Here is a 144179-nt window from a genome sequence, read left to right as displayed (position 1 = left end):
TTTAATGTTTTCATTTCCATTTATTTCAATGTATTCCTTAATTTTCATTGGGTTTTCTCCTTACTCTTACTTAATTAAGAGTACATGGTTAATTTCCACATATTCATGAATTTTCCATGTTTCTCTCTGTTATTGATTTCTTGCTACATTCCATTGTGGTTGGAGAAAATACATTATATAATTTCAATATTTTTGAATTTTTTGAGACTTGTTTTGTGACCTAATTAATATATGATCTGTCTTATAGCATGATCCATGTTCAGGAGAAAAAAAATGTGTGTTCTGTTGCTGAAGGGTGAAGTGTGCTGTGTATGTCTGTTATGACTATTTTTTTAATAGTATTGTTACTAAATATTGTCAAAATGTCAATTCTACCCAAAGAGATTTACATATTCAATGCAATCTCAACCAAAGTCTGAACAGGTTTTTCTGCAGATATTTTAAATCTAATCATAAAATTTATGTGAAAAGTTAAGGACCATGAATAGCTAAAACAGTCTTTAAAAAGAAGTACACATTTTGAAGATTCATATTTCTTGATTTAAAAATTTATTATAAAGCTATGGTAGTCAAAACAACATAGTACTGACATGAGGGCAGACATAGACCAAGGGAATCAATTAGTTTTTCTTAGGAGCCATAATTTATTTCTGTTTAAAAATGCTCAGTGCAACAGGACTAGATACAAAAACTCAAAAATGGACAGCACAATAATACCTAATTGTAAATTAATCATGTTAAAACACTGAATGAAGCTGCATCTGAGGTATAGGGTTTTTTTTTTTTTTTGTCTGTTTGTTTGTTTGTGTCTTTTTTTTTTACTATTATTACTATTTTTATTTTTTTTCTCTATATTAACATTCTATATCTTTTTCTGTTGTTTTGATAGTTCTTTTCCTAAATCGATGCAAATGTACTAAGAAATGATGATCATGCATCTATTGATGATGTTAAGAACTACTGATTGCATATGTAGAATGGAATGATCTCTAAAAAAAAAAAATGCTCAGGAGACTTTAAATAGTTCCAAGAAATCTTCAAACTATGCCACACTCCTTTTTGATCTGTTATACTTTGGTAAGCTGCTCAAAGAAGATATCAATAAATGTGATGGGAATTTATTAGCTTACATGCTTACAGTTTTGAAGCTGTGAAAATGTCCAAATCAAGATGATGCTTTCTTCCTAAAGACTTCTTCTTCTTCTTGCCTCTTGTCTCTCTCTTTCTCTCTCTCTTCCTCCCTCCCTCCCTCCCTCCCTCCCTCCCTCCCTCCTCACCCTCCTTCCCTCCCTCCCTCCCTCTCTCTCTCTCTCTCTCACTCTCTCTCCATTCTGTTTAGAAAGGACTCCAGTAAGAGGATTAAGACCTACCATGGGCCATGATTTAACTGAAGAAGCCTAATCATAAGGCCTTATTTACAGAATATTTACACCCACAGAAATGAATTTGCTTTAAGAATATGATTTTCTTGGGTACATACAGTTTCAAACCACCACGGAACCCAGTCTGCTCAACTGGAAAATAATTCTCCATTCAACAAATGGTGCTGGGAAAAATGAATATCTATATGCAAAAGAATGAAGAATGATCTCTTTCTCATAAAATATACAAAAATTAACTCAAAATGTGTCAACTATTTAGATATAAGAAATTAGGCTATAAAACTCCTAGAAGAAAACTTAGGGAAGTAGTACCTTGTGTTTAATAGTGGTTTCTTAGACTGTACACCAAAAGCACAAGCAAACAAAAAATAAATAGGTAAATAGGACTTCATTAAAATTCAAACCTCTTGTACATTAAAAGTTTTCATCATGAAAATAAAAACACAACCTACAAAATGAGGTAACGTTTCATTCCCACTAGAATGACTACTATTAAAAAAATACCATAAAATTATAAGTGTTTGAGAGGATATGGAGTAATAAAAAAAGAATTAAAACATTCACATTCATTCCTGGTGAGAATGTGGAAGACAGTTTGGCAGTCCTCAGAAAACTAAGTGTAGAATTACCATACAACTCAGCAATTCCACTGTTAGGCATATAGTCAAAAAAATTGGAAGCAGGAACTCAGATATTTGCATGCTGATGTTCATAGATGCAGTATTCACAATTGTCAAATGATGGAAGCAACCCAAATGTCCATCAACTGATGAATGGATAAACAAAATATAGCATATATAGTATATATATATATGAACAAAATTTAACATATATACACACACCCAATGGAATGTTATTCAGAATTATAAAGGAATGAATAGTCACTTTCAAGGTTTTTTAGGTAATTTTAACATTTGTTTCATATTGGTTGCAGTGTTTTTGCTTCTGTTTTTCTTTTCCTATGAGAAGGGAGAAATTTCATAATACAATATGAATTAGATCAGATAAGTATCCTAAACATTTTTAATGTTAAGACATGAGCCTCTGCAGATTATTTAATTCCTTTTTAAATATTTTTCTTTTAGTGGTCAATAAGTCAAATTAAGGTCTGGCCTCAAGTTTTCTTATGATCCAGTTCAGCTTTCAAATCTGCTGTAGCATTTGCATCGGTCTTGTATTTGTTACTGTCCTGTGCCGTGGAATTCCTACAACTGAGCACCTGCCTGAGATGAAGCATCAGGACAGAGAAAGAGACAAAGTGAGGGTGATATATTTTATGATCTTGGGGCCACAGCTTTTACAAATAAAGACACATTTTCCTCCCTTAAACTTAGTCTTCTGGGGTGTCTTGGTGTTACCGCTGCTGTCACTGTGACAGTATTATTTTGAGGGATGATGTATAAAATATTGAGAAAATAGAAGAAAAAGAAAATGGAGAATTTTCTCCACTCTGTCTGAATATCAGTAATTTTACTTTTTGACCATAAAACCAGACACAGAGCCTTCTGTATTAGTTTCCTGTGGCTGCTGTAACAATGTACCATAAACTTAGTGACATTGGTGGTTTGAAGATGTATGTACTCCAGAAAGAAAAACAAATGATCTTAAATCTAATCCATTCCTGTGAGTATGAATGTATTGTAAGTAGGCTCTTATGAGGAGTTTATTTCAATTAAGGTGTGGGCAACACAATCAGGATGGGCATTGATTCTATTACTGTAGACCTTTCATTATAAGAGGAATGAATTTCAGACAGAGAGAAAAAGTCCCAAGAAGCAAGAAGCTGAGCATCAAGAGAACTCAGAAGAAAAGGGAGAGATCAGGAGATGCTGTCATCTGCCTTGCCATGTCACAGAGGAAGGAGTCAAGGATTGCCAGCTGCCAGATGCAGAATGCCAGTCTTTGGAAAGAAAGTATCACCTTGAGGCAGCCTTGATTTGGACTTTCTTTTAGCTTCAAAACCCTAAGCAAATAAGTACTCAGGTTGAATCTGACCCATTTCATGGTATTTAGTTGATCAGCCTAAGAAACTAAAGCAGTGACATAGAAGAAATGAAATTTATCTTACATCCCTGGAGATAAGAAATATAAAATGAATTTTACAGGGCAAAATGAAGTTGTCAATATATCGGTTCCTTCTAGAAGCTTTAGGAAGAATCCTTCTAGTGGCTGCTGCCTTTCCTTGACTTGTGTTTGCATCAGCCCAATCTCTGCTTCCATCCTCACATAAGCTTCTTCTCTTCTGTAGTTAAATCTTCCTTTTCTTCCATCTTTTAAGGAAGCTTGTGATTATACCTCATGTCTATCTCCACTTGGATAACTTAGGAAAATATCTCCTTCTTAAGATCTACAATCTGATCATCACTACAAAACCCCATTTGCAATATAAGGTAATATTTAGACGTTCAAGAGATGAGGAGCTGGTTATCTTTGGGAATCATTAAACTTCTACTGGAACTCATACTATGCACAACCCTGTGCTCACATCAGTGTTTCAGACTGCATTGGATCATGCTTGGCCATACCAGAGGAGAAAAAAGGGCAAACATGCTTGTTTATTGAAATTATAATTTCACTCTCTTTCTTTTTCTCTCACACATATATATACACACATGCACACAATCTTACATTTGACCTAACCTCATTCATTTTTTAGTTAGAAATGCATTTATTTTAGGAAGCTTGTTTCTCCTCTTCCTCCCATAAAGATTTAATCTATTTAAAGATTCTATTAGTACCAAAAAAGAAAAAAATGAAAGTGCAAATTTCCCTTCCTTCTTGAATGTCAAGAACAAAAACTTTTAGATAGTATTTGGTTTAAATTTGTTTAAAATTTGTGACAATCTTTAGTTATATGTATCCGCATAGGTCTGGGAGGAACAAAGAAAAGAAACTAAAGTACAAATACATATTGTAAAATTTCTATGGGTAATCTTTGTCTTGTGTGTGTGTGTGTGTGTGTGTGTGTGTGTGTGGAAAATGCATATGCTTGAAACAGAACTGTCTAATGCTTGTTTCAATATCTTTCTCCTTTTTTTTTTACTATTTTAAGATATGCTATTTTTCTGTCTTAGAAATAATTTGTCACACACTGTGAACATTAGGTCACTCTGTACCATAATTTATATAGCAAATCAGCATATATTCCACCTTAACAATCATTGTGATTCTTTTCTAGAAAAGAATGGAGCAAAAGATATTCATTCTTTTGTTTATTATCATTTGTCCCTATAGAATGTAGGTAATTGGAAAAATGTCCAGCCACCTCAGACTCATTTCACATGTGCTTTCCCTCTTCATTGATTAATAATTCCTACTGTCTCTTTTCCTCTAATGTGTGAAATTAGGTCTTCTTACTGTGACATGACTTGTTAAAAGGGAGATAAGTGCTACGTTTATGTGGTATAATGAGCTTTGAGTGTCCTGTGTTGCAATCAGTTACAGAATCAGACACCATGGGTTAAAACAGGCATAAAGGTGTGGGAGAAATGTGCTATGACAATCTGAGATTGTTTAATGAAAATGAAAGGTTACAATATAAAAGTGCCTGGGGCAACTTTGGTTTTAAAACTTTCTATTCTTAGAAGTTGATACTTAAAATACATGCTTTTCCATTAGAAATGAGTTTTCAAAATAACTCAATTAAGGTAGAAAATTTAAGTAAAAACACACATTTAACATTTAATTTCAATAGATTTTTAGGGCAAAGGATCAGGATGATATGTTTTTATAAGTTGCATCACTCTTTTCCCTATAAAAGATCAGTACTTTTAGCACATTGGAAGACAGCATATTCAAGAGCCTTTCAACAACTAGTACTATATATTTAAAACATAAAATGAGTTTTCATTTTTATTAAAAATCAGTTTTTGCACAATGACCTTGATTTAGATGTATGATAGCAACATGAAAACCTTGATATTTCATGCTGTGTCTGTGGAGTGTGCTTATATGTTAGAAAAGAGGAGTTCTTGCTGAAATCTATAGGGAAAATAGAATAAAGAACACATTATTATTTCATAATAAGGACAGAAATATTTGGTGAACTTGAAAGTTTTTTCAAGTTCAATAGCCAAATTCCAAAGAAAATTGAAACACAGTGGGTAAATTTAAATATTACTCTCTGAAGCACAGTGCAGATTGTTAAAAATATGTGAACTATTACTCTATTTATATCACTTAATTGACAAATATGTGAAATATAACTGTATTTACATCACTTAATTGGCACAATGGTATAATAAAATAACATGAGATAACATAAAAGCCTTCAATTTTTAATGAATGTCTATAGTCACTATAGTATGAACTTCATGAGAGCAAGGATTTTTTCTTTTTCGTTTACTGTTATAAACATAATGTCTATCAAAATATTTCATATATCATGAGAATTCAGTAAATATTTGAACAATGATTATTTTATTGTATCTCAATTTGTTACTTATGTACCCTGCTGCATTATATTGTTCATATATAAACTTCTATTTGAACATAACTAACAATGACAGATTTAATTTTTGGTAGCAAGTTGTGTTAGTTAGATTCAGTTGTCAACTTGGCCAGGTGAGCATACCTAGTCTTATTGCTGAGGACATAAGCCAATGGTGCATGAACCTCATCTGTTGCCAATTACATCTGCAGTCAGTTAGGAGGCGTGTCTGCTGCAATGAGTGATGTTTGACTTAATTGGCTGGTGCTTAAATGAGAGATCGCAACATGGCACAGCCTAGCAGCTTGGCATTCCTCATCTCAGCACTTGCAGCTCAGCCCGGGCCCTTGGAGATGGAGAAAGAAATTACCCCGGGGAAAGTTGTTGGAACCCAGGGGCCTGGAGAGAAGACCAGCAGAGACCATCTTGTGCCTTCCACGTAAGAAAGAACCTCAGTGGAAAGTAAGCTGCCTTTCCTCTGAAGAACCAACAAAATAAATCCCCTTTTATTAAAAGCCAATCCGTCTCTGGTGTGTTGCATTCCGGCAGCTAGCAAACTAGAACAGAGTTGGGCAGAGACCATCCTGTGCCTTCCACGTAAGAAAGAACCTCAGTGGAAAGTTAGCTGCCTTTCCTCTGAAGAACCAACAAAATAAATCCCCTTTTATTAAAAGCCAATCCATCTCTGGTGTGTTGCATTCCGGCAGCTAGCAAACTAGAACAGAGTTGGTACCGGAGAGTGGGGTGCTGCTGCGGTTTGCAAATGCCAGATCTGTTGGAACTGTGTTTTGGATGGCTAAGGGGAAGACTCTGGAGGAACTGTGAAGAGATTGATGGAGAAGTCCTGGATGGCTTGAAGAGACTGATGATGTAAATGGAACCACTGCCAATCTTGGCAAAGGAGGACACAAAAGGGAGAAATTGGAGTTTGCAGAGTAAGAACCATGGAAGCTCGGGTCTGAAACCAAGAAACCTCGGCCAGGAGAGTGGACCCACCCATATACATGGAGAGGGTGAGCTTAACCTGAAGGGCGAGGATGAGTCTCCCCTCTCATTGCAGTGGAAGAGTTGTGCAGCCTCGGGCCTTGGAAAAGGCGTAGCACGCTCCTTGGGGGACTGGGAGAGCCTGGCTGCCACCATGTGGAGGGGTTGAGCGTGTGCCCCAGAAATGGCAGAGAGCCCAGGGGTGGCCCTGATGCCTGGAGAGAGTGGAGCCCAGAGGTGGTCTCCTCGATGTTCCCCAAGGTTGATTTGGAAAGAGGCAGGCCACTGCATAGGCCCTTGGAAGGAGTGGGACTGCCACTTTCTAAAGCCGAAGGATAAATGACTTTCAGACTTTGAGATCCCATGGCGCTTGCCCTGCAGGTGTTCCAGTTTCTCCCTATAGAAATGACAATCTATATCCTGTGAATATCCTCCTTTGCATCTTGGCACAAGGGAACTTGTTTTGAGTTTCACAGGTCCACAGCAAGAGAATTTTTTTTTACATCTGTTTAAGGTGATGCTTGAAGTTGCCAAGTTGACAAGGGGTGGACATGTGTTAGTTAGATTCAGTTGTCAACTTGGCCAGGTGCGCATACCTAGTCTTGTTGCTGAGGACATAAGCCAATGGTGCGTGAACCTCATCTGTTGCCAATTACATCTGCAGTCCACTAGGGGGCATGTCTGCTGCAATGAGTGACGTTTGACTTAATTGGCTGGTGCTTAAATGAGAGATCGCAACATAGCACAGCCTAGCAGCTTGGCATTCCTCATCTCAGCACTTGCAGCTCAGCCCGGGCCCTTGGAGATGGAGAAAGAAATTACCCCGGGGAAAGTTGTTGGAACCCAGGGGCCTGGAAAGAAGACCAGCAGAGACCATCTTGTGCCTTCCATGTAAGAAAGAACCTCAGTGGAAAGTTAGCTGTCTTTCCTCTGAAGAACCAACAAAATAAATCCCCTTTTATTAAAAGCCAATCCGTCTCTGGTGTGTTGCATTCCGGCAGCTAGCAAACTAGAACACAAGTGTTCTCACAATAGTGCCAAAAGTCTGCATTTCTTTGTAAAAAATCAATATAAAAACATGTTATGTCTTAAACAAAACAAACAATCAATTTGTGTTTGCAGTTATCCTCTTGCCCCCCCCCCAAAAAAAAAGGCTTTTGAGAATTCCAATTGGTCCAGGATAGATGGCATTCCTAGAGTGCTTTTGATCTGACAATAAATAGTGGAAGCTTTATTTCTTCTTTCCAATTTGGATACCTTCTATTTTTTCTTCCTGCCTATCTGTTCTAACTAGAATGTCCAGCATGATGTTGACTACCAATAGTGACAGTGGGCATCCTCTAATTTTTCCAAATCATAGAGGAAAAGCTTTCAGTCACTCAATCATTGAATACATCCTTAGCTGTGGATTTTTCATATATGCCATTTATTTCATTGAGGAAGTTTTCTTAAATTCCTACCTTTCAATGTTTTTTGTAATCAAAGAAAGAGGCTGGATTTTGTCAAATGCCTTTTCTGTGTCAATTGAAATAATCCTGTGGTTTTCCCCTTCATTTGTTACTATGACATTTTGCATTAATTGATTTTCTTGTGTAGCACCACCCTTTCATGCCTGGGATAAAACTGCTTAATCATGGTGTATAATTCTTTCAATGTGCTATTAGATTCAATTTATTAGTATTTTACTGAGGATCTTTGCATCATATTCTTTAGAGAAATTGGTTTATACTTTTATTTTATTGTATTATCTTTATCTAGCTTTGTTATTAGGGTGATATTGGCTTCATAGAATGAGCAATTTAATGTTCTCTCTTCTTCAGATTTTTGGAAGAATAGAGCAGGTAGGCTGGTTTTTCAGGTCAAGGTCAGTGAAAACCCCTCCACATGCTCCACATTGCCTCAGAGATGAGGGACCTGTTGGGGGAAGCCAACTGCTCAGCAGTTCCACATGCCTTGTTTGACGTCAGAGATGAGTGACACTGGGACTGCCCAGTGCTTGACTTTCATACACTCTAGAGGAAGGAGGTTTTGCCAATGAGCAACTTTCATGCCCTGGCACGCTAAGACTGTTTAAGATTTAATACCTCCCCAGGCTGCCTATATTACATTGTGAAATAGAAACATACCAAACCTCTGCACGCAAACAAACAAGACTGGAAACATAACAAACACCTGCACACAAACAAGCAAGAGGGGAAAAGGATAAGTATAGGCAAGGGCTGGGAGATGGCGACTGAATGTGTCCTTGACTCTTCCAGCAAGTGTATTTATGAAGAAAGTCCCTAAAATGGGATGTGAGAAAACTGATTGGAAGACTTAATCTTTTTATAAACACTAGACTTAAAAATGTCTTATAAATAAATTCACTGACAATTCCTGACTGATAAAGTAATGAATGCAAGCACATTGAAAAAATAAAGTGTTAAAAGATAGAATAATAAACACCATGAGCAGCTCTATGATCCAAAGACAATTATATGCCATTTATAATTGTTTCATCAGTAACATTATGACTTATCCAAATACAACCAAATAAATAAGCATCTAATTATTAAATTTTAAATCACAAAGCATGCATATATGTGTGTGTGTGTGTGTGTGTGTGTGTGTGTGTGTGTGTGTGTGTGTGTGTATTTTTTTCCCCATGGGCATGCACTGGGAATCAAACTTAGGTCTCCGGCATGGCAGGCAAGACTTCTACCTGCTGAGCCACTATCACACCACCCCATATATGCTTTTCAAAGCTCTTTTTGTACAATGCTAAAAGTGATTTGAACGGTAGTACCTAATGAACTCTCCAACACTGTAGTTCATATAACATGTTCATCTCATTTGAAATGTTAGATTGGAATTTTTCTTATGTTTTCAGTTATTGTGTCATTGGCAAGTACCTATTGGAATGCTGTCTTTTTTACTTATTTACTAGTTGGAACTCATTATCTATTATCTATTAGATTATACATATATTATATATTTCTATGATATGATTTAGTTAAGATTTCATAAACTATTTCATAATAAAAATGAAGTATTTAAAAAATAAGTCATCTTTCAATGGAATTTTTCTTGAGCTGTCAATTGTATTCAATGCATATATAGTTTTACTGATATGAAGTGGTGTTTACGTTCCTGAAAATACACCTGAGTAACTTTTACTATTGGACTAATGTATGAAATGTGCAGAAGTCTATGGACCCTATTTTTTTCTCAAGTAGAGTGAAAGACACAGGGTGCACTATTATAAAATTTAGTATTATAAAAACTACCAGGTAATATTTATAATTTTTCTCTGTCTTTTTGTAGGCAGAATTTTTTGCTTAGATCCTTTTAGGATGCATTTTTGTGCTGAAAATTAATAATTTTAAGGTCTTTTTTTTTATATTGGCATCTATCTCTCCACACCATTTGTTACCGGTAAATGTGTTTCCTTGTATGAGTGTAGTACCTCTGCAATTGTTATAGTTATGAGTTAGGGACTCTTAAAAAATCTTTTAAGCTTGATGATTTCCTAAAAGGACTCACAGAACCCAGAAAAACTTTTATGACTATACTAAGGTTTATTAGAGTGAAAATATACAGATTAAAATTAGGAAAGAGAAAAGATACACTGGGGCAAAGTCCAGAAAAAACAGATGTGAGCTTCTAGGTGTCCTCTCCTGGTGGAGTCATGCAGAAACTCATTTAATTCTCCCATGTGTAATGTGACAACATATGCAGAGGGTTGACACCAGATAAAGTTGTCTGATCCTTGTTGTCCAGTGTTTTTAATGGGTATTAGTAACATAGGCACGTGGTGCCCAGGTGACTGAGCTCAGCTACTTATACTCCATCTCTTTGCCCCTAACCCTGTGCAAAAATGGGTGTTTACCATGAATGGCATTGTTAGGATAAACTGATCTGGTCAAACTGGAACAGTGTGACCCAAGGTCTCAGACACACCAAAACAGACATTCATCATATAGTGTGAGCCAAGGCCTTGAGCAAAGAAAAACACTATGTTGGCTTTACAGTTTTGTTTTTTTTTTCATCATAAGAACAGCAGAAACTTATTGTCTCATTGTTCTGGAGACCAGAAGTCTGAATTCAAGGTGTTGGCAGGACGTGTTCTAGTTTGCTAGCTGCCATAATTCAATATACCAGAAACAGAACAGCTTTTGAAAAAGGAAGTTTAATAAGTTGAAAGTTAACAGTTTTTAGGCCATGGAAATGTCCCAATTAAAGCAAGTCTATAGAAATGTCAAATCTAAGGCATACGGGGAAAGGTACCTTGATTCAAGAAGGCCAATGAAGTTCAGGGTTTCTCTCTTAAGTGGAAAGGCACATGGCGAAAATGGTCAGGGTTTCTCTCTCAGTTGGAAGGACACATGACGAACATGGCACCATCTGCTAGCTTTCTCTCCTGGCTTCCTGTTCCAAGTAGCTCTCTGGGAGGTATTTTCCTTCTTCATCTTCAAAGTCACTGGCTGATGGGCTCTCTGCTTCTCGTGGTTACATTGTCTGCTCTCTCAGAATCTCCCAACTATTCCTCTTGTTTTCTGCTGTCTCAGAATTTTCTTTATATAGGAGTCCATTGAAGTAATCACCACCCTCCTGGAATGGGTGGGGACACGTCGCCACATAATTCAGGTTAACAACCACTCTTGATTGAGTCACATCTCCAGAGAGATAATCTAATTAAAATTTCAAACATACAGTGCTGAATAGGAATTAGAAGAAATGGCTGCCTTTACAAAATGGGATTATAATTAAAGCATGGCTTCCTTAAGTTACATACATCCATTCAAATTGGAATAGGACCAAAGACACTTTTAGGCAGAAAGTTAAAAGGGTTAAAAGGCTACCTTCCTGAAGACAAAAAAGAGTCAATCCTGCAAACTAGATGTTCTTTGGAATGTGCTAGATTTGAGAAACCCAGGCTTGCTGAGTTAACCATGTCCTGACCAGTTCACTCCTCTTGCCCTTGATCTACATTCTTTTACAGCAAACCAGTCATATTTTTAAGCATCTATGTTTAGTAAATGTTTATATAATAGATACAATGATAATATAAGCATGAATCTGGCTAATAGATAAATCAGAATGGGATAGTGAGAAATTTAGAGATAAAATGAATCCATCCTATAAACTGTTACATGCATTTCCATATTTTTGTACTAACTCTATTACTCACTTATCTCTTTATTCTTTTATTATTTGTTTCTTGTAATAAACTTGTACAGCATTATGTATCATAGAAATTAGCTGATGGCTTGCTAAATCCAATTCTTTCTCAATTCAGTCACCTTCTCTTTGTATTATATTCTAAGAAGACTTTAACTACTTTTCCCAATATATTTGATAATCAATATCAGTGCTATCATATGACTTATTTACTTAAAGTTCTTGAATTACATAAGGTACACCATCAATATCATACTATGCTGCAATTCAATTATGATGTAATTCATTTTATTACAGAACAAATCAGTAAGAATGAAAGAGGCACTTTCTATGCCTTTATAAAAATTGTCCTTTGCTCATATGTTATATGTTATTACATATAGGTATCATCACAATTGGCTCTGATTCTATTATTTCTCAGTTCAAAGACAGTTGGGGACAAAGGCTGTTACCCTGTATCAATTTATAAGTTTGTATTAAGACTGGTTTCCATTGTGTGTGCTACCATTTAGCAGTGCCTACTTTCCTCCCACAGGGAGGACACAAGTATCTTTCAAAAGAGTTCCTATCCCAACAAATGGTCTATAGGGAATGACTTATTATTAGCATGAGGGCAATCATAGTTCATAAAGGTAAATATGCACCCAGAGAACTTCCATAGGTCTAAAAAGGTTCAGAAGATCCTCATAAGTGTGCTTCTTTGCTTTCTTTCTTTAGAATGGTGGCCAAAATCCCACCACTGCTTTAGCCTTCATTCATATTAAAATAGTTAGGGGATCATATTGTATAGGGTACAAACTTTTTCCATGTTGGGTCCTAGCATTATTCATAATTATTTATTATCTGCCTGATCTACTTCACTAAATCTCATCATCTTCCCAGATTGAGTCCCATCCCTTGCTTTCCCTCTGAGGAGAATTCCCCATAATCTGCTTACTTTTAGTTAATAAAGCTACTTCCTCTTAATACTGCTGCACATTTAAAGTAAATTCAGCTTGCTGCAAAATGCCTTAGACTGGTACCTATCTCATATACAGGCCTGTTTTGCTTTTTGAATTATGTTGTTTAATCCGCCATACATATTGTTTTTCACTGTGTACTAATGGCTTGAGTGAAGTTAGGATAGATGTTTAAAACCTTAAAATGTTAGCTCTTCCATACCAGAGTTAGGTGAATGGTCACCTAATTAGGTGTGATTTGGTTTGAGTATTCAATAAGGCCTCTGAAAGACTTACTTATCTCAGGGTGAAGCCATGTCTTAGGGAAATTCAGACCCATTATTTGAAGCCTACTGCCTTATTCTCATCAGAAATCTCTTGTCCTTCCCCAATCTATGCAGTAGGTTTCCAGCCACAAAAGTGAGGATGATGTGTGTTTTTACATCAGACATGCAGCTGCTACATTTTAGTCACTATAACCACTATGATTCTATAGTAATCAATTTATTGGTAGCTGCAAACTACAGAGTCTAATGGTCTGGCAAGAAGCAGCTCTCAGAAAGTTCTTTACAAATGATGTTCTTAGTATTATTCAATCTGAAAAAGAGACAAAAGATGCTGGTACATTGCTGTAGCCAACTCAGCCATTAACAACTGATTCAACATGTCACTAGAGTGATGCTACTCAAGTTTGCAGAGTTCCAGTCAACCTTTTTAGGTTCTTAAAGCAGGGGTGGTCATGGTTAACACTTGACTTTACCCTTATAGACATCTGGTGTAATTGTGCTAAATAATGATATCACACTCTTGGTCTGAGCCTAACTTGCAACAACTAAATAATATTGGATTTTCCTTGTTGCATAGCACCTTTTACCTTCCATTACTCTTTGATACTTTTCCTTCTCTCCATTTGTCATTGATTTTAATACAAGTTTTTCCAACTTTGGAAGAGGATTTAAGTTCAGTACTTGTGCTGGTTCAGACAGCTAGCAGCAATAACAGTCTAGCAAGTGCCTTCCCTTCACTTCATCCCTATTCATGTAAGGTAGAGTTTCAGAGATACAGAACTCGTAGGCTATCTAGTAACTAGATAAAAATATACTGTAAACAACAATTTTGCTAGATGGCTCAAGACTCAGTCAATCCCAGTATGTCCTTAGAAATTCTTGCACAAAATTTTAAATGTGTAGTTATAGTTTTTGTTTAGGGATCATCCCTGCTTCCAACACCTCCACTTAGAGTCCTGGTCCCAGGAGAAGGTCTCTGGTTCCATACAGATCAGATAGAAAAAACTAAAAGTTGATGTTCTATGGGGAAGAACTTTATCATCTCAGGATCCTTCCCCATACTCACTTTCTCACATCCCCAAGAAAAATGGAAGAATCTATTTAGTTGAGACACTCCCTTGATCCACCTCATATTGAACACTCACTTGTGAAGGTAAGTAAACAAGTCCACCCCATCAAGCTTTTATCTCCTCCTATTTTAGACAACAAATCTTCTAATTTCCTGATCCAATTCTTTATCAAACCACTGCTTTGAGGATGATATGAAACATATGTCCATTTGATGTGATATCTCATAGCCCATTGTTGGACACTATGTGCTGTAAAACGTATTCCTTGATATGAAGAATTATAACTAAGCAGTCAAAATTAGTATGTATCTTCTGTTGCAGTAGTTTTATTGTGTTCTCAGCTTTTGATTCTGTCATCAGTATGCAAAACCCAGTCCCGAGTAAGTGTCTAATCCTCTCAGGAGCAATTTATAATCTTGTGTGGCTACTAATAGTGCTCCAAAGTGTTCTAATTCCTAAGTATGGTCTGAACCTTCCTCCTAGGGATTCTGTCCTATTATCATCTCCAGTCTCTGTCTCTCTAGCTTGCAGAAAGGAAATTCATGTTGGCATTTTGTGCTTCAGATTGTGCAAGAGGAATATGATGATCAGTCTATCTCTGCAATTCTGCAGGTCCCCCTTGTTCATTGATGTCATGGATGAACTCAAGCAAATGGACACCTCAAGCAAATGCACCAAGATGTCCATTTGCTGGTTCTAATCATCTTCCAATCCTGGAAAAATGTTATCATGATAAGCATCAACATACCCTAGTTCAATATTCTCTTTTAATTACCATGTCAATTTTTAAAGGTTACTTTCTGTATAACCATTGTTTTAATAGTACAATTTTCTGTGGCCCATCTGGCAGACCATATGGCCAGGTCATTAGTTACTTTCCATGAGTCAGTATACACTAAAAAATTGAGACTCTGATTCTGGTTCAACTTTTACATCACTGAATGGAAAACAGCATACAATTGAACCCACAGTCAGTTTTTCTTACATCTGTTAGTTTGGTCACAGCAGTTATCTTACAAACAGGATGCTGCCCATCCACCTTGGAACTGATATCTGTCAATAAATAGCTATTTTTTTTAATTTTTATTAATAAAACCAATTAGCATACAATATGAACATTCTTTTTTTCATCACATAGTTGTATGTTCATCATCATGATCATTTCTTAGAACATTTGCATCAATCCAGAAAAAGAAACAAAAATAAAACAGAAAAAAAAATTCATATATATCATACCCTTTACCTCTCTCATTCATTGATCATTAGCATTTCAATCATGCCCCATATAGAGAGGGGAAGGGCAGTAAGTTTACTTGTCATATTGGTTGAGAGAGAGAGGCCACATCTGAGCAACAAAAGAGGTTCTCTTGGGGGTGACTTTAAGATGGTAAACTTCCCTGGCAATTAGTGAAGTGCAAATCAAAATCACAATGAGATATCATCTCACACCCACCAAAATGGCCATTGTCAATAAAACAGAAAACTACAAGTGCTGTCGTTTTGGATATGGATAAAGAGGCACACATTCACAGTTGGTGGAAATGTCAAATGGTGTAACTTCTCTGGAAGGCAGTTCAGCAGGTCCTCAGGAAGCTAAGTACAGAATTGCCATATGACCCATCAATATCATTGCTGGGTATCTACTCAGAGAACATGAATGCAAAGACACAAATGGACATTTGCACATCAATGTTTATAGCAGCATTATTTACAATTGTCAAGAGATGGAAACAGCCCAAATGTCCACCAGCAGATGAGTGGCTATACAAGCTGTGGTATATACATATGATGGAATATTATGCAGCTGTAAGACAGAATAAAGTTATGAAGTATGTAACAACATGGAAGGAACTTAAGGACATTATGTTAAGTGAGATTAGCCAGAAACAAAAGGACATATACTGTATGGTTTCACTGATATGAACTAACATTAATGAATGAACTTGGATAATTTCGGTTAATAACAGAGGTCATCAGGAGATAGAAATAAGGTAGATATTGGGTAATTGAACTGACGGGATACAGATTGTGCAATGGGATTGATTGTAAACACTCAGAAATGGATAGCACAATATTACCTAATGTAATACAACAATGTTAGAAGACTGAATGAAGCTGAATGTGAGAATAATAGAGGGAGGAGGCCTGGGGTACACAAATGAAATCAGAAGGAAAGATATGTGATAAAGACTGAAATGGTATAATCTAGGAATGCCTAGAGTATATAATGATAGTGACTAAATGTACAAATTTAAAAATGTTTTGCTTGAGGAAGAACAAAGGAATGTCAATAATGCAGGGTGTTGAAAACAGATGGTAATTAATATTTTAAAACTTTAACTTATGTGTGAGACTAAAGCAAAAAATATCTATTTGGTACAAAATTTATATTTTGACTAGTGCATTTCCTATTATAACTTATGTGGACAGCTTAATTGAACACCATAAGTACATGGAACCTTGAGTAGGGCATGAGATTTTGTAGGTTTGTCCAGAGTAATGCCTTGATAAATCCCAGAGTGATTTGAACAGTGAATTAAAAAGCATTTGCAAAGTCCCCTTGGGGGAATGTTGAAAAAAGGGGAAAAATTCAACTTTTCCAAGTGGAGAATTCTTGATATTCTCATAAGCAGTGGGGACAACCGAAGCAACAGGCTGAGCCCCCAATCTTGGGGGTTGTTCATATGAAACTTGACTCTGCAAAGGATAGGCTAAGCCTACTTAAATAGTGTTTTTAAAAAAATTAATTTCTTTTAAATTTTGTAATGTGATATTTACACAAAGAAAATAAATAAAAAAACAATATTTTCAAAGTACACTTAAGAAATAGTTACAGAACAGATTTCAGAGTTTGTTATGAGTTACTAGTCCACTATTTCAGATTTTTCCTTCTAGTTGCTCCAAAATACTGGAGGCTAAAAGAAATATAAATATAGTGATTCAGCAGTCATATTGAATACTGAATAACTGTTACAGCAGTCATTTCTCTGCTATAACATCTCCTTCTCTTTAAATCCTTCTCCCAATCTATTAGAATCTTTAGGCAATGCCTGTTCTGACTTTTTTCATGTTGTAAAGGGTGTCAACACTAAAAGAATAGGGGGATGTAATTAATAGATAATCTTGGAGAGGCTGATCCCCCTGGGTTTCAGGATGTAAATGGCTAGGAACCCTCTGGATATTATAGACTATAGGAAAAAATTTAGTGCATGAAAATTGTATAGAGTCTCAGTTCAAGCCCTTGGTGTTCTTAAGAGTTAACAGGAGTGACATTGGTTGTGATTTAGCAAACCGTGGCAATTAACACCATGTAACTGAAGCTTGCATAAAAATAGATTCCAGGATACCTTCTTGACTCTATTCGATCCCTCTTAGCCACTGATGCATTATTTATTTTATTTTATTTATTTTTTGCATGGGCAGGCACTGGAAATTGAACCCAGGTCTCTGGCATGACAGGCAAGAACTCTGCCTGCTAATCCACCGTGCCCAACCTTATGTCTTATTTTATTATACTTCTTTTGCCCCTTTTGATCAGAAAGGCAATGGTGATCCCACAGTGTCAGAGCCACACTCATTCCCATGAATCATTCCCCATTATCAGGGAGAGCTTACTCCTGAAGGTAGGGAGGAGATTTTCCTTGCAGAACTGGGCTAAAAGACAGAGAGGCCATATCTAAACAAACAAACAAAAAAGGCTTCCTGGAAGGAAGCAACTCTTAGAACTCATTATAGGTAGTCTTGACTTCTCCATTACAAAAATAATTTTCATAAGGGCAAGCCTCAAAACCAAGGGCTTGGTCTATTTTCTTAGGAGACCCCAATGGTTGAGAGAGTACCTGGAGTTTCCATGATAGGAAACTTCACTATTATGTATTTATTTCCTTCAGACTCTCTAGGGACTCACACCATACTTTATAATTATCAGCCTACCAGTCTAAGATATATCCAGGTATTAAATTAATCTATACAGAATTACAAGCCCTCATTCTTGTTCTGAACTCAAAGGTTTGGGTTGTTTAAGTGAGCAATTAGGGCAGGTTAATTTAGATTGTGTGTTACAGAAAATTTAGTTTCTAGATAAAATAGACCTCTCTGTCTTTGGTATCATACAGTATGTGAAGGTCTAACATACATACATTATCATCTTTTATCCTGCATTCTGAAATACCTTAGTTCCAGCCAGATTGTTTTCATTTTTATCTCTAATTGAAGCCTCATTTTTTTTTTGGGGGGGGGAGTACTTTGTTATCGTTTATAGCTATGGTAACATTCTGGGCTGCAAGACTCCATTTTTGAGTCTTAGGTGCCACAGAGTTACTCAAAGTTCCAAGGAAGTACCAGATGATGTGCATATAGCTCAATGCCTCAGCATCTAGAGATATACTTGAATTTAAGACTAAGTCTGGCTGCTGTAAGTGCTTACAATCTATGCTCCAATATTCTTATAAGTATTTTCTGAAAGACTTTAGCATATTTTCTTTTTTGTTTCTGGCTTATTTTGCATAGCACATTGTTCCCAAGGCTTATTTAGTTCATCGTGTGCCTCTTAATGTCCTTTTTCTTTGCAGCGCCACCATATTTCATCATATAAATGCATCACAGTTTGCCATTCTGCTTTTTGGTCATTGTACATTTTGAGTCCTCAATCTATTGGATAGGATGGATAATGTCTAAAATAAACCATGTGTGGTAGTTAGATTCAGGTGTCAACTTGGCCAGGTGAAGGTGTCTAGTTCTATTGCTGTGGACATGAGCCAATGGCAAGTGAACCTCATCTGTTGCTGATTACATCTGCTGTTGGCTAGGCAGTATGCCTGCTGCAGTGTATGATGTTTGACTTAATTGGCTGGTGCTTAACTGAGAGAGCACAATGCAGCATGGGCCAAGCAGCTCAGCATACCTCATTTCAGCACTCACAGCTCCACCCAGGCCTTTGGAGATTCAGAAAAGAATCACCCCGGGGAAAAATGTTGGAGGCCTGGAGAGAAGGCCAGCAGAGATTGCCCTGTGCCTTCCCATGTAAGAAAGAACCTCAGTTGAAAGTTAGCTGCCTTTCCTCTGAAGCACTATACATTTTTACTTAAATAAATCCCCTTTTATTAAAAGCTAATCCATATCTGGTATGTTGCATTCTGGCAGCTTTGGTAGACTAGAATGCTATGTCTTACATTCATACACACTTGGATGTACAATCAGAAGCATTCTTTATTTTATTTTATTTATTTATTAATTTATTTTTTGCATGCTGTATGGTCGGGTCATATTTCATTATTTTTCCATGTGAATATCCCATTACTGCAGCAGCATTTGTTGAATTTTTGTTAGTTTGCTTTGTTTTGGGGACATGCATGGACCAGGAATCAAGAATTCTACCACTGAACTACCCTTGTACCACCTATTCTTAATTTTAAGCAGTTTTCATTAGTACACAGAGATGAAGAACTGATAGACACAGCCTCACCAAATATCAACTCACTTATCACTTGTTCCTCCCCCCCCAGTCAGTTGCCCCTGATAGTGCTGGTGCTATTGATGTCTTCCTGTTAACTATTGGCCATAGCCTGAAATTTTAGTTACCCGATACCAAATCTACTATTGACTCTTTGTTTAATATCAAACCTTTGACATAGTTTATATGAAAACTTATAGATAATTGTAGATTTAAGGAGTGGTATACATGGCATTGTGTATACCCTTCCAATCATATACACTTTCAATATAGCAATTTTACTTATAGCCCCACTAGTTAGTTACAATCCCTTCAATCCATTTCCTTGCATTTAAATTCAATCTGATTGGATAGCTTTTCCCTCATCTCTAGTACCTGTGTGCCTCATGGTCTGCTATATTCCGCAGTGTAACCTCTGAGATTGCCTTTACCAGAATCGTAATAGTGAAATCATACAGTATCTATCCTTCTATGTCTAATTTTTTTCACTTTGCATTATGTTCTCAAGATTCATTGCTGTTACTTTGGGACCTCATTTCATTTTACTGCTGGGTAATATCTCATCATATGTATAAAGCACATTTTGTTTATACAGTCATCTGTTGATGGGCACTTGGATTGTTTCCATCTTTTGGCATTTGTGAATAGTACTATTATGAACACTGGCATGCAAATGTCTGTTCATGTCACTTCTTTCAGCAATTCTGGCTATACAAATAGTATCAGTATTGCCAGGTCATAGGGCAACTTAATATGTAGTTTTCTGAGGAATTGCCAAACTGTTTATTTCAGCAGCTGCACCATTATACATTCCCACCAACAGTGGATAAGTGTTGCAATTTCTCCACATCCTCTTCAACATTTGTCATTTTCTGTTTGATTAATAGCAGAGATTCTTGTAAGCTTGGGGTGATATCTGGTTGTCATTCATTTGCATTTCCCTTATACCTGATAAAAATAAGTATCTCTTCATGTGCTTTGTAGCCATTTGTATTTGTTTTTGGAAAAGTGTTTATTCATGTCCTCTACCCATTTTATAATTGGGTCATTTGTTCTTTTTTTGGTGTAGAGCTATATAATTTCTTTAGGTACACAGGATATTAAGCTTTAATCTGATATGTGATTTCCAAATATTTTCACACATTGAGTTGGCTGCCTCTTCACCTTTTTCACAAATCCTTTAAGTAACAAAATATCTTGATCTTAAGGAATTTCCATTTATCTATTTTTTCTTTTGCCTCGTGTGCTTTAGGTATTGAGTTATGAAGCTACCTTCTATTACTAGAAGTTGAAGAAATTTCCCTACATTTTCTTCTACAAGTTTTATGGTACTGACTTTTACATTTAGGTCTTTAATCCATTTTGAATTAATTTTTGCACAGGATTTGAGGTAAAGGTCCTTTTTCACTCTTTTGACTATTGATATCCAATCCTCCCATGGCTTTTTACTGAAAAAACTATTCTGTCTCAGAAAAATGGATTTGTGAGTCTTATTGAGGATCAATTGTCCAGAGATTTGTGATCTATCTCCACACTCTCAATTTGACTCCAATGGGTGATACTTTGTGCCAGTACCATGCTGTTTTGATCCCTGTGGCTGTATCGTAAGCTTTAAAGTCAAGAAGTGTTAGTACTCCCACTTCACGTTATGTTTTATAGGATATTCTTTTTTAGGATATCTTTAGCTATTTGGCATCTCTTATCTTTCAAAATAAATTCGATAACTAGCTTTTCCAAGTATTCTAAGTAGGTTGTTGTGATTTTTATTGGTATTACATTGAACCTGTAGCTCAATTTGGGCAGAATTGGCATCTTAATGATATTCAACCTTCTTATTCATGAGTACAGAATGTCTTCCGACCTATTTAGATCTTCTTTGATTTTTCTTTGCAATGTGTTGGAGTTTTCTGCATACACATCCCTAATTTCTCTGGTTAGGCTTATTCCTAGATATCTGATTCTTTTAGTTGCTATTTTGAATGGAATTTTTTCCTTAATTCTTTCCCTCCAAACTTGCCACCTGTAATACCTTTTTGGTGACCAAAGTAATAAATATTCTACCTGTGGTTCTAGTGTATTTCCATTAGGCAGTGGCCCTGAAGCTAGCAGAAGCAGTTTGGACTGGCCAAAATCCAGGCTTAATGCAGCACCAGGGTCTACTTCAACACACTTCTTTACTTTCATTTTAACTATTAAAGATGGAAATAATGATGGAATTGTCTATTAACTGGTTCTCCATATTTTTTTTTATTTCCTTGTGTGTCCAGTAAGTTAACACTTCAGGAATGGGTCCAGTTTTCTAAATTTCTAAATGGCAATATTTTTATTCAGTAACTTAAGGCAATGTAGCTGCTGTTTCATACCTTGGAAGACTCAATAGCCTTCCAGGCATGAAAGGTTTCTCCTCCCCCTTCTGGTCATCCTTCCTTTTCCCAAGCAATGCATTCTCCATGTTCAGTGAGTCAGGGTCATTCTATCGAATCCCATTTTTGATGCCAATTTTAGTGTAGGTTGCCAAGACCATCAACGGGCTTGATAATTTGGTAGAAGCATTGACATAACACAGAAAAGCCCTTATATTGATGGTTACAATATATTACAATATAATACAGTGAAAGTGTACAGATTAGAATCAACAAAGAATGATACAGAATGCCCCTGGGGCAAAGTCCAGAAGAAACCAGGTACAAGTTTTGGGCTGACCACTCTGAGTACACAGACAAGCCTAATTCTCCCAATATCTACATATGAGAACACATGTGAAGTATTGTCCACTAGGAAAGCTCAGCCAAGCCTTAAAATCAAAGGATTTCTTGAGAGTAAGTCACATAGGCATGCAGCATTAGTGTCACTGTGTTCAGATAGACTCCAGCCTTGCCTCTGCTACAGACAAAGACAGGCATTCACCATAAATTACATTGTTAGCATAAACTATCTAATAAAATTTGTACTGTGTATCCCAAGGCCTCAGGTGTGCATATGCACACACAAAAAAGCACTCTTAACAGTCAGAATATTCTAATGGCTCAGTGTTCAACTCTCATGGGCTAGCCAAAAGAAAATTCTTAAGATATGCAGTGTTTGAGTAATTCAAGGCTGCTCATTTAACCCTTTTCTGCACAAGTTATTACTATTTTCTTTTTGCCTTTTACTAGAGGCTGCCTAATATTTCCTGTTATGAATATGTGAATATAGTACAATACGTGAAACTTTGCCCTAACTGATAGGCATTTACAATATTTCCATTTACCACTCACTACAAAATAATTTGTGTTTATGTCCTTCTAAATCCATGTGACAATTGGTTCATCCTGCCCTACATGAAATGGATTCTCAGAAGTGGAATTCCTGGATCAAAGGTATTTTTATTTAGAGCATTGCTTTTCAAGAAGGCTATTACACCAACAACCTATAGAAAGATAATTCTACATCATGTATGTAGAAATAGATACAAGAAATTTTATCTCTTTTAAAATTCTAAATCCCATCGGACAGGAGTCAGCAAATGGACAAAGCCAGCCTACTACTTATTTTTCTTAAAAGAAAAAAAAAGGCTGTTCTTGTGCTGCAATATCAGACTTGAATACAATGACAGACAACATCAGGCACACAAAGCCTAAAATATTTCTCTTCTTTTTAGAGAAAAGAATTGGGCAACTTTTTAACATATTTTTTTTCTCTATTTGGATTTGTTCTTTCTTTTTTTTTTTTTTATCTTTTGCTCAGACTAATATGTCTTTTGCTAAATTTTAAGAGCTTGTCTACGATCTGGATTGCAATCCTAATACACTGTTTTCTAATGACTGTGCTTTAAAATCTATAATTTCATTTTTATGAGTAGTTTACATTTTATTTTGATTTTGCTTCTGTAGCACTTCTGTTTAGTGATTGCTTAAAAATACCTGACCAAATCTCAAGAAAGAATGGGATTATTACTTTTAAGAAATATTTTAATTAATTTCAAATTAATTTTGGTTGGGTTTAATGAGATACAAATATCTGACTTTTTATTTCCTTTTCACTATTTATGCAGTTAATGACATAATACATTGATGTATTGAAAGCACATTATTAGACCCTCTATTTTATTCTACTGAAATATTTATTTTTTTCACAATCATACTCTTATTATTTATGTTGAATTTGTAAATGAACTATGAAATTTTCACTCACTTTGTTGTTGTTGTTATTGCTATTTGAAGAAAAACACTTATTTAAACAGCATTAGAAAAACCTATTCTTTAATAATTAAATATAAATGAGCTCTCAAAATCCAAGAATCTGGAGTTCCACCATAAAATCTAACATCTAAATTATCATTTCTATGACTATTTTTGATAACTTTGTATCTTGAAAAATTTTTGGATTGATCATCATTTTCAAACAGTATCCTTATTTGTTCCATTAACCTTTATTGTATCTATCATTATTTCTTTTTTATCATTGCCAAACATACAATTTTTGCTCTATCGCTTTTGGAGTAATTAGGCATGTAAAGTGTCAATTGTTTTTATTACCTTAAGGTTAAAATTTTGTTTTATCTTTTTGTACCCTTGTAATATTCTGTTTTCTATTTTATCAAATTCACTTAGTTGCATAGATTGTATTTTATTAGTACTTTTATTGAAATTTTGTTTTAATTGTCAATTTATTTAAGAAGAGTGCTTTTCTTATTTTTGGTCTTTTGTTATTTACTTTTTATTTTTTGACATTTAATCAGGATTTATATGCTTTCAATTCATCTATCTAATTTGTATTCTCAAAACAAGTTTCACATTCTCTAGAAGTTGTTTTACTTTTGATTTTGTAACTTCCACATTTGTTTGCTTGATTGTTTTTAGCTCAAGGTTATCAACTATCTCCTCCAACAATTCTTTTCGTATGACAATTCCTCTTTAGCATCTTTCTGGTTTTTGGGTTCCAAAAGTGAGCTAGAGCTTTCTGCTGCTTACTCATGTCTCTGTTCAAGCTTGAAGAGAGTCATGAGTAGGGCGCTGAAGCTAAGTAGGAAGTTGATATGTCTTATTTAGCAACAATTTAACAATTCCATGATAGGTGTTAGGTGATTTGTAGCCTGTGGTTATACTAGCAAGAATCCTCTGTTCTAACCCATCTTTCTAGATTAAGGGTCAAATAAAGTCTTCTTCCGGAAATGAAAAACTAGCAGATACTCCCAATAGCATTCAATTCGATGAGCATAGCTCTTCCTTTCAAGAGTCCTTGTATGCCAGAAGGCCAAAAGCTCTTTCACATTTGATTTGGGAGATTCAGGTGAAATTCAGTTTTAATAGAGCTAGAAACTCTACTAATAGTAATGGTTCTACTACTCCTTATAATTTTTTTTTAACATTTCTCTTCAGTTGGACAGTTTATTTTCCTTATATCCAAATTCTTTGTAGGCAATTCATTATGGACCAGCTTTGTCTCTGAGACTAAATGGAAGACAAATTCAACAAAATCCACAAATATTCTTGATAGTGATAAATACTGCAAATGAATAAATAAACATGATAAAATAAAACCCCCAAATCCTTAAATGACTTTTAAAAATGCATTGGTTTTTTAACTGAACTGAAAGAAAATGAATCACTTTAATGTTGAAAAATTAACCCAGACTGATACCAAAAAGAAAACAGAAAAGATTGCCAAGACTTATAAATGAAAAATATTTATTTTCCAAGTGGCACAATACTTTATAAAATGTCCCTGGATCATCAGAAGAGTGACACAGTCCATTTCAGATGAGAAAAAAATCAATAGAAAAAAAGTATGGTTTATTGAGTAATACGTAAAGTCTTGAGTTTTCAGCAGAAAGGACTAATTTGTCTGTCCTGAAATATGCATATATCATCCAGTTTTATGATTTAAATGAAATATAACATTTATATTTCTATATAAAATGAGCAATTTATACTGTTTTTTATAAAGAATGTGGTACATATCTGTTTTATATGTAATTGAATTCCCATAAGGTAACATGATCTCTGGCATAATAAGAGAGTTTAGGACATTAATATTTGAACACTAATTTTGAATAGGCATTATGTAAAAACCACTAAAAACAAAAATCCTGAAATGCATTGCAAGATATGACTATAAATATAGCATTTTATGAGTAATTATTGCCCAAGACTTTTAATAGATGACAAGGTAAATATCTACAAAGGAAAAGAAAAATCATCTCCTTTTAATCACATATAATAAAAAACTCTTATGAAGTAAAATACTAATAGAATTATTATTGTAGCAATAATTTTGCTCCCATATTATGTGCCAGATGTGCGATAAAAGCTTAATGGGGATTATATATAAAATTATGTGCAGCTAAACACTAATTGGGAGAAGAAAGTGGGGACAGATTAGGTTATAATAAAAGTAGAGAGAATAATACTTTAAATTTGGCAGCTCATTAAATGTATTAAATGGAATTAAAAGAATCACTAATCAATAGCTGGGAGACTGATGACATTTTTCGTCTTTGGCCTAAGATATGTTGCTCCATAAGATAATAGAGAGGGGAAAAATGCCTTAGGCTGGTTATTATGGGATCTGCTTGTGTTCATATGCACATGATTAATATATTACCACATTTTAACTTCAAATTGCCTTTTTATTGTATTTAGCATAATCATGTATACTTTAAGTGTTTGTATAAGCTTATAAATATGATAACTGGGGAAGCCAGAAATCTGATCTATTTCTTAAACATCTCATACTAGATGACAAAAGATTTATTATTGATCAGTAAAGGATGAAACATAATAATAGAATATATTGAGACATAACTTGGAAAGCTGTGAAAAAATGGCTATATATTTAATTATATTTTAGATAAGATATACAAAATTTAAACTATAATTGGATTTCTTTAAGTTACTATTATTGAAGTATATTTCACATACAGTAAAACAGTGTAAATGTATAGGGTTGAATATCTGCCACCACAGCGTCACAAAAATTCCCGTTTCCTTTTGTTAGTCTGTCACCTCCTATCTTCAAATCTGAGAAAGCACTAATATGATTTCTTTCCTTGTGTCTGAATTTTCCAGAACACTGTGTAGATGAAATAGTAAAGTATTAACTTGTTTTGCTTGAATTCTTTCACTTAGAGTACTGTTTTGAGATCCATTCATGTCATTGCATGTTGTACATGATTTGATCTTATTGTTAAATAGTATAGCTGATGTGTGTCATATTTCTTTATTCATTCATTAGTTGAAGGCCATTTGTGTTGTTTCTGGTTTAAGGTAATTATGAAAAAAGACTACTATGCATTCATATACAGGTTTTTCTATGGATTTATATTTTTATGCCTTGGGTAAATAACTAGAAGCTGGATTAGAGGGTAGTGGCATAAATGTTTGTATAATTTATAAAGAACTATGAAACAATTTTAAGACTATCTTTACCATTTCAGGATCCCACAAGAAATATATGAAAGTTAGTCACTCCACATCCTCTCCAACATTTATATTCTCTGTTTCATTGATTTTAGCAATTGTGATATTGATTAGTGAAATTCCACGGGGGTTTTAATTTCCATTTCCTTAATTACTAATGATAATTTGAATCTTACGTATGCTGATTTGTGATCTGTATAACTTCCGTAGTGGAGTTACTTCAATTATTTTACCATTTTTTACTGTTTTTGCATATGAATTTGTATCTGTATCTATAACCCATCGATTGCTAGTATGACTGATTGTATTTACAAATAATAAAGTCGATTGCTCTCAGTAATATGGTGAATCTCTTTATTTAGTCAGTTGGAAATCGTAAAAGCCAGAGCTGAGAATTTCAGGAATTAGAAATAATATCTGTCTCAAGTTCAGTCAGCCAGAGTACCATGGGGAATACAGACTTGCCAGCCTTCTGAATGACCTTTCTGGGAGTTTCTAACCTGCATGGGGTCCTATAGAATTCAGAATTACCAGCCACCATGGTCATAGAAGCTAATTTCTTAAAATAAACATCTTGATAGTGTTTCATTTTTGTGTTTTGGGGAACCTGCCTAATACACTGATCAGCTTTTCAAACCTTGGCTCTGATTGTACACAACCAACTCTCATTTTCTATCCCACATTAATTTTTGCCCCGTATTTCCTTTTCAATACAAGACCACCTAAAGTCCTATCTTCCCAGAGATATTGTGTTATTGAAAGTAGTGCAGTGGAATCCAAACTTTAAACAGTGAACTTTCTTCTACTAAGAAAAAGTTCACATGATGACTGACAGATGTCAAGTATCGATGTGTTTCTCAAAAATTTTAAATACTGCCTGTAAATTTGCTCGAGTTCCTTGGGATGCCTTGATTTTCAATTTTGAAACCGTGGTGCTAAAAAGAGATATGGAATTCCTATGTCAGCAACTGGGAGAAATGTAACAGTCACCCTCTCATTCTTTCTCACACGTCACATTATTACATTCTAAAATTCTGATATCTCTACATTCAAAATAATTCTCATTCCCTTCATTGCTTCTACCTACTACAAACTACTTGTTCAGATATACTTACAGTTATTCACAACTGTTTATTTTATTATATTGATCTCCTTATCCTGTGAGGCAGAGATTTATATAAATATTTGTATCCCTAGAGCATTACCTCAGTATCTTTCCTTAGTAGATATTTAATAATTGAATGATACATGGCCTGAAATAGATCTCCAGTATTATAAGTTGTTCCCAAGCTAAGACTAAAATTCAAGTTTCTTGATTCACAATCTAGTACATTGTCTATGACAATGCCAGGCCATTAAATGCTTGTTGAGAGCAATATAAGGAGATAACCTGACAATAAGGGAGGGAAGATTTTGTCCCTTATGAGTGATAATGCTCGAAGTATCTTGTCTGTGTCCACAAAAGGCAAGTGACCATTGTTTGACTTCAACAGCAGCAGCCCTGTTCACAACGGTATCAATCCCCTCTATGACATTGTTGCAATATGTTAGATAACTTCTGATCTGTGCTTATTAAACTAAATTCTTCAAAAATATATTTTACTATAAAATTTCAAACAGAGCAAGGGTGAAAGAGTTTAACAGTGATCACTTATAGCCACACAAACTGGATTCTAAAATTAACATTTTATTAACTTTTGTTATCACATATCCATCCATTTCTCCAACCATTTATTGGTACATCCTATAATTTAAAACATCTCAAAGTAATTTGTAGAAATCAATGAACTGAAGCTCAATAAATGTTGACTATTCTTTTTTCTTTTCATCTGAAATGAATGCAAAGAAGTATACAAATATTAAGTAAAAATTAATATTATCAAACTTAAGTTTTGATAAATGCATACATATAGATATAGGCATGTAGAAATTTGCATTTTCCTTTAACAACCAGTGTAATTTCATATCAAAACCTTTAATATAAAATATTTTGTTAATCTTCAGGTATAAATGTATTCATATTTATAATATGATTTATCTTGGAGCCCAGCATTATTATCAAGTTACTATTTTTTACTTTCAGAGAGTTAAATATGTCAATGATTTTAATGTAGTTGGAGTTTGAGCAAAAAATAAATTCTTTTGACTCTCATTCTTTGAAAGTTATTGAAGTTTTCTTTTTATAGTCTGGCCTGTGTTAAAATAACATAAATATTCTTTATGTGATTAAAAATCACCTGTATTTGTATGCATTGGATGCAATGTTTTTAATATGTATTTTAGATCAAAGTTATTATTTGCATTGTTCTATTTTTCTAAAATCTTAGAAGATTTTTCTGCCTGATCTATTACCATGAGAGATGTGTTAAGTTCTCATTAAAGCTGTGAATTAATCAGTTTACCTTTGCAATTATGTTGATATTTTTGTTTATATATTCTTAACATTTTATTATTAGACACATGCTCCATTTAAACTGCAATAACTTTCTAATATTTTAATTTTGCTCCATTTTAGTGACTTTTTATTCCTACCAATGATTCTTATATATAATTCTATCTATTAATGTGATTTATTAAAATTATTTGGTTAATTTGTATATATATATACACATAGAAACTCCATATATATCTATTTATATATGCAATGCATATATATACACACATATACATATATAAAGTATCTAATCTAACCATTGTCTTTTAACTTTTAGATGTCTTTTTAAATTGTGTATCTTTAATACTATGCCTATTAGTAAATTAATATTTTGTATTCAGTTTGGGAATTACTTTTAAGTGGAATGTTGAGTTTGTCCCAATTTATTGCGATGACTAATGTATTTTATCATTTTTATTATCTTCTTTTGTGCTATTATCCTACATTTTTCTGTCACTTTTCCTCCTCTGCTTCCTATTGAATTAATAATGTTTACTTTTTTTTGTATGCTGCATGCCAGGGTCATATTTCATTCTTTTTCCATGTGAGTATCCATTTTTACAGTACCATTTGTTGAATTTTGTTGGTTTGTTTGCTTTTGTTTGTTTGTTTGGGGAATGCATGGGCAAGGAATCAAATCTGGGTCTCCTGCATGGCAGGCAAGTATTCTATTGACTATCCTTGTGCCCCCGAATATTTACCTTTTAAAAATAGCATACACATTTATTTTTAAGAAGTGTTAATTTAGTATCTCCACTATCTGAACAATAGAAGGATCTTAAAAATCTTTATATCTCTTCAATCTCCCTGTACTGTATATAATATTCTCTATGATATTTGGTTTCATTGTACCAATTCCAAAATGTTCCAGCTCTTTAATTATGGCTAATAGTAATAAGAAGAAGAACAATAAAATTTACATATTAGTTACTCTTTTAAAATTCTTATATATTCAGCAATCTGTTTCCTCCTCTCTTCTTACATTTTGTTCCTATCTGGATCCAGGCTTGTTCTTTTTAAACCTTTCGCTGTTTGTATTATACTCTCTACTTCTTTTAGTCTTTCTTCGTAAGTGATGTTTGGAAATTTAATCTGCATCCTGCAAGTTCATTAACATCTATTCCCACTGATTTATATTAAAACACAGAATCTGTCATCTGAATATGTCATGATTTAGACATTTGCAATATTCTACACTCTCATCTCTCATCATGTCCCCTCTTTCTTACATTCATGCATCAATTACTATATCCTTAAAATATGAAAGACAGTACCAGAAAAGTTTATGTAGGAAATACAGTTAGTTAATTGTATAACTACTAGAGAGAAATGTAGTTATTGAACAAAAGAATCTATTTAAAGATGATATTTAGTCTTAAAAGATGAATTAACTATATAATAAGCTAATCAACATCAAGTATTTTATCAAATAATCATTTTACCTTCTGTGTCAACAACAGTGTCTGGCTTGGATTAAAATGGAATAGATTTTTTTAAAGAAAGTTGCCTGGAGACAGCTGCAAAGATAAAGAGTGTAAGATATTTAACTCAATAGTTTAAAACAGCAGCTAAAAAATTCTTTAAAGATAATTTAACAAGTGATGAGAATTTTTAAAGGACTTAAGAATGTATGCAAATATGGTTAATGTAGCAAATCTGCTAAACTTTGAATTTTCATGAAATATTCAATCTTTAAGTTTATCCATTGAAAACTGAGATAATTAGATCAAAAATGACAATATCTGACATTGAGATGAAATAGACTTACTTTACTTCCTTTTTATAGAAAATAATGAAACTTATATTAGCCCATAGTTCAGCTTCCCTGCATAAACTCTATAGGCAATCATCATAAAAAAACATACAGTGCCTAATAAAAATGAATCTACGTTTGAAATAAAACTGGGCTTTTATTGAAGTCAGAATCATCACATTTCTTCCACACAACTTCTTGAATAATAAAAATTTCTACTGTCTTTAATGTTTTGACAATTTCCTTTCTGAAAAACATAAAAGCTTATATTATCATGCTGGAAAATAGGAAAAGGTATAGGCTTCTATTGTGAACATGCTGCAATCTTGCATTTAAATAGAGTTGATTCAGCACAAGTTCTCTAGATGCTAACATTTTTATAGTTTGAATAAATGGAGAATACTTGCCTGGGTTGACTCTCTCATTATATGCAGGCTTTCTGTCATGAGAGACTCTTCCAGGACATTTACTACAGAAGAGCTTGGAAATAAAGATACAATAAAAAGATATGATTACTTTTTTTCTTTTATAGGTGTGATATGAATATATTTAAATACACTTTTGGCTATTAACAGAATAGTTATTGATTCAAGAGACTTCTATGGCTTAATACTCTAAATCTTCACAGTATTTCCTTATGTTCAAAGTTTGAATTTTAAGGTTTGAATATATAAAGTCTTTAACGTCATTAGATTCAAGTAAACTTTTAAATTCTGAAGGCTTCTTATATGACATCAGTTTATTTTCCATTAGAACCTTAAATTATATTATTTATTTGGTATAGTAATGAAAATAAATTGTATATTTTAAAAACAAACATTTTTTCTCATATTTTAAGTGACGCTAACAAATTCATACATATTGAAAAAATAGACATAGTAAAAATATTATTGAATGTAGTATGTTGACATGGTACATATAATTGAAATGAGAACCATATAAGGAAATTATGTTTTAAAAATAATAGAGTGAGATTGAAAACTTCCAAGCAAAAAACTATTTTCCTTACTGGAAAATTTATTTGGTGAAAATTTCATATTAGCTAGAAATGTTAATATTGAACAGGAGACACTATCATACATTTGTTTCATCATATTAGTTGGCAGTGTTACCACACACAAGACTTGAAGTATGTCCTTGTACGTCAGAGAGTTTCAAATTTATTAATTCCATGAATTTGAGCAAATGGCCTAACCTTATAAACCTCTCTTATAAATTCTTGATCTTTACATTTAATGAAAATATTAATAACTATTTCATAGGATTGTGGTGGCGATATTTGAGATAATATGCATAAATCCTTAAAATAATGTCAGGTATTAATTTAATGCTCAATAAATATTAGTTTTCTAGTTTCACTAAATTAAAAGAAACAAAAACTCCCACCCCATCATAGCATTATATTAGTAAGTTTTACCTAAATAAAAAAGAGTGGAAAATATGATTCCTAACTCCTAAAATCAGCAGTGGAACTTTGTGGATCTCAAATTAGGTTGAAGCTTGTGGAAAGCGCTGCTACTTTCATACAGAATACCCTTATTCACAGAAGTCTGATTCTTTTTATGGTGGCATTATGGTCAGTTAACTATCATCCAATCTCATTCCTCTTGAAATTAGAAGTGATCTAGTTGTAGAATAGCAAATAAGATTTGTTAGGGATGCCCCTTTCCACAGCCTCATTAAAAGAAATTAGCTTCTCATTAACCTTTCCATCTTCTTTTTGCCCTGGAGTGTAACAACCATGTTGTAAGAATGGGATAACAAAAAAAAAAAAGATGGAAGATAGCAATGACAATGATGAAGGGAGTCAATTCAGAACATTTTATATCTGAACTTATTTTGATAAAATACATGCCATGCATTAGTTTGCTAGGCTGCCAAAAGCAATATACACAAAATGGGTTGACTTTCAATAATGGGAAATTATTAACTTACAAGCTTACAATTTGGAGGCCATGAAAATTCCAAGTCAAGTCATCATCAAGATGATGCTTTTTTCTTGAAGACCAGCTGCCAAAAATCCTGGACTCCTCTGTCACATGGCAAAGCACAACGTGGCATTTGCTAGTCTTTCCCTTCTCTTCTAAGTTTGATTGCTTTCTGCTTCTTGCTTCCCTGGCTTTCTCCCTGTCTGTATTTTAATATCTTATAAAGACTCCAGTAAGAAGAGTAAGACCCACTCTGAATGAGGTGGGTCACCCCTTAACTTATGCAACCTTACCAAAAGGTCTTACTTAAAATGGTCCATACCCACAAGGGTGTAGTAGCTTTAAGAACAAAAATTCTGGGGTACATACAGCATCACATCTCCACAATCCACTATAAACATTTCTTTTTATTATGTACAGTTGAATGGCATGCTAACTGATATAAAATCAATGGTTCAAGAAATAATAAAGGAGCAAAGATATGCAAACAAATGAAAAAAGTAACTTTGCCTCATATTAACTGTGCTCTATCATTCTTCCTATCTTCTTTTTCTGTTTGCAAAGCTGTCTTTTGCTATTTTTTTTTCCTTACCAACATTATAACATTCTCTTTTCTCTCTGCTTTGCTAGTTTGTCTTCCACCTGCTTTAAAGGCTGAGATGTGTTGTAGCTTGTTACAGAGATGGCCACAGTGCATCATGTGTCTTTGTATCCACACACTTAAACACTTTCGTATTATCCATTAACTGGACTTGGCCATGTGACTGGCTTTAGCCAATGAGACATTAGCAAATATGGTGAAAACAAAAGCTTAGAAATTGCTTGGTCATTCAATTTTGCCCTCTTTCTGCTTTTAAAACCAAGCCAGTTTTAATAACCAAGGCTGCTTAAATAAATTCTATTTAACTTAAACAACGGGAATTTATTTCTCAAGGTTCTGAGGCCAGTAAAATATCCAAAGCAATATTTTCTACCCAAAGACATGGCGTTCTGGGGTTGGCTGCCAGTGATCTTCAGTTCCTCTGTCACATGGCAAGATGCATAGTGGCATCTTCTGGTGTCTTCCTCTTACTTTCTCGTCCTTTGTCTGAATTTCATTGTCTTATAAAGGATTCCAATAAGAAGATTAAGACCCATCCTTGAGTGTACCAGGATGGGTACAGTTCCTTTACAGTTTCCTTTACAATGGATTCATACCCATAGGATCATATTGACTTTAAGAACATATTTCTCTGGGATACATTCAGTTCTAAACCATCACAAATCCCTCATGCGAAGAGCCCAAGAATATCCTTATGAAAATGTGCATCTTGGAAAACAGCTAGTAACAACTCATAGCCATGTGAGAAGGCTATATTGGAGCATCCAGGCCAATAAAAGTTTCTGAATAATTTCAATTTGAGACAAGCCAAATAACTACCTAGCTGAATCCACTCAAACAGTTGACACCGATTAAACAGATAATTTTGTTGAATTTTATGTCATACAGTTTTAGGGTGGTTTGTTGTACAAAAATTGATTGATAAGTCGAGATTTCTAAAGCATCTTCTAAGTTCTTGAATTATATGGCTGAATTGTCTTTCCATCGTTCCCAAAGGTTTATCAAGAAAAAATACCCCTCATATCCTATGCATTCATATTTCCAACTGCCCACTCAATATCTCTAAGAGATATTATCTCTACAAGAACGTCAAGCTAAATATATACATAAACTCTAATTTTCTTCAGCTTCCATTTATTCCCCATTCCTACTTTCTCAATGAACAATACTAATCACTGCATCAAATATGATAGCTTCGAGTCATAACTGTCTCATTTTTTAAGTTGCATCTTATGTCAAAGTTACCAGAACTTGTCAAGTTTTAATGAAACAACTGTTTTCTATTCTATTCTTTTTACCTCCATTGTCACTGCCAACCAAACCAAAATAATTTTTCACCCTGAGCACAGCAAAAAAAAAAAAAAAAAAAAAAAAAAAAATCTACCTATTAAGATCTTATCAAACTGCTATTCCTCTTCAACTGAATCTGAAAACTGGAGCAAAATTTATTTGTAGTGAAGATATTTACTTGTAATGCAAGATAAATATCTTGCATTATACTCCTAAGACATTTGAGATGAAAGCCAAAAATATGTATATGGCTTTCAGTTTTACATGAGAATTTCCCTGATCATTTCTCTATCTTAAATTTCTGCCAATATTTGGATGTTTTCTAATTTATGTTGTACTGGCCTTTTTTTTCAATGTATTTACTGCATCGTACCCTTTTTTATGTATTTTTTAATGCTATTTCATTATAAAGTTTCTTCTTTTGTCTTCAAGATTTATTTTGTCCATCTTTCACTATTCAGTTGCAGCATCACTTCATTCAGGAAGTTTCACTGACACCTCCTCCAACTTCTGCCCATGTAAATCTCCCTTATTTTATATTTCAAAGAATGGTGTGCTAACAAATACTCAAAACAAACTCTTCTGGGAGAAAACAACAACCACAAAAATACAAACAAAATATTTTGACCTGTAGCATTCATTTGTTTCTATGGTGTAAATATTCTTACCATGATTTATTTCATGCAATGTGTCATCATCCAGGCAGCAAAACTCCTAAAATGCTAATCCTTGCGTAATACGTTCCCATCAGCCTGGTTCATGCAAGCTTCAGGACAGCACTGACTGCAGAGTTCTGCCCATCTTTATTAGGATTCTCATGTTTGGTCCCACTGTGTTATGTGTGATGGCCCCAGGGTGTTAGGGTTCATTATGTTTCTTTCTCAGTTCAGGATTCCCAGTGGCTGGCACAGAGCTTGAACCATGGAATACAATTAATAAATGTGCATTGAGTGAAAGAAAGAATGATGAATGTCAAGTCTTTTCTGGCCTCCAGGCCTACTTTTACTTAAGTGGCTATAAAAGTGTTTCAAAGTAGACACCCAATACCCATGTTCTGACTGCTCATATTAGTATATTGGGAATAGAAATTGGAATGAGCATGTATAGGCTGAAAATGCCTGTATGGTGATTCAGGGAAAACCATTGTTACAAAATCATGTATCTTTATATATGTGTGGAACAAAGAGATAGAATATTAAGGAAATATTTAAACCAATTTTAAACTCTATTAAATATATGTTTTTGTATACATTGCTATTAAAACAAGTGAGCACACAGATATTAAATTGCATACCAACTGAACTGGCAAAGAAAGAACTGAAGCTAAATAGCAATGTGTGCATAACCCAGTCTCCAACTATTCATCATTTGTGGTCTTAAGTATTTGGAATAAAATTATCTTGATTACTCTAGAAAAGTTACTTAGAAAAGATACAATTTACTGAGATTGACTACAGAATGGGAGGTCAACAAGAGAATCAATGAATATATGTACATCTTAGTCACTTTGGAAGAATAATTCAAGAGAATAAAACATGATCTGAGCTCCCAAGAAACTGACGTTAAAATATATAATGGCCATGTTTTCAAGTTAAATGATTCACATTGCTTAAAGAACTGTTCATCTATTATTTAATAAATAACCATATTTTCTTAAACACTGATGTACGTTTTTAATTATAATGTCTCTGAAATTCATAGACAATGAAAAGCAGGTTGAATTGTAATTTAAATGGTGGAATTTGTTTCCATCTTAATGATACAAAAAATAAAGGCGTAATTGACTTAATAAAATACAGAAATGGTTTTATTTTATGGTGTGTATCATTTTGCAAACAGAAAGTGAAATTACAAAAATGTCATTTGTCAAAATCCTGATTTGGAAAAAAATGGAAGAGTAGGATGTCAATGAACAATAGGTTAGAATTAAAACAATAGGGGAGCTGAGAATATAATTGTGATATATAACTGCATTTACTGAGTTTGCACTATAGTTTTTAGGCATCTGGGTAGGAATTCTCAAAAATATTTTACTTCTTTGTACAATCACTTCTACATTCTGCTCTTTTCTACTCCAAATCCTCCATGTTTAGTTTAGTTCTTCTTAGGCAGGAAGAGAGCAAGGTGGAAGGAAAGGACAGGTCTGAAACTAAACTAAACAGTAGGAAGGATGGGCATCACCAATTTGGCTAAATAGTATTTCTACAAATTTGGTTCAGGGCCTGTACCTATAATTGCCTAGTGTGCTTGTTAAAAATGTGATTCTTTGGCTTTGAAACAGAAACTACTCAATAACAAAATCAGTGGGCAGGAAATAGAATTCTTCACTTTTTATCAAGCTTTCTAAGACATTTTATGCATGATAAAATTTCAGAAATACTGCTTTGTAGGAAAGGAAAAAGAGAAAAGTCAAACTCTAAGGTAAGCATAAGATATTGCATTATAATTAGAATCATACAATTAAAATCTTAATTTTAATCTTACTGATAAGTATGCTAAAATAAACAATTAAAAATTAGAATACATTCATATGAGAACCTATGCAAAATCGGATATTATTTATGTGGTCGAAAAATCTGTTCTAATACTGTGTGGGTATTTTTTCCCTAAATAATTTAGGAATACAGTTGAGTTTGAACATTCTATCATATAAAGTGCTGTTTTGTTTTGAAGAATTTACATGTTTTCCATGCTGTACATTCAGTTTTATAGACCATGTATTCTGCCTATTTGGATTCCTCTGTAACACTACAAATTCATAGAATAAAAATGGACAGTATTGAGTCTATAGATTGTTATGACTAAGATTTTATTCATAAAACTATATAGAAGTGTTACTTATTGCATAAAATTGAATATTAGCAACCACATCATGTTAATTTGAAAATGTAAAAATCATTTAAAGATATTCCTATATCTTAAAATAGGACAGTGTGCTATATACTAAAAAAGAATTTAAAAACTGAAATTTGTCTTTAAGTTAATTCATTACAGTTTGTTTTAATACAACATTTTCTTAATAGGTAAAGCTTATATACAATTTTTTTTTATTAAATGATGACAAAATAGTATTCCTATTTCCACTCTTCCTCAATTGTGTTGTTATTTTGCTGTATTAACTAACTGATATTTATTATTTATCCATAGCAATGAAATATTTTAATAAACTATAGTTCTATCCCATTTTGGATAAAATGCCATCAAGGTTATTTCCATGTGGATCTGTCATAATTTAAACAAAAGTTATTCTTTGGTCTCCACCTAACCACAATATGTTAACATTTAAAAATTTTAGGGTAATAAAATATTTAAGGCAACATGTTCCATGTTCGAACATACAGAAATGATTTGCTAAAACACCAAAGCATGAAATTAACTGTGTAACTATCATTTGCCTCCATTTTACACAAAGTCTAAGGCAGTAATGAAAACTTGGGAAGAAGAATACAACTATCTTTGGTCTAAATTTTCTGAGAAGAGGTTTGCTCAATATCACGTTTCTTTCTTAGTTTGCCTAGACCAACTGTAAGAAGGAGAATATTCTTCTCAAATCAAGATCAGGTGAGAATAACACATTAGTTAAGAATTGAAAGACAGCTTTCTAATCATTCAAAGTTGCTCAGAAATACATAAAAGTCACATGTGTTAAAAAGAAATTATTTTTACAAGCTTACAATGTTTGATATAGGAAGCAGAACAGACAACAGGCAATCGAAGCTTAAACAAAATTCACCTTTTCTAGTTGGACATTATTTAGCAGAATTCTTAAAAGAACAAGCCCACAAACCTAAGCAAAATGTTGCTGCGACACAGGTAAACATCGTTTCATTTAAATAACATTTTCTCCTTGACACTTACGGGAAAAAGATTTAAAGTTGTTAGGGATCGAAGTGAATACCAATGCCAATTCTCTAGAACTACAGCCTATTGGAAGTCAATAAAAGATAGTACCTTCACATTGACTGTGCTTTGAGATCCATTTTCTCTTCTTCTATTTTCTATAAGTCAAACAGAGTTCTTTCCCCAAGTAGTCTTCAGAATACTCTTTCATTCATCCCCAATCTGACTTATACGGCCTTTCTCTGTGTTCCAAAGGCACCCTGAAAATATCTCTTTCAAAGTACTTAGCACTCAGAAATTTAATTTTGGAGATAACTTTTTAACTTCCCCATCACACTGAGATTTTATAAGGCTAAGAAACTGATTTACAGTTCTTAATCTCCATCAATATACTAAAGTGTCACACATAGTAGGTACATAATGAATATTTCTGGAATAAAAGAAACATAGTTCTTTGCAGTAAATACAATTTAGCATACCTGACCTTACAGTTACTAGAGTAAAGCTAAAGTAAAGAGAGTCACAGATGGACAAAGGGGTATACAAAGTCCCTTAAACCCTGAAGCTTAAAGCATTTTTTCTGTCTCGTTGAGCACTAAAGCCAACACTATTAAAGAGCAGTATAAAAGAAAAATATGCAAATTTTTTAAAACAGCCTAGTTTTAATGGGGATTATATTAAAATCGAACATGAGCTTAACTTTGGATTTCTTAGCTTTAATGTTTCAAGATAAATCCATGCTACCATTTGAAACTCTCTTTTGGAATGCAAATCGTGTATCAATACTGCTGAACACAGTGAAAAATAATGAAATAATACAGAAAGGTCCTTACAAAGACTACTGACTTCTGTTTTAGCATAATGAGTAAAGTCAAGGTATCTTTATTATCGTAATTAAACTATTGCATATCAAACTACCTCTTGTTTACCTTTTAACTTCAAGTAAATTTAAATATAATGAAAGTGCACAATTTCTAATAGGAAGAACTATACTCTCATCGGCAGACCAAAATACCATATTTTGCATTTTACATAGGAAATAATTAAGGATAAATTAATTCAAATATTTTGCTTTATGGGAAATTAGTCATTTTGTTCTGAATTAATTTTCAGTACTCTTTTCTAAATTGTGTATAAACTGTAAAAGTACAGAAAATAATCATCAAATATTGAAAGTTAATTTTTCTGATACAGAACAGTAATTTTATTAAGGAATAGTTTTGTATTGTATAGTGTACTAGCTTTCTAGCTGCCGGAATGCAACACACCAGAGACAGATTGGCTTTTAATAAAAGGGGATTTATTTCATTAGTTCTTCAGAGGAAAGGCAGCTAACTTTTAACTGAGGTCCTTTCTTACGTGGGTAGGCACAGGGCAACCTCTGCAGGTCTTCTCTCCAGGCCTCAAGGTTCCAACAACTTTCCCCGGGGTGATTTCTTTCTGCATCTCCAAAGGCCCTGGCTGAGCTGTGAGTGCTGAGATATGTATGCTGAGCTGCTTGGGCTGTGCTACATTGAGCTCTCTCATTTAAGCACCAGCCAATTAAGTCAAACGTCATCATCTTTGCAGCAGGCACGCCTCCTAGCCGACTGCAGATGTAATCAGGAACAGATGAGGTTCACGTACCATTGGCTCATGTCCACAGCAACAGAACTAGGCATCTTTACCTGGGCAAGTTGACAACTGAATCCAACTACCACATATATATTATCTGACTTCAGATAGTCATATATATGAAAGATAGTTTATTTTTTAAGTAATTACTAGATATTATTAACAATTTAAATAAGTTAAAACCATTTTTTTACATAACTAGTTTCATGGAATTAGAATGTTTCACATTGATAATAGAATATTTTGTTTGTCTCTGATTAAAGTGTGTTTTTTTTCCAGACAAACTCTTTTGTGAGCAATTTATTTTAGTAACAATTTAATTCAGACTATGGGCTTAGGCATCAATCAACATGCTTAATTTGGTTACATGTTTTAAATTTTGAGAGAGATTTAGATGTTTCTAGACCTTTGTTTTTAATATTATGCAAAAATGCATTATTTTATTTCATTAAATTACAAAATTAATTGTAGGAAAAAATACCATAGCAAACAGTGAGAGAGAGAAAACAGGAGAGAGAAACTACAATTCCATAATTATAGACATGGGGCATATTTTCCCTTTTTTTCCTATCTGTGTGCTTACTCACTAAATGCTGTAACATTATACATTTTAGTTGTCAACATTTTGATGGTCACTAATTATTCCATGTAATAAATAAATAATCACCTAGTTCCTATACTGTTGGAATATTATATTATTAACTGGAAATTATTGATATACCTTCATTAAAACAATGTATTAAAATTTGCATAATTAACGACAAGAAATAGCAGAAAGATATCAAAGTCACATGCTGCTCACCTCTTCTGTGAGGTGTTTGTCTTCCCCACTGTGTTTCAGGGATGGCTACAGTAGTTATAGATATCACATTCCAATAGTTCAGTCCACCAGTAGGAAACATTTTCAGAAGAAAAAGGAAATATTTCTGTTTCAACTTTCTTTGGAAGGGTTAGGAAGGACTTCCCAGAAGTAAGCCAGAAGATTTCCCCTGACAACTCATTTCAAAGATTCTCCACAATGATCATTCTCAAAACCCTTCCTTTGTCAAATGAATGGCTCCATAATTACTGGCTTAGAATAATAACTTTCTACCCCTAGGGTAAGACAGGGCTTAGAGTTTACAGAGGACCAATAGGGAAAAAGGAACCAAAACCATAGATCATATATGTCTTTCATTTTAGATTCTGGGAATTCTATAAGCATTCTATATGAAAAAATTCATCATGGGTTGTAGCCTGTTATAGATATTATATCTGACATATTCTGACATTTATAGAAGCTGTAAAAACTGAATTATTAATGCTTTAGCATATGTGATGGAAGAATTTCTAGGAAACTAACACTTGTGAATTCCAATATGTTCCAGAAAATATAGCAGGTGGTTTGCTTGTAAGCAGAATTATTTTAATATAGAAAACAGATTTATAGTGAGAAAATTACTTGTGTCTAATTTGGGTTATGCCAAAACTGTGTAGGGACATCAAATTTACAAAAAAAAAAAATATATTAAATTTATGAACATTTTCTGAGCGGGTCCTGAATTTACAGTGTCTTTGTATAGCTGTCTAAATAATGACAGACATCAATAATAAGAAATATTGTTTTATGAATTAAGTATGATATAAATTATATTTATATTACATTGAAGGCAGTAAAGCAGAGCCCAATATTAGCAAGTGTGTGAAGTAAGAATCATGTTAGTGCTAGCTTCTCAGAATAACTCTCTAATGATCTTCTGCTTTACCTGTGGGAATACCACATAAAGCTGAAAGATTCGTTACAGGTTTTGCTCTTCCAACTTTTGAACTCAGCATCAAGTTGATAAATATACCTACTATCAATTCTATTATGTAAATTGTGTGGAGAAGAGTCATCAATTGATGGACACTAGTTTGCTTATTTCTAAGAGATGTTTATAGGCAAAATATTTGGACTTATGTTGATTATAGAAGACAGCATGAAGTAGGAAAGTAAACAGTAATCAATTTCTCTTAAAATAATTAATTTCTCTTCAGTTTATTAGCAAAGGAGGTTGAAATAGGAAGTCTGAATGTATAATTCTTTTCATTATCCTAAATATGATGCATCTTTTTTATTTTGCAGCAAGCTGGCAATGCAAAGGCTGAGGAAAAAACAGAGCGTGTACTGATTTGCCTAGTGTTAACCCTGGAGTTAAAAACCTGACTAGCATGATTTCAAGTTACAACAACTTACCTGGAAAATTTTCTAGTCCACTTAAGTATAATGTAAAAATTACACTGGACTTTGAATTATGTTTTCATTACTTTGAACAAAGTGCTTAGTATATGAGTTCATGTTCATGAAAGAGTAAATGGAAGTCCATGGGAAAAATGTTTTTATATGTATGAATGAGCAAGAATGTGCATATGAAGTAATATATGAATATGAAAAAGTGGGATTTTACAAAGCAATTGGCATAAAAATCTGAAATTAATGCACACAAACTCACTACATTCATATATGTTTTTTCTACTCTTAATAAATGAATGTTCTACCTTCCCTTTGGTCATGACTAAGTAATTGGTACCAGACTTGCTTTTGAACAGAAGTGAACTAGCATACAGGACAAAATATATAGGGAAAATTACTAAAAAAAAAAATGTTTTCAGGCACCAGACAGCTAGAAAACCCTTATGGTTTTCCCAGTTCTCTATCTTAAGAAATTTCTGAATTATGACAAAGGAAGAAAACTCCAAGAATAGCACCAGGATCATGCAGAGTTGAGGAGATATACCACAATTCAAACAGAGTATCAGAGATGGAACTAGACAGAATAAGAGTTCCCTGAAATCTGCATTGAGCCAACGTTATTCTCTGGCTAACTACCAAGTTGTGAAACCACAAGGTATGAACACTAGATCCTTAAATCCTTTTTTATGAAGAACTAGCTGTGTAGGAACAATTATTTAGGAACATTAGCTGAAATATGACTTGTTCCAGAATATTTAAATAACACAATTCAATGAAAAGAAGATAGCAATAAAGTTTGGACAAATGATTTGGACAGATACTTCACTAAATATGACATATGCGGCAATGTGCCCATGAAAAGAGGCTCACCATCATTATTCGTCAGGGAAATGCAAAAGTAAAACCAGAAGGAGCTACCATTATACATACACTAGAATAGCTAAATGAAAAGCAATGACAATTTCAAGGTTGTCAAGGATGGAAACACATTTGAACTCTCATATATTTATGTGTAAGTGTGTAAAATGGCATAACCACTTTGTAGAACTGTTTGACATTTTCTTATAAAATCAAATTACAGCTATTCCATTCCTAGATATTTTTCCAAGAGAAAGGGAAACATATGTCCACAACAAGCACTTTACGTGAATGTTCACAGCAATGCTATTCATCACAGGCAAAACATAAACAACTCAAATGTCAACAACAGATGACTGGATAAGCACATTTTCATATATTCAGGCATTTGTATATTGCTCAGTGATAAAAATAAACAAAATATTAATATAAAATAATGATAAGTATGAATCTCCAAAACATCATGCTGAGTGAAAGAAGTCATACTCAAAAGAAATTCTAGACAGGCAAAATTTATCTGCAATGAAAGATAAAATTTATCTGTAAAGGCAGATCAGTGTTGATGAATGTAGAGTTGACTACAGCATGGCACACTTGAGTGTCAGAGTATGTACTCTATCTTGGCTGGCATGGTACTTACTCACATGTATACATTTGTCCAAATTCATTTAATGGTAAACTTACAATGCTGTTTATTCCATGTAAAATATGCTTCAACAAAGTTAGCACAATTAAAGGAATAAATAAAGATATAGTAAAACAACACCCACCAAGAGGAGGGAAAAAAGTAAATGTTCTCCTGGAAAAAGATGTGATGAAGTATGTGCAAAATAGTTGAAACAGAAAATGAAAGAGTTTTTTTATGAGAATTTATATGGCAAACTGGGAACATGATTATCATAGTTATTATAAGTAGTCTTTATCATTAATATTAATAAATATTTATTTATGCATGTGTGTATTTATTTAGTATTTGGTTTTAGAGCTGAAACTATAAGAAATAGAACTTTATTCCTAGAGAATAATTAGAGTACATTTCCCTAGCAAGCATTCTCTGTTATCTTCGTTTCTGGAGTATTTCACTCAGAAATGGGTACTAGCTATTGAAGATGTGTTTTGAAACAAATTCTCCTCGTAAATAGCATTGAAAGATGCTGTCCAACTGGCTGTTCATAATGCCCTGGAAAAGAAAGCAGTTTAGGCTGCCATCAGCATAGAATGTTTTACAGTGTACATTTATAAACATAAAAAGGTGACTATCAAACACATTAGTAAAGCTTTGGTGATAATCTCTTCTAGGCTCATCAGATGGCAGACACTGTAAATAACAGGTGGACAATAAATCCCAATGTATGTCTAAACAATCAGTGATTACAAAATACATTTGTAATCCTGTGAAATGTTTGACAAAATAATTTGTGATTTGTTACCCAAACTCAATAGTAATGAATATTTTTAAGTGGTGGGAGATTTTGTTTGTGCTTAATGAAATATGCTATGGCATTTTTTTTCAAACAAATTATACTTGATATATCTCTATCAGAGGGAAGAAACTCATATAATTTTGTCATATAAGATTTGGATGTAAAATCCATTTAAAAATAATATTCATGGCTCAAATAAATTGGGACAGATAATGTTATGAGATTGGTATGGAGTTAACTGGAATATTTACACTGGTTATAAAGTATTCCATGATATTGAAATTCTTATTTTTCACTGAAATGGGTTTATTCAGATACTGAACAAGGTGACAAATTTCCATCAAACTGTGTTATGCCTTGAAAGCACACAGAATATGTGATGTACATCACTATGAAGTTTTTAAAAAGTTTATTTTACTTAGCATAAATGTGAATATGAATTACTAATCTCATAATATTTCTTAATTAGTACATAATGCAGGGTTTATTTTAACATGGATTAACAGTTATTGAGAACTTGCTCTATGTCAGGCAATGTAAATCAGTTATCTCATTTGATATTAATAATGATCCTATGTTACAGTTATAATCCATACTTTTCAGATGTGATGATTGAGGCTTAGAGTTTAGTAACTCTTCATGCTCAGTCAGGTGCAAGGTGAGTCCTTGAACACCCAGAATGTGCTGTGTTGCTGCCAGATAATCTGCTTCCAGGTTTTGTGTTTTTGTACCCAAACACTTCAAGCATGAATTAATTCCTACATGTTGCCTACACAACCACTTGAAGAATTCAGATTATTTGACTTTCAAATATTTGATATTCAATTGACTTTCATAGGAAATATTTTTTCGTATTTCCTTTTTATCTTTTTCTTGTAGATATTTGTCAAAGTTAAGTCCCACCTATTCTCCAAATGAGAATTTATTAAGGGCTTCATTGTGAATTAAAACTAAAGATCTCCCTAAATAACAAGATATGAATCTACTGGGCAGTTTGGAGAGTATTTATACCCTTTGATTTAGAAAAAACACTAGGAACCAATTGGTCTGCAAAATATGGGAAAAAGTCCTAACTCTCTGATGCTCATAGACTTTACAGAAGATGAGAGGTTAATTACAACAGACAGGAACTCTCTTAAATGCTTCCCTCTTCAGAGATCCAAATATATGGGGAATTTTGAAGTCAAAGGCAGATTATTCTCTATATAATTATTTTAAGATTCATTCATGTTGTAGTCTGTATCAGTAACTAATTAATTTATTGTTGAGTAGTATTTTTTTTTTGCATACTGTATGGTGGGGTGACATTTCATTATTTTTCGATGTGAGCATGCCATTATTGCATCACCATTTGTTGAATTTTGCTTTGTTTTGTTTTTTTGCTTGTTTGTTTGTTTGTTGGGAAGTGCATGGACCGGAAATCAAGCCCAGGTCTCCCACATGGCAGGCCAGAATTCTACCTGAACCACTCTTGCACCCCTGATGAGTAGTATTCTACTACCCATTTACCTGTCAATGAGCATTTGGGTGATTTCCAATTTCAGCTATTACAAATAAAGGTGCTGTCAACATTTGTGTACAGGTATTTGTATAAGCATGTAGTTTCACTTCTCTTGGAACCCAGAAGTGGGATGCCATAGGGAATTAGGGAACATCATATGCTCATGGGGAAGATGTTTTTTTTAACTTCTTAAGAAACTGTCAGATTGTTTCCTAAAATGTATATAACACCAGCAGTATATGACAGATCAAATTCCTCTATGTTTTTACAAAGATATACTTGTGATCAATTTTTTTCAATTTAGCCACTCTGATAGTTTTTTGGTGAAACATATTTTGAAATTCCTTAATGCTTAATGATGTAAAGCGTCTTTTCATGTGAATATTTGCCATCCATACATCTCATTTGGTGCTCAAATCTGTTGTCAAATTTTTGAGTTGTTTTCTTATCAAGTTTTTTAGAGTTCTTCAGATTTTCCCAATACAATTCCTTCTCAGATGTATGATTTGCAAATATTTTATTAGTCTGTTTTGTTTTTCTTTCTCAGAGCTGATGTTTTTAATTTCAATGACATTCAAGTTGTCATTTACATTTTCCTTTGTGAATCATACTTTTTTATCATATCTAAGAATTTTTTTATTTAATTCAACAACCCAAAGGATTTCTCCTATATTAATTTCTAGAAACTTTAAAGGTTTAGAATTTATATTTAGGCTTTAATGCATTCCGAGTTAATTTTTGTATATGCTATGAGGTATGAATTGCAGCTCTTTCTATTTTATTTTTTTGTATATGAATGCCCAGCACATTCAGCATCATGTGTTGAAAACTATTCCTTTTCTACCATCCTGCTTTTGTATCTAAATAAAAGTTCGGTTGCCTATGTATGACCAATTAAATTTCTTGACTCTGTATTCTGTTCCAATTACTTATTTGTAAATGTTGACAAATAGTACACTGTCTTGATTACTGTAGTTTTATAATAAATCTTGAAATATAGTGTTATTTCTCCAATTTCCTTATTTTGGAAGTCATTTGGCTATTCTTTGCATACTCATAAGTATTTTGGAATCAATTTTTTTTTCAAAAGAGCCTGATGGGAATTTGATTAAGATCATTTTTCATTCAAAGAACAGTTTAGGGAGAATTGACATTTTAATAATATTGATATTCCAACCCATAAGGAGTGATTCTGGAAATGGATTAAAGCATTTCCAACCTTTATCCTATTAGTAATGCAAGAAAGTTTAAAGATTCTAAAGAATTAGAAGATCTTTGGTGTTTTAGAGAGCATTAACTATATCTGCCACATGATTAAATTTGACTGAAGACATCACTTTGATCTACACTTAGTCTTACACTTTAATGTGAAAAGAACCTAAAGTGTATGTCATACTGAAATATATTATTCAAATATTTGCATTATTAAAGCCTAAATCTACAAACACACACACACGTGTACACTTGTCTAACTCACCTTTCTTTTATAACATTTATAGTTTATAAATCATATAGACTTTCCTAGACTTATTTATAATTTTCCAGGCCAGAGTCTATTAGAAGCATCAAATTGGACAACTAACATACACCTTAATACATCTCAACATGATAACAATGACAGACCATCAAAATTTGCAACTGATAACTGAAAGGTTCAAAACGAACAAAAAGAATAAAATTATTTAAATGCATTTGAAGCCCATAAAATATTGATGTGATTTTGATCATGGGTAGAAAAAAAAGTCTACTATAAATATGTAATTATTTGCTTATAAATGAGAGGAAAACAACATTCAATACAGATATTAAAAAATTAAAATGCTAAACCACATGCTTATTTAACATAGAATACCCTCCTTAAAATATGATTTATATTTTAAGTTGTTTTATATAATATCAACAATAACACATCATTAATGTTTAATCTATTTTTGAGAAACATATCTTTTTTATTCAAGAACAAAGTGCAATATATTTACAAAAAAAATTTTTCTCAAATATTATTCATGTAAGTGTTAAATTGCAAAATAAAAATTTAAAGTTTATTTTTTCATCCAATGAATTTTATAATGTGTGTAGGCCACAGTGGCTCAGCAGGCAAGAATGCTTGCCTGCCATGCCAGAGGACCCGGGTTTGATTCCTGGTGCCTGCCCATGTAAAAAAAAAAAAGTTCAAATTTGAAAATATGGTCTTCAAGTCAGTATTTTAATGAAATTCAAAAATAATCTAGTATTATACTGTTAAATACAGTTATAAATACAGAATCCAAGTTCTTATTTATACAAAGAGTGTTTGGTACCCAACATGTTTTACTCACTATTTCCTTAGTCAAAAGACAAAACAATGTCAAAAGACAAAAGTTATGGATAAGTTTATAACTTGCAGTTTCTTTTATTTATTTATATAATAAAATTTAAAATTAGTTGAAAAGGTGTGATTTAGTGGAACTCTCTCTTGAAGAAAAATCATTCTTATTAATTTACACTTAGGTTTATTAAGTAAAGATTATGATTACTAAGATTACTAAGGTAATGAGATAACTGGGAGAGAATATTTATTAGTTAATAGCTACCGAAAAAAAAACATGATAAACATTTACACTGGAAAATAAACTAGCAAATTAAATAATATTGATTAGTTATTCCCAAATTTTTAATTTTTTTTACATGTGAATTTGTGTTTTAAATATTTATTCTACTCTGTTGGGTACATAAAATTCTTATACAATATCCTCTAAAGAACATTGTATTAATAATTATCTAGAGTTTCTATTTCATTAATTTCTACTGTTAAAATTTTTATTATTAATAAAATAACCACTATAACATTCATTTTAAATAAAATAAGATTACTAAAAATTATGTTATCATATGCAAGTAATACCATATGTAAGTAGTAAATTAAGCATTTAAATTAATGAACTATTGCTATAAGCTATTTTTCTTATTCTTAACTACTGGGAAAAGACAGACTTGCAAGCCTCATTATTTTCATATGTGGCAGGTAAAAGAATATATTTATAAAAGAATAGAGACATGACTATAAAATCACTAGAATATAACACTGAAAGTCTGCATGGTAATAAGCCAATTTTTGTGGAAATGAATTCATTAAAGCTAAGTTTTTGCTGACTTCCAACTGATCTGAAAACTGCTTTACAAAATTCAAAAAAAAAGAAAAAACTCTTCATGAATTGTAGAAGAGATGAGAGAAAAAGAGAATGAGCCAGCCATAACCAAGCATATTTCATTCAATTGTCTTCCAACAAATATTCCTACAATCTATAGCTATTAGCTAGAAAAAAATGAATAAAATTGATGAGGGTGACAAAGTGTTTCATCAGAGTAATACCAAAAACTTCTTGTTGCACAGTGCAAAGCACGTTAGACATGAAGTGCATCTGGGCTTTGACCGTTTATTAGATTTTATTGTACCTTTCCTTGCACTTCCAAATTTTTACATATTATTTATAAAAATGTCAACCTGATATGAGGGGGCTTTAGAAATTGGAGTGGGAAAGCTGAAAAGCAAAATAGGTTTTGAAATAGATAACTATACAGTAGAGATAAGGCTAGGGGGAAAATATATTTCTCATACTTGATAGGAGCACTTGTCTTGAAAATGCTATTTAAAAATACTTCATAATATTGATAATTTGTTTTATAAAATTCTAAATTTTTATAAGCAGAAACAGAGCTTATTTAAATAAATATGCTTCTAAAGTGGGCTAATTTCTTATGGCAATGATTATTTTTATTGAACTGGCCCTAGACCATTTCAAAGCATATGAAAAGTCAACACATGATAATCAAAACAACAAAAACTTGAATTCTTCCTTTTCCCACTTATCTTGAAAAATATTCACAACCTATTTCCTAAAAGAAGTAAACCCAAACAACCAATTCACAACTAAGAAAAGCAAAGTGCTAGCCAAACTGAAGACATTATTTCTATTAATATGAATATTCTGCCTACCTACAAAATTATATGCTATGTTAAAAAAAGATGGCAAATATACAAAGCAATGTTTAAAGCAAGAGGAAATACAAAATTTCCAGTAATAAATTGTGGTTGTAAGATAACTATTTCAAACAGATGGAACATTACAATTAAGCTCAAGACCTTCATGAAGCTAGCAAAATAGTTGGACAAGCTGAACATAAAAGAGAGTTTCTGGGGATTAAGTTAACCAGCCAACATTTCTAACAAAGGGTATCTTTCTGTTTTATGCAAGTGCATAAAAAGACAGTGTAAAATCCCTGCCTGTGAGCAGAGGCTAATAGAATTGAAAACAAATGAGATAAAATGACTTACGCACTAAGCTAACTAAAAGTTAAGCTAGTTAAAAGAAAAGTTTATATTTAAAAAAATTCTTGGTCTGTTTGAATGCTATATGATTCACTTAGTTCCACTGGTATCTCACACATCATAAAAGATAAGCTTAATTTAACAAATATACTTTGAATATACCTTCTGTGTGCAATTCAACTATTCAGGAATCCAAGGAAGAACAATGAGAGATGAGAGATGAATGAGAGGTGAAATTCACTCTCTAAAGATTCTGTGGTACAACTATTGGGAGAATACTATATGTTTAACAAACACAGTATGTGCTGTGCAAGGAACTTAAAATTAAAATAAATAATATGGGTCACAAAATGGATGAAGGGGCATTTTAATTTCCTTTGGCCACTTTGGGTGGCTTACATCATGGGGATTCATTTGCTCAGTTTTGAGGTAAAGAGTAAGCCTAAGTCAAAGAATCATCAAGGTGATGCTTTCTCCCCAAAATCTGTGGCATACTGGGGCTGGCTGCTGGTGATCCTTGGTCCTTGGTTTGACACATGCAAGATGAATGATAGTGTCTCTGGAATTCTCCCTTCTTTTCTGGTTTCCATTGATGGTCAGCTCTGACTGTTCCCTCTTGGCTTATGCCTTCTCTATCTGAATTTCATTCTGCATGTTATAAAGGACTCCAGTAATAGGATTAAGACCCATCCTGATTGTGGAGCAATTATTTTTGTGGTAGCACAATCAGATTTTTATGGAGAAGATTACATGTCTATAACTATCTTATTCTGTAGGACTTAAAAGGAAGTGACCATGATAGAAGCTCGCCAATCAAATGTGACAGTACAGAAAAATTCATAGTACTTCCAGAAAATGGTGACTTAAGATTTTGGTGTTCAATAGGATTTGTGAGGGGTTATTGAAAAGACTGAGTCTAGATTTTGAAGGACTTGAATGTCATAGAACAAAGTTTGAATTTCAGTCTATTAGTATTGTGGATTGACATGATTAGCTGTGATTCCTATATCTATTTTCCTCTCTTGATCTGCTGATGTGATTCAATTGGGTCTTTAGCTCTTGCCTGGAAAAGTCTCTATTCCCCTTATAATTCAGGCATTTGTTATAGTTTTCAAAATGAGTAAACTGATTTAGAACTGGCTTAATTTCCTGTTCTTTAAAGTAAAGTAAAGTGGATTTGGCTAAATGCTATCTAGGGATGCTTTAGACTCTGAACCTCTGACTAATAATCATAGTCTTATTCTCATTGTGATAAAGATAAAGTACAAAAATAAGCAAAATCTAAGAAAAGAAAAAAATAAAAGTATCCTTAAAAACAGTCAAAGGATTTTAGGTTGTTTTTACCTCTTAACTATTATGAATGCTATTACTATATGCTTGTGGTTTTGTTTATTGAAGAGAGAGAAAGAGAGTGTGTGTGTGTGTGTGTGTGTGTGTGTGTGTGTGTGGTAGTGGTGCATGTTTGGTGGGCAATTTATCCATATCATCTTCAACACTTTTTTTTTTTTCTGCCTTTTCATTATAGACAATCCATTGGGAGGGAAGTGCTATCTCATGATTTTGATTTATGTTTCCATAGTAACTAATAATATTGAACACCTATTTATGTGCTGATTGAACACTTGTATATCTTCTTTGAGAATGTCTATACAAATCCTTTGTCTATTTTATAATTGTTATTGTTATTTGTCCCTTTACTGTAAGTTTTAAGAGTTTTCATTATATGGTAGAAACCAGTATTTTATGAGATTTATGAATTGCTATTCTCCCATTACTTAGCTGTCTTTTTGCTTTCTTCATGATGTGCTTTGAAACACAAGATTTCTAACTCTGATGAATATCATTTTTTGGTGTATTATTTGTGTTTTAAATCACATCTAAAAATCATTGCCTAATCTAAGGGAAAGAATTTTCATGGCTTTTTATATTTTTTTTCCAAAACTTTTATAGTTTGAGCTCATGAATTTACATATTTCTATTTTGTGTGTGTGTGTGTATACTCTATGGCAGGAGTCACATTTCATTCTTTTTCCATGTGAGTATCCCCTTATTGCAGCATAATTTGTTGGAATTCTTGTTTGCTTGTTTGCTTGCTTGTTTGGGAAGTGCACGGGCTGGGAATCGAATCCAGGTCTCCCACATGGCAGACAAGAATTCTACCACTGAACTACCCTTGCAACCCCACTTGGTGTATTGGAGTTAATTTTTGTCTGGGGTATGAGGTAGGATCCCAACCTCACTCAATTGCATGTGGATATCTAGCTATTTCCACACCATTTGTTGAAAAGACTCTTCTTTCAGATCCCATTGAATCTGAGGGGCATCATTGTAAAAATAAAATCACTACAAAGGTAGGATTTATTTCTGGATGCTCAATTCTATTCCATTGATACCTATATCTAATTTATGACTTTAGAAAATATCTTCACTTGCTTTATAGTAAGTTTTGAAATCATGAACTCTGAGTTCTCCAACTTTTTTCTTCTTTTCATTAATTTTAATCTAGTATGAGTCTCTTGCATTTCCATATGAATTTTTGGATCAGTTTATCTTTTTCTTCAAAAAGCATAGCTGGCAATTTGATAGAAATAGTGTTGAATCTATAGAGAAATGTAGCAAATATTGTGATGAACATGCAATTTTTTTCCAATTAGGCTTTATTTAATTTCTTTCAACAGTGTACAAATCTTGTACTTCTGCTGTAAATATTTATAGGTATTTTATTCCTTTTAGATGTGTAAATGATATTGTTTTCTCAATTTCATTTTCATATTGTTCATTGTAAGTGTGCAGAAATAAAAATGATTTTTTGAATACACTGATCCTGTATTCTGCAACCTTGATAATTTTTTCAATTAGTTCAAACACTTATGATTTTCTACTCTGTAAATACATGTAATTTTATTTCTTCATTTCCAATTTAGATGCCTTTTATTTCTTCTGTTTATCTAATTCCCCTGTCTAGATGCTCCAGTACAATACTGAATATAGCAGTGACAGGTGACATCCTTGCCTTGTTCCTGATCTTAGGAAGAAAACTTCCAGCCTTTCACCATTAAATATCATGCTATCTGTGGGCTCTTGCAGATGTTTTTTACCATTTGAGTAAGTTTCCTTCCTGTAGGAGTTAAAAGGTTGATGTTTAATCTACAGCTTGCAGACACAAGTCTATGAGGAAATGCAGACTTGAGCTTTCAGGATCTGGAATTTCAATAGAAGCTGAGATATGCAGATAAAGCACAATGAGGTGTGGAAGAGACTTGCTTAAGGGAAATTAACATCCTAGCATTAGTTAGAAGTATTTACTTACTGGAACTTGTTTTTGCATTGTATAGCTTTTGCATGCAAACAACCTTTATCACCTTTCTTGCTAGTATATAATTTTGTGCTTGGCTGGAAATAAATTTGTCTGAAGACTGATGTCTCCAAATCCCCTGATCCTTTTCTCTCTCTCATTTTACTTTAACATTCCTTAGGGTCATAGCTGCAGCCAAAACCTTCTATTCTTACTTTAACATAAAAGAGTGTGTGAACTTTGATTTATACTTTTGTAGTGAAATGATGGTGTGCTATTTCCTTTGTTTTATTAACATGGTTTATTCATTGATTGATTTTCATGTGTTGGACCACCCTTGCTCATTGGAATGAATTGCATTTGGTCATGATGTGTAATCCTCTTTATATGATGCTGGATTTGATTGCCAGTATTTTGATAAAATCTGTTTCTCTTCACAATGGTTGTTGGTCTGTAATTTTCTTTTCTACTGATGTGTTTATCTGCTTTTGCTATCAACATAATGTTGGGTTCATTGAATGTGTTGGGAAATGTTTCATCCCTTTGTATATTTGGAGGAATATGCCAATAATTGATAGTAATTCCTCTTTAAACATTTGATAGAATTTATGAATAAAACCATCTTGGGCTTTTTTTTTTCTCTCTCTCTGGATAGAGATTCTTTCTAATAATTCCATTCATTTACTTTGTATAAGTCTATTCAGATTTTCTATTTTTTCTTAGGTCAGTTTTGATAATTTTGTACTCTAGAAATTTTTCTACTTCATCTGAGTTTTCTAATTTGTTGACACAATGATTTTCATACCATTCTCTTATAATTGTCTTTATTCCTGTAATGCGGGTAGTAATGGACATGGATTTTCCCTGATTTTACTAATATTCAACTGCCTGTTCTTCTGCTTACTGTGGTTTATCTTTTTTTCTACTTTTTTATGGAAGATTAGGTTATTGATTTGATATTTTTCTTCCTTTTAGCTATACAGCTTCACAGTTATACATTTCCTAGTAAGCAATATTTTGGCTGCATTCCATAAGTTTGGATGTGGTGGTTGCATCTTCATTCACCTCAACATATTTTTAAATTTCCTTTGTGATTTCTTCTATGATCTCTTGAGGTGTATATCCATAGTAATTAAGATTGTTTTGCTTAATTTCCACATATTTGTGAAAATCCAAAATTTCCTCATTATTGATTCTAATTTCACACCATTGTGGAAGAATATATTTTGTATAATTCTAATCTTTCTAAATTTACTGAGTTTTTTTTTTTTATGACTAACAAATGGTTTTGTCTGGAGAATGTACCATGTGCTCATTAGACAAACATACATTCTCCTATTGTCAGATAGGAAGTTCTATAGATGTCTGTTAGTTCTAACTCCTTTATAGTATATTTCATTTCTTCTATTTCCATAATGATCTTCTGCCTACTTGTGTTATCTATTATTGAAAGTAAGGCCTTCAAATCTCCAGCCATTATTTTTAAATTGTCCATTTCTTCTTTTAATTCTCTCAGTTTTTTTTTTCATATATTTGAAGGATTTAGTGTTAGGTGTTTATAATTGTTATTCTTTCCCAACTTTTTATAATTAAAAAAGTTATTCTTATTTTCTACTAATGACTTCTTTTCTTAAAATTTATTTGACACTATTTTATTGGTATTTGACACCAATATTAGTACACTCACTCCTAGTCTCTTTTACCTACTGTTTGCATGCTATATATATATGTTTTCCATTCTTTTACCTATCAATGTATTTGTGACTTTGAAACATTATTGACATAATGTAGTGTTCTAGTTTGCTAGCTGCTAGAATGCAACACACCAGAGATGGATTGGCTTTTAATAAAAGGGGATTTATTTTGTTGGTTCTTCAGAGGAAAGGCAGCTAACTTTCCACTGAGGTTCTTTCTTACGTGGAAGGCACAGGATGGTCTCTGCTGGTCTTCTCTCCAGGCCCCTGGGTTCCAACAACTTTCCCAGGGGTGACTTCTTTCTGCATCTCCAAAGGCCTGGGCTGAGCTGCAAGTGCTGAGATGAGAATGCCAAGCAGCTTTGGCTGTGCTACATTGCGTTCTCTCATTTAAGCACCAGCCAATTAAGTCAAACGTCACTCATGGCAGCAGACACGCCTCCTAGTTGACTGCAGGTGTAATTAGTAACAGATGAGGTTCACGTACCATTGGCTTATGTCCGCAGCAACAAGACTAGGTATGCTCACCTGGCCAAGTTGACAACTGAATCTAACTAACACATGTAGTAACTACGGAAAACAGATTCTTTCCATTCTCCAGTGCTGCTGCTTTTTTTATTTGTTGATTTTCATGTACTAATTCTCTAAAGTTGATATTATTTGCATGTGCACCCAGAAGTCTCTGCTTTGATTTATTAGTGGTCAAATAATCATTAATAAGAGATTTTTCTTAAAGTCTTAGCTGTAAGGCTCAGCCTGCATGTCTGGGCATGCCTTCAACACACTGCAAGACAGTTGAAAACTCTGATTTAGGCTTTCTTTACAACTTGTGCAGAACTTCAAGGTCAGACAGAGGTGAGAAATTAGAATCTTCTAAAGACTAGCTAGGTATTTACACACTCCTGCCCATGCTCATAGCTTTCTAAATTCCCAAGCATGTGTTAGCTTTAGAAAACCCCATTCTCCAGCTTTTATATTTCACATTTTTTTTTGTCATTTCTTTTTGGTCTCAATTGTTATCACTGCCTCAGGAAGATACAAAGTTAAACAAATGCTGACGATTGTTTTTGGCATTCACCAAAACACCCTTGAAAACAGAAATCTCTTTGCAGTGAACAAGCTCTGCATCAAGTGAAATACACACAAGCCTGTGAATGGATATTTCCATGCCAGTGTTCTCTTCACTTTTATGGTAGATCAGATTTTCGAAGAGCCTTACTCTACCATTCCACTGACATTACTTATAATTTGCTTTTTCAGTTGTAATTTTCCTGTATTTGTTTCTTTAAAACAGTCCACATTTGTGTGGCTATTCATAGTGTATAATTTTTTAAATGAATTGTCATTAAAAAAGAATAAAGGATTCTTTATTGTTCAGGAAACATTCAAGCAAAATTCTACCTTCATTGTCTCAGCATATCAGAGGCCAGCAGTCTCAATAACTACCTATAATTTAAAAAGGTCACTATGCTTTTTGGGGTCAATAATATTTTTAACGAAAATAGTGATGTGGTTAAAACAGCTGCAGAAATATCTAAGTTGTTTCTCTTTCATTTTAAATAATATACAATGATGATGAAATTTGCTATAAGCAGAATTAATTCAAACAATTGATCAGAAATTGTTTCATTACAACATTTCTGTATACCTATGATCCAGCGATTGCAAACTTTGCATGAGAAAAGAATGAAAACAATATTCGAGAACAGTTATTGGGATAAGCATTTACACTGGCATGTTTGCACATGTAATAAAAATATGCAGACAAGGAAATAAGATGGTATAGGGGTGGAAATTAAGGGTTATGGATTCAGACTGTTTGGAACAGAACTCTGATACCGTCATTTACTGATCTGGAAATGACACTTAATATCCCCATTTATAAAAACAGAAGGATAAAAAAAAGCTTTGTATACAGATGCATAAGGACTATATACAGTAATTCAAGTTAAGAATTTGGCGCAGAGCCTAATACAAAGAAAAAGCTCAAAATTATTTATATTATTTTGAAATTTGGCATCCATTGATTTATGATTGCAAAGAAAGCCTCTCTTAATAAAAATAGCTATCATTGATTATCATTAAAATAGCTGCTATCTCCCAGGCACTGTGGCAGATACTTTTATTAATAATCATATTTTCTTATCCAAATATACCTTGTATTAATATTTTAGCTTTTGTTAATTTGCTTTAAGGAAATGAATGATGTGAAAAGTTAACTATCAGAAAACTATACAACAGAAAAGTTTTAAAATAAGTGCTCCTTCTCATGCATGCACCATATAATCAAACACTGGTGTTTTCTTAATTCTCACTTAACATATATCTGTGACAAATAATTTTTATAACTATTACCAAATACATAATTATGATCTGAGGCGCTTTTTCTTATTAGACAATTCTGATACTTTCCATGAACCTAGATGCAAAAGTTGCTTTTCTTGCACTCCAGCATAAACGTTGGTAAAAGTAAGGTAATCTAATTGCAGAATTTAAGATTTACTGACAATTGTTCCCTAGAACAACATGCATAACTGTTATGTACACTTAATCCATACCCTGTAAAAAAGATCCCACATGAGAAAAATGGAAAGGGAACAGTTAAAAAAAGAAAGAAAAAAAGAAACTGGAGAGACTGCAACAGAAAGCAAGTGATTGTAATAAACTTTTTTGGAAGTAAGAAACCAGGTAGAAGAGTGGCATCTGACACAATATTGGGGGTTTATTCTAAATATCTGTACAATCAGATGCCAGTGAAAGTCAAGCAAGCTTTTGCTGATGGTAACAACCTAGAGTGTCACAAAAAAGTCTCATTTTTCATTCCAACAGTAGAACTAATCCAAGTACCTGCAAATCATTATTTAAAAAAAAATCCATTTTAGACTGAGAGTTTAAAGATGCTTAAATATAAATTCCAGAAAGAGACACATTCTTCATAAGAAAGAAAGGCCCTACTGCTCCTTTCATTGCACAATATGCAATGGAAACCATAAATGAAAAAAGAAGTCTCAATTCCAATAAACTTTCAATGACTCTATATGGGTGGGTTTGAGGGATTTGGCACTTAAAAAACTTGTCACATTCACACATTTATTCTTTCTCAAAGGACCATTACCAATTATTGGGGAAAGTATACTTAAAGGATAAGAGCATCTCAGGTGGGCTGATAAAAATCCCCAAAGAGAAGTAGGGTTGATTTTCACCAAATGCATGGCAGCAACCTGTCAAAAGGGAGGACAGGGCATGAAAGATGAGAGAAAACCTAAAGGATTGCATTGACTTCAGGCCCTTTCATCAGTACCCGACACATCCTAGTAGTCTGATATTTCAGTCTCTACTGTCCTTTCACACACATTATCTGGCATAAAATTAAATAAAAAGCTAAATTCATGCAAAAATGTAGGAAAACCTGATTCATAATTAGGACAAATTAATCCATAGAATCAAATCTGTAGATGATCCAGATGTAGGAGTTATCAGAAAAGGATCTCAGAATAACCATGAAAAATATGTTAATGTGTTAGAAGAGCTGAATATGTCTGTGAATAGGTAGGAAATTTTAACAGAGAAATAGAAAAAATAGAATAGAAGTGGAAATGATAGATTAAAAATGAAATAACAGAGATGAAGCATACATTTGGTGGAATTCACAGTCACTGAGCAGAACAAATGATGAGATAATTTGAAACTAGGTCAATAAATATTTTGGAAACTGAAATACACACACACGTATGCACAGGCTAGAAAGTCTGAAGTGTCTGAGGCATCTGGGATGATAATGTCATCTAAAATATTTGTAAGTAGAATACTAGAAGAATAGGAAAGAGAATGAGACAGGATAAGTATTTGTCAAAATAAGGACAAAACCCAAAAATTGGTGAAAAAACACTCAGTTTAAGAACTTCAAAGAAACTCAGGAAGGATAGACACATAGAAATCGACAACTAGGCTACATCCCAGTCAAACTGCTATTAAACCAAAGGTAAAGAAATTTTTGCAAAATAAATCAAAGAAAAAATACATATTGCATACAAGGCAGTGATGATGAGAATAAATTTAATCAGAAATTATTTAGGTTTAGACGACAAGGGAAAAACATCTTAATTTACTGAAAGGAAAAAACGAAACAAAATAAAACCCTGGCAATTTAGAACCTGTACTCAGTGAAAATGACCTTCAAAAGTTAGGTGAAATAAACACATTATTACACAAACAAAAAGCTAAGGGCACTCCTTTATAACTCACCTCAACTATAAGAAGTACTAAAAAAAGTTCTCAAGCTGAATAGCACCAGATGGGAAAGTTTGATCCTTTGGAAAGAATGAAGAGCCCCAGAAAAGGTGTTCTATATAAAGCTAACAGAGGGTCTGTAACATATTTAGAAGTAAAAATACATGACATCAAGAACACAATCATTTCATAGAAAACAAAGGAAACATAATCAATAGAGATCAAAGGTAAACATGAAATTTAGTCATAGTGTACTATTTGGCTTAATAATGATCAGTGTTTAAAGATTTATAATATATAAGCAATAACTATTATGATAAGTAAATATTGTGGTATAACTGTCTTGGGATGATTTCAGAAGTGGAGAGTAGTATAAATGTTCTATATTTTAACTACCCTGACAAGAAGAAAATGGCTAAATATTTAATGTGACAAAATTGCAAATAAGAAGATAAGCATATGTTAGTTAAAATATAAAAGTAAATATTAGATGATGTATTTACATGTTACAAGTGGTTGCCTCTGTAGGATAGGACTGTTCACTATAGAAGAATAAGCCTGCGACCACCTATTTTGCATTATAAGCATTTTATCATTTAGTTCTAAGTATATATGTTTTATATAGTTAAATAAAAGTGAATTTAAAAATAAAGAAATTACATGTCAAAAGGCAGAAAAATTCTAGCTTTCATAAAAATATTAGTATTTTTGCTACTTAAATTTATACCCTAACATAATAAATAAAAACTATACTCTCTAATATTTGAACTCTGTAGGATAATCATATCATCCCATCACTGTGTCCCTAAAAGAAAGAATATAATGGAAAATGGAAGTTGGAACTTGTGACAATTCCTCGAAACTTCCCATTCAAAAAAATAATTCAAAAATAAGATTAAAATAAAATCATGATTAAATTTCTCATAGGAGTATGGTTAAAAAAAAAACCGGTTGAAAGAAAACAAGAACAGAAAATAGTGCTCTCAATAGATTAGGGGGGAAATTGTATAAATTTATGCTCCTGTTACTCTAGTTGCAAAAAACAAACCTGACAAACCTACACTTGTAATAATACTAATCAGTGATTCTATATACTTCCTGTTGAACCACTATGTCAAATACTAATCCTGTAAATATGCACTTTAAAAACCTACACATTCAAGCAATGTGAATAGAATTAAAGGCATTTCATTAAAATATTAAACAATTTCAAATGAACTCATTATTAATGGAAGAATCATATTTTACCTATTGAACTTACCAGCTTATTCATTAGTCTACCCACTTAGGGAAGGAGTCCTACGACAGTATCTTACTACACTTTTTTAAGGTTAGGCAATCGGATTGCACATAATCAGCAGAATATTAGTTCACATTTGTCCCTGAATACATAGTTTTTAAAAAGGTGGAATGCATGGATTAAATTAGTTTGGTTGTATTTCTTTTTTTTTGCATGGGCAGGCACCAGGAATTAAACATGGATCTCCAGCCTGGCAAGTGGAAACTCTGCCTGCTGAATCACCATAGCCCGCCCTGATCAAATTAGTTTTTTCCTAATGTGTTATTGGAAAAATTACTGAAAATGGTATATATAAGTGTGTGCGTGTGTTTAGAAAAGAAGAATGAGTGTGAGAACGAGAATGAGAAGAGAAGGCAGAAACAGAGTAGAAGAGAAGTAAACAGTCTCTCCCATAAACACAGCACTAAGCAATAAACATGTTTCAGTTTTTAAGTTGTTGTTTCTAAGCATAGGAATAATTTATTTGCATGAATTGTTGCCTAAAACGCTGTTTGGGAAAAAGAGATTAAAAATTCTTTCATATGTGATTGGAAAAACTGATTAAAAAGTGAAAAATAGATGGAAAAAATGTATTGGTTGCTCTATAGACAACCAAAAATTATTTCTATTGAAGTTTGATTCATTTTTTATTCAAAAGAAAGCATCCATTTTTACTTGGATTTACTTTTATTCCAGTGACAATTGTGGCATATTTCGTCTAACAAAGGTGTTTGGAGACATTTCCCCATTCTCAGGAAAGTAGAAGAAGCTGTGATAAATAGGATTAATTTTTTAAATAGCACTATGGTAAACAGGGCATCCTGACTTCAACTGTTGGATCTTCTGACACAAATATATTCTATTTTATCTACTGCCAGCAAACCAGGTGCTCTTCTATGTTTTAGTTCAACCAATATTCTTTGTTATATTGGCTCTCTGATGCTCAATTTGAAAGAATAAAATCATGTTATTATAGACTAAGGGTAAATTGGAAACTGTTAAAAACAAACTAGAATTATTTTGGTAAATAATTTACACATATATATTTATAAGTATTCTTTTTATACCATCTTGTATGGATGTATTTCATCATGGTATTGAATGTTCACAGCAATAGTTATATAAGGAAAGTATTTTTTAGTATATTACAATATATTTTTACTCTTAATCAGATTAACACATTATGAGAATCTTATAGTTTTAAAATAAAATAAAATCTGACTGTATTTAAATTAGTTCATCTTGTTGTAGGTTATCTTTATTTTTATTTTTAGCCATAAAACTAAAAAAAATCGATTTTCAATTTTGATATCTGCAGCCTATTTTTGCATGCGGCACATGACTTTTTCTTCAAGCAAAAATAAAACTTGAAAGTCATCAAATATTATTTCACTAATTTTATTGAGTTTATTAAAAATTTGCTTTGAGAAATAGATGAATACTTAGGAATTCTATTGATGAGTAGGGAAAATACTGAGAATGATGACTATCTTCAATCTAATGTCTTTCTCCCAAAAGGAATATGTAGGAAGTTTAAAGTCTATGAAGTGCAATTTAAATCAGGTCTAGACATTATTTTAAGCACAATAAAAAAACCCTTTTGTGTTTTTATGCTAAGAGGAGATATGTGTACTTACAATTCCCACTAAGGCATAGAGAGAGTTCCACTCTAATCATCTGTGCTCGTCTGAATCTGTCATGGAGTCCAAAAAAGCCATGCCCTTTGATCCTCATTCAATATTGCTGAGTAGGAGCATTTTGATTGTTTCCATGAAGATGTGACCCACCCAACTGTGGATGGTAACTTTTGATTAGATGATTTCCATGGAGGTGTGTCTCCACCCACTGAAGGTGGAGTTGCTTGCTGGAATCCTTTAAAAGAGGAAACATTTTGCAGAGAGTTCCCTTTTTGGTAGAGCCACATGAAAAGCTGGCAGATGCTGCCATGTTCACCATGTGCCCTTCCAGCTGAGAAACGTTGAACATCCTCGGCCTTCTTAAACCAAGGTATCTTTCCCCGGATGCCTTAAATTGGACATTTCTATAGACTTGTTTTAATTGGGACATTTTCTTGGCCTTGGAGCTGTGAACTAGCAACTCATTAAATTCCTCTTTTAAAGACCATTCTGTTTCTGGTATATCGCATTCCAGCAGCTAGCAAATTAGAACATCATCTCACAAAGAGGCATATTTTTGGCCTCATTATGATCAAAGTTTGGACCATCAGATTGCATTCCTTAGTTTTATATCATTGGTTTACCCGTAATAGGCTTTATGAAGTGTTTCTTCAGTGATTGGGACTCCTGCTTTAAGAATTCCCTTTATTTGGTTGACATACCAATGAAGTGAAATTCAATACAGATTCTTTGAGCCAGAATTCCTACAGATTTTTCATTTCAAATAACTAGATTGTCATTCTTTCCTTGGAAATAATAAGTTTTGGTTTGCTTTGTGCAGGAAGAATTTCTCTTGTAAGCAACACTTCCTTACCATGCCATGTGTGCTCAGAGTAAATTCAATGGCTATGAGGAACTCATTCAAATGACGAAGATTTACCTCATGACCTTAAGTATTTTTAGATATCCATAAGTTAGGACTTGAATGCCTTTGCACTGTTGGGTTATAATTCTACTTCCTATTGCATATTAGAACTTTTATCCCTCTGTTTTCACAGTTGGATGTTCTACTACATCACACTGTCAGGGAAAAAAAATGTTAGAAGATTTGGGTAACTGGTCAAAACTCCAAAAACTTTAGGAAAACAAATAGATTTTTTCAATTCATATGCTTGGAGCTTTCTCAGTAGACCTGTTTTAATTTCCTGGTAAGCTAGAACTGAGTGGTTTAACATGGTGAATCTCAGCTTATTAAAATCACCTCCCTTGCCTTTAAAAAATGCCTGATGATTCACTGTGGCCTACCCCGGGGAATTATATCAGAATCTCTGGGAACAGGCATGGTCATAATATGATTCTAGTGTGAAGCCATGCTTGAGAACATAAACCAGAACATGTTTTCTCCAAAGTATTCTCTTTTTTTTTTCAAAGAAGTCTCTTTTCATCTTATTTGGGAGACACACTTTGAGGCACAACTGATCAGGTTTGGGGAACTAAATCTTACTATTGTCAAAGTACTGTTCTCAATTTAGATACAGATATAGATAGACAGACAAACAGATATAGTTAGAGATACAGTTATATTGCTAATGATTTTGAGTTAAATCATGTGGCAAAAATGCAGAGTATTTCTAATCACACATCTATTTGGCGAAACAGTGTTGTATAGCTCTCATAAACTACAAATTGTGAATGATTATTCTATAATGGGTCAAAACTGATTCCTTATTAAATATTTATAAACTGTGGAGATTTTTGCTAGGAAGAGTACTGATTTTCTTTAGACTGGTTTTGATAAGTTAATTACTCTGTAGTAAGTTAATCACTATAAGCCAAACAGCAAGAGTTGAATAGTCCTCTGGTTACTGATGCTTATAAGAGCTTTACTTTAATATTCGTGGGAGAATCAGTTGGTGGAAAGTATTTCTGGATGGATTAGATAGCATTTCCCATTGGACAATTCCTCATCCTCTCTCCCTTTGTAAATCAAAATCAACCGAAGGAAAGTATATAAAAATTTCTTGTGGAGGTCATGGTATATCGTGTGGTCTTTATTATTATTATTACTATACTCCAATACTAAGAAACTATTTAACTACTTTAAATAGATATTTTTTGTCAACAGTAGAAAAGAATGTGTGGGCTGCATTATTCTAACCTGTGAACAATTTATTTTACTGAATTTTGACTGAAACTTTTAGTAGTGGCAGTACTTCCTTTCTCTTGAATAGCTGGTTTGCTTTTATTTTCATCATGAATTTTTAAATTGACTGTGCCATATATTTGCATTAACTTCAAGAATAGTTTGAGATAATTTGCAACTCTCCATTAATAATACATTTGGTAAAGTATTGTGACCAAAGCATGCCTTTTGTACTGTCTGCTAGCTTTACGTTGTCTTTCACACTGCCATTTTCTCTTCAGGCTATTTACTTTCCAAATTAATTTTTCAGTGTCTCTTTTTTCACTGGATGTATCTAAATCACTTTAAATCTTTTCTGAAACTAGGTGGGCCACCTATAAATAAACCCAGAAAAAACAAACCCTAACAAATAAAACATGTAAATTAAGAATAGTGAAGTTAAACACGATGGTTTTTCTCCCTCAAAATGATAAACACCAGACAAAAAGTGCAGGGAATTGATGCCCCATTCTTTCACAGCTGCCGGAAATGATTCTATCATAAGTATCCCTGAGGATATCGCTTGGGTCCAGACCCTGGGCGGTGTGCTTAGACTTACCAAAGCACTGCCATTGTGAATTTGTTTCCACTTGCAAAAATATTCAAGTATGGATATAACATGTTATGGTATAATCAATAATTAATTGCATGTGCAATTTAAATTGGTCTGTAAAAAATTGTAAAACTCCCATTTTTCAGAAAGTAATCTATTTTCAAATATGTATTTAGGAAGGTGATGGGATCTGAGAGTCAGTGAATCAAGTCGAATGTCAAAAGAAGCTGAAAATAATGGAAATAGCAAAAGAAGGAAAAATGGTTTTCTTTCAGCATAACAATTTAAATAAATTGAATACACTATCAGAAAGGCAGTGTGCTATTTTCAGGAGTTAGAAATTGTCAGAACAGTCTCTTCTAGATTCGCCTCAAGCTGCTGGCAGCCTCATTCCATTCACCCATTAAGCTGCAGATGAAAAGCAAGCCAGGTGGCTTATGTATGCATTCAAAACACAGTTGTTTTATCCAAATGTGAGAATGGACAAGAAGCAAATATAGTTCTGCGATGTGGCAATGAGGGTGGGACTGCTTTCAAAACAGATTTCTCATGGAAAAAGAAAATTCTGAAATACAGAAGATATTTCTCCTGGCAAACAATGCAACTTGTCTGCTTGGGCAGGAGAAGGACCTACCTGCTCGCATTGCCTTTTTGAACTTTTGAAAACTGAAGTTTTATATATTATAGTATATATTATGGTATATCAAAAATATAGAAAGAGGAAATTTAGTTGAAATACTTGTTAACTAACTTTTAACTTTTAATTAGTCCTCTGTGTGTCATTTTGAAGTCAAAAGGAGAATTACTTCCTACATAAATATATATGTATGTATATTTCTTGCTAGTAATACCAATCCCACAAAGACAATGAAATGTGGAAATAACTGAGCATAAATATGTATACCCTTAATGTGGTAAAATAGTTTTTCTGAATCTAGAAATCCTCCTTTCCTTCAAAATATTCCCAAGCAAGAGAAGCATAAACCACCTGGTCTTTTAAAAGCCATCTTAATTGAGAACACACTTGATTTTAAAACCTGTGTTACGATATTAATACAGCAGAATTCTTACTGTCTTACTTTATCTTAATGTTTATAGAATGCTTTATGTTAAAGGCAAAGCAAAAACTAGGGAGAAAACATTAGTTCTGATTGCTAACTCATGAAACTAAAGTGAGAGCTCATACAGGCGCACATTTCACAGCTCTCCCGTGGCCTCCTCCATTATACATAGCGCAGTTACACTCTCCAGACAGAAATGATCATAGCCAGCTCTGCAGGAGGTGTGAGGACAGGATAATGTATGGACATTTGTAAAAGAAAGAAAAAGTATGCTAATCAAGATGAAGAAGAAATGAAAATGACCAGAAAGAATTTGCAGAAGGGAAATAATGGATTCTACTCTCAGCTTTCGGCTTGCAAATATGATAACCCACGGACATTGACATTAAATCTCGTACATAAAGCACCATTGTTGGAGGAGAAGAAATATATCACAGGAATTATTCATAATATAAAGTACTTGTTCCAGAGTTGTGCAAACCAGTTAAGCAAATGAAGAGCTCTTAAAGAGAACAAAATTAAACACTAAGTCAGGCCTTTATTGCTTTTGTAGTTAAAAACTTTGAATCTCAGTCTAAGACTGCACTGGGCAAGACACTGACATTTTTCTTCTTTGGCTATCATTGCATCTGTCTGCTTGTCTGTCCTTTGTCAAAATAAACATAATAGTAAATTCCTAACATTCAACAGTTGACAATTTCAACCTCTAGTCTATTATTATACCATATCATGGAATGTTTTCTCAGTCTTATTTTACATTGGGGGAAACCCTACTACTCTACTTGATTTTCTGCTTTTCAATGTCATAAAAAGGACTTGAAAATTTATATTTCCAACAGGTGAGTTTATGGTCCAGCATCCCTGGGTTTAGTATTAATTCTGCTTGGAGGTTTTGCCACCTGTCCAGGGCATAGCCAGGATTCAGAGTTCTGCCATCACAGCTGGCAGGCATCACTGTTCATAGTCTTCATATAAATATAGGAGATTTATCTCCTCATAGTTGTTTTCCAAAACCCTCTACTTCTCTTCACCCCCTCTAGAACAGTTCACATTATCCCTTCACTGAGCTGGACATCCATAAAAGCAAATGCTCCCTTTGACTTGAACTTCTCAAACCCTTACTTAAGACTTACAAAATTCCACTTCATGTTTAAAACAAGGAGAAAGAGAAAATCGGGGGGAGGCTAACGATAGTTAATATTTTATCCATTGAGCCTTGCACGTACATATTACATTTTGAAAATTAGATTACACCTCAGAGCCAAAATGGCCAAATCTTGTCCTTGACCTTTCTCAGAATTGGTAAGTTCTAAAAAAAAGTTGAAGGTACATGAATTCTACTCTTTATTACATTATAATCTTTGTTCCAGAGATTTTATGAGGTTAAGTAAAACTAAAAGTCATTCAAAATGAATTATAGCATGGGCTAGAGTGAGGTCTCTGATACATTACTTTTTATTTAACACTTTACTGCTTTAAATAAAAACACATTCACACATGTGTATGAGGTCACACTGCATCACTATTACAGGTTATCTTGCAAAGCTGCTTCAATCCACTACTCTGTTAACAACACTGCATTCAGTAGCAACATGAACACTCTTTGTAGTACTATCTCTGCTAATTCCTGGGATCAAAACAGTCCTAAATAGTTCATAGCAACATTACTATATAGTGGAAATATTTCAAATAGGGAGGAAGAAGTCAAGGTCCAAAAGAATAAGGGCCACTTTCTAAACTTGACTGCCATTTTGTTTGCATAACAAAATCCAATTGAGTCTACTCATGTAAGAAATAGAAAACAAGAAAAATGCTTTTATAAAAAAACTGAAGTTTTATAGGCATAGTCATATTAAGGTTAGTGTATAAATGAAGTTAGAATATTCACAAATTGCAATTTATTACAAATAAAGACGTAGATAGGGAGGGCCACGGTGTCTCAGCAGGCAGAATTCTCGCCTGCCATGCCGGAGACTTGGGTTTGATTCCCAGTGCCTGCCCATGCAAAAAAAAAAAAAAAAAAAAAAAAAAAAATAGATATAAGTGCATAAAATAAATTGATCAACATCAGCATTCCACATTCTTTCGAATACTTTCTTGTTCTTTGCTTGTGTTGTGGCTTTTTAGTTGTCAGAAAAAACTCTCTTACTTATAAAAGAAAATCTTTTACTGCAAATTAGGATCTCACAGCTTTCTTGAGTGCTATATGAATCAGGCAGCATCCCATTGTGAAAGTAGATGGCAGCTCCAGTGTGGGAATGCAAAGGGGAAAATCATATAGGACAGATTCCAAAGGAAGTGAAAAAATATTCTGATGGACTGACATTAAGTTTCCATTTTACATATGGGGTCTTACAAAGAGGTTAGCAGATATATTTTGATTGGTATGATATGCTTGCTCAATCTGAGAAGCTATCTCTACTGCACTTTAATTAGCTTTATCACCAGGTATTGTTTATCAGCAACTTTATAGGGGCAATTGCTTTTGTCTTCTGGAAAAACCCTTCTCAGAAAGGGTTCTTCCTCCTGCAAAGTCCAATGCATGCAATGATTTTATTTTACTTAACATTATTACTTAATATGTTTGTACAGTGTGTTGTATTTTCTCCAAGAAATTCTCATTTTCGTCACGGCTCATTCTTTTTCATGCTGGTTTTGAAAACTATGACTTTTCATGTGCTGGCAAATTTTAAATGAATTCCACTTTAAATATAATTAATTAAAAAGGATTATTTGTGGTAAATCTTCCTGAATATTCTGATTGTAATTTAAATCAATTGTTCAGCTTAGCTTGTTGTTTGGGAAGGTGAAAAATGCAGCTGTCTGACTATTTGCATGCAGATCTATAAGGAGATAAGTCCACGGTAGCATATTTATTTCTGGGAACATTATTACTGTCAGTGATTAAGAAAATAGCTACAACCAAAGACATAAATAGAATTAATAACCTAATGTTTTTGGTGCAGTGATCTTAAAAATACAACAGTTGATGAAATTCTGTCAGGGGTATCAGGAAGTCATGAGTTTCATTGGAATTAATTTTGCCCAATTAATATGCATAGTCTTTTACAATAGGCTAGACATGGCCTGGTATTTGTCATGGCTCTGCTTTATGATAAGAATGTTCATTGTAAAGTGATTTCTAATTTTCTGGGGGTATTTATTTTGCAGCCCTTGAATTTAGTATATGAACTGCCAGATCAGCCTCTAACTCTTCCAGCAGATAAGGGATTTACTACTCTGAGAAATTTGGCCAAATCAACTGCAGAGCTAATAAAAGAACATTTTGTATGCTCAAGGCTTTTATTTCATTAACTGCTGCTTTCTGAAAGTCTATGGCTCTGTAGGATCTAGAAATAAAGAAGCATCAGTAAAAGTGTAAATCACAGAAGCATAGAGTTTGAAGGAAACATGGACCTAATTTTCTTTATCCTCTCTGATGAACCAAAGCCAACCCCTCCACAATCAACTATCATAAAATCTGATTAAACATTTGTGTTAAGGAGGCCAAAAGCCCAGTTATCTAGGTGTTATTGCACTTGAACAAAGTAGTGATTCTTTCATGTATATCTGTGCATTCTTTCTATCAATTTCTTTCACTCTTATATATGACTAATTTGAACTTTAGCTAAAACCCCTACGCCTAGATCATTTAAAGTCACTGGACAATAGTTTCAAAGGACATCTATTGAAAGGCAACTGGTTCTTTTTCACACTTATTCCCTCCTCTCCATTCAACTGGTCAGGGAGACCTTTTGATGAGCTAATTGGCCTTAGTGTACCCAGTGTTCAATTTAGATCCACCATCCATGCAATTAACTTTCTCAGGTAGAAATCTTCTCTTTGAAAATGAACAGAGGCTGCTCTTTGTCTAAATGTGACTTCCAAATACCTGAGAAATGCTTACAATCTGTACAACTATACTGGAGTACACTAAGTTCTCTCTCTCTACGAAATACTTTCTACTTTGGTATTCAATTAAGATATAATCAAATGTCACCTGTTCTTTGAAGTGCTCTATAAAAGTGCTTCCAATATAAATTAGTTTAAGTAATACCAAAAGTATCAGTCAGATCTTTTTTTAAAAAAAATCAAGAAAAATACTCTATTAGTTTAGAGCCCTTATAATAAATAAGAACTTACAATGAAATAATTATCAGGTTTTGTAACTTGCATTTTTGATTAGTGAAAAAAAAATCACAAGGAGACTAATATAGAGTTTGTGGTAGTTAGATTCAGTTGTCAACTTGACCAGGTGAAGGCACCTAGTTCTGTTGCTGTGGATATGAGCCAATGGTACATGAACCTCATCTGTTGCTGATTTCATCTGCAGTTGGCTAGGAGGCATGCCTGCTGCAATGAATGACATTTCACTTAATTGGCTGGTGCTTAAATGAGACAGCACAATGCAGCACACCCTAAGCAGCTCAGCATTCCTCACCTCAGCACTCGCAGCTCAGCCCAGGCCTTTGGAGATGCAGAAAGGAGTCACCCCGGGGAAAGTTGTTGGAACACAGGGGCCCTGTGCCTTCCCACATAAGAAAAAAACTCAGTGGAAAGTTAGCTGCCTTTCCTCTGAAGAACTAATGAAATAAATCACTTTTATTAAAAGCCAATCTGTTTCTGGTGTGTTGCATTCCAGCAGCTAACAAACTAGAACAGAGTTGTATAATTTGTTATTAAATTTCATCTTATTTTGTAATACCTTCTTCAAAGTGGTGACTACTGTATTTTGCATTTGGTTTTTGAGATTTTATCAAAGATCTCAAGAGTTATCTGTGTCTGTTCAAACAACTTATTTAGACCTAAGATTAATAAATTATGCTTTCTAAATGACCTTATTCCTGAGTACCATTTAAATATGAATATAAGATTGTAGGTGGATTTACAGGGGGCTTAATTAAACCTCTAAGCAATGAATACAGACTAAATGTGAAAATATTTGCTTAACATATTATATGCGAAAGAAAAATTCACACATACAGATGCATACTCAAATGAGTCCTAAGTGGTCCCAAAAACCCTATTCTGTTTTCTTGGTGCAATCTCCCACTTTTCTAAATTAATATTTCACATTGCTTTTCTCCTTAAACCTCAAGAAAGATTTTTAAAAAAAAGAATAGCAGACAGCTATTTTTTAAACATCCCTCTCAGCTAAAGTTCTTGCCTCCAATCTCAATGAGAAAACATAATCAGAAGAGAATTCTCACATGCTCTAATCTCCATGCCAACCTACATTTACTGCTAACTATATGCTGAGGGCTTTCTACTGTTATCACAGATGAGCTCTTGAGATTCCATCTTATTTGACTAATCCTCTTGGAATTGACTGCATCTCTCCTAGTCTACTCAAGCATTTTCTCTTAAGCAATCGTCTTCTCTCTTCTGCATCAGCTTATGCTCCCAATGGATCACTCCTGTCAGCATGCAAACCTGTTCCAATGTCCCCATTTTAAAACACATGCATAATAAACAACAAATAAGGCAGACCATGATTCTATCTCCCTTTTGTTATATATCACCACCATCCTCCCCTTCTAGCAAAATGTCTCAAATTAATTGTCCATATCCCCTGTTTTTCTTTCCTCTCTTTCCATTTGGAACACACTGTGGTGAATGAGCTTCCTGCTAGTTCAGCAAAACAGATAATAAGGTAAAAAATAGCCTTCATATTCCTAAGCAAATGATCTGTCTTTTCTTCCTTGACCCATTAACTATATTTGGCAGGTTTTTCATGTGCTTCCAATATATCATTTGTAATTGATTCATTCTTACTTTGTTGGTTCTTTCTCAATCTCCCTCTCTGCTTCCTCCTTAGCTCACTAATTTCCCAAGGTTTGAATACCATTGGTTTCAGTCTTATTCACACTCATTTGATGATTGATCTCACCCAGTTACAAAATTCAATATATATACTGATATATAACACAAGTCATAAACTCTTAATCTGAAATCTAGACTCATAAGCTAATACCTACTGGGCATATCTACTGGATGTTTATGGATATAGCAAGCTCATCAGGTCCAAAACTGAAGCCCTGGTTTATATCTTTTCAATCCCAGAACTACTTTTTCTGTGCCTTTTCCATCTTAGTAAATAGTAGTTACAATTGTATAAGAACATAGCCAAAAACATGGAATTGACTTGATTCATCTCATTTTCTTTAATTCCATATTAGGAAATCAGGTAGGTTCTATCTTTAAAAAGTGCCATGAATCCTACCATTCCTCTTGATTTCTACTATGATGATGGTCCATACCCCCATAAACTGTATTTTTGTTTATTGTTAATTATTAACCAAATATGTCACTATATTTCTTGACTATGCCTTAGCCAACTAGAGTCTCTTCTCTGCAAACAACTAGAGTAATCTATTTATTTATTTTTTTGCATGGGCAGGCATCAGGAATTGAACCCGTATCTCCAGCATGGCAGGCAAGAACTCTGCCTGCTGAGCTACTGTGGCCCGCCCTAGAGTAATCCTTTTTAAATAGCGGTTCTTGACTAGGAGTGATTTTGCCCCCAAAGGGACATCTGGAAATGTCTAGGGAGATAAATAATGTCAGAATTGTGGAGAAGCTCCTGACATCTGATGGGCAGATGCCATGGACACTACTAAACATCCTATAATGCACTGTTCAGCCCCCTGCAACAAAGAATTATCCTGCCCCAAATCAGTTAGAGATTAGTTTAAAATGTAACTCACGCCCTCTTCAAAATTTTGCATTGGCTTCCCTTCTCACTCTGGGTAAATACCAACACCCTTGAAATTGTCTATCATGCCCCAGAAGACCCAATTCCCTTACAACTTCTCTGATCTCATCTCTTCTTAAGTCATGTCACTCTCTCCTTTCACTTCAGGGCATTAGATTTGTTTGTCTCACTATTTGGAGCACACCTTGACCAGCTATTTATACAACCTGCCTGCTCACTTGCTTTAGATGTCTACTCAATATTTCCTAATTGTGATGCTTTTTCTGATGATTCTTCATAAAATAATGCTGCCACTCCCAAACATACACTCAGAGGGTGTATTTTCCTATTGTGTTTTTCTGCTTTATATATGTATGTCATTTAGTAACATCTGAATAAATAATTTACTTGTTTTGTTTCTCATTCCCCTTGTAAAATATAAGTTTGATGAGGGAAGAAAACTTTAAAAATTTTTTTCATATCTTAAATACCTGGAAAAGCACCTGGAAAAGGATAGGTGGTTAGTATTTGTTGTATGAATGAATAACACAATTGAAATTTCATGCTTTTTTGTATATTTAAATAACGTTAGATTAAACTTTCCTTAACTTGTAGCAAGGGATTTCAGCATCAATTTTGAACGATAGAGTTTTGATTCCTCTCACATTTTGTTTTGATTACATGAAAGTAGAACATCTAACAAGTTCCTTCTCAGTCAAAGGAAACTTGGATCACATAAATAAGATATAGATCAAAGGGTATGGGGACTAAGAGAGTAGAATTTAAATTTTCTTTCATTTTCTCTCACACTTTCTATTGATAAGTAATTACGGGGGTTAGTCCTTAGTTCTTTGATTTGTTTTAAACCAAGTTGAAAAAGAACAAATTACCTGAAACCTTAAAAGACAGCTTCTATTAATCAGGAAAGTGTGCTTCATAAATTCTTTGTGACTATCCATGTGCTGTGAACAGCTAATTCCAGACCTGAAAGTACAAATCCCAAATTGCTATTATTGAGTTAGTTCACTCAAGCTGGTTAATCTCTTACTCACTCCTCCTTGCTTCTTGGCCTTTATCTTTAGGGTATGGAGAAGAGTAGTAGGTCAGTGAGTGCATTTGAGTTTGAAATGAAATGAAAGCTGTTTTTGGTGGCCTGGGAGGTTGACATCTGAGGTACATGTCAGTAAATGTACCTCATTTGAGAAGGGTACATTTCAGGGGAATTAGCCTTTCCGTGACATCCTTAAAGATACTAGTCATTTCCAACTTTTTGCAATGCTACCCTGTGGACTTACTTTTATTTTAAACTGACATCCCTAAAGAGTCAATATAACCCTAGGTATAGAAAGGTCCATTTTTATGGTATCCATTTTAGAGGAAAGTGACCTTTCCTAGAGAGTTCATTCACTTACTACACCTGATATTTTACCTGGTGGAGATTCTAGTAATATACCTAGGCAGAATCAGTCAATAGTGAAGGAAATAGTTGGCATAATTGGCTAAATGAATTGTAATTTCCCTGAAACTGATTATATGGCTCCATTTTCTAAATGATGGAAACCATCACAAATGTATGTTCGGAAGAAATAAGGGGGAATAGATAATTGAGAGCCAATCTGCAGTGTCTACTGCAAAACATCTGTTTTTGCCACATCTAATATTATTTCTTTACCTTTATCTCAAACTCTTGTCACTGGGACCTCACTGCCTGCATCATGCTTTTTTGATAATCTAAAGTAACAATTGAGTCCTTTCCTCTGCTAAGATATAATAAACTCCAAAGTTCTACCTAACTTATTTCCATGGTCCCTACTTCATATATATTAGTTTCCTTAGACTTGCTAGGCCTAAACTCAGAAAGGAATGTGATTCAGATAAGCCATACTTTTTGAAAACATTGAGCAATCACATATACTTATGCCTTTACCTGTGTGTTTCTGGGTATCACTATAAGTTATACACTTACATGAAAGTTTAAGCTCAGTAGCCCAGTTTCAGAAATAAGATTATCTTTGTTTAATATGGCTGCACATACTAGGTCAGCTAGGAGCATAGGTTTCTGTGATAGCACCAAGACAGGTGCCTAAACCTGATATTAGTTTTTGTTTGTTTGTTTGTTTTTTACTTTTGTTGAATTGCTTAATTTTTTTTTACCTTCAGTTTCCTCAATTTGGACCAAAATGTTAAGCTTCCAGCACATTCTTAATGAATGCAAAATGCTCAGCACCATGTTTGATATCTAGCAAGTGCTCCATAAATTATTGTTTTTGCTTTTGCTTTTCTTAGTTCTATGATCCTTGTTTTGGTTTGCTAAAGCTGCTGGAATGCAATATTCCAGAAATAGGTTGGCTTTTTCCAATGGGGATTTATTAGGTTGCACATTTATAGTTCTTAGGCCATAAAAATGTCTAAATTAAAACATCAAGAGGAAAACACCTTCTCTGAGGAAAGACTGCTGTCATCCATGGTTCCTCCGTCACATGAGAAAGAATATGGCAGTGTCTGGGCTTCCTTCTCTCTTGGGGTCTGGTTTCATTGGTTCTCTCCCTCAGCTCCTGTGTGTTCCTGCTTATTTCCCCAGGGTGTTTTCTCTCAACAGTCTCGGTGTTTCCACCTTTTATCCTCTCATAAAGGGCTCCAGTAAAGGATTAAGATTTATGTTGAGTTGGTGGGTTATATCTCAACTGAAACAATCTAACCGAAAGGTTCCACCCACAATAAGTCTGCCCCCACAAGAATGGGCTAAAAGAACATGTTCTTTTCTGTGTACATAAAAGATTCAAACCAGCACAATCATTATAATGACTATTTTTAAATCCTCAGCACCAAGCATAGTATTCAGGTACTGTTAGCCCTTAGGAAATATGTTTCAAATATATAAATTAATTAATTTTATAGGAAGATAAGTGCTTGGGTCCATAATGTGTTGTAGCACATTTCTTAAATGAAAAAAAAAAAAAGAAAAACTATTGAAGCTAGTCCATCTTGAGAACATCTTAAATAATGCTATAATTATGCATTATTTTTATGCAAAATGATCATTTAGGTTTATTCAATAACCTGGTATATGACTTTTTATTTCTGTAAATTTTTCATATGAGATGGACAAATCTGTTAAGTAGTAGATTAAAGAGCAAGATGCTCTTATAGGTCCCCAATGAGATATAGCTTTTAAAAGGGCTAATTTTTTTCTCTTATTTGAGATTTCTTCCTTATTCCTTTAATTAAAAAATCTGATATAATTTGGGGGGGGAAGCAGAGTCTTTTCCTATAGAAATAAATTTTGAAGGGGCACTGTAGGAGTAACTGACAGGAGTTTAGGGTAAGTTGTAGCTGTGGTGTGACAAAGGGAAAGTGTTTTATGGTCTCTAGGTCCAGGAACACCAAGTATTATGCCTACAATAACATTTTATATTAAGTGGATATGGCAAATGTTTAAAGTTGAGTAGGGTGAAATATTTTAGCAAGCTTATTTTCTTAGTGCCTCTGCAAACTCTTAAGTTCAAACCATTTTTCCTTCTCACCATATGCTTGATTTTTCTAGGAAAACTTTGGAAACAACTACTTGCAGAAGCTGACCTCAAAAAGCCCCAATTTATCTGGCTTTATATACAGTACATAGTCATTTATGCTAAGTGCTTACTAGTTCTGCCTAATCAGCATGCAGTACAACCAAGGGCAAATGGTGTGGACATCTGTTTACAAAGTGTGGAGCAAGTTGTTACAAGGTGCGCATGGGAACACAGACTCAGGCACAACAGAAACTTTCAGCAAATGGCTTCTTTACTGCTTATACAATGGGAAGGATCCAGAAGAACAGGGAAAGAGATTCTATCGTGGCAGGTCTCTCAAGGAGTTCAAACCGCTCTGGTCAAGGTCAGTGGATGGCAGCTTTCCATACCTCCATATCTTGGAAAGTAGAAAGAGAGGGGACCCTGCCTCTTAGCAAAAAGTATGCATCAAGCAATCTTTGTAGAAAGATCCCTGCAGATAAGCAGCTGGGGCTGCTTGTTCCTGACATAGGGTTCAAGGTGAGGTTAGTCCTTTCCATTAGATTTAACATCTCTCCCAGGCTGCAAAACGGAAATGTTGAACCATCTGCACACAAAGTAAAAGAAGGGGATAGGCACAGGCTGGAAGATAGCCGCTGAGTGTGTCTGTGACTTCCCCAGCATATATGGTGGATTGAATGATGCATTTGTCTCTGCTACCTTTTGAAAATATACTGAATGATGTCTCAGAAATAGAAAAAGAACAGAGAATAGGCAATCAGGCAACAAAGAAGGAGCTGTCCTCAGTGTTCTAGACTGAAAAGCGAGTGAGTTGGTGTAGCAGAGCTGAAAAGTGAATACCTATCCTTTGCAGGAGAGGCTGCCTCTGCAAAGCAAGTTGGTAATGTCAGAAAACCAAGTTACTGGGTTACACTGAAGGCAGAAATTGATGTGGCAGAGAGAAGAAATGGATAGGATGGTACACTGAGAACTGATTGAAATTCTACTGCAGCTGGCAGAATTCTGAAATTGCCACCCTACCAGAAGATTTCTCACTCTATTTCTGGGGACTGTGAGTGTGATGAGCTAACATACTTGTGGATATATTATATTTATATTATAATTTTTTATAATTTTGCAGAAGTTGCAATAATCTAATCACACTAGCAGTGAATTTTAGCTTGCTGACAGTAGAAGACAAATCCTTAATTTGAAGCATGAAGGGATTTTAAAGATGGAAGGGACCATGTGCCAAAGAAGGCAGGTGTTTTTTTGGAGCTGAGAGTGGCCCCAGGTTACAGCCAATCTGAAAACATGCACCTTATTAAAGGAACTGAGTTTAGCCAACAACTGGAGATAATTTACAAGAATATTGTTTCCCAGACCCTCTAGTTAAGATTCCAACTTGGCTGACACCTTAATTCAAACTGCGAGATCCTAAGCAGAGTCCATTCAAGCCTGCCCTGATTTCTGGACCTGCAGAACCATGATTTAATAAATGGGTGTTTTAAATCAGAATATCTATGATAATGAGTTACTCATTGACTTACTTGGGCAGAGCTGCTGCAACAAATACCACACAGTGGGTTATCTTAAACCACAACAGTTTATTGAATCACAATTTTAGAGGCAGAAGTCCCAAATCAAGCTTGCTGGCAAGGCCATGCTTTCTCCGGGACTTGGTAACGTTCTGGTAATAGCAGCCCTGTCGAATGGCGATGCCCTTGGTCCCCTGAGGCTTTCTCTGGCTTCTGGCTTCTTTCAAGAAAGCCTCCAGTAAAATGGACTGAGGCTCAACCTGATTCAACTGGGCCACACCTAAATGGGGTCTTAGAGGATCCCATTCACAAACGAGTGCACACCTTGAAAAATAATACACCTTCAAAGGATTTTATTTACAAGTGGGTTCATCTCCATAGAAAGACAGATTAAGAATATGGGTTGTATTGGGGTACATGATTCAATCTATCACACACAGTGACAGAAAACTAATACATCTGAATTCAGGAATGCAACAACTCCTCCCCAATCAAAAGAGGGAGGGTTTTATTTTCTGGGGAAAATTTTTGAACTCTCACAAAAACAGAGGGAATAAGTGCGTGCAGATGTATTAAATGATTTAGACATTGACATCCTCCCCATGTTTCAGGGCCAGAGTTCTATCAGTCAACTATATTATATCAAAACGAAAAAAATAGAAAACATACATTTGGGTGTTTCTGTGTGAAATGGCTCTATTTATCTTGCCTCTATACCATACTAAAAATGACAACTATTGAAAAGGCGGATCAGTCCTCAAAGAAAATTCAGTTGGGGAAATGGGACTTTTACATTCCTCTATCAATTCTTGAATGGCAGAGGTGCATTTCTTTTCTACCTCTGATTTTCTCCTAGGTAGAGAGACTTAGTTTTGCAATGCTCTTGGACTTGTCTTCCTTTTACTCATTTATACCAGCATGGAAGGCATAGTCTATTCTTAATCATACATTTGGAGGAAGAAATGGTATGTGAATTCCTTTCCTTCCATTTTCCTGTTTGAGAATTAACATGGCAGGTGTCCTGCAGCTCCATCCTGTTAGCTTTTAAGGACCTACCAAAGGGAAGGTATCTGAGGCTGTCTGGGCCTGAGAGTGGGGATGGGGAATTTGAATGGGCGAGCTGAGTCTTTTCAATTTCATTTCTTACTAACAGGAAGCTCATTTGACAGAGATATAGAAAACATTATCTGAAATTAGTGTATACACAATAAATATAATTTTTACTTTCTGCAACAGCTTTTTTGACAAATTCTTATTTGGTTAAGATCTTTGTTGGGTGAAGAGGGATTTATGTATGACATAAAGCCAATAATGATTTATCTATACCTTTAATTAACTATTCACAGAGACCAAAGAAGCACACCAAATTTGTGTAAAACAAATACCATGATGAGAGGGAACAAGTAAGTATCAGGGAATGTAATAAAAAGAAAATTTTTTTTTTTCCTAACCGTCATAATCGAGTAAAAGCTATTTGTTATTCATATTCTGTTTCCTTTTAGTAATTTATTATTGTTTATAGATGTCACCTACTGAATTAACAGTTATGAAACAATTGCACTGCATATACAAATATAATTTCTCCAATAACTTTTATTGTCATTTTATTTTTCTAATTATTTTTGCAATCTATAAACTTTTCTCTGTTATTATGAATACAATTTTTTTAAATGAAAGTATTTTTCTATTTTTGAAAGGTTTATCTCTTGAATTATTTCTGGAAATTCTCTTGGACATTTCAAATCAGAAAATCCAGAGGAGAGAGGGATGAAAGCAAGAAATTTGTTTGAATGAATATCAATAGTAGCAATATTTGAAAGAGAATAATTCCTGTTATTAAGGGTGTGCTTTTTTTTTATTTTAATGGAGCAGGAATAAATTCACTGATTCATAGGGAGTGGTCTACAAATTGACATTTTTAATATTCCTGTAATTTTTCTTGATCACTTGGGGAAAGTCCACATAATCAGTTATAAAACATATGCTCAGTAGAATTGATTGTTCTTCAGAATCTGTACCAACTATCTCCTTTTCTAAATTCTGACAATGACTTTAGACATGGAACTTCAGTTCAATGTTCATGAGTTGAAAAGTACTGTCTTGTCCACTGTCTTTTGGAACATCTCTGCATTGATTATAATTAAAAACTCATTACATCTTAAATAGTAACATATTTCCTAGATTCTATTTTATGTTACATTAACTCTCTCTCTTTCTTTTTTGAAAAATATTTTTATTGACAGATTTTTCACATACATACAGTCTATATATGGTGTACAATCAATGGCTCACAATATCATCACATAGTTGTATAATCATCACCATGATCATTTTCAAAGCATTTGCATTAATCACTCTAGAAAAAGAAATAAAAAGAAAAAATAAAACTCATTTACCCCATACTCCTTATCCCTCCTGCTTATTTACCAGTACTATTTCAATCTACCCAATTTATTTTACACCTTTTCCCCTTCATTACTTATTCCTTCAACACTAAATGCCCAATCTCTAGCCTACTCCTATTACCTGAAAACTTGTGTTCTTAAATTCAATTCTCAAAGTTCACTCATTAATGTTAGATCATGTTAGTGAGACCAAACAGTATTTGTCCTTTTGTTTCTAGTTAATTTCATAGTGTCCTCAAAGTTAATACAAGTTGTTATATACTTCATGACTTTACTCTGTCTTACAGCAGCACAATGTTCCATTACCACAGTTTGTTTAGCCACTGGGCTGTTAAGGGACATTTGGGCTGTTTACATCTCTTGGCAATCGTAAATGATGCTGCTATAAATGTTGGTGGGAAAATGTCTTTTTCTGTCCTTGCTTTCAGGTACTCTGAATATATACCTAGTAATGGGATTGCTGGATTATATGGCAGTTCTGTACTTAGCTTCCTGAGGAACCACCAAACTGCCTTCCAGACTGGTGGCACCATTTTATATCCCCACAGTTGATAGTGTGCCTCTTTCTCCACATCTTCTCCAGCACTTGTCATTTTCTGGCTTTGTTTTTCTTTTTTCTTTTTTTATAATGGCCATTCTGGTGGGTGTCATATGATATCTCATTGTACTTTTGATTTGCATTTCCCAAATAGACAGTGAATTTGGGCATATTTTCATGTGCCTTTTAGCCATTTGTATTGCCTCTTCTGAGAACTGTCTGTTCATGTCTTTTGCCCATTTTTTAAATTCAGTTGTTTGTCTTTTTGTTGTTGAGTTGAAGAATCTCTTTATATATTCTGGACACTAAACCATTATTTGATGATATGTGGTTTCCAAATATTGTTTCCCATTGTGAAGACTGCTTTTTCACTTTCCTTACAAAGTTCTTTGAGGCATCAACATGTTTAATTTTGAGGAGATGCTATTTATCCATTTCTTTTTTCAATGCTTGTGCTTTGGGTGTAAAGTCTAGCAAACCATCTCCTATTACTAGATTTATAAGCTATTTCCCTACATATTTCCCTTTATTTTATGGTTTTAGCTCCAATGTTTAGGTCTTTGATCCATTTTGTATTAATTTTTGTATAGGGTGTGAAATTTAGGTCCCTTTTCATTCTTTTCTATATGGATACCTAGTTCTCTAAACACCATTTATTGAAGTGTTTTCTCTGTCCCAGTTGGTTTGACTTGACTACCTTATAAAAGACCAAATGTCCATGGAGAGTCTGCCTATCTCTAAACATTCAATTCGACTCTGTTGGTCAGTATATCTATCTTTATGCCAAAGCCACACTATTTTGACCACTATAGCTTTATAATATACTACAAAAGCAGGTAGTATGAGACCTCCCACTTCATTTTTCTTTCTCAAGATATTTTTTACTCTCCATGCACCCTGCCCTTCCAAATAAATTTGGTCATTGGTTTTTCTATTTCTGCAAAAGAAGTTGTTGGGATTCCAATTGAATCTACAAATTCAATTTGAATCTACATTGAATCTACAAATAAATTTGGGTAGAATTAACATCTTAACTATATTTAGCTTTCTAAGCCATGAACATGGCATGCCTTTCCATTTATTTTGGCTTTCCATAATTTATTTTAGCAATTTCTTACAGTTTTCAGTGTATAGGTATTTTGTGTCCTAAGTTAGATTTATTCCTAAACATTTCATTCTTTTGGTTACTATTGTTCATGGATTTTTTTCTTAATTTCCTCCTCAGATTTCTCATCACTTGTGTATAGAAACACTACTGAAATGGGGTCATTGATCTTGTACCTTGATGTCTGCTATACTCATTTATTAGCGCTAGTATTTTTGCTTTCGATTTTTGGGGGGATGTTTGACATGCAGTATCATGTCAACTGAAAACTGTGAGAGATTTACTTCTTCCCTTCCAATTTGGATGTCTTTTCTTTCTATCATTTTTTTTTTCTTTTTGTACTAATTGCTAGAACTTCCAGCATCATGTTGAATAACAATGGTGCCAGTGGTCATCTTTGCCTGTTTTCTGATCTTAGAGGGAAAGCTTTCAATCTTTCTCCATTGAGGATGACATTAGCTGTGTGTTTTTCCTATATTCCCTTTATCATGTTGAGGAAGTTCCCTTCTATTCTTATCCTTTGAAGTGTTTTCATCCAAAAAGATTGTTGAATTATGTCAAATGCCTTTTCTGCATCAATCTAAATAATTGTTTTGTTTTTTCACTGTGATTTGTTGTACTGGTATATTATGTTAATTGATTTTCTTATGTTGAGCCACCTTTGCATACCTGCCATAAATCCCACTTGGTCAGGGTGTGTAATTCTTTTAATGTGCTGCTGGATTCAATTTGCAAGTATTTTGTTGAGGAATTTTGCATCTATATTCACTAAAGAGATTGGCCTCTAATTTTATTTTCTTGTAGTATCTTTTTCTGGCTTTCATATTATAGTGATGTTGGCTTGATAGAATTACTTATATAACTCCCTCCTTTTCAGTATTTTGGAAAGAGTTTGAGCAGGACTGGTAGTAATTCTTTCTAGAATGCTTGCAAGAATTTGCACGTGAAGCCACCTGGTCTAGGACTTTTCTTTTTTGGGGTGCTTCTTAATGAATGATTCAGTCTCTTTACTTGTTATTGGTTTATGAAGATCACCTTTTACTGTTCCAGTCAATGTAGATTGTTCATGCTTTTCTAGGAAGTTGTCCATTCCATGTATATTATCTATTTTATTAGAGTATAGTTGCTCATTGTATCCTCTTAATACCTCCTTTACATTTGCCAGGTCACTGGTTTGTATCCTCTTCCATTTCTGATATTCTTTATTTGCATTCTCTTTGTTTTTAACAACCTAGCCAAGGGTCCATCGATTTTATTCATTTTTCACAAAAAACAACTTCCAGTTTTGTTGATTGTTTTTATTATTTTGATATTCTCAATTTCATTTTATTTCTGCTCCAATATTCATGTTTTTCCTTTTGTTTGCTTTGGGATTGGTTTGCTATTATTTCTCTATTCTCCCATGTGAAGAGAATGAATTCCTTGATTTTTGCTCTTTCTACTTTTTCAATATAAGAATTTAAGTCGAGAAATTATCCTCTCAGCACTGACTTCACTGCATCCCATGAATTTTGATATGTTGTGTTTTCATTTTCATTTGCCTTAAGGTATTTCCCGATTTCTCTTTTCATTTCTTCCTTGACCGACTTGTTGTTTAAGAGTGTGTTGTTTAGCCTCCATGTATTTCCGAATTTTCTGGCCCTCTGCCTTTTATTGATTTCCAGATTCATTCCATTATGATCTCAGAAAGTATTTTGTATGATTCCAATTTTTTAAAATTTATTGAGTCTTGTTTTGTGACCCAGCATATGGTCTATCCTGGAGAATGATGCATGAACACTTGAGAAAAATGTGTATCCTGCTGTTGTGGGTATACCATTCTGTAAATGTCTGTTAAGTTTAGTTAATTTATTGCATTATTCAAAATCTCTGTATCTTTATTGATCCTCTGTCTAGATGTTCTATCCATTGATGAGAGTGGGGAATTGAAGTCTTCAACTATTATGTTATAGATTTGCTTCTTTCAGTATTGTCAGTGTTTGTTTCAAGTATTTTGGAGCATTCTGGCAAAGTGCATAAATACTTTTTATTGTTATGTCTTTCTTATTGTTGAATTGTCCCTTTTATTAACACCTAGTGTCCTTCTTTTTCTCTTTTAATAGTTTTAGATTTAAAATTGAATTTGTTAGATATTAGTATAATTACTCCTCCTCTTTTCTGATGGTTATTTGCATGGAATAAATTTTCTCAACCTTTCATTTTCAACATATTTTTTTGTCCTTGGGTCTAAAGTGAGTCTCTTATAGACAACATATAAGTGGGTCCTGTTTTTTAATCTATTCTGCCAGTCTCTGTCTTTTTTGGGGTGAGTTTAATCCACTGACATTTAATAATATTACTGTAAAGTCAGTACTTCTACTATTTTGTCTTTTGGATTTTGTAAGTCATAACTATTTTTTTGTTTCCATGATTTCTGCTGAGATATCCACACATAGTTTTATAGCACTTCCCTTGTATGTGATGGATTGCTTTTCTCTTGCTGCTTTCAAAATTCTCTCTTCATCTTTGACATTTTGCAATCTGTTAAGTATCTTCAAATATGTCTATTTGTATCCATTCTGTTTGGGGTACACTGCCCTTCTTAGCTCTGTAATTTTATGTCTTTCATAAGTGATATGAAATTTTTCATGATTATTCCCTCCATTAGTTTTTCTCCTCATTTTTCCCTTGTCTTCTCCTCCTGAGAAATCCACAACACATATACTTATGTGCTTCACTTTGTCATTTGGTTCGCTAAGAGTCTGCTCATACTTTTCCATTATTTTCCCTATATTTTCTTATGTGCTTTGGATTTCAGATGCCCAGTCCTCTAGTTCATTAATCTTTTCTTCTGCCTCTTCAAATCTATTGTTGTAGCTTTTCATTGTTTTTTTCTTCTCATTTCTTCTATTGTGCCTTTATTCCCATAAGTTCTGCCATTTGTTTTTGAAACTTACATGCTCATCTTTATATTTGCCCAATATCTCCTTTATATCCTCCCTCAACTCATTGATTTGATTTTCTATGAGATTTTGTGTGTCTGTACAAACATCCTGTATTAATGTTTCAACTTCTGTATCTCATTTGAAGTGTTGGTTTGTTCCTTTGATGGGGCTGTATCTTCAATTTTCCTGGTGTGATTTGTTATTTTTTGCTTATTCTAGGCATTTGCTTTCCTTAATTAGTTTATTCTGGAGGTTGCTTTCATTCTTTTGCCTAGGGTTTTCTTGCTGGATGGCTTTTTCTCTATCAATTCTTTGAAGTTCAGTTCAATTTATTCCAGACCTCCAGAATAAGTTCTATTTAACTGATCAGAATTTTTCAGTTCTTATTTTTCTGTTTCTTGCCCTGCCTATATGAAGCCTTTTATTTTTTTAGAAGGATATCCTCAGATATTATAGACCCCAGTCAGATGCTCCCAGACCAGACAGACCTACATCATAGGAGGAAAGAGTAGGCAGCATCAGTTTTTCCTGAAGGTGAGACCCAGCAGGTTTTCAGACATTCCTATGAAGGCTCTAGACTCTGTGCTTTTTCTCCTGTCCTTCCCAGAATGTGGTGCTTGTATGCCCATGTCTTCCCACCAGCTTAAAGTGATGTGGTGCCTTTAATATCAGCAGACTTTCTCTGCCAGAGATGTAGTTGAGACAGAGGTGAAGTAGTAGGATGGCTTCAATTCCTTGTTTTTGCCAGCCCCTGGGACCTGAATTCCTTGAAGGAGGAATTCCACTTGAGCTGGGCACTGCCCCCTTTTCTTAGGAAAGATACACCCTTTAGGGAATTAACCCCTTTCACTTGACTAGTTACTTTGTCTCTCAGACAAGCATTAGTTCTGCCCTTGCCAGGGGCAGTGCTAGAACCTGAAATTGTTTGCAGTTCTGTTACTGTTAAGGGGTTAAAAAAAAAAGTGAAAAGCCTTTTCAGATCAGGACACCTGCTTCTCAGATTTGTTAATCATGAGTTTGAGTTGGTACGTGGCTCCAGGTATCTCCAGGCTCTATGTCATCCCTTTTCATGGTGTGCTGCCCTTTTCTAGTAGTATGTGTTGTCAAACTCAAAAAGCCTCTGTTGTTTTGTTTTGTTTTCCATCAGCCCCACCCCCTTTCTGCCATGGTAAATGCCCTTGTTTCTTTAGTGCTTATTCTAGATTTCTCTATGCAGGGAGCCTATTTTAAGTAGTCAGAATTTGTTAATTAATTCAAAATTAGAGCTTGGTTGAGCTAAACCCTTGCTACTAATAAAAGTCTGTTTCTTTTCAGGGAATCAGTCTGCTATGCCTATGGGCAAGGAGCACCAGCCTCTCCAGCTTGAGGGACTTACAAATCCACATGTGATCTTAGCCATTCTACTTAGTCCACACTGGTTTATGCTGTGTGTCTAGTCATTTCTGTTCCCCCAGCAGTTGTTCTGTACCATTCCTGGCTATATACTAGATGCTCTGGAGGATGAACTAAATTCCACACCTCACTATGCTGCCATCTTGCCCTCCAACTCTTTTTCTTGAGGGATCATTGATCTTACCTCACTGCTGAATTCCTTTGGTAAAGCAGAGTTATTTGATCTGCTGGCTGTGTTCTGGGAGCTGTTCTTATAAAACTGCACCCATAGCGATGGTTAGCTCCTCGGATCATGAATGTCTCTTTACTTTGATGTTTTTCATAATCTGTCCGTGAGGTCAGTGACTATTGTTAATTATAGATTTCTCCCCAAATGTAAAATTGCATCACAAACAAAATAGACAATCAAAAATTATGTTAAATTGAATTATGTCAGATATGTAAGATAAATGTTTGGTTAAAATTGCTATCTGTAGAATTTTGTCTTTGAACTACAATTGCTACAAATTGGGTTATAGTGACCTGTAACTAAAATAATAATAAAATAAAACTATGCTCATCCTTGGGAATTTTTTTGTTTGTTTCAGCTGCTCTCATCTGAGGTTGAAATAACACAAAAAAATACTAATTTGTATGGAAAACTTTCTTTCCCTGCCAACAAAATTCCTAATTACTGTATTTTTCTTACTTAGAACAGATGGAGCAAAAATGTGCACTTGCCTAGATTTTTTAACAAGTGGTGTTTTATCAACACAAAACATAAAACAGATGATGCACAACTATATTAAAATTTTGTTAAGGAATAGAAGTACAAGTGCACAGTTTTTGTTCATTCTAAGATATCTATACATCATTCAGAGAAGTTACAACTTAACTTATCCATACCAGAAATCAACACAAATAATATTTATCAATGCTCCATTATCTGAAGCTCCATTACCTAAGCAATGGAAAACATATAAGATGCCTAATAAATGGCTTCAGCCCAAAGAGTTCATGCTATGAGTGAAGGCGCTAAGTCAATTTCAAAATACAAAAAGTGGCAAGAGATTTACCCACAGCAAAAGACTAAAGACAATACAAGCATAATTAAGATAGTTTCAGAAACATAATGTCCTGAATCATATTATTTCCTTACAGATTGTAGAAGGTTATGTTTTTTTTTAGACATTTTTGCATAATTCAGCAATACTATTATCTGTTTTTAACATGGTGTATCTTTTGTGAATATTGGCCACATTTCTCTACTGTCATTGAGTTTCTCCAGTCCTGTGGTTATCATTTTATAATTATGCAATACTATTTATAACTTTATAATTTTGTTGTATGATCTCCATTTTATAGATTAAAAAAACTGAATTCCTAAGAGTTTACATGACTTGCCTGGAATCACTTAGTTTGAAAATAACTCAATAGGGGTTTTTAATCAAGTTTATGTAACTCCAAAACACACACATTTTCCATTCTTCTACATCCAAAGAAAAAGAATCATTCTTTTCCTATAACTAATGTCACAATGTTAATCTACATCAACATTTTAAATGATTCTGTATCAAAACATATAAAATCTCAGGAATGGGATTCCTTGGATGGGGTGTGGGTCATCTAATCAACTTACATCTGGTTGTTTAGGATATTTTTCCAAAGTGATCCATCTCATTCTTAGAATGTTCACTTCAGAGCAACTTGTATACACATAATTTTTATGCTATATTCTTTAGGACCAAAGATTACATATTTACATTTTCTAAAGAGTCTCTCACCTCTCAAGCATCTTAATTTGGGGGCTCCATTTAATAATAAGTGAGATCCAAACATCCCGATTCTTTAAAATTTTTGTGACATCTTAAGATTATATAAATAACTAGAAATAACCCTGGCAGCTAGCAGCTGAAGTGTCCCAGAAGTTCCTCTGGGTGTTTCAAATGATTCTGATTTCCGTAGCTAGATAGAGCTTCCAAGGCACTTACAGAGAAGCAAGGAAATTAAGTTATTTAGGGTTCCAAAAGATTGGGCTGAGAAAACAAAGGAGAATCTGGGGCCAACTACTTTGTTGCCATTCAAAATGAGCTTCCTATGAAGATCCAATTTACTGGCTTTACTTACTTATCCTTGTCTCACTTTCAGCATATCCAAAGGCAAGATCATTAGCTTGATCCTTTCTGATAATTGGACTAGGTGGATGACTAGCATCCTAATGACATTGTTTTACAACTTAAATATTATAGGATTTGACTCTGTTTTACACATAATCTGACTAGCAAAATATGGAGTCCCATTGTCTAGCATTTTTAATGCAGATTAAAGTAATTCCATCATTTATTTGTCTTTCAGAGATGATCCATTATAAAATTATAACCAACCAAATTGCTGTTTAAAATTGCTTTTATGTTTGCTAATATTTTTCTAACCTTTCCTTAAGTTTAGATGTTGATTTTCTCAAGGAAGTTGAAGGCTTTTGTTATAATGTCTCATTTTAAGTTAAATCTTATTTAGTCAATTCCAAACAATTTGTCTTTCTTCAGTATGCAGATAATTTGAAGTGTGTGTTCCCTACAGATTTCAGATACTTAATTTCATTGTTCTCAGTGAAATTAAAAAAAAAAAATAGTTGCAGAAGAGAGAACTAAGGTCAATGATATATTTTCCAGTATCCATACATAGAACAAACCATTGTATTTATGTATTGAAACCTAATTCCTTAATGAATGACACCAATATATGGATTTGCTTTGGCATGGTCTAGGGAGATGGAAAGAGATCCAGGAATATCAGCAACCAACCTGCTCATGTATAGGACACAGAACATATGGTAGAAATCCCTTCACTGAGAAAGCATGTCAACTACCAGTTTTTCACTTTTCAATTGTTTCTTCTTCCTAATAAAATTGTAGACACCGTTTACAAAAATATTGCTGATTAATTCTGTTTTCTGATGAATAGATTTCAAGTATATTTCTAAATCCTTAAATGCACTATTTTACAGAATTACTCAATTACTATGTATAGCATTTGCCATAAATGCATTATGCTATGAGTATATTTGTGGAGTAGGTAAAGACTGAAACTTTTCATAGAAATGTCTTCATCCAATAACCTTGCTTGACATAAAACACATATTGTTTTGATAGAAAAAGCATGTTTATTTTAGAGTCTGTTTCTGAGATGAAAACATTCAAATTTATTGATATTCATTAGAATATCATCTATATAATGTATTTTAATATCTCAATAGACCATATCAAAATAAATATAGCTTCTATGTTATAAAGCATATATATTTTATATAAATTGCCTTTTATTATTTGAAATTCAAAACAATATTTTTAATTAAGGAGAATGGTTTATGCTTAGCCACATGTATCTATTTATTGTTATAATGTCAACTGAGCCTCAAAAATTTTAATTGTAAGAACATTTGTCAGGCTGAATAATTTTCTACCTTAATTGATTTTGTTTGGGTTAAATGGGAAGCAGCTTCTGAATCTTCCACTTGAAATATTCCTGATATTTGTTCCTAAATTTGCTCCACCCACCTTATCATTGCCTTCTTCTATCTAATAAACTTATAGGATCTATTTTGATTCAGAACACTGCAGAAACAAATGATCTTGTGATCTAATGCTTTTGTGACCTAGACAAGTTTGTGACTAATGTGACTGAAACAAATCAACATTTCTGTCAAACTCATTTTCATGACACTGATTACCACAACCATAAGAAAACTGGTGGCATATAAAATTGGGCATTTCTATTTAATATAATGTTTGATACCTTACAATTTGGTTTGGAGATATATAGATAGATATAGATAGATAATGTATATATAATATGTGTATATATATATATATATAGATATATAGATGCATTAGCTTTATATTGCTATATAAGAAAAAATTATCACATGTTCTGCTTAGTGTCTCAAAAGACTGCATTCCAGGTGTCAACTGGGCAAAGTTCTCCTATGTAGGCTTAAGTAGAGAAGAATCTAATTTCAAGCAAATTCAGGTTATGCGGAGAGTCCATTTACATGTAGCTGCATACTTGAGTGTCTCAGCTTTTGTTGGCTATTGTCTGGAGACCACTCACAGGTTCAGGAAGCTGCTCACAGTTCTCAGAGGCCACCTGTACTTCCTTGTCTCTTGGTTTTCCTAAAAATGATTAAGCCATGTAGGAGAATCTGCTCCAGTTGGCTGAGATGGAGTTTAATATAACGTTATGATGTCTTGCCACAGAATGTAACCATATTATTGGATTCATTAATAGGAACATTCAAAAGAAGGGTATTATACAAATACAAGGACGCCAGGAGGGGGAAATCATTAGAGGTCACTTTTATGGTCTGCCCACCTCAAAATGAGAGATAACAAGTTTTATAAATTGGTTCATTGGGGTTTAATATTCTCTTTTCAATGAAAGGAACTACAGAAAGATTAGGAATCAAAGAATTCCAGCAAGCATGTTGTCCTCTGCTCCATAAAAATTATGTTGATTTCTTCTATGTTTCCATATTCAGAAAGTGAGATTCCAGAGAGCCATCTTCTGTCAAATGTTCATAACAGCATCACTCTTAGTTTTTGTCTATCTATAGGCAATTACAGATCATTTAGTATGCCATTCAGAAAAGGGTTCTGTTTTTATAATTTGGATATCTCTTTCTTATGTTGGTCTTAAAGTTCTATTTAAATATTAAATACAGTCTTAATCAGAGGGCATTTTTTAACTTTTTGACTTGTATAATATAACATATATACAAAGCAAAGAAAGAAAAAAGCAATAGTTCTCAAAGCACTCTTCAACAAGTAGTTACAGGACAGATCCCAGAGTTTGTCATGGACTACCATACCATCATCACAGATTTTTCCTTCTAACTGCTCCAGAACATTGGTTGTTTGAAGGAATATTTTTTTTTAATCATCACAATTGATTTTAGTTTCTTTTTTGTGAAAAATAATATATATATATATAAAAGCAATAGAGTTCAAAGCACAGTGCAACAATTAGTTGTGGAACAGATTTCAAAATCTGGTAGAGGTTACAATTCCATAATTTTATGTTTTTAATTCTAGCTTCTCTTAGACACTGGAGACTGAAAGAAATATCAATATATTGACTCAGCAATCATATTCATTTTTTAAGCCCTACCCTCTCTGTATAACTTCACCCTCTCCTTTGATCTTTCTATCCTACTCTTTAGAAGTATTTGGGCTATGGCCATTCTAACTTTTTCATGTTGTAAGGATGTGTCAATAAGGTGGTGGTGTGCTGATTTGAAAGGATGTATATCCCCTAGAAAAGCCATGCTTTAATCTAAATCCCATTTCATAAAGGCAAAATAATCCTATTCAATACTGTATGTTTGAAACTGTAATCAGATAATCTTCCTGGAGATGTGATTTAATCAAGAGAGGTTGTTAGACTGGATTAGGCAATGACATGTCTCTACCCATTTGGGCAGATCTTGATAAATTTCTGGAATCTTATAAAGCAGGAAACATTTTGAAGAATGAAAGAGATTCAGAGAGAGCAGAGAATACTGCAGCACCACAAAGCAGAGGGTCCATGAGCCAGCGACCTTTGGAGATGAAGAAGGAAAATGCCTCCCAGGGAGCTTCATGAAACAGGAAGCCAGGAGAGAAAGCTAGCAGGTGATACAGTGTTCACCATGTGCCCTTCCAGCTGAGAGAGAAGCCCCAACTGTGTTTGCCATGTGCCTTCTCACTTGAGAGAGAAACCCTGAACTTCATTGGCCTTCTTGAACCAAGGTATCTTTCCCTGGATGAATGCCTTTGATTGGACATTTCTATAGACTTGTTTTAATTGGGACATTTTCTCGGCCTTAGAACTGTAAACTAGCAACTTATTAAATTCCCCATTTTAAAAGCCATTCTGTTTCTAGTATATTGCATTCTGGTAGCTAGCAAACTAGAACAGGTGGGGAGACAGAACTATGAGGCTGGGCCCTCTAGGTTTCAGGATTTATCTGATCCAGGGACCCATATGGAGGTTTAGACTTCCAGAAAGTGGATGAAACCTTTGTAAAATCTTGTATATTGCCCTAGAGTACACCTAGGATTAACTGGGATGATTTTGTTTGAGGGTTGGCAAGTTCTGGAAGGTAGCAATGTCTGACTGAAGCTTGCATAAGAGTGACCTCCAGAGTAGCTTCCCGATTCTATTTGAACTTTTTCAGCCACTGATAACTTATTTCTTACTCTTCTTTTCCTGCTTTTGGTCAGGATGCCATTGTTGATCCCAAGGTGTCATGGCCAGACTCAACCCTGAGAATCATCTCTCATGTACCAGGGAGACTTTCACCTGTGGATTTCATGACCCATGTGTGTGTGTGTGTGGGGGGGGGCAATGTTTTAACTTGAAAAGTTGGGCTTAGAGAGAGTGAGGCTACATCTAAGCAAAAAAAGAGATACTCCAGAAGTAACTCATAGGCATACCCATAGGTAGGCTAAGCTTCTCTGCTACATACATAAGCTTCGCAAGAGCAAGACTCAAAATCAAGGACTTGGTCTATTGATTTGGGTGTTCCTAGTGTTTGACACATTATCAGAGGTTTCCCCAGTGGTAAAGTTTAATAGTTCCATATTTTTTCTCCCATACCTCAAGGGAATTTGCCAAAACTTTTTGATTCTCTGCTTAATACATTCTAAGATGTATCCAGCATTACATTAAGGTATACAGGATTAAAGGCCCTCATTCTTATTCTTGGCTCCCTGTGTTTCAGTTGTTTAAATGAGCTACCCAGACAAGTTGGGTTAGATTATGTGGTACAGAAAATTTAGGTTCCAGACAAAATAAATCTTTCTAAGATAACCAATAAACACACCCTCACCAAATAGGAAATCTAAACCTCCCCTTAACTCTTGTCCCTCCCTCTATTATTTACTGCTGGTACTGTGATACTGCTCGTATTTCCTGTTAAACATAGCCCATAGCATGCAATAACATTTTTCCTTCTGTACCCTGGACTTAAACACCTTTTGTACATGAATCATACCTTTGAAGTAGTTCCAGCAATAACTTATTTAGATTTCTAGCATTGATCAGTGGGCCACATAGGTCTACACTAACCTTTTCAATCATGTTCACCTTCAATATGCTAATAATACTCATAGACCCACTAGTGAACCACCTTCACTTCTATCTATTCCCTTACATTTGAGTTCAACCTCATTAGTTAACCATTCACCCATTTCTAGCTTCTGTGTAACTCTGAATCCCTTATATTATGTATTATAAGCCTCTGATTTTACCTTTACCATGGCCTTAAAAGTGGAGTCATACAGTATCTATCTTTTTGTGTTTGGTTTATTTCATGCAGTATTATGTCCTCAAGGCTCATTCATCTCATATGTTTCAGGATATCACTTCATCTTACTGCTGCATAATATTTTATCATATATATATATATACCACATTTTGTTAATCCACTTATCTATTAATGGGCATTTAGATTGTTTCCATCTTTTGGTGATTGTGAATAATGCTGCTATGAACATTTGTGTCCAAATGTCTGTTTGCATCACTGATTTCAGCTCTAATGGGTATACACCAAGAGGCACTTTTGCTGGGCCACAGGGCAATTCAATATTTAGTTTCCTAAGGAACCATCAAATTGTCTTCCATAGCAGCTGTTTCACTATAAATTCCCACCAGTAGTGCATAAGTGTCCCAATTTCCCCACATCCTCGCCAACATTTGTAGTTTCCTCTTTGTTTAATGGCAGCCATTCTTATAGGTGTCAGGTGATATTTCATTGTAGTTTTTATCTACATTTCCCTTATAGATAATGAAAATGAGAATCTCTCCATGTGCTTTTGAGTCATCTGTATTTGTTTTTCAGAAAAATGCGTATTCATATCTTTAGCCCATTTTATAATTGGGTTGTTGTTGAGTTGTATGATTTCTTTATGTATACAGGATATCAAATTTTGACCAGTGTGTGTTTTGCAAACATTTTCCCTATTGGGTTGCTGCCTCTTCACCTTTTGGACAAAATATTTTGAAGTGCAAAAACATTTGGTTTTGAGGAGTTCCCACTTACCTATTTTATTCTGTTGCTTGTGCTTTGGGTGTCAAGTTTAGAAACCTACCTCCTATTACTAGGTCTTGAAGACGTGTCCCTACATTTTCTTCTAGAAGGTTTATGGTACCAGTTCTTATATTTACATATTTGATCCACTTTAAGTTAATTTTTGTATATGGTATAATAAGGGTCCTTTTTCATTCTTTTGGCTATTGTTATCCAGTTCTCCCATGCCCAATTATTAAAAAGACCATTTTATTACAGTTCAGTGGATTTGGGGGCCTTGTCATAAATCTGTTGACCATAGATTTGGTTGACAATTTCTGCACTCTCAATTTGATTGCATTGGACAATACTTCTATCTGTGCCAGTAACATGTTATTTTGACCACTGTGGATTTATAATAACCTTTAATATCAGGATGTGATAATTCTCCCACTTCGTTCTTTTTTAGGATGCTTTTAGCTATTAGGGGTCTCATTCCCTTCCAGATGAATTTGGTAGCTATCTTTTTCAAGTCTTCAAAGTATGTTGTTGGAATTTTGATTGGTACTGTGTTGACTCTGTAGATCAGTTTGGGAAGAACTGACATCTTAACTTTGTTTAAGCTTCCTATCCATGAACAAGGAATGTGTTTCCACCTATTTAGATCTTCATTGATTTATTTTAACAATGTTATGTAGTTTTCTGTGTATACGTCCTTTATATCCCTAGTTAAGTTCATTCCTACGTACTTGACTCTTTTAGTTGCTATTTTGACTGGATTTTTTTTCCTTAACTGACTCATCAGCTAGGTCATGGCTTGTGTATAGAATGTTTCTGATTTTTGTCCATTAATTTTACATCCCACTAGGTTGCTGAATTTGTTTATTAGTTCAGGTAACTTTGATGATTTCTTAGGATTTTCCAAGTATAGTATCATGCCGTCTACAAATAATGAAAGCTTTACTTCCTCCTTCCCAATTTGAATGTCTTTTATTTCTTTTTCTGCCTGATTGCTCTAGCTAGAAATTCTAGTACAATGTTGAATAAAAGTGGTATCAGAGAGGACATCTTTGTCTCCTACCTAATCTTAGGGGTAAAGCTTCCAGTCTTTCTCCATTGAGTATGAAGCTATCAGTTTTGCATATATGCTTTTTATCTTATCAAGGAAGCTACCTTTGATTCCTATTTTTGAAGTGTTTTTATCATAAAAGGGTGTTGAAATTTGTCAAATGCTTTTTCAGCATCAATTGAGATGATCATGTGATTTGTTAATGTTTTGCATTACATTAATTGATTTTCTTGTGTTGAACCATCTTGTATTCCAGGTACAACCCTCACTTGGTCATGGTATATAAATCTTTTAACATACCATTGGATTTGATTTGCTATTATTTTGTTGAGAATTTTTGCATCTATGTTCATTAGGGAGACTGGCCTGTAGTTTTCCTTTCTTAGAGCATCTTTACCCAGTTTTGATATTTAATGATATTAGCTTCATAAAATGAGTTAGGCAGTGTTCCTTTTTCATCATGTTTTTTGGAAAAGTTTGGGGAGGATTTGTGTTAGTTTGTTACAGAATGCTTGAAAAATTTCTCCTTTGAAGCCATTTGACCCTGGAATTTTCTTCGAAGGAAGATTTTTGATAAGTGATTGAATCTCTTTACATGTGATATGTTTGTTGAGATATTATATTTATTACTGAGTCAGTGTAGTTTCTTTGCGTGTTTCCAGGAATTTGTCCATTTCATCTGAGTAGTCTAGCTTGTTGGCATATAGTTGTTCATAGTATCCTCTTCTTATTCATTTTATTTCTTCAGGGTCTGTGGTAACACAACCTTCTCATTTCTGATTTTATTTATTTGCATCTGCTCTCATTTTTTTTTTCTTTGTCAGCCTTGCTAGTGGCTTGTTGATTTTATTGATTTTCTCAAAGAACCAACATTTCAATTTATTTATTCTTTTTATTGTTCTTTTATTCTCCCATTCATTTAAATCTTCTTTAATCTTTGTTAATTTTATTCTTCTACTTGCTGCTCCTTCTCAAGTTCTTCCAGGTGAGCAGTTAAATTCTCAATTTTTACTCTTTTTTTTTAATATGAGCATTTTAGGGCAACAAATTTCCCTCTCACTACAGCTTTTGCCACATCCTGTAAGTTCTGATATGTTGTATCCTTGTCTTTTTTGCTTTTGTTGTTTTCTTTTTTGTCTCCAGACAGCTACTGATTTCTCTAGCAATTTCTTCTTTGACTCACTTGTTGTTTAAGAGTGTGTTATTTGATTTCCATGTATGTGTTAAAGTTCTCATTCTTTGGCAGTTATTGATATCAAGCTTCAATCCATTGTGAACATAGAAAATGTCTTGACTAATTTCAATGTTTTTAAATTTATAAAGACCTGTTTCATGCCCCAGCATATGATCTATCCTGGAGAATGTTCCATGAGCAATAGCAAGGAATATATATCTGGGTGTTTGGGGTTGTAATGACCTACATACGTCTGCTCGGTTTAATTCATTTACCAAGTTTTTTAAGTTCTCTATTTCCTTGTTTAGCCTCTCTCTATTTGCTCTATCTACAGAGGAGAGTGGTATTTCTGAAGTCTCCTTATTCTATTTTTGAAACATCTATCACTCCCTTCAATTTTGTGAATGTCTGCCTCATGTATTTTGGGGCTACTTGATGAGGAGCAGAAACATTTATGATTGATATTTCTTCTTGGTGAATTGTCCATTTTACTAATATACAATATCCTTCCTTGTCTCTTATGATATCTTCACATTTAAAATCTATTTTGTCTGATATTAGCATAACTAATCCTGTTTTCTTTTGATTAAAACTTGCTTGGAACATTTTTTTCTATCCTTACACTTTCAATCTATTTGTATCTTTGTGTCTAAGATGAGTCTGTTGTAAGCAGCATATAACTGGATTATATTTCTTAATCCATTCTGTCAATCTGTATCTTTGAATTGGTAAATTTAGTCCATTAATGTTCAAAGTTATTACCAAAAAGGCATTTCTTGAATCCACCATATTATCACTTGGATTTTCTTTGTTAGATCTATATATCCTTTTCCATCTTTCTCTTTTTATCATTTAAGTTACCCTAACTGTTACTCTTCAGTTCTGTGCCCTCCTCCAGATCTCCCTCTCCTGTCATTTTTTTTTTTTCAACTGGCAGAACATCCTTTAGCATTTCTTTTAGGGTGAGTATCTTGTTGACAAATTCTGTCAAGTTTGTTTTTCTGTGAAAACTTTAATCTCTCCCTCAGTTTTGAAGGATAATTCAGCAGGGTAAAGAATTTTTGGCTGAAAGTATTTTTCTTTCAGGATCTTAAATATATCATACCACTGCCTTCTGTCTTCCATAGTGCCAGTTGAGCAGTCTGAACTCAGTCTCATGTGGTTGTCTTTGTATGTAGTAGACTGTTTTTCTCTTGTAACTTTCAGGATTTTCTGCTTTTCTTCAATTTAACAGACTAATTACTATGTGTCTTGGGTAAGGCCCATTTGGATTTATTCTATTTCCAGTTTGTTGAGCTTCTTTAATTTGCATATTTATGTTCTTGTTAAGGCTGGGAAGTTTTCCCCCATTATATCCTCAACTAATTTTCCTAGCCTTTACTATTCTCTTTTGGGATACCAATGATTCTTATATTTGCATGCTTTCTTTTGCCCAGCATTTCCCTGAAATCCAACTCAAATGTTTCCATCTTTTTTGCCATTTGCTGTGTAAAGTGTTCAAAATCAGTTGTCCTTTCCTCTAGTTCAGCTATTCTTTCTTCTGACTCTTCGAATCTGCTGTTGTATATCTCAAATATATTTTTGATTTGGTCCACAGCATCCTTTATCTCTGTGATATCTGTTATTTTATGTTTATTCTTTCAAATTCCTCCTTATGCTCTTCTAGTGTCTTCTTGATCTCTTTTATGTCATTAAACATCTGTTCTGGTTTAAAGGATTTATGCATGGTAAAAAAAATGTTTTAATCTAATCAACCTTGTTGATTAAGTATCATAAGTTAGAACTTCATTAGGTTATCTCTATGGAGATGTGACTCAATCAATTGTGAGTATTAAACTTGATTTGATGGAGATGTATTTCCACCCATTCTATGTGGGTCTTGATTAGTTTACTGGAATCCTCTCAAGAAGGAGACATTTTGGAGAGAGTTCCTTTTTGAGAATGTGGAAAGAGCTGTAGAACCACGACAGAATGATAAGAGAACCACAGAGTCCACCAGTCCACCAGCCAGTGACCTTTGGAAATGAAGAATGAAAATGCCACCCGGGGACCTTCATGAAGCAAGAGGCCTGGAGAGAAAACTAGCAGACACCACATTCACCATGTACCCTTCCAGCTGAGAAAGAAACACTGAACATCACCAGTCTTCTTGAACCAAGGTATCTTTCCCTGGATGTCTTAAATTGGACATTTCTATAGAAATGCAGTGGTGGTTAGCTGTGACGAGGCTGGTGTGCTTGGAAAATAAGCTGATAAGAGAATGTGACAAGGTTCATGTTCATGGGGTGTGGGGTGAGTCATTGAGGCTAGCATATTCTAGGAATGTGGCTTGGCTGTGTTTCCTAGTCCTTGTCTCCCCATCCATCCATCTGTGCACTCCTGAGGGCTCCAGGCTTCTGTTTGGAAAGGGGCACGTTAGGCTGTTTGCACCAGCTAGACGATTTCCTCTTCTCTACTTCTCAGTTCTTCAGCTATTGCAGCCAGGGCCTCCCTGTAGCTGAGGGGCAGTGCAAAACCTTGGTTTCTTCATTGGAACAACCAGACAGCCTTCATAGCATCAATTACCAACTGAGTTAATTGTACATTGGTCTCCTGGCAAGTTGGACCCAGGGTATCTTGGATAAAGGCCTGGGTAGGCTTAAGCCAGGTTTTCCCTTTTTGTCTTCCTCTGTCAGATTTTTTCTTGCTGGAGACAGCAGCCTGGACCTTGCATGCCACCAAGATGCACCACTTGGTCAGAGGGTTTTTGAAGGAAAAATTATATGCTGGTATTTTTCCACCACACACATAAAAAATACTCACTACATGAATCCATAGTCTTTTTTTATTATTATTTTTTTATTTTTTTATTAACGGAAAGGAAAAAAAAAAGAAAGAAATTAACACAACATTTAGAAATCATACCGTTCTACATATGCACTCAGTAATTCTTAACATCATCACATAGATGCATGATCATCATTTCTTAGTACATTTGCATCGGTTTAGAGGAACTAGCAACACAACAGAAAAAGATATAAAATGTTAATATAGAGAAAAGAAATAAAAGTACTAATAATAGTAAAAAAAAAAAAAACCCTATAGCTCAGATGCAGCTTCATTCAGTGTTTTAACATCATTACTTTACAATTAGGTATTATTGTGCTGTCCATTTTTGAGTTTTTGTATCTAGTCCTGTTGCACAGTCTGTATCCCTTCAGCTCCAATTATCCATTATCTTACTCTGTTTCTAACTCCATTAAAACGTTCTCCTTTTTAACTTATTTCATGGTATCTACAAATTTCTGCAAAGGTAGAATTTAGGTAGTAAGTAGGCTTCATTCAATCTATAGAAAATGTCTAAGAATTTATATTTGTTTCAGAGAAAATGTCTTTGAATGATTTCAGATCTTATCATCACTGGGATATATGTTTACATAAAAATAACATAATTGAGATAACACAGGTAAATGTGTCTGATAAATGTAAATTAATATCAAAATAAAATGGAAGTTGCAATAGTTGTTCTCATTCTCTTAGCATTTTATATATTTTCCTCTTGAAATTTTATCTTATGTAAAGTCATACTTATTATGCTCATTATCCAAACTGAATTAAACTATTGATTGCAAATAATGCACTTTTCAACATAATCAGTGCAATGCACCTCTGCATTTACTGCTCAGAGATATAAACAATTTTCCTTGGCATTCAGGAAGCTGGTTTTTGAAGATCTATATATAGAAAAAGGTTTTAACAGAAAAATGCACTTAATGAAATCAAACAAAAATCTATATAATTGTTTTCAGTTGTATACAGGGGTGCTTTTGTCTTTACTGATAGAAGTGTGAATACATAAAGTGTTAAACTACTTGAGAAACCATAGAACAGTGAATAAGAAAATGGGACATTTTTCCCTACTGCTTGCTAGTGACAGAGATCAGTTTTCAAATGTCTATACCACAAATCTGAAAAAGCATTTAGTCTTGTGCTTGAAGGTAAATGGGTACAATAAATAAACTGTTTTAGCTGCTTGCTTCCTTCTCAATGCTGGACAAATCTCAACAGTGGACACATCTAAATAGAGCAATTTCTTGGCAAAATATTTCTCCAATTTAAGTAGTACAAATTGTAAACTATCTTTACCATGTCATTCAGGAGAATGATGTGCTTACTTAATGCTATCAGATCTTGCATGAACAATCTATTACCCTTCCGTTGTTGTCAGTATCTTGTTATGTGACTAGTTATAGTCATGTTATAATATCACAGAAAAACCTTAGCTATACCCGGTTGAGATTGAGGGTATCATCTTTCCCCATAGTTGATACAAGTAACAAAATTAAATAAGGGCTGCCATGCCTTCTCCAAAGTTTTATGGTCTTTGTTTCAATTTGCTAAAGCTGACAGAATGCAATATATCAGAAATAAGTTGGCTTTTTAAAAAGGGATTTATTGGATTAAAATAACATGGTTTTTCTGGGGCAAATAATCTCAAAACAGCACAGTCATGCTCTCATTTTTCTTAACAATTTTTTATTAGCTGTGAAAGTTTTAAAAATTGCTGAAGAGTCATTATTTTGAGAGTAAATGTATAATGTCAATTTCCATTTCTTCTTACTCTTTCCTGCCAACATCCCCTATTCCTAAAATCCTTACCCTTATCTCACCATCCCCTCCCATTTCACAATGCACATTCACCATTCTTTGCTTCTGATTATTTGCAAACATCTAGAATTGGCTTGCCTGCTCATTCAAGAAAATAGTTCTGAAAGAAGAAAGAACATCCAAAGATGTAGATGATGCCTCTAGGATAATTTAAATAAAAATGATGCTGAGATTAAAATATCTTTAAAGATATTATGCATGAATTTTCAACATCTTTAAGATATCCATGATCAAATGCTAGGGAAGTGTTTTGGTTGCTAAAGCTACTGGAATGCAATATTACAGAAATGGAGTGGCCTTTAAAAAGGCAATTTATTAACCTGCAAGTTTATAGTTCCAAGGCCATTAAAAATATCTCCCTACATTTTCCTCTAACTGTTTTATGGTCTTAGACCTAATGTTTAGATCTTTGATCCATTTTGAGTTAACTTTTGTATAGGGTGTGAGATACGGGTCCTCTTTCATTCTTTGGCATATGGATATCCAGTTCTCTAGGCACCATTTATTGAAGAGACTGTTCTGTCCCAGGTGACTTGGTTTGACTGCCTTATCAAAGATCAAATGTCCGTAGGTCAATATATCTATCTTTATGCCAATACCATGCTGTTTTGACCACTGTGGCTTCATAATATGCCTTAAAGTCAGGTAGCATGAGACCTCCAGTTTCGTTTTTTTTTTCCTCAAGATACTTTTAGCAATTCGGGGCACCCTGCCCTTCCAGATAAATTTGCTTATTGGTTTTTTTCTATTTCTGAAAAATAAGTTGTTGGGATTTTGATTGGTATTGCATTGAATCTGTAAATCAATTTAGGTAGGATTGATATCTTAACTATATTTAGTCTTCCAATGCATGAACACAGTATGCCCTTCCATCTATTTAGGTCTTCTGTGATTTCTTTTGACAGTTTTTTGCAGTTTTCCTTGTATAGGTTTTTTGTCTCTTTAGTTAAATTTATTCCTAGGTATTTTATTCTTTTAGTTGCAATTGTAAATGGAATTCGTTTCTTGATTTCCCCCTCAGCTTGTTCATTTCTAGTGCATAGAAATGCTACAGATTTTTGAATGTTGATCTTGTAACCTGCTACTTTGCTGTACTCATTTATTAGCTCTAGTAGTTTTGTTGTGGATTTTTCCGGGTTTTCGACACATCGTATCATATCGTCTGCAAACAGTGATAGTTTTACTTCTTCTGATGGAATATTATGCAGCTTTAAGACAGAATAAACTTATGAAGCATGTAATAACATGGATGGACCTAGAGAACATTATGCTGAGTGAGACTAGCCAAAAACTAAAGGACAAATACTGTATGGTCCCACTGACGTGAACCAACATTAGAGAATAAACTTGGAATATGTCATTGGTAACAGAGACCATCAGGAGTTAGAAACAGGGTAAGACAATTGGTAATTGGAGTTTTGAAGGGTTACAGACTGTGCAACAGATCTAGATACAAAAACTCAAAAATGGACTGCACAATACTATCTAATTGCAATGTAATTATGTTAAAACACTAAATGAAGCTGCATCTGAGCTACAAAAAAAAAAAATTCCCAAATTAAGGCATCCAAGGAGAGACTCTTTGAATTAAAAAAGGCTGATGGATCCAGAACACCTGTCAGCTGGGGAGGAATGTGGTTGGCATCTGCAGGACCTTTGGCTTCTGGTTTCGAATTGCTCCCCTGGGGGCATTTTTTTTCTGCACCTTCAAATTTCTGGGTCTCCTGTTGGATCTGTCACCATCAGTTCTCTCCAAAATGTTTCCCATTTTAAAAGACTCCAGTAAACTAATAAAGATGCACCGTAAGTGTGTGGAGTCACAGCTCCATCTAATCGAAACATCATACCCATAACTGAGTGGATTATATATCCATGGAAACAATATAATCAAGGGTTTCCATCCTAAACAATACATCTGGCCCCACAAAATTGGATCAGGATTGAAACATGGCTTTAATGGGGGTACATCCTGAAGTTTTTGTTTCTTTGGTTTTTGACCTTCAATAAAGTACTTAATCTAAGAGCCTATGAGAGAACGTTTGGGAACACAGAGTAATAATTAAAATGGAGATAAACTATGTTACAAAGTCATCAAAAAATATTTTTAAACAATACATCTCTACATTTATAAATATTGTGTAAGTTCTGATTCCTTTTACTCTACTACAACATCTTTAGGAAATGAAAATATTTATTGGCAGAGTAGATAAGCAAGATGAAGCACAATGTCCAGACTTTTGTGTTATGTTTTAACTTATATCCACTCAAAAAAGATATTCAATAAATATGTAATAAATTCCTTCTTTATGCAAAATATTTGTCTGTTGCTTCGAGAAACACAAGATGACTAAATTATAATATATATAATATAATATATATAATATGTATATTATATTATAGAATATAATCTATATTCTCTAAAATGTATATAAAAATATAATATTATACAAGCAACTCTTACACTGTACAGAATTTATTAAATATAAACAATGTACATATCAGAAGCCCAAGGGAGCAAAACCTTTGGTCTGTAATTATCAAGGAAGACTTTTGTGGACACTGGTATTTGCTTTTAGCCCCTTTAAGGTTAGAGGAGGGTTAAATGTGGATATATAATGGAATACCAGAGCAGATCTTTAGGTTAGGATGAAAATATCATAGCCTATCTTTTTGTAACTTTCCTACATAATCAGATTTAAGGATAAGCTACCATGCTCATTCAAGGCTTTGATCAAAGAGCTGGTAGTAACTATTAAGGAAATGTCTACCCAAAGTAATGAACAAAAGTTTTACTTATTTTTCTCTCTCGATTTTCCCTTTTATTTAAAGAGTTAGCAACAAGGGAATTTTAAAAATCTTGGCTGTATTATGTATTAGTAACTCACCCCCCAAATCAATATATCTTAATAAACCTGGACTCAGGCATTTGATAAGGCAGTACACTTTTGAGATATTTATTCTTGATTGATTTGTTATGAAATTCAAGAACAAATGTGACTCTTCATGCCTAAATGCCTCATCTGAACTTTCTCAATAAAAGAAAATTAATGAATCAATATTGTGAATAAATCTGAATAATACCATCTTCCTATTTTGAAACATTCCAAATGGAAAGCCAATAAAAATAGAATGTCCATAAATCATGAGTTGCCTGGGACAATCTTGGTTTAGACCTTTTTTCTTGAAGTAATGATTAATTGCATCCCATTTCACTCCTTGAAGTGCCCTGGTTTGGACAATAAATTACTTGGTCACCCTAAATCAAATGCATGCACATGTTCCAGCCATCCAGCTTAATGATATACTGATATACAAAACTGTAATTTTAATCAACACTGCCCAATCCCATATTCTTGTCTCTGCCAGATTTTTGCTTGAGTTTGAAGTTTATAGACATAAACAGTTATTTCCATGTATGTCTTTATAGTTTATTGTATATATATGTACTGTCCACATAAAAGTACATGGTATAATTTTGTATATGTTAAAATTTTATATAAATGGGATCCTAATGCCTCTATCTTTCTGCAGTTTCTTTCTCTGCATATTCTGCTTTTAGCATGATTACAGATGACATATACAATAGTAATAGATATATATATATCACTTTTCTTCTTAATGGTTGCTTAGATTATTACCAATGTGTGGCTGTTATAAAGATATCTTATACTTATTTCTTTGTAGATATGTGATTAATATTAGTGGGAATACAGTTTTTCAAATTTATGTGGTATCACTAAACTGCTCTCTAAATTAGTGCATTTTTTTTTTTGTATGCTGTATGGTGGAGTCACATTTCATTCTTTTTCCATATAAGTATCCCATTATTGTCACACCATTTGTTAAACAGCTTTTTTCTTTTCTTTTTTTTTTTTTTTCATTTTTTAGGTTTCTTTGTTTGTTTTTGGAATTGCAGGGGCTGGGAATCCACCACAGGTCTCCCACATGGCAGGAAAGAATTCTACCACTGAACTACCCTCGCAACTCCTGTATTAATTTTTAAATCCATCACGAATGCTTAAGAGGTCACTTTGCTCCTCATTATAATCAAAGTCAGTTTTGCTACTGCAATTTCACTGTTGTCAATAATTTTAGGGTGTTGGATGGTTGTTTATGCCAGTCAGATAAATGTGACTTATTTCCTTCTTATTTTAATTTGCAATTCTCTGTCTATGAGTGAAGTTCATACATTTATCTGTTCATTGGAATTTCAGATATTCTCTTCCATGGATTACCAAGTAGTAACTTTTCATCTTTATGTAGATTTATTTGTATTTTCCTCAAAGATATGTAGAAGCTAATTTTAATTTCAGGATCACAATATTGTGCTGGTCTTTGATAGTATAAATATATTTATTAAGATTGAAGTTTAGTAGAATAGCTGTGTTTTCTTTTCCTCTCTATCTGAACATGTACTCAAGACAATATAACAATAACATTGTGTGGTAATAAAATTATTTTAGACTTGAAGGGCTTTTAAACATATGAATAAGGAATATTAGTGAATATTCTTTCACAAAAATTAGAGAAACCTGTGCATATAGTAATCCTTATAGTTCGTGAGTACAGGATTAAAAATGGAACTGACGGTATAGAGTCAGAAATTTATGTCCCTCAGAAACCTGAAATCAAAAGGCAGTCAGGATATATTTATTGGATTGGATTGTCCATTTCATGTCCAAACACATTGTCAAATAGAGGAAATTCCTGGAGGCAATAAATGTAGGCATGAACTCACCAAAAAAATCTCTAGTTCTTTGGGTTAGGAAAAATGTGTGCCTATATCTAAGCAATAAGCCTCTCAACGCTTTACTGCTAAATATTTTAAATTTTGCTGCTGTAAATAATTTAATTTTCATTATTCCCATTTCAACATCCTCATAATGAGCCATTTTATCATTTGGTTTTATTTCTTATGCATCAAACGGGCATAGTCAGGGCTGATATAAGACAATGAGCAGAAGCTATTTAGGAAAGTGTAGATGGTAAGTAAACTGTTTTGTCCCAATATAATTTTTGAAGTCATGATTAAAGTTGCTATGCATTTAGTTTGAAAAAGTTAGGTTTCCTAATTCCTCCAACATTCCAGGAAATATTATCAACCATGGTCATTTTTAATTAGTCTTTGTCATATCTTTTAATGGCTAACATATGAAGCAATGAGACATTGTTTTATGCCTTACTACTCAGCTCTACATTTGAAAATGTATTAATGGCACATATCACTCACATTGTGTGAATGTCATTCTTTTGTTAATATGCTGACAACATGCATTAAGAAAGATTGAGGATCCAAAGATTAATTGCCAGGAGAGCAATAATCTGGCTTCTTCCATTATCTGCAAAGCAGTGAACATTTTCTTCCTTTCTTCCAAAATTTCTCTATGAATAAAATAATTTCCATACATGGCTTTAATATTATAAAAGTTAAAAGTAATACTTGAATCAAAATCTAAATATAATTGAAATGCAGTGTGCTTAAGATAGTTAAGTTAAAGATTGGTCTTTAATAAATGCACAAGAGTTTTATAAATGTGGAGTTATTTCACATGCATAAATCAGTATCTCTTTACTATAAGGGACGGTTATTTCCTAATTCATGCATTAATTAGGCAAGTTTATTTTAATTGTTTATCCTTAGTTATTTAGTTATTTCATAGTGTTTGCTTCAATTTTTGCTTCCACTTTAAGATGTGTTATTATATATTCATAATATATTTTCATAATAAAATATAACTGATTTTCCTTCATGGTAGAAAAACCAGCATGTATAAAGAACATTGAGTGATATCATGGATTCAAAATCTAGAGAATATTCTTCTTGATATGTGACATATTTCTTTCTCTACCCCCATCTCTCTGACCTTGTCTATGCTAGCAAATAGGCAGAAAATAAGCAATTATCCTTCCTATAGTTGCTAAATAAATAGCAAAAAAATGAAATGAATATATATTGCTTGATCTATGCTATATATATGTTCTCTCTCTATATGTGTGTGTGTGTGTGTTCTATACATATATATATATATATATATATATATATATATATATATACACTTTAAAAAGTGTATCACATGCTTAGTTTTTCTATAAAACACCCTGTGCTCATTACTCAACTGTCGAAGCTATTTACTTTTTCCCAAAAACTTTGCCCTTGTTTCAAGTATTCCATTACTTTATCTCTCTTTGAATAATAAACTTTATTTTTAAAGTGGTTTAGATTTACAGAAAAACTTCATGGAAAGTGTAGAGAGTTCCTATAACCACCACCACTAGAACCAACCCACCCCTGCCACCCACACAGAGGTATAGTTTCCCTAATTCCTAACATCTTGCTTTAGGAGTGGTACATTTATTACATTTGCTGATACATTGTTAGTAAGTAAAAACCATAGTTTCTATAGATGTCTACTCTTTGTGTACATAGTTCTATGGCTTTTGACAAATGTATAACGTCACGTGTCCACATTACCATAAAACACAAAATAGGTTCACTCTCCTAAAAATGCTGTTTTTCTCTCAAAATCCAATAGCAAATTATCACAATAAATGTATACAATTTGATCTTTGGGGGAAAAAAATCTCAGCTTGCATTTTATGCACTGTTTTGGTTTATTAGTGCTACTGGAAATGCAATATACCAGAAATGGAATGGCTTATATAAAGGAAATTTATCACAAGTTTGCAGTTCTAAGGCCAGAGAAATGTCCAAACTAAGGCATCCAAGGAAAGATACCGTGACTCAGGAAAGGCTGGTGGATCTGGAACATCTCTATCAGTTGAGAAGGCACGTGGCTGGCATCTACTGGGTTTTTGGTTTCTTATTTCAAACAGCTTCTCTGGGGGTGTTTTCTTTCTTCATATCCAAATGTCTCTGCCCATGTCAGCTCTGAGGCTTTTTCCAAAACGGTTCCCTCTTAGTGAACTCTAGTAAGCAGCCCCACTTTGAATGGGTGAAGACACATATCCATGGAAACCACTTAATAAAAAAGTTTCCACCCATAATTGGATGGGCCATATCACCATAGAAGCAATTTAATTAAAAAAAAAATCTCACCTTACACTATTGAGTGAGGATTGAAGAACACGGCTTTTCTGGGGTACACAGCAGTTTCAAAGCAGCACATGGACCACATGCATTATAGGGATCTCTCAGTGTGAAGCCTAAGTTTTAGAGCACACTGTTCTCTTTCACCATGTTTTTTAAACAAAAGGTTTTAAGTAAAAATTTAATTGTAGAAACATGGGAATTGACTTAAGGATGTAGTACATTAAAATATGGAAGAATGGTATTGCCTCCAGAAGGCTGGAGACTCTTAGGTACATTCTATGGCACATACTGTTCAAGGTAAATTCTAAAAATTGTGAGAAGTTTGCCTCTGAAGCCCAGAGGGATAGTAGTAATAGAACTTTTTAAAAGGGAGATTCAATTAAAATAACCGTACATATAATAGAAAAATAAGCAATACTTAAGTCTTAAAATAAATAAATATATATGTAAATATCACAGTGAATATTTCTGTTTATCTATATAAAGTTTAGATATCTACATAAAATGATCAGGTCACAGTACTCCAACCTTATTTTATAAGAATTACATAGTGCTTAGAATTTTTTCTTCATAATGATGCTTGCAATGAGACTCTAATCCCACCGTTGACAGGTAACAAAACTTAATGACAGAAGGCAGTTAAGAGAAATCAGGACCAGAAATTGATGTCAATGCAGAGTTGATGTAAGCTTGTGGAGCTAGGGGATATTAGCTAGGACTCTCTAGAAACAGAAATTATGGAGATTTGTTATAAAGAATTAACTCGCATGACTTTGGGGTTTGGCAAGTCCAAACTCTATAGGATAGGCTGCATCCTGGAAACTGCAGTAGAGTTGATGCTGAAGTATTTAGTCTGAATTCACTATGGGAAACTGGCTGGCTGGCTGACAACTCTGACGAGAGCCAATGCAGAAGTTGAGGTAGAGATTCTCACCACGCAATCCTCTACTATGGCTTTTAAGACCTCCACCTGATTGGATGAGGATTATCTCCATGCTGCTGAGGGCAATCTCCTCTGGTGATTTTATATTCAGTCAACTGACTGTAGATGCAAGTTCCCCTGTCCATGGAATGCCCTCCCAGAACAAGCAAGCCAGTGCTTGACCACATAACTGGACAGCATAACCTACTCAACTTAGTACATCAAATTAGTCCTAACACTGGATATGTGCCTACCTTGATAACTACCATATTCCCAGCATGGAGGATTTACTACCATATTCCCAGCATGGAGGATTTTTTATGTAGCATGCTAGTGATATTTTTACAATTGTTGGATACACAAATTCATAAATAAATTTGTGTGAGTGGAAAGTATGGAACATTGAATTCAAAGTTTAAATAGACAAAGTAAATGTATTTTTCTCAATAGACATTTTAGCTTTTCTCTCACATGTAGCATAACATAACCCATTGTTGCAATGGAATAAGCCTTTTTTTCCTTCTAAAAATGTAATTATTTCTAAAGACTATTCTTTTCTAGGAGGCTATATAATTTTGATATGTGCTTTAATTTAAGTTACTCCCAGTCTGCTTATCTTCTAATTATTTTAAAATTCTGTATTGAGATTAATTTCAGTGGTACTAATGTATGTAATTTAAGTGAAAACATGAAATCAAATTACCACAGGCTTATGCAATATTTAGGAAAAGTAGCTTAAACTAGGGAAAAATAGAATTAAGTACTGCATATTATCGAAATGTATAAGTTAATTCTTTCCTACTGTGTTAAGTAAATGGTTTGGCATGAAATCTTTAGTTCCGAATTAAAGTGTTAGGGGGCCCACATGGGAGGAACTTAAGTGAGCAGGGAAAGATTATCAAAGGAAGGGAACAATAGCTGTTCTTTAGGGAGTTTGAAGGTTAAGTAAACACTCAAATTGTTCCTTTTCATTGTTGCAGTATTATGTCTTTCTGATTACAATTTTATTTTATGTAAGTTATATTTACCTAGTTCTTTGTGTAAAGTATAAAAAATAGTGTAATTTTTATTCTATGCAGGTAATTGCAGAATGTTAGAAATGGTGCTGATTTGATTTAGTGCAGTAATTTTGTTTAGATTCTGTTGAAATAATCTTTGAACAGTAATGAATGTTAAGAAAAATGAGTTTAAGAATAACAAGTACATTTATATGAAATACTCAAACTGGACAAACCTTTAGAAAAAGAAACATTTGTAATACCTAGGAACTGGGGGTCAAATGAAGAATGAGTCTTCATCAGGGTGATGAAAATGTTGGTTAAATTGTTGTGAAGGCAACACAACTCTGATAATATATTGGAATCTTTGATTCACTAGAAAAAAAGACTAGTTGTACATAATTAAAAAATAAAATCCATGATAGAATATGCCCATTTCATTGATTGAAGGTATACAAGCTTTTATAAATGTCTTTTAGCTAGTAAATTGCCTCTTAGGGCTAAAATCTAAGAAAATGAATAAGGATGCAAAGATTTATATGAGTGCTATAAAAATATGCATGCTGATCATTTTCATGTGTAAAAAGTTTTAAAAACAAACAAAAAGAACAATAACAAGAGTAATAAATATTGTTTTTTGATTTAGACAAATGAGAAAAGTTGAAGTTCAGGATATGTATACTAATTTTGAAAATTACACATTTTGTTATCACTTTGTGTGAGAATTTACAATGTCATTTGCATATTATTTTAGGGAAGTCCAATATGTCTACTACTAAACATTTATATTTAAGATATAAAGCAGTATTTTCATTTTATTAAGTGTAATTATTGTTGTTAACAATTTCACAAATAAATTTCAAGATAAGCCCTGATACCAGTGTATGTTTAAGTTCCTGTATCTGCTGGAGAATTAAGTTGCTCATTTGCTCACTGATCTGGGAAAGTAGAAGAAGAAAGTAGGTGGCAGAGGAAACTTCACCTCAACAAGACATGTTTGATCTCCTCTCCATTTGGAAGTCTTAAACTGGGGGAGTTTAGACCACAAATGGATGATACAGTAGTCTGCAGGTCTCCCCTTGAGAACTCTTCGATCCTGGGTGTCTAAGAGAATATTTCAGAACTTGAGAGGGACTTTAGGTCTGGAAGATCTTACCTTTCAACCTAAGTGTAAAAGAATGACCCATTTTTCCCTGGATAGTCCTGCTTCAGGCATAGACAAATTCAGTTAGTTCATAGGTAATTAAAACCATATCATTATTTTAACATGCATCTTTGCTCTCAAATGTACCTAGTTTCAATGAAAAACATACTCATCCCATCAATAAGCATCGTGCTGCAGTCTTGGGTGCTGCTCTTCTTCTTTGAGACTTTTGTGTTCTCAAAAATTCTTTAGTAACAAATTTGGTAGTAAATGCTAACAGCCATGTTTTTTTTTTAATCAGAGAAGTTTTGGGTTGACAGAAAAATCATGCACAAACTATGTTTTTGCATATTTTGTTATATGCAAAATAATAGGATTTTTATTCTCTGTGTAAAGTATAAAAATAGTGTAATTTTTTTTCTGTGCGGGTAATTGCAGAATTTAAAAAATGATGCTGATTTGATTTAGTGCAGTAATTTTGTTTAGATTCTGTTGAAATAATCTTTGAGTAATAACGAATGTTAAGAAAAGTGGGTTTAAGAGTAACAAGTACATTTATATGAAATATCCAAACTGGACAAACCCTTAGAAAAGTCCTATTATTAACAACTTGCATTGGTGTGATATATTTGTTACAATTGATGAAAGCAATTTTTATAATAGCAATATTAATTTTAGTGCATGGTTTAAGATAAGACTCAGTGTGTTGTTTAGTTCCATGGATTTACTTTTTAAATATTTATAATAATAATATGTATACAACCTAAAATTTTCCCTTTTAACTACATTCAAATATATAATTCAGTGCTGCTAAGTACATTCACATTATTGGGCTGTTATTACCAGCATCCATTACCAAAATTTTTCCATTGTGGCAAGTAGAAACTCTGTTTCTACTCTCTATTCCTTACCTGTTCCCTGGTAGTCTATATTCTAGATTCTGACTCTGTGAAATTCTAATTATTTCATATTTGTGAGATCATACAATATTTGTTCTTTTTTGTCTGGCTTATTTGATTCAACATGATGGCTTCATGGTTCATCTATATATTTTTATAATTGTTAGGTATTCTTATGGAATCGACCTACTTATTAGTATATAGTGATCTTTTTTAATCACTTAGAATAATTTTCTTCCTAAAGGCCATTTTATTTGAAATTAGTATAGCTACCCCAGTTCACCTTAATTTACTATTTATATAATTATTTTTTTCATCCTTTCATTTTCAGCCTACTAGTGTCATTGAATTTAAGGCAACTCTATAGAAAGCAGCACGTAATTGGGTCATGTTTTCTTTTGCTTTTTCTTTATCCATTCTGCCAATCTCTGCATTTGACTAGAGTTTAACCCACTGATATTTAACTAACTACTGATAATGCAAGAGTTTCTTCTGCCATTTTGCTATTTAGTTTTTGTTAGTGTCATTTTTTTTTCCTTTTTTTTTTTTTGGCATGGACATGCACCGGGCATCAAGCCCTGGTCTCCTACATGGCAGGCAAGAATTCTGTCACTGAGCCATCACACCATCACACCACCCTGTTATATCTTTTTTGACACTCAATTTTTATGTTATTACCTACTTTCTGATTTAAGGCCTATTTTCTTATTTATTCAATTTTTTAATTGTTTTTCATATATTTTGTTTGTGGTTAGCAAGGGGTTAAATAGCCAGGAATTTTTGGCTTAATATCCATCACACATCAAAAACACTTTCTGAGTCAGCTCTCTCCCTTCTGGAGATAACTCTCTAGCCTGTTACTAGTCAAGCCCTCCCAAGGACTTCCTCGCTGGATCCAGGAAACTATGGAGGTCATAGTTCCTTGAAAAACACAGTAATTTACACTGTGCATCACAGATATCCAAAGTCATAAAAAATCCACATCCATATGCAAAGCTGAAGAAGCAGCTGGCAAGATAAACACATATATGGAGGTGTCCAGAAAATAACAAAACAACAAAAATCAAAAAAGATAAAAAATTAGGTTTTCAAGAATCTCATGTGAAACATGCAAACGTTATAGTAGGTAAATCCTATATTAATGTTTGTTTGTTTTCCTTTCTTCTCAAAGAGGCATTCCATTTCTTCTTTTTTTTTCTTTTTCCGTTGTCTTTTTATTTCTTTTTCTAAATCGATGCAAATGCACTAAGAAATGATGAACATACAACCATGTGATATATTAAGAATTACTGATTACATATGTAGAATGGAATGATTTCTAAATGTTTTGTTTGTTAATTTTTTTAATTAATAAAAATAAAAAATAAAAATAAAAAAAGATCTTCTTACTTAACTATAGCCGAAACAAATTGTTACACTAACAATCATTTAAACAAATTTCTAATAAGCACTTAAAATGAAAAGTATAAGCCGCATGAGACTGTGGAACAAGGCATTAATCTCTGCATGTGCAGAGTCAGAGAAGCTTGGGCTTGTTTACTGAAAATCACTTTGGCTGTGGTAGGTAGAATGGGGGGGGAGGTGGTTACATTTCTTCTTAATGTAATGTCATCCTCTTTGATGACAGCAGTTAAGTAGAAGATTTCCCTTTATATACAAGAGGTAACCTATATATGAAATCAAGTGCTCAAGTAAAAACTCTCAGATTCTTATAGTACAAGCCTCCCAATGGCTGTACAAATTTTATAAAAAATATTTTTCTATATATGCCTTAAGTAAACTCCTACGCATCTGCTGTAACAAGCTGGCTCCTCTCGGAGATCTGCTCAACTCTCATTCTACTTTCTAGCCAAGAGTACCCAGCTTCAGGTTTCAGTATAATCTAGAGGCATGTCATGGTCAGGTTCACGTGTCAGCTTGCTCAGGCGGTAGTACCTGTTTGTCTTGGGCAAGTGCTGGCCTGTCTGTTACTATGAGGACATTTCTTAGAATTAAATTATGATCATGTTGGCTGCATACACAGCTGATTCCATTTGTAATTAGCCAAGGGGAGTGTCTTCTGCAATGAGTGATATTTAATCTAATCAATGGAAGGCTTTTAAGGAGGATTCAGAAAGATGGGCTCTCTTCCTGCTTCAGCCACTGTGCCTCTCCTCTGGAGTTTGTCCAGATGCTCCATCCGATTCATCAGCTTCACAGCCTGTCCTACGAATTTTGGACTCTATGTTTCCACAGTTATGTGAGACACTTTAATAAATTTTATATTTATGGATATTTCCTTTTGATTCTGTTTCTCTTGAGAACCCTTGCTAATACAGCTTAGTACCAGGAGTGGTTCTTAAGAAACAGAATCTTAAAAAATGGGTTTTACTGTTGGTTTTCTACTCCGAGGACTCAAAGGCACTAAGAACTCTGATTCCTATAATCAGAATGATACTGCAAATCCATGGGGTGAGTTGGCAAAAGAGATAGTCAAAATATCACCATTCCATTCTTCTAATGCTTCGTTTGTATGAAGCCAGGCTCTGGGGGATAATGTTTTTGACACCTTTATGGAGTTTTGTAGAAAAATAAGGTGTAAAGATGTTGGCTGCTTGCTGTTCAATACACTGTATACATTGAAGAGTGAAAGGGATGGGCTTAAGGCTTCAAATGAGAAGCTTACGTGCCATCTGACAGATATAAACATTTCCAGGAGTATCTTGTAAGAAAATCTTACTTCCTATAGCTGTGGACTTGAGGTCTTCAAAAAGTTGTTAGAGGGAAGATGGCGGCTTAGTAAGACGCGCGGATCTTAGTTTCTTCTCCAGGACACCTACTAGGGGAGTAGAAACGATACAGAAAGCGCCCAAAGCCACAACAGAGATAAAAAAGACAGCGTACCCCATCCTGGAACGGCTGGCTGGCTGAGAGAAGCAGCTCGGGTGAGATCGCCGAGGCACGCGGGCCTTACCGGGCGGGGTGGCAAGCGGCTGGAGTTACTCCCTTCCCCCTTCCCGGGCCGGCTGGGAGAATTGGAGAGGCGGTCCCCTGAAACAAAGACGGCTGGCGCCCACACCACGCGCAGCCCCCGGACCAACTGAGAGACTTGGATTGGAAACCCCCAGGCCGCGGAGAACGGTGACGGGTGGGGGAGGCCCCTTCCAAACCCGTGACTCCCGGGGAACGTGCACTCTCTCGGGCGGGCCGCTGCCGCTGGCGCCCTCCCGCCACGCTTGTTGCCCAGGGCCGACTAGGAAATTTGGACGGGCTCTTTCCCTGGCTGCAGCGACCAGCAACCCTCCCTGCGTTCGGACACCCTCCCTGCGTTCGGACCCCGGGCCGGCTCAAGCCGCTTCGGCTAGCGAACCCCCAGGACGGCGAGAGTTTTCCAAAGTTTAAGGTCCCACAGCACCTTTTACTGGTGGGACCCGCAGACAAACGTGTGCCACGAGCGCCACCTACTGGGCAGGATAAGAAAAACAGAACCCAGAGATTTCACAGAAAAATATTACAACCTTGCTGGGTCCAACACCAAGAGAAATCTGAATAAATGCCCAGACGCCAGCAGCAGAAGATAACTGTCCACGCTCAAAAGATTGAGAATATGGCTCAGTCAAAGGAACAAACCAATAGCTCAAATGAGACACAAGAGCTGAGACAACTAATGCTGAATATACGAACAGAAATGGAAAACCTCTTCAAAAATGAAATCGATAAATTGAGGGAGGACATGAAGAGGACATGGGCTGAACATAAAGAAGAAATAGAAAAACTGAAAAAACAAATCGCAGAACTTATGGAAGTGAAGGATAAAGTAGCAAACATAGAAAAAATAATGGATAGCTACAATGATAGATTTAAAGAGACAGAAGATAGAATTAGTGATTTGGAGGATGGAACATCTGAATTCCAAAAAGAAACAGAAACTATAGGGAAAAGAATGGAAAAATTTGAACAGGGTATCAGGGAACTCAAGGACAATATGAACCGCACAAATATACGTGTTGTGGGTGTCCCAGAAGGAGAAGAGAAGGGAAAAGGAGGAGAAAAACTAATGGAAGAAATTATCACTGAAAATTTCCCAACTCTTATGAAAGACCTAAAATTACAGATCCAAGAAGTGCAGCGCACCCCAAAGAGATTAGACCCAAATAGGCGTTCTCCAAGACACTTACTAGTTAGAATGTCAGAGGTCAAAGAGAAAGAGAAGATCTTGAAAGCAGCAAGAGAAAAACAATCCATTACATACAAGGGAAACCCAATAAGACTTTGTGTAGATTTCTCAGCAGAAACCATGGAAGCTAGAAGACAGTGGGATGATATATTTAAAATACTAAAAGAGAAAAACTGCCAACCAAGACTCCTATATCCAGCAAAATTGTCCTTCAAAAATGAGGGAGAAATTAAAACATTCTCAGACAAAAAGTCACTGAAAGAATTTGTGACCAAGAGACCAGCTCTGCAAGAAATACTAAAGGGAGCACTAGAGTCAGATACAAAAAGACAGAAGAGAGAGATATGGAAAAGAGTGTAGAAAGAACGAAAATCAGATATGATATATATAATACAAAAAGCAAAATGTTAGAGGAAAATATTATCCAAACAGTAATAACACTAAATGTCAATGGACTGAATTCCCTAATCAAAAGACATAGATTGGCAGAATGGATTAAAAAACAGGATCCTTCAATATGCTGTCTACAGGAAACACATCTTAGACCCAAAGATAAACATAGGTTGAAAGTGAAAGGTTGGGAAAAGATATTTCATGCAAATAACAACCAGAAAAGAGCAGGAGTGGCTATACTAATATCCAACAAATTAGACTTCAAATGTAAAACAGTTAAAAGAGACAAAGAAGGACACTATATACTAATAAAAGGAACAATTAAACAAGAAGACATAACAATCATAAATATTTACGCACCGAATCAGAATGCCCCAAAATACGTGAGGAATATACTGCAAACACTGAAAAAGGAAATAGACTCATATACCATAATAGTTGGAGACTTCAACTCACCACTCTCATCAATGGACAGAACATCTAGACAGAGGATCAACAAAGAAATAGAGAATCTGAATATTACTATAAATGAACTAGACTTAATAGACATTTATAGGACATTACATCCCACAACAGCAGGATACACCTTTTTCTCAAGTGCTCATGGATCATTCTCAAAGATAGACCATATGCTGGGTCACAAAGCAAGTCTTAACAAATTTAAAAAGATTGAAATCTTACACAACACTTTCTCGGACCATAAAGGAATGATGTTGGAAATCAATAATAGGCAGAGTGCCAGAAAATTCACAAATACGTGGAGGCTCAACAACACACTCCTAAACAACGACTGGGTCAAAGAAGAAATTGCAAGAGAAATTAGCAAATACCTCGAGGCGAATGAAAATGAAAACACAACATATCAAAACTTATGGGACGCAGCAAAGGCAGTGCTAAGAGGGAAATTTATTGCTCTAAATGCCTATATCAGAAAAGAAGAAAAGGCAAAAATTCAGGAATTAACTATCCATTTGGAAGAACTGGAGAAAGAACAGCAAGCTAACCCCAAAGCAAGCAAAAGGAAAGAAATAACAAAGATTAGAGCACAAATAAATGAAATTGAAAACATGAAAACAATAGAGAAAATCAATAAGGCCAGAAGTTGGTTCTATGAGAAAATCAATAAGATTGATGGGCCCTTAGCAAGATTGACAAAAAGAAGAAGAGAGAGGATGCAAATAAATAAGATCAGAAATGGAAGAGGAGACATAACTACTGACCTCACAGAAATAAAGGAGGTAATAACAGGATACTATGAACAACTTTACGCTAATAAATACAACAATTTAGAGGAAATGGACGGGTTCCTGGAAAGACATGAACAACCAACTTTGACTCAAGAAGACATAGATGACCTCAACAAACCAATCACAAGTAAAGAAATTGAATTAGTCATTCAAAAGCTTCCTAAAAAGAAAAGTCCAGGACCAGATGGCTTCACATGTGAATTCTACCAAACGTTCCAGAAAGAATTAGTACCAATTCTCTTCAAACTCTTCAAAAAAATCGAAGTGGAGGGAAAACTACCTAATTCATTCTATGAAGCCAACATCACCCTCATACCAAAACCAGGCAAAGATATTACAAAAAAAGAAAACTACAGACCAATCTCTCTAATGAATACAGATGCAAAAATCCTCAATAAAATTCTAGCAAATCGTATCCAACAACACATTAAAAGAATTATACATCATGACCAAGTAGGATTCATCCCAGGTATGCAAGGATGGTTCAACATAAGAAAATCAATTAATGTAATACACCATATCAACAAATCAAAGCAGAAAAATCACATGATCATCTCAATTGATGCAGAGAAGGCATTCGACAAGATTCAACATCCTTTCCTGTTGAAAACACTTCAAAAGATAGGAATACAAGGAAACTTCCTGAAAATGATAGAGGGAATATATGAAAAACCCACAGCTAATATCATCCTCAATGGGGAAAAATTGAAAACTTTCCCCCTAAGATCAGGAACAAGACAAGGATGTCCACTATCACCACTATTATTCAACATTGTGTTGGAGGTTCTAGCCAGAGCAATTAGACAAGAAAAAGAAATACAAGGCATCAAAATTGGAAAGGAAGAAGTAAAACTATCACTGTTTGCAGACGATATGATACTATACGTCGAAAACCCGGAAAAATCCACAACAAAACTACTAGAGCTAATAAATGAGTACAGCAAAGTAGCAGGTTACAAGATCAACATTCAAAAATCTGTAGCATTTCTATACACTAGTAATGAACAAGCTGAGGGGGAAATCAAGAAACGAATCCCATTTACAATTGCAACTAAAAGAATAAAATACCTAGGAATAAATTTAACTAAAGAGACAAAAAACCTATATAAAGAAAACTACAAAAAACTGCTAAAAGAAATCACAGAAGACCTAAATAGATGGAAGGGCATACCGTGTTCATGGATTGGAAGACTAAATATAGTTAAGATGTCAATCCTACCTAAATTGATTTACAGATTCAATGCAATACCAATCAAAATCCCAACAACTTATTTTTCAGAAATAGAAAAACCAATAAGCAAATTTATCTGGAAGGGCAGGGTGCCCCGAATTGCTAAAAACATCTTGAGGAAAAAAAACGAAGCTGGAGGTCTCGCGCTGCCTGACTTTAAGGCATATTATGAAGCCACAGTGGTCAAAACAGCATGGTATTGGCATAAAGATAGATATATCGACCAATGGAATCGAATAGAGTGCTCAGATATAGACCCTCTCATCTATGGACATTTGATCTTTGAGAAGGCAGTCAAGCCAACTCACCTGGGACAGAGCAGTCTCTTCAATAAATGGTGCCTAGAGAACTGGATATCCATATGCAAAAGAATGAAAGAAGACCCATATCTCACACCCTATACAAAAGTTAACTCAAAATGGATCAAAGATCTAAACATTAGGTCTAAGACCATAAAACAGTTAGAGGAAAATGTTGGGAGATATCTTATGGATCTTACAATTGGAGGCGGTTTTATGGACCTTAAACCTAAAGCAAGAGCACTGAAGAAGGAAATAAATAAATGGGAACTCCTCAAAATTAAACACTTTTGTGCATCAAAGAACTTCATCAAGAAAGTAGAAAGACAGCCTTCACAATGGGAGACAATATTTGGAAACGATATATCAGATAAAGGTCTAGTATCCGGAATTTATAAAGAGATTGTTCATCTCAACAACAAAAAGACAGCCAACCCAATTACAAAATGGGAAAAAGACTTGAACAGACACCTCTCAGAAGAGGAAATACGGATGGCCAAGAGGCACATGAAGAGATGCTCAATGTCCCTGGCCATTAGAGAAATGCAAATCAAAACCACAATGAGATATCATCTCACACCCACCAGAATGGCCATTATCAACAAAACAGAAAATGACAAGTGCTGGAGAGGATGCGGAGAAAGAGGCACACTTATCCACTGTTGGTGGGAATGTCAAAGGGTGCAACCACTGTGGAAGGCAGTTTGGCGGTTCCTCAAAAAGCTGAATATAGAATTGCCATACGACCCAGCAATACCATTGCTAGGTATCTACTCAAAGGACTTAAGGGCAAAGACACAAACGGACATTTGCACACCAATGTTTATAGCAGCATTATTTACAATTGCAAAGAGATGGAAACAGCCAAAATCTCCATCAACAGAAGAGTGGCTAAACAAACTGTGGTATATACATACGATGGAATATTATGCAGCTTTAAGACAAGATAAACTTATGAACCATGTAATAACATGGATGGACCTAGAGAATATTATGCTGAGTGAATCCAGCCAAAAACTAAAGGACAAATACTGTATGGTCCCACTGATGTGAACGGACATTCGAGAATAAACTTGAAATATGTCATTGGTAACAGAGTTCAGCAGGAGTTAGAAACAGGGTAAGACAATGGGTAATTGAAGCTGAAGGGATACAGACTGTGCAACAGGACTAGATACAAAAACTCAAAAATGGACAGCACAATAATACCTAATTGTAAAGTAATCATGTTAAAACACTGAATGAAGCTGCATCTGAGCTATAGGTTTTTGTTTTGTTTTGTTTTGTTTTGTTTTGATTTTACTATTATTACTTTTATTTTTTTCTCTATATTAACATTCTATATCTTTTTCGGTTATGTTGCTAGTTCTTCTAAACCGATGCAAATGTACTAAGAAATGATGATCATGCATCTATGTGATGATGTTAAGAATTAATGATTGCATGTGTAGAATGGTATGATCTCTAAATGTTGGGTTAATTTCTTTTTTTCCGTTAATTAAAAAAAAAAAAAAGAGAAGGGATAATTGGAGATGAAGGGATACAGACTGTACAACGGGACTGGATATAAAAACTCAGAAATGGACAGCACAATACTACCCAAGTGTAATGCAATTATGTTAAAACACTGAATGAAGCTGCATGTGAGGTATAGGTTTTCTGTTTTTGTTTTTTTTTGTTTTTTTTTCTTTCTATTATTGTTTTAATTCTTATTCTGTTGTCTTTTTATTTCTTTTTCTAAATCGATGCAAATGTACTAAGAAATGATGAATATGCAACTATGTGATGTTATTAAGAATTACTGATTGTACATGTAGATTGGAATGATTTCTAATTGTTTTGTTAATTCTTTTTTTTAATTAATAAAAAAAAAATAAACACTTCTGTGCATCAAAAAAAAAAAAAGTTGTTAGAGTAACAACTTTACAATGTAAACTGAAATCTCAATCTTGAATGGTGTCTGCCGTTAAAGTGTTCCATATCATCCAGAGGCAGCTTGATTGATAAAATGGTGGAATGACCTTTTGAAAACTCAATTACAATGCCAACTAGGTGGCAATATCTTGAAGGGATGGGGTAAAGTTCCCCAGGAAGCTATGTATGCTCTGAATCAGTGTCCACTGAATGGTGCTGTTTCTTCCATAGCCAGAATCCATGGGTTCAAGAACCAAGGAGTGGAAATGGGAATGGCACCACTCACTATTTCCTGTAGTGATCCACTAGGAAAATTTTTGCTTCCTGTCCCTGCGACCTTGAGCTTTTCTGTCCTGCAGGTTTTAGTTCCAAACCAGGGAGTGCTTCCACCAGGAGAAACAACAATGATTCCATTGAACTGGAATCTAAGACTGCCACCTGGTCACTTTGGGCTATTCATGCTCTGGATCAACAAGCCAAGAAGGTTATTACATTACTGGCTGGGGTAATTGACCCTGACTATCAGAGAGAAATACGACTGCAACTCTACAATGGAGGTAAAGAAGAGTTTTCCTGGAGTATAGGAGATCCTCTAGGGCATTTTTTAACACTACCATGCCCTATGATTAAAATCAATAGAAAACTACAACAACCCAGTCCAGGCAGGACTACCAATGGCTCTAAAACTTCACCAATGAAGGTTTGGGTCACCCCACCAGGCAAAGAACCACGGCCTGCTGAAGTGCTTGCTGAGGGTAAAGGGAACACGGAATGGGTAGTATAAGAAGCTAGTGATAAATATGAACTGTGGCCACAAGATCTATTATAGAAATGAGGACTATAATGCTGTTTTGTTCATGTTATACTATTTAAGTTGTAAGAGATCAAGTTTAAGAATGAATATTACCCAAGAACTTGCACCTTATTCTGGGGAGATTTAATGTGTTTCTGGTTCTATGTAGGGCAGTTAAGTATTGTTAGGCAAAGAAAATATATCTTTTCTTGTTTTCTATTTGGAGATTAAGTATGGTTTAAGGTGATGTATATAGCTGCCAAGTTAAGAAGGGTTGAACTGTCATAGTCAGGTTCATGTGTCAATTTGGCCAGGCAGTGGTACCTGTTGGTCTGGTTGGACAAGTGCTGGCCTGTCTACTGTTATGAGGACATTTCATAGAATTAAATCATGATCACATCAGCTGCATCCACAGCTGATTCCATTTGTAATCAGCCAAGATGAGAGTCTTCTGCAATGAGCGACATTTAATCTAATCAATGGAAGGCTCTTAAGGAGGATTCAGAAGAAACAGTCTCTTTTCATCCTTCACCCAACGAGCTTCTCCTGTGGAGTTCATCCAGACCTTCCATTTGGGTCACCAGCTTCATAGCCTATCCTATAGATTTTGGAGTCTATGTTCCCATGGTTATGTGAAACAATTTTATAAATTTTATATTTATGGATATTTCCTGTTGATTTTGTTTCTTTAGAAAACCCTAACTAATACAGGACATCTTTTGAAGTTGATGGGATCTAGGAAGATAACATTCTGCATTTTGGATGTGATTTGGGGTTCAGTTCGGGAGATTCACATTATATAAATCATTCATTGAGTAATAATTGAATAGATGGAGGACTGTGTGAAAATGCTATGCTTCTTCAAGGCTGTGGTAGACAAGTTCAAGGGCTGCATCTGCTGGGCAGTTCAAAGAAGCTCAACTTTGGGGACCAATGGAAGAAACTCCTTATGCCCTTCTTTATTTCCCTCCCCAGGGAAGTATAGAGGTAGTCTGTGCCCCCTATATTGGTCCCTGGACCTGTTTCAGCTGAGAAATACTGACTTGGGAAACTCCAGGGTGCCCCTCTTCCAGAGTTTGTCTTTCAGGAAAAAGCAGTTTGAGACAACAAAAGGACTGTAAGAAACTACAGAGGCAGACAGACTTAGGAAAAAAGCTTGCCTGTTTTAAACTCCTGGGATAGGATAATCTGTTTTCTGGAAAATAGAGACAACTAAACGCCTGTAAACAGGGGTACCCCAAAACAACTAACGACCACCATTTCAGAACAGGACACTGACTCAAAAAAGACAAAAAGGATCCTGCCTTCTGCATTTTCATTGGGCAGATGTTCCTAATAAAGGAGCTGAAGCTGAAAAAATATCCATCTTATCACCAGCTGGTCACAAAATCAAGACAGATATCTCATGGAATAAATTCTAGAGCTAACATTTTTAAATATTAAAATATACAATGTGAAACTGAAAATAGCAAGACAAACAAATAAATAAGAGATGATTATCTACTTAAAGGAAGAGGGAAAAAATCCAGAAAATACCAATGAAGAGGACCAGAATGTGGGCATGCTGAACTAAGTTATTTAAAAATATCTTTAAAATGCTCAAGGAAATGAAACAAAGTAGAAAGAAAGAATTAAAGGATCTCAGGAAACCAACAAATGAGCACTATGAGGATCTTAGTAAAGAGACAGAAATTTTGAAAAGGAAGTGAAAAGTACTTACAGAATTAAAGACCACAATAGCAGACATGAAAAGTTCCCAGGAGGGTTTCTAGAGCAGATTTTAGGTGGCAAGGAAAAGAATAAGTAAACTTGAAGAAAAGACTATTTGAAACAAATTGGCTAAAAAGCAGAAGGAATTTTGCTTCTGCTAAAAAGCAGAAAGAATTATAAAAAGCAAAAATAACCTAAGATGCCTGTGGGACACCATTAAGTGTAGCAATATACACATAATGGAGAAGACAAAGGGAAAGGGACAGGAGAAATATTCAAAGAAATAATGACATAGAACTTTCCAAACTTAGCATAAGATGTGAAATAGGCACACCCATGAATCCCAGAGAACACTAAATAGGATAAACCTGAAGAAAAATACCCTCCACCATATAGTGATTTATTATCAAATGCAAAGTCTAAGGTCAATTTCTGAAAACTGCCACATAAAGTAATGTATTATGTTCAAGGAGTCTCAATTATATTGAGTGCTGATTTCTGAACAGAAAACACAGAGATGAGAAGACAGTAGTTTCAAATACTTAAAGTGTTGAAAGATAGCAATTGTCAACCAAGAATGTTACATCCAGTGAGACTTTCTTTCAAAAAATATGGGAAAAAATTAAGACACTCTCAAACAAAATCTGAGGGATTTCATCACCACTAGATCTGTTCTATAAGCAATGGTAAAGGGAGTTCTTCATACTGAAAGAAAGGATGTTAGACAATGATTCAAAGCAACATAAAGAAATAAATGCCTCCATTTAAGGTAACCATGTGGGTTACTATAAATGTCAGAATTATTGTATTGTATTTTGGGTATGTAATTCCACAGTCACCACTGTTATTTAACATTGTACTAGAAGTTCTTGCCAGAGAAACTAGGCAGGGAGGAAGGAAGGAAGGAAGAAAGGGAGGGAGGGAGAGAGGGAGGGAGGGAGGGAGGAAGGAAGGAAGGAAGGAAGGAAGGAAGGAAGGAAGGAAGGAAGGAAGGAAGGAAGGAAGAAATGCCATCCAAATTAGAAAGGAAGAAGTAAAAGTTTCCCTGTTTTAGGGTGCACGGGTAGTTTAGTGGTTAGAATGCCTGCCTTTCATGTGGGAGACCTGTGTTCGATTCTCGGACCATGCACCACCCCCCCAAAAAAAAGGTTCCCTGTTTTCAGATAACATGATTGTAATACACATAAAATTATGAAATATCCACAACAAAGCTGCAAGTGTTAAAACATGAATCAGTAAAGAGATGGAGTATAAAATCAACACCTCAAAATCAGTAGCGATTCTATACACAAACAATGAGCAGTCAAATGAAGAAATCAAGAAACTAATTCCATTTTCAATAGTAATTAAAAGAATCAAATGTCTAAGAATAAATATAACTAAGGATGTAAAGGACTTGTACACAGAAAAGTAAAAAACATTGCTAGAAAATGAAAGAATATTTTAATCAACGGAAGAAAATTCCATGTTCATGCAGTGGAAGACTAAATATTGTTAAGATGCCAATTCTACTCAAAGTGATATATAGATTTAATGCAATCCCAATCAAAATTCCAATAACCTTCTTTGCAGAAATGGAAAAGCCAGTCATTAAATGCTTATGGAAAGGTAAGGAACCTGAATTGCCAAAGCTATCTTACAAAAGAAGAATGATGTTGGAGGACTCACATTTACTAATCTTAAAACTTATTACAAAGCCATAGTAATCAAAACTTCATGGTACTGACACAAGGACAAATACATAGTCCAATAGGCTCAAACTGGGACCTCAGAAATCAAACCTTCCTTACATTTTGTCCAAATGATTTCTGACAAGGCAGCAAAGACCACTCAATTGGGAAAGAATTGTCTCTTCAGCAAAAGGTGCTGGTAAAACTGGATCACCATGTGCAAAAGAAAGAAAGATAACCCCTACTGTACACCTTACAACAAAATTAATTGAACATGGATTAAAGAATTCCGAAAAATAGTGTAGGTAAATGTTCTAGTTTGCTAGCTGCCGGAATGCAACACACCAGAGATGGATTGGCTTTTAATAAAAGGGAATTTATTTTGTTGGTTCTTCAGAGGAAAAGCAGCTAACTTTCCACTGAGGTTCTTTCTTACGTGGAAGGCACAGGATGGTCTCTTCTGGTCTTCTCTCCAGGCCCCTGGGTTCCAACAACTTTCCCGGGGGTGACTTCTTTCTGCATCTCCAAAGGCCTGGGCTGAGCTGCAAGTGCTGAGATGAGGAATGCCAAGCTGCTTAGGCTGTGCTACGTTGTGTTCTCTCATTTAAGCACCAGCCAATTAAGTCAAACGTCACTCATTGCCGCAGACATGCCCCCTAGCGGACTGCAGATGTAATTAGCAACAGATGAGGTTCACGTACCATTGGCTTATGTCCACAGCAACAAGACTAGGTATGCTCACCTGGCCAAGTTGACAACTGAATCTAACTATCACAGTAAATATCTTAAGGACCTGTGTTAAGCAGTGTTTTTTTACTTTACACTCAAAGCACAAGTAACAAAAGAAAAAAATAGATAAATAAGACCTTGCAAAAATTACCAACTTTTGTACCTTAGAGAGCTTTATAATGAAAGCAATATGATAACGTACCCAGTGGGGTAAAATATTTGGAAATCATGTATCTGATAAATGTTTAATATCCACAATATATAAATAAATCCTTCAAATTACAACAAAGACAATCTACTTTTAAAATGGGCAAAAGACTTGAATAGACATCTCTCCAAAGAAGATATAAAATTGGACAAAAAGCACATGAAAAGATGCTCAATATCGATAGTCATCAGGGAAATGTAAACCAAAACCATAATGAACCATGCTGAGATACCATTTAACATCCATTGGAATGGCTAAATGAGAAAAACTAAAAATTATAAATGTTGAAGTGGATTCAGAGAAATAGGTACACTCATTCATTGTGGTGGAAATGTAAAATGGTGCATCCACTGTGAACAGAGTTTGGTGGTTTCTCAGAATATTTAGTATAGAATTACCATATGACCCAGCCATCCTACTACCAGTTATATACCCAAAAGAAGTGAGAGCAGGGATTTAAACAGATATTTACACACCAATCTCATAGTGGCATTATTCACAACTGCCAAAAAAAGAGTCCATGAAGTGATCAATAGATGAAAAAACGGTGTCATATACATACAATGGAATATAATTCAGCCATAAAAAGGACTGACATTCTGATGCAGGCAACAATGTGAATGAGACTTAAAGACATTATGTTAAGTGAAATAAGCCAGATACAAAAGGAGAAATATTGTATGATCTCACTGGTAAGAAATAATTAGAATAAACAAAATCATAGAGTCAGAATTTAGAAAATGGTTACCAGGGGTCAGACTGGTGATAGGGAATGGAAGTTGATGCTTAAAAAGTGCAAGGTTCCTATTTGTAATGATGAAAATATTTGCTAATGGATAGCGATGATGGTAGTAAAACATTGTGCGGCACTGAAATATATATCTGCATATGGTTAAAGGGGAAAAGTTGGAATAATATATGGAAAAGAATAAAAATTTTAAAAAGCAATCCATGGAATTCCACTAGCAATGACTCACAAGTTCAGTCATAGAGTGCAATTAATAGCACAATTGTAAAAACGTGCTTTCATCAATTGTAACAAATATGCCAAATCAGTGCAAGATTTTGATATTGGGTGGTATATGGGAGTCTTGTATCTTTTGAATGATTGCTCTGTAAACTTGCAACTTCTTTAAAAAAATTGAAAGAAGGAAAAAATCAAGGGTGGGAATAAAGTCATTTTCCAGTTGGTATCATATTTATATCATTTGATTATTTCATATTGTGCTTTTTTTTTATAATGTGTTTTCATTTCTACTAAACTCTTCAGTTGGGACATTACTGGCTAATCTTCCATTACAAATTTATTTCAAAGAGTTTTGAAAATTAATTTAGAGATATATGGAAGTAAGAGTAAACTGAGAAAGAGGAGCAAGCATATTATCAGAGCAGTGGAAGGTTATTTACAATTAGGCTTCCAGCTTCCTGGAGAAGATGAAACTATTCCTGAGTTAAATAATAGAAAATTCCTATATTTTTAGAAATCATAAATCTGCTGGCAATTTTAACATATCGGATTATACATGTACCTTTAGAGCTTCTTCCTTACATAATTTTACTTCCAAAATAGCAACTTATTTACTAACTTTTAAAGGCTGCTATGTAACAGGCAAACCATATAACTTTCTTCTCTGTCTTCCTGCAAGTGTTTATGTATTTCCCTTCACCAGTAAAATCTATCTCCATGGCATTGTAGCAATGTGGTCTGAAATCCAACTGACTTGAGTTTTATTTTCAGCTTTTTCATTTATTTTCTATGTGACCTTGCATAAGTTATTTAACCTTCTGAAGATGAGCTTCCTTTTCTATAAAATGGGGATAAAATGGCAATAACCTGTGACTTATCTCTGGGAAATTAAAGAGAAAATAAAATATAAACTACTTAGCATATAGGAAAGGCTTAATTAATGTTAGCTATAATTATTGTTTTTTAGTTAAGGCTTAGATAATTCCTAAAAATTCTTTCCAGACATATCTGGCTTAAAATATAATTTATCAGGTGGGCCACAGTAACACAGTGGCAGAGTTCTCGCCTGCCATGCCAGAGACCCGGGCTTGAGTCCTGGGGCCTACCTATACGAAAAAAAAAAATATATATATATATGTATATATATATATATATAAATGTATCACCTTAAATCTCCAAAGCAAATTGTACTTAAAAAATAAATTCTCTTTACCTTACACCTTAACTACATAATGCATTGCTAATGTAAATTTATTTTATATTCTTGAGTTTTAAATTTTACCTGGATTCAAATAATGTGATCATCTTTGATGTTCTCTGTTGAGTGTCAAATATCCAGAACATATTAAATAACAGCTATCACATTCTTTCCACACTACAAAATGTAGAATTCTGGTGAAAGTGGTAATAAAAGAATGAGCAATGGAAATTCTAAAACTAATTTGAATGTGACCCAACAGTGGTAATCTTTCAGGTTCTGCCTCTGGCCAATCAGAAATGAGGCACTGGTAAACCTATTACATCAGTACCAGAGGCTTGGGATAAGAGCCCTTGCCTATCTTGACAAAAACTTAGAGAATGCAAAAAGTGGAGAAAAATCGGTATCAAGTCTTGCAAAATGAATATGAACCTGTTTGCCTATTAAGGGAGCAAATAACAGCTGGGGCTGAGATGCAAATCACATGTTTTTGAAGCTAGATGAAAGCAATAAATAGAATAGAAGGCAGAGATAAGCAAGTTGACAAACAGGAAGGCCTCTGGATCAGCGGTTATCAATTACCTTTCTTTTTTTTCTCCCTTGAAACCTCAAATGATATTTTCAGGTCAACATCTTAAATTTTTAAAGTTAATGTATATAATAACAATAGATTAATTTTCTACCATTTTCATATTGTTTGAATTTTATATCACACTATTAAGTGTGATAACTTAATAACTCTAGTAACAGAGAAATTCCAATTCTTGAATTTTTATTCCAATTTCATGTCTCCAAAGAATTCTTCAGATAAATATTTTTATACTTAAAGTGTGTTATTGTTCACCCAACATTACTTCTAAGCAATTATCTATATAACTTTACATTTGTGTCTCTCTGTGTTTGCACACATATTTAAAAATAGAAAATATATGCTGTATATTTAAATTATTTACAATTTATACACACTTTTATTTCCTGTTCCAATAAGGACTTAAGTAATAAATCATGACTTGTGATACATTACCTTTATTAATTATTCATCATTGACCACAATAAAATATTTAAAATTTTGAACACATAAATTTGAAAAGGAAAGTTTATTGGGATTTCAGTTGAGGTGCAAAAGGAGTTATGAACGTTAAGAGTGCCATTAGATCACACTTGGAAAAATTCTGTGCAAAATTAAAATATCCCTTTAAAACAATATGTGATGGGCTTTTAAGAAGGTCTTCCTGGGTTGCCAAAGGCGCGTGTATTACAGATTGAAGACCACCGCTCACTGCGAACTATAAGCCTTCCCTCAATTCATTTGTGTGCGTTTTCCTCTTCACATTGCAGAAAGGGAGGTACAGAGTGGGAACTCCAAACACAGAAAGGCAAATATATTGATCAGAATGTTGTAGGAAGGTAAAGAAAAGATTACACTCCCATCCACATTCAAGGGGTCACTGGTTTCCATTAAGAAGAATTCTCTTCTCACTCTGCTCCTTCCTGGATTCAGTGTAGACACACCAAAGAACAACGCCATTGGTTTCATGGAGTCTATGAATATTCTCTAATTATGCAAATTAATTTCTAGAAATTTTCTGGGGAATGTTGGAAATTATAATTAATAAAACACATCAGTGCCATTTAGCAAACTACTACCTTTGGCCACTATGATTAAGTTTTCATAGCAATTTATTATGTTAAAAAATCTCTATCTAATTATATACCACAAATAATTACTTCCCTCCTCAACCAAATCTTTTGGCATATTTAGCTTTAATAAAAAGAGACTTAAACTGGTTTGGTCCATTCATTTTTTATAATTGTTTCTTGTATTGTGCAAGTGATTGGAAAGCTTATACAAATGCTTTATATGATTTTGAAAAATAGAGCAAAGGAATAAAAAACTGAACTTGTATTAATGCTGAATATGCATTGAATTAAGAATTCTTGGCTTGCTGAACAGCTTACTAAAAACATAGAGATACTGGAGTCCAAAATCAAACTTTTTAGTCATGAAGCATTTTTCATGGAAATGTTAAGTCTTCTAAAATATTCTTCCTTAAGCTTTATAGACAATCCAGTTTAAAAATGTTATTTTCATACTCAGAGATCCAGACCCAAGTTAGTAATACTGAATGAAAATAACTTCCCAGATAATCAATTTTATTTGCTCACAGAATCATTGGCAAAAACACAAACAAAGCTATTCAGTTAGTCTTCTTGTAACTTAACTCAAGGTGATTTCATAGACTCAAGGCAATCCCTTTTGTTTGCAGCACACAGAAAGTTTACCTGAACAGAAAGCAGATTTTTTTCTCCCCAGAATATATTACGTAGACTGTGCTAGCAGTGTATTACCTACAAACATCCATTTCTGTTTAAAATATGCTACTAAGATCTTTTAAAAGAAAGCATAGGATGCCCAGGGCTTAAGCTGAATGCAATTTATTTATATTTTAAGAAGTACTTATCCTCATTATATTACTTTCCCCTGTGATCCAAGCCCATATATTTATTTTAAAACCAAAATATTAGGCTCAGTTTTAAACTATTCTTAAATTAAAAATTAAATTTAGGAAACTTTTCTTCACTAGATGTCTGTATAAAGTTTTATCATTAAAATATACTAAATCACATTGCTAAGCAGAGGCTGGAGGTGTTAATGTTTAAGTGGCTCTCTTGTTATCCGCAGGGAAGGCTCTAATTCTCCCGGCTGCGCAGGGATTTAACTACCACCATGTCCCGCAAAATGACAAAGACCAAGACTACCGTGAATGCCCTGAGCGAGTCTGCCATGCTTGAGCAGTCACACTGATTCAGGAGTTCAAAGAGGCCTTCAGCCTGATCCATCAGAACAGGCATGGTTTCATGGACAAGAAGATCTCCACGATATGCTTGCCTCTCTGGGGAAAAATCCAGCTGATGAGTATTTGGATGCCATGATGAAGGAGGTCCCAGGTCCCAAGTATTTTACCATATTTTTCACAATGTTTGGTGAAAATTGAAATGGAATGGACCCAGAAGATGTCATCAGAAATGCTTTTTATCTGTCGTTGGAGAAGCAACTGGCACATCCAGGAGAATTACCTGAGAAAGCTAGTGACAGCCATAGGGGATCAGTTTTCAGAGAAGGAAGTGCAGGAGTTATGCAGAGAAGCACCTACAGAGAAAAAAGGGCACGCAATCTGCATTGAGTTCATGCGCATCTTAAAACACATAGCAAAGGACAAGGATAATTGAAAGACCTGCAAATTCTGGCCAAACCTTTGTTTCCCTTTGTGTATTTCTGAGACTTTCTCTTAGAGACCTTTGCATGTCCTTAGTTTTACAGCTTTTGCCTTTCTTGTATTTATTCTACACTGTATGGGGGCACATGCATCTCAATAATCAGACTGGAAACGAGACTTTTTTTTTAATTGAAGTAAATAGAATTGGAGGGAAGAGCTTTGCCTTATAAAAGTGTCAGAAAAATATTCTCAGATTTTACATATTAACTGGATTTTTGCACTTTTTTGGTGATAAAAACTTAAAAATAAACGTTGTGACTGAAGTATTTCACCAAATGTTAATTATTTTTTTCATTTTCTGAATAGAAAAATAGGTTAATTTAATTTACCAGCCCCCACCCGAAAATAATTGCAGCCTCCACAGTCAATATGTTTTCTCAGAGAAACTTACTCTTCTCTTTCTGAGCCATAATTCAACTTTATGATGAAAAACTTTAAAAATGCATAGTCACAGAAATAAGAAAATATGTTTAATAAAGTGTAAAAACTTAAAAATTATATTATTACCTTTATTTTTAACTCTGAGTAGGCAGAATACAAAACTTTATGACTAAACTTTAATTATCTGCTGTGGTGTCATATATTTTCATAAACATGACATGTTTCTTGAATAACTTGTCAGTTTAATGGGCTTGCAATAGACTATCTCTATCTCTTTTATGTTTTGTTTTATTTCAATTGCTTCATAATCTTTATTTTTAGCTTTATTTCCTTTTATTCTCTACCTCTGCAGATGCAGGAACTCAAGTAAGGAAATAAGTTTTTACAAGGAAAAGAAAAACAAGGTAGATAATCCATGTAGCAAAGGTAATATATAGCATACCAACTATTCTTTGAGGTGTGGATCCTATTCTATGGTGACGAAGGAAAGAACAAGTAAATTTTCATTTGTGGGCCATAGATTGAAGTAGTTCCAGCATGATTTCATTGTTGTATCTTTACTACTAAGAAATGGGAGAAATATCTAGAATAAAATCACGTATTTAAATATCAAAAACAGCCATGATTGTGCCAGAAAAGAAGCTTAAGAAATTAGTTGAGTAGAATCAGTCTAGTTAGTCCAGTGGATCTCAATCAAATGATGAATCAGAGGACTTCCGGAGAAGATGGCAGCTTAGTAAGACGCAGGGGTCTTAGTTCCTCCTCCAGAAAAGCAACTAAAGAAACAGAAACAATACAAAACAGCTCCTGGAGTCACGACAGAGACCAAAAAGACAGCGTACCCATTCTGGAACTGCTGAACGGGCAGGGAGAATCTGCTGCAGTGAGATACCCGAGGGGCGCGCGTTTTCCCCGCCGGGGCGGCTGGTGACTGGGGTCCCCTCCACGCACGTGGCTCCCCGGTCTGACTGGGAACGTTGGATAGCGGGGCCCTCCCATTACGCTTGGCGTTTCGCGCCAGCAGGGCAATTAGGACCGGCACTCTCCCAAGCCGCGGCGGCCAGCAACCCCCGCCTCCACGCACGGTTTCCCGGGCCGACTGCTGTGCAGACAGATAAGCGCCACGAGCGCCACCTACTGGGCAGGAAAAGAAAAACAGAGCCCAGAGATTTCACAGAAAAAGCTTTCAACCAGCTGGGTCCCACACCCAGGGAAATCTGATCAAATGTCCAGACACCAGCAGAAAATAATGGATGACGCTCGGAAAATTGAAGATACGGCCCAGTCAAAGGAACAAACCAATTCAAATGAGATACAGGAGCTGAGACAACTAATGCTGAATATACAAACAGAAATGGAAAAACTCTTCAAAAACGAAATCAATAAATTGAGGGAGGACATAAAGAAGACATGGGCTGAACAAAAAGAAGAAATAGAAAATCTGAAAAAACAAATCACAGAACTTATGGGAGTGAAGGACAAAGAAGAAAAAATGGAAAAAACAATGGATACCTACAATGGTAGATCTAAAGAGACAGAAGCTACAATTAGTGAACTGGAGGATGGAACATCTGAATTCCAAAAAGAAACAGAAACTATAGGGAAAAGAATGGAAAAACTTGAACAGGGGATCAGGGAACTGAATGACAATATGAAGCGCACAAATATACGTGTTGTGGGTGTCCCAGAAGGAGAAGAGAAGGGAAAAGGAGGAGAAAAACTAATGGAAGAAATTATCACTGAAAATTTCCCAACTCTTATGAAAGACCTAAATTTGCAGATCCAAGAAGTGCAGCGCACCCCAAAGAGAATAGACCCAAATAGGCGTTCTCCAAGACACTTACTAGTTAGAATGTCAGAGGTCAAAGAGAAAGAGAGGATCTTGAAAGTAGCAAGAGAAAAACAATCTGTCACATAAAAGGGAAACCCAATAAGACTATGTGTAGATTTCTCAGCAGAAACCATGGAAGCTAGAAGACAGTGGGATGATATATTTAAATTACTAAAAGAGAAAAACTGCCAACCAAGACTCCTATATCCAGCAAAATTGTCCTTCAAAAATGAAGGAGAAATTAAAACATTTATAGACAAAAAGTCACTGAGAGAATTTGTGACCAAGAGACCAGCTCTGCAAGAAATACTAAAGGGAGCACTAGAGTCAGATACGAAAAGACAGAAGAGAGAGGTATGGAGTAAAGTGTAGAAAGAAGGAAAATCAGATATGATATATATAATACAAAAGCCAAAATGGTAGAGGAAAATATTATCCAAACAGTAATAATACTAAAAGTTGATGGACTGAATTTCCCAATCAAAAGACATAGAATGGCAGAATGGATTACGATCCAGCAATACCACTGCTAGGTATCTACTCAAGGGACTTAAGGGCAAAGACACAGACGGACATTTGCACACCAGTGTTTATAGCAGCATTATCTACAATTGCAAAGAGATGGAAACAGCCAAAATGTTCATCAACAGACGAGTGGCTAAACAAACTGTGGTGTATACCTACGATGGAATATTATGCAGCTTTAAGACAGACTAAACTTATGAAGCATGTAATAACATGGATGGACCTAGAGAACATTATGCTGAGTGAGTCTAGCCCAAAACTAAAGGACAAATACTGTATGGTCCCAATGATGTGAATTGACACTCGAGAATAAACTTGGAATATGTCATTGGTAACAGAGTTCAGCAGGAGTTAGAAACAGGGTAAGATAATGGGTAATCGGAGCTGATGGAATACAGACGGTGCAATAGGACTAGATACAAAAACTCAAAAATGGACAGTACAATAATACCTAATTGTAAAGTAATCATGTTAAAATACTGAACGATGCTGCATCCGAGCTATAGGTTTTTGTTTTGTTTTGTTTTGTTTGTTTTGTTCTTATTATTATTACTTTTATTTTTTTCTCTATATTAACATTCTATATCTTTTTCTGTTATACTGCTAGTTCTTCTAAACCGATGCAAATGTACTAAGAAACGATGATCATGCATCTATGTGATGATGTTAAGAATTACTGATTGCATGTGTAGAATGGTATGATGTCTAAAAAAAAAAAAAAATGGTCAGCACAATACTGCCTAATTGTAATGTAATTATGTTGGAACGCTGAATGAAGCTGCATCTGATCTATAGTTTTTTTTGTTTGTTTTGTTTTGTTTTTCTCTTATATATTTTTGTACTTTTTATTTTTATTTGTGTTTTCTCTCTGTGTTATCACTTTATTTCTTTTTCTGTTGTCGTGCTATTTCTTTCTCTAAATCGATGCATATGTACTGAGAAATGATGACCATACACCTATGTGATGATATTAAGAATTACTGATTGCATATGTAGAATGGATTGATTTCTAAGGTTGTGTTAGTTAATTTTTTTAATTAATAAAAAAAATCAGTCTAATATTTGCTAGTAAAAGTACCTTTTTATATTTCACATTTAAGAAATTTACAAATTAGAAACTAACATTGCCCACAGAAAATTAAAATGCTCAATTTGTAACGTATTTATACTTGCAATTTTTAACTTCAAAGGTAGGAGAAGTTTAAACAATTTTAAAGAATTTGGAACCTTCAGAGAATTTTAGATGCAATGTGAGCTCATCTATTCAGTTTAGGTAATTGATAGGTTGGCTGTTGAAATAACACCAAAGAGTTGAACAGTCATGTCAGACTCACATAGATTACAGACGTTACTCAGACACAAATGTTACCTATTCTTGAAAGCATGCAGGCAATCAACAATACAGATGAAATAATTTCCCTTTGAGAAATCTGAAATCATCAATATGGTTTACAATAAATTCATCTGCAATGTAACAGGGAAAGTTCCTGTTCAGATTTAACAAGTGAGGTATACTTAAGTAAAAGCTAATGTTAATCCTTTCTTAGCTACTTGTCAATAAGATATTCTAAGTATGGACAAATGATGCATTGAATTTATTAATGCAACTCTTATATTTTAAGTAATTTAGTTAATTAAACTTTAAGTAAATCTTTACTTCTTCATTTATTAAAAAAAAAGTCATTAAATGTCACTATGTTGAGACCCATTAAATGTTGTGGGCATATATCAATGTTAAAAAACATTAAAGTAAAAAAGAATCTCTGTTCTTGTGTAGTGAACACTGAGTGAATGAAAAGAGGCAATAAATGAAAGTCAAGGAAACTACATTATAAGTGTATAATTCTTTGAAATAAAATATGGATATTATTTAAAGTATGAGGGATTATTAAAATACTGGTAAGTCAGTGAATTTGAATTCCTGATTTGGTCAAAGATTTTTGGAGTTTAGATACCAAAAGAAATATTCTGTAAAGACAGATGATGGTAATGATGCACTTAATGAAAACGAGATTGAGAAATATTTGCCTTTGTCATTTGCAATACCCTCCTCAGTACATAGGAGTCCAGGATTTTTCTTCAGCTTCTTGCTTTTGAAGGATCCACCCCCCTTTTAAGAAACCTGTTCTGTTCTTTCTCCTGAGTGTCCAACTTCCCATCTATAGAAATATGTATGCATCCATTGTTTTCAGAAGCACACGTAGGCTGATTTGAATTTATCATGCCTATCATTTAGCTTTGTTTCTCTCAGATATAAGTCTCAGTAGTGATTTAAATCTTTACATTTAAAGAATACCTTTCAACTTTCAAAAGACATTCCCATGTAAATATCATAACACACTCTTTCCCCCTCCACAGTCAGTTCTCTTTTAATATTTTTGATCTATTACAGGATACAAGTATCATTGAATTATTCTTAAATTATTTTTCTTATTTTCTTCAAGGTATACAGATCTTACACCCACTCTGGTATCTGACATCTCTCGTGAAAGTGCTTATTGAAAGGAAAGCAGAAAATATCCTTTTAACATCTTGTTATGTAGGTTTTTGAATTTGTTATTTTAATAAATTAGATAATTTAAAATTCAAATATCTATAAATAGTATATGTCAAGGAAGAAATCCAGTGTCATAGAATATGGCATGGAATTATCACATAAGAGTCAAATGTAGACAAAATTTTAAAAATCAGAGCAAGACAGTTTATCAGCAGTGTCAAGAATGGTCAGGCAAGTGAGATACATAGGACACAAAATTTAAGGAGGCACATATTTTCTTTCCAAACTTAATTATTTTGTTAGATTAAGAATGAGTATCATCACCTCACAGACACCTAAATTAAAGGTATTTTCCAAAGAAAACCTCTCTAATGCTCCGCATATCCACTGAGTAACCAGGTGCTGTGTACTCAAATTTCCTGATCTTCTTCACAAATGAGTGCTTCTTTCAAGCAGCTGTACTTCAGCATCATTTTATCTTATGTTGACTATATTAAAGAATCTTAACTGATCTTCCTCATTCTTCTAAAATCAGGCATCATTATAGAAATAATGATTTCTATAATAGAAATCATTATTTCTATAATAATGCCTGCTGGACTGATTAGTCTAAAATGTAAAAATAGTCCTTCCATGCCTTTGCTTAAACCTTGTAATGGCTCCTTGTTGTTCAGGTATCTTAATTTTGCAGGCTGCTACAGAAAGTATGAAAAATACTACACAATGGGCTGTTTAAACAAACAAACAAGAAGTAAGTATTATTGGCTCATGCTTTTGAACATTTGAATTGCAAAATCAAGATGTTAACAAGGCCATGCTTTCTCTTGGTGTTAGTGAAGTTCTGGTGACAGCAGTCTTCTGTCACTTGTAAGTGTTCTTGGTCTCCTCCTGTATGGTTTTCTCTGCCTTTTTATTACAGGTTTCTACTCTTTATAAATCCCCCAGTGATATGGATTATGACTCACTCTGATTCGGTTGGCCTTGCTTAACTAGGGTGTTGGTAGATGTATCCAAAATGGACACACTGTAACATACTCAAATATACTGTTTACAAATGGGTCACACCCACAAGAGCATGTCCATTCAGGAGTACGTGATTACCACACCAGGTAATGAAGTTCACATCACAATCAGCTCCTATTGACCTCTAGCTCCTTTTGTCTCTCTGCATATCCCTGCAGTTTGCCAAATATATCATGCTGTCCCATTCAGCCTTTTACATCAGATCTTTTCCCACCACTCAATTCCTATTGAAAGAGGCTTACTCATGTCTCAGGACTCAGATGAAGCATTATTTACTATATCAAGACTTTCTCTATTCTACCCAAAGACGATTAATACTTTCTTCTATTCCATAGTCTCTATGGATTTCTATCAGAGCATGCTTTATCACAGATACCACATACTTGACTCAAATTTCCGCGGAGGGGGGGTCAGCAAATAAATTTTCTTTCTCTTTATTCATACTCTAAAAGAAGTATTCAAAACACAGCAATTTTTCAATTCATGTGTGCTGAATTAATAAATGTAAATAAAATAAGAACAATAGAAACTAAATAGCATTTAATACAGGCTAAATGGAATCCGTGCATTTCTAAAAATTTAAAATTGTTCTTTGCTCTCTCAGAATTACCTAGACTGTGCAAACCTAATACATGCTCTAACATTTTAAAGTTATCAGTCAATGAAATACTGTATTACCGGAAAAAGAATCTCTCACTTAAGGCCCAGGTGGTCTCAAAGCTCTGAAGGATTGCCGTCTGAGCTGGATAGTTAGTTGCGTGTCTGAAATCACTTCTGCTTATGATTCAGCTAAATTCTGAGCTAAAGGTTTTGTCAAAAAGAGCTCCCAAGGTTCAGAAAATTATCTGAACTGTTTAGCTTTTTCTTTCTGCTCCTCTCTCTAAAAAGTTCTATAAAGAATATGTTAAACTAAACTCATAATTTCTTTAAATACTAATTTCAAAAAATAAATTTGGAGTGAAAATTAAGAATAATATTGATAGATTTATATATTCAGACGCCTCCCATCCTAATTTGTAGACATACGATTCAGTTGCATGTGTCGGGAAACATATGTCTAAAATTTACTTATGAACACTTACAGTTAAATTAACCTGAAACATTTAATTATACAGGTAACATTTTTTCCATTTCAAGGTAATCAGGAATAAATGGTAAGCCGTTCTCAGATATAACAAAGACACTATTTTCAATCAGCACAAGTCACATTTTTCTCAGCTTGGTAATGATCTTTTATCTATAATTAACACATATAACAGAGATTCCTAGAAGAAGTACAGTATTTAGTTTTCATCAGAATTTTGAAGCATACCACATAGATATAGATACAGACACACATATATTGAAAGTACAGCCTCAGGGTCTTACTGTACAAGATTGGATGTGCCTTGTTCTAATGCTGACGGGCTTGCAATGTTATCAAGGAAGGAGACAGCATAAGCATAAAGAATGGTAATTGTATATTGTGTGTGAGGAAGGTGTGCCTTTCTGTTTGACAGTATCCAGTTGTGTGAAGTTAATAGCAAGGTCAAAGTCTGAACCTGGATGAAGGAAACTAGATAAAAAGCTGTTTTAAAGTGAAACAAAAAGTGGGCTTATTCCAATAGGAGAAAATGGAGAGGATAACTAAAAAATGGTTGTGGAAATTGAGGAGGTAAAATGGGATCAAGGGAAAATGCAAGCCAAAAACTGAAGAGAAACATACAATTGTGGGTGAAGAGGTGAAGATTTCAATGAAAAAATTGTTCTTAACAATGATTAGCTAAGGTGAATTCAACTCGCCCATGAATGTTACAGATTAAATAACAATCTCTCCTCCTAATCTCCAAAAAGCAGAGACATTTTAAAATTTGAGTGTGGGGTGGCAGATATGAAAGGGAGATAAACGTCTGCTGGGGTTTAGATCTATGGAAGGAAGTGATACCTCATTCATTGACCACTCTTGGAATAGACCCTGCTGTATACAGGTTGAAACTGGGCCCTGAATGAAATGTTAGAGCTTCACCATTGTATGCTAGGCAAAACATCATGAGAAAAGCACATTCTACTCACACACTTGTTTCCACTTTAAATTTGAGGTAATTTTCTACATCATCTGCTTTGCAAGGTAATTAAATTATTTTTAAAATTAAGAACAAAAGTCAAGTAAATTTTATTTTTTCCCTTCTTTCCTTAAATGCAGAGTGTACTATAAAATAATATTCCATTGCTATTAGAGAATTTTAGTTTTTTTCACAGTAAATTAGAAGAGGGAAGGCATAATATTTTTTTAAACAAAACAGTATAACTGAAGCTAGTTAAAGCCTTAAAATCAGGTAAGCTGGGCTTAATTAATCTTCAGATTCAAAGTCTCTTCAGTAGAAAATTATACTAGAATGCTTACCAGCTAAGATGCAAATGACATGTTGGATCACCCATATACGTTTTCACTAATTTATTTTCTTAAAATAATGTGACAAATAAAACATAACTTAGGTAAAAAAAGAAAAATATTTGTTAGACTGCTTTTATTTTCATTTGAAAATGAATTATACTCTTTGACCAAAAAAAAAAACTTGCTGAATTTTTTTGAACATTTTACTTCATTTTTCCTCTGCAGACAATCATAATGCTAAACTTTCTCAGACTTGTTAAAGTACCACTAACCTTTAACTAAATGATGCTAGATAATGTTATCCTTATAAAACACATAATTCTATCTCTATTATGCCTCATGCAGAAATTCTGGTTACTAATAATTTAAATAAACAAAGGGAAATTATAAAACATTGCAGTTTATATATTTAAAATAAGTATGAGAAAGAAAACTCTGAAAGACACAAAACCCATAAGCTTTAAAGTAAATGCCCGTTCAGTTTTACTAAGAATTCAATTAATCATAATTTGCTAAATAGAAATTGAACAGAAAGGCCACCAACTGGAAGAAAATATATTTTACACTGGTAAAGATTTTGAATCAAAATATATTAAGGATACCTACAAAATAATAGTGGTAATATAACTAATCCAGTAGGGAAAAGGAGGCAAAACATATAGGCAGGCATTTTAAAGAAGAGGGAAATTCTTTAGAAAACAATAAACTGAAAATATTCTAAAAACACCAACAATGAGGAAAATGGAAATTAAATAAACTGGAAAATAATTTATCATTATTTTGTAAACCTGAATATTTACCTAAGAAGCAGCCATGTAATTCCACTGCTAACTCACTGCTAATTGAACCACCCTCTCAAATTAGTCAGGAAACAATTCAATAGAGTACACACAGCAATATTTATTATAGGAAAAACTGCAATCGATCTAAATGTGCAACAAAAAGAAAATATTAAAAAACTGTAACCTATTTATAATATTTATACACATATACACACATGCAAACTCACAAAAATGATATTCAAAGAAATGTGAAGTATAACAGTATGTTGTTTAAAGTTATATACTTATGTGATTTATTTAAAATATTTATATTAATATTAATTATTGATATTAATCACAATATTAAATAATTTACACAATAATGTAGTAGAATTGTTACCTTATGTCTATAAAGAGAGTGAGATGAGATGGCTTCATATATTCGAATTTTTCTCTTTGTATGGATTCACCCATGTTTGTTTTATTGTTCTTCTTTATTCAATATTGACCATAAATATAGTCAATATTCAATATTGAGTATACATTTCTTATCTAATGTTTAATATGTAACTTTTACATATTGAATATTTAATTGATGAAGAACAGAAAATTTTAATTATAAAAATAAAAATAAAAAGGCACTAAAGAGCATAGCACCAAAGTATATTTTCATATCTATATTTGGTCATTTATGTGTTAATTTGTTACAAGGTTTTTTTAATCTAACAAGCTTATGCCAGTATTTTATTTCACCTCAATTTTATATGACATGGAAATGTTATAAGCTGATTTACTAAATAAATATAATTTTTTAAAATGATATTTTAAAATATATAGTGAATTGAATATCATTCTGTGAATCTCATTCTGATTAACTCAGGATTTTCTACAGTCTTTCTGATGTTTCATATTAAAACTGAACTATGTTATAATTTTTTAAAAGTCAACAGCCCAGAGAGAAGCAAAATGGCAAAATATAAAACTCTATATCATTCAATCTGTACATTGAATGTTTTAAGAAATCATTTCTGGAGAGACATATTTTAATGATGCTGAACAGTATTTCTATAAAGACATATTTAATTATTGCTCTGTGCTAGACACTGGTGATATAACAATAAGCAACAGTCTCACATATTCTTGACCTATTATACTAGTATTGTTCACACTAGCAGTGTAGAGGGCACTTTTGGGGATTTCATTATATCACCCAAGAAAGACATATTCAAGTCCTAATCCCTGGTCCTGTGGTTGTGAGCCCATTTGTAACTAGGGCCTTGGAAGATGTTACAATTGGTGATGGAAGATTGCCAGTGTGTTCCAGACTCCAGGAGCAAGCAAGCCTTGCCAATTTCTTGTTGCTGAACTTCTAGCTTTCCAAACATGAGACAGTAAATTCTTCTGATATAAGCCAAACCAATGGATGCTGTTTGTCTTATCAGTCTTGGCAACTAAGACTGGAAGCTACATTATAATTTAGTCATTGAAAGAGGGGAATTTAGCTTAATATGAAGTGAAAAGGAAACTTGGGAATTCAGTTAATTCTATCCAGTAGATATTATCATTAACTGATCTCTAAGTTAAAAGCAGTATTTAATTTAGTGAAGAGTCAAAGGAGGACTATTTTAAGAAGAGTGCATAGAATTTGAAGGCCTGGAGGCAGAGAGGAGCAGGATGTACATTTGGGAAATGAAGAATTCCATTTGTCTGGCACTGAATGTGAAGGGGGTAACTGCAAGAAATGACATGATGAGTTAAGAAGAATCAGTTACTGCAGGGATTGGGAAGACACAATCATGTGTTAAAATTTTATCTAGAATCTAATAGGGAGTCTTTGTAATTCTTTAAACAGGAGAGCTACACAATCAAATTTGACTTAAAAACACATTGTGTAAGTCAACAGAGGATGGTTGGTGAGCACAGAAGTAGGTAAGAGACAGTAACTATAACCCAAGCAATCTTATGATGAAGGAATCAGGGACAATGGAAGTTTAATGGAGCAAACAATGGACAGGTTAGGGTGAAATTTTGAATTTGCAGGAGTTGGAGATTAAGGGTATGTGAAGGTGAGGAAAAAGCCCTCCATTATATTGCCTTACTGGATTGAGCAAAGTGGATGGTGGTTACTGGAGTAGAAGCAGGGTTGTTATATTAAAATTAGAAGTTAAGTTTTACTAGTGAAAAATACAAATAAGGATGTT

The 144179-nt window shown here is 34.1% G+C and overlaps 1 long non-coding RNA gene and 1 pseudogene across 1 annotated transcript; one reads left to right on the top strand and one right to left on the bottom strand.

Annotated features, from left to right (window-relative positions):
* Positions 1-31700: 31700 nt before the first annotated feature.
* Positions 31701-129506, bottom strand: LOC143646163 (uncharacterized). Its single transcript, XR_013157353.1, has 3 exons — positions 129393-129506; positions 74361-74454; positions 31701-31769 (listed from the first exon to the last, which is right to left on the bottom strand). It is a non-coding gene; the product is annotated as an uncharacterized LOC143646163 (long non-coding RNA).
* Positions 129507-132006: 2500 nt separating this feature from the next.
* Positions 132007-132539, top strand: LOC143645733 (myosin regulatory light chain RLC-A pseudogene; annotated as a pseudogene).
* The last annotated feature ends 11640 nt before the right edge of the window (positions 132540-144179 follow it).

The sequence above is a fragment of the Tamandua tetradactyla genome, chromosome 9 (assembly GCF_023851605.1).
Source record: "Tamandua tetradactyla isolate mTamTet1 chromosome 9, mTamTet1.pri, whole genome shotgun sequence".
NCBI lineage: Eukaryota > Metazoa > Chordata > Mammalia > Pilosa > Myrmecophagidae > Tamandua > Tamandua tetradactyla.
The sequence above is the reverse complement of the archived record's forward strand: the minus strand, read 5'-3'. Positions and strand labels throughout refer to the sequence as shown.